The 105,419-nt window shown below is 46.8% G+C and overlaps 2 protein-coding genes across 4 annotated transcripts; one reads left to right on the top strand and one right to left on the bottom strand.

Annotated features, from left to right (window-relative positions):
* The first annotated feature begins 13,021 nt into the window (after nucleotides 1-13,021).
* SEC14L5 (SEC14 like lipid binding 5) lies at nucleotides 13,022-63,864 on the top strand. Of its 2 annotated transcripts, XM_090277062.1 has the most exons (16): nucleotides 13,022-13,240; nucleotides 14,448-14,562; nucleotides 28,642-28,791; nucleotides 29,202-29,333; nucleotides 31,785-31,913; nucleotides 32,520-32,712; nucleotides 39,797-39,909; nucleotides 41,620-41,809; nucleotides 44,991-45,079; nucleotides 45,173-45,243; nucleotides 46,709-46,880; nucleotides 50,596-50,730; nucleotides 51,666-51,800; nucleotides 52,160-52,387; nucleotides 53,406-53,566; nucleotides 63,550-63,864. In XM_090277062.1, exons 2-16 carry the CDS (start codon nucleotides 14,500-14,502, stop codon nucleotides 63,662-63,664), a joined length of 2,076 nt encoding a protein of 691 aa, XP_090133188.1. In that variant the 5' UTR covers nucleotides 13,022-13,240; nucleotides 14,448-14,499; the 3' UTR covers nucleotides 63,665-63,864. The 2 variants fall into 2 exon arrangements, with proteins under 2 accessions (XP_090133188.1, XP_090133187.1); XM_090277061.1 differs by lacking the exons at nucleotides 13,022-13,240; nucleotides 14,448-14,562 and having other exon boundaries at nucleotides 28,555-28,791.
* Nucleotides 63,865-71,038: 7,174 nt separating this feature from the next.
* NAGPA (N-acetylglucosamine-1-phosphodiester alpha-N-acetylglucosaminidase) lies at nucleotides 71,039-80,793 on the bottom strand. 2 transcript variants are annotated; one of them, XM_090277058.1, is made up of 10 exons: nucleotides 80,683-80,793; nucleotides 80,126-80,581; nucleotides 79,066-79,205; nucleotides 78,090-78,198; nucleotides 76,918-77,046; nucleotides 76,227-76,432; nucleotides 76,076-76,123; nucleotides 74,587-74,718; nucleotides 74,438-74,501; nucleotides 71,039-73,015 (listed from the first exon to the last, which is right to left on the bottom strand). In XM_090277058.1, exons 1-10 carry the CDS (start codon nucleotides 80,754-80,756, stop codon nucleotides 72,805-72,807), a joined length of 1,569 nt encoding a protein of 522 aa, XP_090133184.1. In that variant the 5' UTR covers nucleotides 80,757-80,793; the 3' UTR covers nucleotides 71,039-72,804. The 2 variants fall into 2 exon arrangements, with proteins under 2 accessions (XP_090133184.1, XP_090133185.1); XM_090277059.1 differs by lacking the exon at nucleotides 76,076-76,123.
* Nucleotides 80,794-105,419: the final 24,626 nt, after the last annotated feature.

The raw sequence follows: 105,419 nt of genomic DNA, 5'->3' as shown, positions 1-105,419 counted from the left end.
GTCCACTTGGGGGAGGGAGCCAGACTACAGACCTCCAGATAAACAGGCTTGTAGCTCAGATGCTGAGTAACAGCCATGACATTGATGATATTAATGCCATTTCTCATTTATTGATGGTGATTCTGTGCCAAGCATCATGGCATGTGCCTGACATGCCTCAGCTGATTGATCGTCCCCAAGAACTCCCCCACCCTACTCCAGGGCAAAGCAGACCAGCCCTCCCCAACTGGGAGGAAGATCTTATCTCTTGTTCCAGGGAAGGGCACTGAGGTCCTGAGGGGTCTGGGCCCCATGAGCTGGTTCCCAGGTCAGACTGCTCAAGTGCTGAAGCCCTTGGACCCCCTCTCCCTCTACCCTCCCCAGCTCCTGCTGACTCAGCTGGGCTCCCGCCCAGGAGTTTCAGAGAGAATTAGCAGGTTTAGGGAGGAATTTGAGTTGTGCCTCATCATCCCTCCTCCCTCATTCTCCAAAAACAGGGCTCTGAGTTGGTGTGGCTGTGTGTGTACATGCACATATGTGTGCACACACCACTGGTCTCTGGGCAGGCCAGATGGGGTGGGAGCTTCGTTCTGGCCCGGAGCATCCTCCTCTGGGCAGATGGGATTTGTTTGGTTCTCCCCTTATGCCAAGTGACTCATCCCTCTGCCATGTGGGATGGGGGTTCTTTGGGGAGGATGTTTGCTTTCCTGCCATTTGCTTGATCGTTAACTCCACGGAGATGGCACCTGCAGGGCCATTGGGTTCCCTGGCAACCAGGCCATCCTCAGCCCCTGAACCCTGTCCCCTCTCTGTAGCTGCCCCCACCCCCCCACCCTGCTGCTGCTCCCAGGAGACCACCCCTTTCCTGAATGTACAGGAAACAGTGTCTTTGTTTGCTGTCATTGTTTCCCCAGCAGCTGGAGAGTTGCTCACTCACTCTCTAGCTTGGGGTGTTTCTGTGAACCAGTTTGAAACAAGAAGGGCAGCATTCCCCTAGCCCCAGGGAGAGGGGAGTGTGCAGGACAGAGCAGCCTGCTTCTTACTGAAGGGCCTTCTCCTCCCAGGGTGGAGGCCTGGCCCACCCTTTTGGGGACAGCCATTCTCCCATCTCCGACTGTCCAGCATCACCTCAACCTGAGGAGCATTTACAAAAGTAGATTCCAGGGTCCCCCCTCTGAGATTGTGGTGGGGAGGGTCTAGGCAGGGCCTACAAATCTGCATATTAACAAATATTTACGCCAACCTTGAGAAGCACATCTGTGAACAGGAAGAGACGCTGCGCAAGTTCAGGCCTGGTCTGCAACCCCCTGGAAAGAGCCCACATGCTGTAGCTTGAAGCCAACCTCAAGTTAAATCCTGGCTCTGCCACGTATGCAGCTGTGTGACCTGGGTAAGTGGCCTAACCTCTCTGAACCTTAATTTTCCTCTGTAAAATGGGAATGAGCCAGTGCATCTGGCATTGAGACCCCTCTCTTCCCCTCTCTTCCCCTCTCTTCCCTGCCTACCAAAGGGACAGGAGGGGGCTGGCCTAGTTTCATCCTGTGTTTTGTAACACATATTTACTTTTCTAGCAGAACAATGCAAGGCATGGAAAATCATACTGGCCCTCCAGCCAAGATGGGCTGACTCACACTCAGTCCTGGGGGCCTGGTGAGCTACCCACAGTCCCAAATGGGGCCAGAGGGAAGGCTGGGCCCTGGCAACAGTGACAGAAGAGGGTCCATGATGAGTCACCATTCTGCCTGCGCATGAGTCATTCCCAAAGAATGTGCCTTGGGCCCACCCTCTGGGAGCTTCCCTGCCAGACAACCATGCCCTGCTGCCTCCCTCTACCCCCCCCCCCCCCCCAGGGAGCCACTTGGATGACTTCCTGCCAGCTCTGCCTGGATACAGCTGTGCACCTGACGGCTATGTCTGTTATCAAAATATTGAAACAACTCCCCACCAGTGGTTAAATAGTGCTACTTTGAGCCTCAAGTGCCTTTGACCATCCCGGTCCTTCCCCCAAGACCCAGCCCCTGGCGGGGTGGGCAGTTAACCCTCAACTCAGCAGGGGTCCTCTCCAACGCTGCCTCACCCACAGGCTGGCACCCACTCTGACCCAGTGACACTACTCCGTCAGTCCATCTTGTATATCCAGGCCTCATCGTGAACCCTGAATCGCTTTCCAACACAACCTGTCATACATCTCTGGACACCTCATTTCAAGCCCAGCCCTGGGCCTCTCAGACAAGGCTGGGAGGACCGCACAGCAAAGAGGTCACGCTGTCAGGGCAGAGAATGGATGGAGCTGGGTGGGGCCAGACTGGCTCTGCCAGGCCTGGGATCCCCGCAGGACCGGCTGCCCAACCCCAAAACTCCCGTAAGTCCTCACCTCAACACCTAAGCCTACTTCCTCCCACCCCGCCTGCCTCACAGGGCCCTGCTAGGGCTCACATCTGCCCAGACCAGTGGGGCTGCATTTCTGGGGCCACTGTCAGGGATGTGGCAGACCTTGGGGATGGCCGAGGTGAGGACGTTAGGACTCCATTCCTTCTTGAGCCTGGGGGCCTGATGGACGAACAGACCAGGCCACAAGGGACAAAACGCAAAGTCAAATCAGGTTTTAGCTTTAAGCCAACCTGGGTTTGAATCCTGGCTCTGCCATGCATCCAGCTGTGTGACCTTAGGCAGGTGGCTCGACCTCTCTAAAATTCAGTTTCTCCTGTGAAATGATGAGGAGCCATGGAGCTTAAACATCAACTCCCAGCTCCTCTATTTCCCAGCTGTGTCACCCTGGGGAAATGTCTTCACCTCTCTGAACCACAGTTTCTCCATCTGCAAAAGGGGGACACTGGCGCCTGTTCCATAGGATCTTGAAAGAATTCAGTGAAGGCAGGCATGAAATCACGACTCCAAACACTTTTGTTGAACATAGACAGTGTGCCAAGCCCCATGCTAAGTGCTGGTCTTGGGGAGTTGGTACTATGTTTTCCAGCTATATTGAGGTATGATGGGCATACAATAAAGTGCATGCATTTAAAGTGTGTCATCTGCCCTGGCCAGTGTGTCTCGGTTGGTTGTCCATAAACCAAAAGGCCATGGGTTCGATTCCTGGTAAGGGCACATGCCTGGGTTGCAGGTTAGGTCCAAGGTCGGGGTGTGTTTGAGAGGCAGCCAATCAGTATCTCTCTCACATTGATGTTTCTCTCCCTCTCTTTCTCTCCTTCCCTCCCTTCCTTTCTCTCTAAACTCAATAAGCATGTCCTTAGGTAAGGATAAAATAAAATAAAAACAAAGCACAACATCTGATATAAGCTCCCAAAGATGAAGCCATCACCACAGTGGCAATGCAGAAATGACCCTCTTCCTCCTCCTGTTTTTTAGACATGGAAACTGAAGCTCCAAGACATTACATGCCAGTGCAAGTCAGTCAGGAGAAGACTCAGGATTTAAATCCTACAGTCTGAGCCAGCAGCCTTGTTCCACCTTCACCACCATTCAGCAGGGTACATGGCACAGAGTAGGTACTCAATGTCATTGTTAAATGAATGAATGAGTAAATAAATGAAGGAGAGGGTCAATACATAGTGGTGGTTGCCGGGAAGGTCCCAGAGGAGAACCAACCAAGAATTTGTAGGTCCTGAGTCAGAATGATGGCAGAAGAGAAAGGGTCATTCATTCACTAAATATTTATTGAGCACCTACTATGTTACAGATCCTGTGCTAGGCACTCAGGATATAGGTCAAGCACAACAGACACAGGTTCCTGCTTTCAGAGAACTTTCTTCAGAGGACTAGGATCAGGGTAGGGATGGTGGGACAGTATATGTTTGAGGCCTCCTATGGGTAGAATATGGCACCTGTCCTGTGTCCTGATGACAGAGCAACCTAGGCAGACAAAGCTGTGAAGCAGGGACCTGGGGACACTGGGAGGAAAGCCTTCAGACCACAGGCAAGGGCAGCTGGATCCCTGGCCAGGAAAGAGGGATCCCTGGTTCCCTCATCATCTTCCCTCCTGCACATCACTGACATTCCCATAGGAATCAAGCTCCTCAACCATCCCGGAGAAGGACTCCACCTCATTTCCTCTCGGTGTCCCACACATTTACTTATCCACTTATGAAGCACCTACTGTATGCCTAGCCCTGGGGATACAACAGCTAACAAGATATAGCCCTCATATTCACAGTCTGGGAAGGGAAAGGGAAAGAAAAGCAAGCAGACAACCGCATTTTTTTAAAAAAGATTTTATTTATTTATTTTTAGAGAGGGGAAAGGGAGCGAGAAAGAAAGGAAAGAAACATCAATGTGTGGTTGCCTCTCGTGCTCCCCCAACTGGGGACCTGGGCCACAATGCAGGCATGTACCCTGACTGGGAATCGAACTGGTGACCCTCTGGTTTGCAGGCTGGCGCTCAATCCATTGAGCCACACCAGCCAGGGCAATTATCACATTTTTAAGAAATGAAATAATTTAAGTGCCCATCAATGGAGGAGTGGCTCATACCGATGAAGCTGTCATAGTCTGGAAGGGTGGACAGGGGTCAGGAATGTGGTGAGTGTATGGGCCTCACAAGGAAGGAAGCCTGGGTGTAGTAAATGAAAAAAAGGAAGTGGGCCACCAGTGGGTGTTGCATTTTTGCCATTTGTGATTTAAAATAGAGCTGCCCCATATCTCAGTGACTTTGCTCTCTCCCATCTGCCTGCCTCGGTCTGGGTCTGCCTGGGCCCTTTCTTTGTCCACTCTATCTGCTGAGATCAAACATTCCTGCCCAGGACCTGGGGGGCCAAGCCCCCATGGGCTGCCCTCCCAGGCCACTCTCTACTCAATGGCTCAGGCTTAATCCCTTGCCTGGGCCCAGGCCTGCAGGACTGATGAGTCTACACAAGCCAGCTATGAAAAATACCCTCTCCTCCTGGCCTGGGATCCCTCCTCCACCTCCACCCAGGCCAATCCATCCTGTTCCCGGGAAAGCACCCAGCCTTGCTGGTCTGTGTGACTCCAGAGCAGCCCTGTCCAGTGGAACTTCCCGCTGTGATGGAAACAGTCCACATATACCTGGGAGGCATGAGCCACATATGACTACTGAGTACTTGAAATATGACTAGTGCTACTGAATTTTTAATTTCATTGTTTACATATGCTATTACTTATATAAATATACATTCATTTTCATTTAATTAATTTAAATAGCCACATGTGGCTGGCTGCTATTGCTCTGGAGGATCCAGTGAGTCAGCCTGGGTCCAGGCATGATGGAGAAGTGGATATACTGAGATCCTGGCCTCTGTCCCAAATAGAGTCGTCTTGGGGGTCTGATTGAACAGCTGGGGCCTCAGGGACTGACTGCGGGGGGTCCCTTGGGGTCTGCTCTATTGACTGGGCTGAGCTTAGCTATGGGTGCCTGTGGCTATCCCTTTACCTGCCTCACCCCCTTGGTCTGACTCCAGCTGCCGACCTCTTACTGTTAGAGTGCCCAGCTCCAGCACCATGTCTAGCCTTCTTCCTTCTCCCAGACCTCTGACTGATTACATTACAGCCCTGCCTGTCCTTCTGCTGGTTCCTGTCTCTGTTCCCCACTCCAAGAAGCTTCCAGAGGACTTGACCTAGGAGGAGGGTTGGTGTTGCATCTAGTCTATTGAAAGGCAATGGCGACACATCCCCCTTCCAACCAGGGGGACTCAGAGTCTACATCTGCCCTGGCCCGGTGTCCTCAAGTGAGCTTGGGTATAAAGACTACTTCTGAAGTAGCTGCAGGGCCCAGGATCAGGGCATGAGGAAGGGCTTGGGAGATGGGAAGGGTCATGGGGACAGTAGGGAAGGTAGAAGGCTAAGGAACCCAGGGGACAGTGGCAAGGCGGGCCCTGCTGTGGGCTGATGGGGTAAGTCCTAACCCCCAGCAACCTGGGAATGTGACCTTACATGGAAAAAAAGGTCTTTGCAGATGTGATTAAGTTAAGGATCTCAAGATGACATCATCCTGGATTTAGGGTGGGCTCTTCATCCAATGACAGATGTCCTTATAAAAGAAATGCAGAGGGAGGTTTGAGACACAGAGACACATGGAGAAGAGAATAAGGCCACGTGACCACTGACTGAGGTAGAGATTGGACTGACGTGAATTGAGGATGGAGGAAGAGGCCGCTGCCAAGGAATGACTGCAGCATTCGGTGATTATATTGAAAACCGTGGACTTGTGCCCTGTAAGTGAGTGGATTGCATGGTGTGAGAATTACATTCAATGAAGCAGAGTTACCACTTTCCCACACTGCACCATCTCACATGCCAGCCCCTCAACAAGGTCCCGTGGGAGACGGCCCCTCCCTCCAAGCTGGCACTACTTATCATTATTTAAAAATTTTTTCCAATGTGAATTTTTAATATTATTGTGGTAAGATATACATAACATAGAACTTCTATCACTTTAAGTGCAGAGTTCAGTGGCATTAAATACATTCACATGGTTGCGCAACTCACCACCAGAAGCTGGAAAGGCCAGAGATTCCAGAAGGAGCTGACACCTTGACTTCAGCCTACTGAGACTGATCTCAGGTTTCTGACTTCCAGCATTATTAGAGAATAAATTTTACTTGTTTTTCAAGTCACTAAGTACGTGGTAATTTGTTATGGCAGTCGTAGGACACTGATAAGTGGGGGTTCCTTCTTCCCTGCCTCACAGGGGTCCCTGTCTCTGCCACCATCAAGGGGCCTGAGGGAAGTCATGGGTGAAAAGTGAGAGTGCAGGGTGCTAGGGCCGGGTGTCCCCTTCCACTCTTTGCCCCCTCCCCTCCCAGTTCCCTGAGAGTCTGCCCAGGCCCGTCTACTCTGTACACCCCCTTTTAGTTACCCCAAGGCTGAGAAGCATGCTGGTGGTTCCCCAAAAGGCAGAGACCCTTACACGACTCTCCCTGAGTCTGTGGGGCCTAGCTTTAGGTAGATAGCATCAGAATTGAGTTGAATTGTAGGACACCCAGTTGGTGTCCAGAGTTAGAGAATTGGCTGTTGCTGTGGAAAAAACCCATGTATTTGGTGTCAGAAGTGTTGTGAGTAAAAACAGTTCAGCCATGAAAAGGTATGAAGTTCTGATACCTGCTATAACATGATTGAAACTTGAAAACATCATGCACAGTGAAAGAAACTAGACACAAAAAGACATAGTGTGTGATTCTATTCATGTGAAATGCCCACAGTAGGCAAATTCATAGAGACAGAGAGCAGATTTGTGGCTGCCAGCGGGTCAACAGGGAGTGACTGCTAAGGGTTGGAGGTTTCTGTTTGTGGATGAAAATGTTCTAAAATTGATGGTAGTGATGACTGCAGCATTCTGTGCATATACTGAGAACGATGGACTTGTGCCCTGTGAGTGAGTGTGAGAATTACATTCAATGAAGCAGAGTTACCACTTTCCCACACTGCACCATCTCACATGCCAGCCTCTCGGCAAGGTCCCGTGGGAGATGGTCCCTCCCTCCAAACCGACACTATTTACCCCTATTTTATATTATTGTGGTAAAATTATATATAACATAAGACTTGCCACTTTAAGTGCACAGTTCAATGGCGTTAAGTACATTCACATTGTTGTGCAACCATAACTATCATTCATCTCCACAACTTTCTCGCCTTGCAAAACTGAGACTCTGCACCCATTAAATATTAGCTGCCCATTTCCCCTCTTCCTGTTCCTGGCAACCACCATTCTACTTTCTGTATCTATGAATTTGACAGCCCCAGGGACCTCATATAAATGAAACCATATGAATAACTGTCCTTTTGTTTCTGGCTTCTTTCACTTAGCAAAACGTCCTCAAGGTTCATCCGTGTGTAGCATCTATCAGAATTTCCTTCCTTTTTGTCCTGGTTGGGTAGCTCAGTTGGTTAGAGTGTCGTCCTGATACACAAAGGTTGCGGGTTCAGTCTCTGGTCAGGGCACATACAAGGAGCAACCAATGATTGCATAGATAAGTGGAACAATTGATGTTTCTCTCTCTTCTTTCCTCCCCACCCCTCTCTCTCAAAATTAATAAATAAAATTTAAAAAGAATTTGCTTCCTTTTTAAGGCTGAATAATTTCCATGTCACCCCCAGTTTAAAGGAGGAGACATTGTAGGCCTGATTGGTGTGGCTCAGTTGGTGTGGAGTCATCCTGCAGAGCAAAGGGTAGCCAGTTCGAAGTTTGATTCCTGGTCAGGACACATGCCTGGGTTGCAGGTTTGTCCCTGGACAGGGTGCGTGTGACAGGCAGCTGATCAATGTTTCTCCCTCATATCAATGTTTCTCTCCCTCTTTTTCTCCCTTCTCCCTTTCTAAAAATAAATAAATAAAATATTTTAATTTTTAATTTTTTTTATAAAAAGGAGGAGACATTGTGTGCGGCCTCATATACTGCAGAAACACTGGAAAGTGGCTGGGCCAGAACTCAGCACCCACTGCTCCCCACCCTGCAACCCAGCCCTTTCCCAAGCACCACTGGACTTCCCTGAGCCACCCTATCCTTCTTCCTGTCTCTTTCCTTCCTCATTGAGAGCTCCAAAGGCTTAGAGGGCCTTTTGCTCACCTTTGGACCCTGACTGCACATGCAGCTCCAGGTGGAGTCCAGAAGCAGCGAATCATCATTTGCGGAAATGACTAAACTTGGAAGTGGGTTGGGGGTCAAAGTGGGTGGGGGCTGCCAGGCTCCCCTAGACTCTGCCTCTTGCTCAATCAAAGCTGCCCAATGACCAGGACCTTTGCATTGAGTTATGTAAACTACAACTTGTACACCCGTACACAGCTGCCCTGCCAATGACCTGTAAGACCCTCCAGGTTTCCAAATCCAAGAAGCCTCTTAACTCCGCTTTGAGAAGGAGGAAGAAGGAACCTAGAAGCAGCCCTGGGACAAATGAGATTGGTGCAGAAAGCAGATTGGGGGTTCCCAGGGGCTGCAGGAGGGTGTAAGGATTGACTGCCTGATAGGACTGAGTTTCCTTTTGGGATGATGAAAATGTTCTGGAGCTGGTGGTGCTGGTTGTATAACCTTGTGAATTGTATACTTAAAGTCAGTTAACCCTGACTGGTGTGGCTCCATGGACTGAGTGCTGGCCTGAGAATCAAAGGGTCGCTGGTTCGATTCCCAGTCAGCACACATGCCTCGGTTGTGGGCCAGGTCCCCCGTTGGGGACCCATGAGAGGCACCCACACATTGATGTTTCTCTCCCTTTTTTTCTCTCTCCCTCCCTCCCTCCTCTCTAAAAATAAATTAAATTAAATTAAATTAAATTAAAAATAAAAATTAGTTAAATAGCCCTGACTGGTGAGGCTCAGTTGGTTGGACGTCATCCTGCAAAGTGAAAGGTTGCCAGTTTGATTCCTGGTCAGAGCCCATGCCTTGGTTGCAGGGTGCATACAAGATGCAAGCGAGCGATGTTCTTCTTCCTCTCTTTCTCTCTCCCTTGCCCTCTCTCTAAAAATAGATAAATAAAATCTTTAAAAAAATGGTTAAGTGGTAACTTTGTTATGTGTATTTTACCACAATAAAGAAAAACGCCCCTCTCTCTTCAGCTTCAGCACTATCCCTGGCGCCTTATGTATTCTAGGGCCCAGCTCTAGAACTGCTTGTGTCCCACAAGGGTCTGGACCCTGGACCCTCTCACTCCATCCCCCTCTTCATCCTACCTATTCTTGGTGTCACCCTGAGCTCTCCAACTAAGAACATTTGCCTGCAGGACACCTTTTAGGGATCTCTGTGTTAGGATTGGGCCCAGTGTTTTATTCAAATAAATGCATGACTAATGGTTGAATTTCCTGCAGCAGTGGCTTATCTGCAGGGGAGGTATTCAAAGAAATGGGGTGGTTTCTGGAGTCTTCAAAACACTCCTCACCAAAAGGCAGCTTTGACTTGGTCATTCCCACAGGGTAAGTAGGAAGAGGTTGGAGGACCTGCCCCTGGGACTGACTACATGCCTCTGCCTTTCCCATCAAATCACCCCATTCTTCTGGCACCTTCTCAGTCCAGGGTCAGAATGCTTTGCTATCTTTGCAGCTCAGGCTGGGAAATCACATTCTGTACTTTAGTTCCAGCCCTGAGGAAAGAAGGCTGTGGAGAGCCAGGGTCCTGGGTTTGAGTTCCTTACTAGCTGTGTGACTTTGAGCAAGTTACTCAACCTCTCTGTGCCTTAGTTTCCTTGTTTTTATTTAAAAGTTTGAATTAAAAAAATATTTTTATTGAGAGAGAGAGAGAGAGAGAGAGAGAGAGAGAGAGAGATGGGGGAGAGAAACATTGATGGGCTGCCTCTTGCAGTGCCCAGACGGGACGAAACAGCAACCTAGGTCTGGGAATCAAACCCACAACCTTTCAATGCTGGAGACGACGTTCCACACCAGCCAGGGCAATTCCCTTGTATTTAAAATATAGATTAAAATAGTTGTGACCTGAAAACATTTTTTTTTTTTAATTTAAGTGATAGTCATATAACATAAATTTAACCATTTGGATTTGTACAGTTTGGTGGCATTTAGTGAATTCACAATGTTGTGCAACAGCATCTCTATGGAGTTCCAAAACAGTTTCATCACTACAGGGGCTGATTTTGAGGATTCAATACGTGAATGTTTGTAAATCCTAAAATAATGCCTGGTACAGCAAGTGCCAGATGGCAGAATAATTGGTAGAACAGTGGTCATAACAGATAACATGCGGTGGGTGGTGGGATTAAGTCACTTCCCTTGGGCTGCAGGAGGAGGAGTTTATTTCTCACTCCCCTCTGGGCCCCATTTTCCACTTAGAGCTCTCTGTACCCACCCACTGTTGTACCCACTCCCCCACAGAGTCATGCCCTCACCAACTGGGGGGCTGGTGCAGATGGAGCCAGGAAACCCTGCAGTCCCAGGGGTTCTCCTTGGCTCCTTTTGGCTCTTTTTGGCCATTCCCTGCACCTCCCACACCTGCTGCTGCTCCCCTAAGTGGTTACTTTCTGTGGCAAAGGAGATACATGTGGGGTGGGGTGGCTAGGGAGATTCAGCCTCGGTGGATAAGAATGAATGGGAGTGGAAGCACGCCCACATATGAGGGCACCACCTCCTTCTCCAGGGCCGGCTTTTACTCTGAGCATCTTGGGATCCCCTGCACCCAGCAGATTCCGGGAATCTGCATATTAACAGTCACCCTGCTGAAGGGAGTCTTAGCAGCTGGAAAGTTTGGGACATACTATTGCTGCCTCATCCTTCCTGGTGTAAACATCCCGCTCTGTGGTTAGTTACTTTGTGCCAATTTAATGCCTTTCGTGCTGTAACAATAGCTAAGTGTTAATGTTCGCTACGCATCTGCACTGACACCCAGGGTACAGTAAAACATCCCTGGACTCATCTCCCCAATTCCTCAACCCAGGATAGTAGACTGTCGCTTGCTGCCACCCTGTGGCAGGCATGGGAACTTTGCGCTCCGTTTCCATCCTTGATAACCCTAGTAGAGAAGACACACTGAACCCCTACTGTGTGCCAGGTCCCCAGTACGATCCTGTGGACCTAAGCCAGACAGAGAAAGATAAATGCCATATGATTTCACTTATATGTTGAATCTAAAGGACGAAATAAATGGACAAACAAAACAGAAACAGATTCATAGATACAGAGAACTAACAGGATTGCTAGATAGGAGAGGGGTTTGGCGGGTTGGGTGAAAAAAAAAGTGAAAGGATTAAGAAGTACAAATTGGTAGTTACAAAATAGTCACGGGCATGTAAAGTACAACATAGGGAATATAGCCAATAATATGGTGTTAGCTATGTGGGTACTAGAATTATCAGGGGAATCATTTCTAAATTATATAATTGTCTAGCCACAATGCTGTACGCCTGCAACTAATATTAAATAATATTGAACGTCAAGTGTAAATAAATAAATAAATAAATAAATAAATAAATAAATAAATAAATAAAGATCCTGCGGACCTGGGGGCAGACAGCAAGACAGAGATGGTCCCTGACTTTAAGAAGCTCATGAATAAAATGAATGAGTAACTAAGATGATGACAGAATGTGATGCAAGGGAGGAAGACGACAGGGGCTGGGTGTCACAGGGTGAAAAGATATACTTGATAAACCGAGTGTCTGTTTCCTTGAACAACCACCTCCTGCCTAGGGCTGTGGGTCATGCAGGGGCATGTGCGTCTGTCTGACTCTCCGTTGTGAATGAGTCAAGTCACCCAGTGCTGGCACATAGTAGGCGTTCAGTAAATGTCTAATGAATACATAATGACAACGCTGTCCAGAGTCAGCTCCTTGGTTCCTCCAGGCGGGGAACAGATGGGAAGAGGAAAGAGGGGCTTTAGGAAGGGAGGTTGGGCCCCCCGGGGGTCCTGGGAGGGTCTGTAAGGGTTTGGATGAGAATGATGGACAAATGTCATCCTCCCACGGAGTCCCCAGTCCAACCTGTTTTAAATTGTACCCTTTCTCCTCTTGCTTCTTGAGCCCCTTCCTTGCTTATGTTTTTTTCACTTTGGCATCATTTATTTAATGTAAACTCCACGATGGCAAGGATTTTTGTCTATTTTGTTCATTGATGACTCTCCAGCATCTGGAAGTGCCTGACACTTAGTAGGTGTTCTTTAAATGTTTGCAGAGTGAATGAATGATGCATGGGCTGGATTTGGGAACAGGGCCGTAAGGGCTCTGGGGTGAGGCCAGTGGGACCCGTGGGGCTCAGAGCCCAAGCAGCAGGTTGATGCGAATTACGCAAGAAGTCAAGAGTAAATTGTACTAGGAGGGGTGGGGTTGGGAGGGGCAAGGGCTCGCTAAGCGGAAGAGACAGCCTAGGGGTAAAGCCTTGGGGTCCGGTCCATTCCCGACGTTGCGTACTTTAACGACGAGACCAATACGGGTGCGGGGCCCAGCCAAGGAGTAGCCAATCTGGAGGAAGAGCTGGGCTGGGGGCGTGGTCAAACAAGATATAAAATGAGGGGCGGGGCTAAGACTGGGGGCTGGCCAGGGCAGGGAGCCGGGTGGATCTGGGCGGGGTCATGACAGGGGCGTGGGGCGGGGCCATCCCGGGGCGGGGCCAGTCCAGGGGCAGGACCGGGCTACGATCTCTGCTGTCCCGGGTCCTGGAGCGCTACAGCCAGGCAGATCTCACTCCCGACCCCCAGGTCCCTCCTTGGCCAGCCAGGCTGGCCTCCCTAGACTTGGCGACTGTGGTCGGGCCTTGCCCCAGGCGCTGCGCTCGGAGCCAGGCGGCTACGAGGTCCCTGTCAGTCTGAGCTCCTCACTACCCCGGGGCTGCTTCCCCGGAGACTCCAAGGGCGAGGGTGAGCCGGCCCGTGCGTGCATGCGTGTGTGCATGTGTGCATGTGTACATGTGTGCATTGGTGTGTGTGCGTATGTATTATGGACGTCTGTGTGCACCAGAGGAACTGTGTGAGTGCGCAGCGTTGGTTAAGTGCATACTCCAGGAGCTGAGTGTGCAAAGTTATGTGCCTGTGCAAGGGTGGGTCCATGTGGGAGGAGAGTCGTGCATGTGTGTGTGAGACAGTGCGTGTAAAATTAGGTAAAGACTGTGTATGTATCAAGTTATCTTGGAGGAAATGGGAGAGAAGGTACAGTGATTTTTGGGAGATGTCTATGGTGAGCTGTGGAGTGTGTGGGTGGTGAATTGTGGGAATGTAAGAATTGCCAATGTGTGTGTTTCCATGTGAGTGGCAATGAAGGGTGTTTCTGGGAGCCTCTATGTGAAGGAGTGGAGACCAGGGAAAGCTTAGGGATACTGATTTCTGTTGGAGGGTGAGTGTGATCTGGAGCAGTGGGTAATGTATCTGGCAGGTGCTGGGGCCTGGCAGAGAATAACTTGGGGATTACATTGGCCCTGGCTGGTTTAGCTCAGTGGATTGAGCGTCGGCCTGCGAGCTAAGTGTCGCTGGTTCGATCTTCCAGTCAGGGTACATCAGAGAAGGAAAACTCTGACTCCAAAAAACCTCCGCTGCCTTGCGGCATACCTCTTCAGGGGAAAGGCTAAGGGAGTAAACCCCGACAGAAAATCCGGAGCCGGAGTCCCTAAGGCGGTTTGACGTTGTAGTCAACACCGGCAACTCCTGCGGCGCACCTGAACCCAAGCTGTATCGACTCCGTCTTTCCCTTGGACCCTTCAGCTGCGAAGAGAGGGGGGGTCTGCTGCATGGGCAACAGCAGACCCTCCATATTACCCTGCCCAGGCTCTGTAGCTTCAGCGTCATCGCATGATGTCGATTCAACACGGGAGGAGACAGATACCATGTCACTCCCGAGTCGGACTGCACAGCCATTCTCGGCGGTGCAGATAGACTCTTAAGAAGCTACACCATTGTCTCTCGAGACGGACAGCTGCCGACGACGACGACATCGGGTACCTTGCTTTGAGGGCTGGAGAGATTTGTGGATGGGGCCACAGGGGGTGGCCCTACCCCTTGCATGGGGAGTAGTGGGTAAGGTTCTTGCTTCACGTAGAGGGAGCTGCTACCTCACCCGTCACCTGTCACCCAGGCTCTGTGCTTACTCCTACCTGAGTGGCTTCTGTCGGCGCTCCCGTGGGAACATGGTGCAGAAGTACCAGTCTCCTGTTCGCATCTACAAGTACCCATTCGAGCTGGTCATGGCGGTGAGTGACCCCTGATTCTTTGGACCCTGTGTGATGGTTGGAGGGATACAGGATGTCAGCTGTGATGGGAAGGAATGAGAACCCCTCAATCCCTAGATCAGAAGGAATTATTGACCTACTTGGTTGACCTGGTGGGCTCAGCTTCTAACCAGTGACCCCTCAGCCTGACCATCCTACCTTTTAATACAACTTCTGGAATCCTTTCCCACTCACCAAAACACAGTCTTTCTTTCTTTTCCTTCTTGAAACTTAGCTGGTCTCTTGTTGCAGGATCCTCTGACAGAAAACAAGGACACCAGGGGCTAAGCCACTGCTGTCATTTCATGTAATGATAGTAGCAGTAATAATAGTAAACACACTAATACGATGATAATGGCAGTTATTCCCTGAGGGTGTACAATAAATACAAATAATATATGTAAGTCTTTACATATATTCTTCCATTTAAACTCTTGGCTCTGGCCAGGTAGCTCAGTTGGTTAGAGCATCGTCTTGATACACTGAGGTTGTGGGTTTGATCCCTGGTCAGGGCACATATAAGAATCAACCAATAAATGCATAAGTATGTGGAACAGCAAAAATCAATGTTTATCCCTTTCTCTCTCTCTCAAATCAACAAATAAAAATAAAAAATTTCCCAATAGCTCACATTATTCTCATTTTATCTCCACTAAACTGGAGGTGGATAAGTGACAAGATGGCCTCAAGTTCTGTGACTAGAAAGAGAGAGAGCAGGGGCTCAGATATACACAGTGGATACTCCAGAGCTATGAGTTTAACCACAACACCTCCTCCCAGGGTCCTCCTTGCAGTCACACACCCTCTGTGTGTGTCCTGCCTGATCTTATTCTATGATTCTATCTACATATGTGTTTATAGTCATATAAAGGATTAAAAATTATCGCCTGAATCTTCTGTGCATGTTGTACTATTCTGTGTAGATGGTTCCAGGTCAGGAAAGAAGCAGGGCATATACTGACTAACTGGGTGACCTTGGGCAAGTTATGTAGCCTCTCTGAGCCTTCACTCCTCATCTCTAAAATGAGGATTACATAGTTTCTAAATCCAAGCATCCTGCTGAGGATTAAATGAGTCAATATATGTAAAGCTTTTTATGCAGGGTCTGGCACACATCAGATGCTATCACTGTTTTTGTTACTGTTATTGTTGTTGCCTGTGGCTGTGTGACTTCTCTTCATTTGTAATGGAGATGGGACACCAGTTGGTGATGAAGAAGCCTAAGGACATGCGATCAGAAACCCTGGGTCTCGCTTTGTCAAGCTCATTTCCTGGTATGACAATGAATTTGGCTACAGCAACAGGGTGGTGGACCTTATGGTCCACATGGCCACCAAGGAGTAAGAGCCCCCAGGACCACCAGCCCCAGCGACAGGAAGAGAGGCCCTCAGCTGCTGGGGAATCCTTGCCCCAAACTGATCCCCCAACATACTGAGAATCTCCTGACCTCTAGTTGCTATCCTAGACCCCCTAAAGAGGGGAGGGGCTTAGGGAGCCCTACCTTGTCATGCACCATCAATAAAGTTCACTGTACCCAGCAAAAAAAAAAAAGAAAAAGAAAAGAAACCCTGGGTCTCTGTTGTTGCTCTGCAGTTCTCTGGCTGTGTGTCTTTGGGAAGTCCCTGAATTTCTCTGAACCTTGGTTTCTTAATTTGTACAATGTGGATGGTTATATGCACCGCATAAGGTTGTCATGAGGATTAAAGGTGCGTGTGTGTGTGTGTGTGTGTGTGTGTGTATGACCCAATGCATGGCCTGGTCAATACTGAGCATACAGTAAATGGCAGCTAAATATAAACAATTGTCCTCTAAGGCTCCAGGCAGCTCATGTATTCTAAGACCCTAGGACTCATTTGTTCATTCATTCATTTACTTCGTAGAAAAGAGACACTGTCCCCACACTTCTGGGACAATGTAGGGACCTGAGGTTCTCTGCCATAATGTGGAGACAAATAACAATAGGATGGAAAACAAATAATTTTTTATTATTGCATGTGCTTAGTAAATGTAAATTTAATTTAGCATGTTTAGGATTCTCAAAAATATTTATAATCATTGCATTTTAAAATAAAACATGTCAGTAGCACTCAATAGGACTAGTAACGTACTCATGTCACCTTTCTTGGACTATGTTAGGAATGTTTTGTAGGCTTTGCAGTCCATTAATGAAGGCAGGTCTCAGTTTGTTCCCTTAGCTGTTAATAGTCCTAGATGTTGGTGTATAGATGCTGTATGTAGGAAACAAAGGTCTTCAGCTATTTGTTATCTATATCTGCTCTAATTTAAGTTATTCATATTTTTCAGATACCATGTCACCTTATCTTCCATACAGTTTCTGTCAGTGAAAGGGCTCCAGACCGCTGTAACATCCCTGACAAAGCCACTTGGCCGACTGTTTACAAAATATCATTGTCCCCAGAATAGCTGCATAACTCAACATAACTTGTGCGCAGTGTGGGTACAAAAGGGGTTTTCTGCACTAAATGTCTGTCTTTGTTTCTCAGCTGAACACTTGCCCTCAGTTTGGGTCAGATGCCAGGGAAGTTCAGGGTGAACTCAGCTGTTTTTACCACTTCCGAGTGACCAGACCAACTGGCCTTTTGGTTTTTTGTTTGTTTGTTTGTTTGTTTGTTTAACAAAATTGACTTGAAAATCAAAGCCTCCCTCACTTCTTCAAAAGTCCTCCAGTGATGATATAAAATACTAAAACTGGGCTTGTGAAATTGGTTATAAAATAGCACTGAGGCAACTTGTTAAGACCCAGCTTAAAACATTTTTTAAAAAGTCTTTTTTTCTCTTTGATTTCAAAAATTTAAACTAATCCAGTGAATAGGTGTCTCTTTCCTTGGGCCAAATCCCTTGACATGAATTCTGTTTCTGAGGGGTGGGATCCCAGGGGAATTTTGCTTTCTTCTTTCCCTATAGCACTCTGTATTGTTTGGTTCAAAACAATGAGCTTGGATTATATTGGTAAGCAGAGGACAGTAATTAAGACAATGAAGGCAGTGCCTTATCCAAGGCTGGAGAGGGTCCTTGCTCCCTTTGAATGTGGGTGCCAGGAAGTATGTGTGTGTGGGTCTTTGTGGAGATCCCTGTGTGTAGAACACAAAGGACTGGACTGTGATCACTTATGTTGTGAAGGCTGCTCTGGTTAGCCTACAGCCCGTGGATTCAAGGTTATCTTCAGTTTCTCACTCAGAAAATGGAGATAATAAAGGTCTGGCTCCTCAGAGAGTTGAAGTGACAATTCAGTGAAGAGATATGGGTGCCCAGACAGGGCCTGGCACACTGTTAATGCTCGTGAAGTATTACTTAAATTTAATATTATTATTTGTTGTTTCAACACCTTTATTGAGCTATAACTCACATACCATACCATTCACCCATTTAAAGGGTAAAAGTTAGTGGTTTTTAGTATATTTATAGAGTTTGCAGCCATCATCACGGTCAGTTTGAGAATAGTTTCATCACCTCAGAAAGAAGCCCTGTATTCTTTAGTCATCATCCCTCAATTTCCCCCATTCTGCCCAGTCCTAGGTAACCATGAACCTACTTTCTGTCCCTGTAAATTAGACCATTTTGGATATTTCATACAAGTGGAATGATAAAATATGTGACCTTTTGTGACTAGCATAATATTTTCAAGATTCATCCACACTGTAGCGTGATTCAGAACTTTATCCCTTCTTATGGCTGAATAATATTCCATTGTATGGATGGACAAATTTGTTTATTCATTCATCAGTTGATAGACATTTAGATTGTTTCCAATTTTAGGCTACTGTGAATAACTTTGCTATGAACATTCATGTACAAGTTTTTGTGTGGACATACTTTTTCCAAATAAATCCTTGGTGTGAATAGTGGTGGTTATTTGGTGGGTTTAGGAAGATTCTATTTTAAATTTTATTTAACAGACATGTACACAGTACTTCCTAGGTCCCAGGCACTATTCTGAGTTCATTCAAATATTAATGCGCATACTTCTCATAATCACCCCATGAGATAGGTTCAGTGGATAGCCCCATGCTACAGATGAGAAAACCAAGGCACAGAAAGAATGAATAAATTACCCAAAGCTACAAAGGGAACACGTAGCAGATGGGGATTTAACTGCAGGCAGTTGCCCCAGAATTTATATTCCCAACCATGAGCTCTGTCATTTCTCAGAGCTGAGGATCTGAAGTTATAGGGGTGCCATCTGGGCTGAGTGAGTGGTTCTGCTGGGACAGTTACCATTGGGACTGGTCCAGAATGCCTGCACCCCATCAGCAACCTGCAGAAGGGAGCACAGCCAAACCCCGCAGTCCTTGGCCTCTCAGTGGGCAGCTGATGCCTACAGAGCCTGGGAGCAGTTCCTGAGCCCTCTGTGGCCCCAGCCCTTCATGCCAGCTCAGAGGCAGGCACTATTATGGCAGCCTTAGCTGCAGCAGCAGAAGAAGCTGAGGCTTAGAGAGGTTAAGGAGACTATCCCTTAGTCAGTGTCCTCATTTACTTGGGCTGTGTAACAGAGGACTCCACCGGATAACTTAGAACAGCAGAAAATTAGTGTCTCACAGTCCTGGAGGACAGAAGTCCAAGGTCAAGGTGCCAGCAGTGCTGTGCTTCCCCTGAATGCACTAGGAAGGCTTCTCTCCTAGCTTCCAGTAGTTTCTTGGCTGTGGCAGCATAACTCCCCTTTTCAAGTGCATAGTCCCTGTGTGTGAGCACCTCTGTGTCCAAATTTCCCCTTTTAAAAGTATACCAGTTATATTAGATTTATAAGGACAACCTAATGACCTCATTTTAACTTGATTGCCTCTGTTAAACACTCCATTTCCAAATAAAGTTACATTCTGAGGTACTTGGGGGAACCTTTATTTTTTGGTGGCAGGTGGACACAATGCAGACCGTAACATTTAGTAAATGGCATTATCAGTAAATGGCAGAGGTTTGGATTCAGGGAATCTGACCCCCACAGCCTGAGCTCACACTCAGACATTCTGGGTTCTGTCTTGATGTTCAGTAAACATCTGTGTACCAGTCACCTCTGCAGCTTCAGGAATGACCTGGCTGCCTTTTTTCCTTCCCAGGTGTCCCTTTGGGGCTCAAAAACCTATGGCTTTAAGTCATCTCAGATTCTGCAGACTTAAAGAAGGAAGATGGCACAGAGTAGAGTTTCCAAAGCAATAAGCTTTTCACGGTGAGGGTTGTAGTCAGCAATTAAGTGTTAAAATATTTAAAGGCCTGGCTTTTTGTGTTGATAAACAGCTCGTAACTTAGCAAATGGGTTATTAATAAGGAGAAGCCTCTGAAGGTAAATCCTTGCAGTCCAGGCCATGGGCAGTTACAGTTGGAATTGTTGTTATGAATGTAGTTTTAATAAAGCAGCTAGGGCCTTATTTAAATGAGTTTAAATTAGTTCCCTGGAGCCTGTTGTCATCTGATCCGTTGCTAACAGATAAAGAGAAGCAATATTTTCCACCCTGGATTGCTTACAGGGCTCTGTGGTGCTTTGATTTGGGCTGGAAGAACAGAGGTGATCTACTGCCCAGAAAGGTGATCTTCTGATTTCAGGGGGCCCTGGAATAAGCTAGGTCCTCATTCATTCATTTACACATTCATTAATTCGTGCACACATACATGTATGCATTCCACAAATACTCAAGTTTACATTGTGTGCCAAGTACTGGGTTAGGTGCAGGGGCTATGAAAAAGTTGATTCCTAGTACTTTTTGAATGCACCACTATTCTGATAATTTTATATAAAATTTGTTTGTTTACTCATTTATATGGATCTTTTTCATTAAAGTAAACTTCAGGAAGGTTGGAACCATGTCTGTCTTCTAGTTTTGTCTTGACCTGGTTTTCTTGACATGATCCCTTTTTGCCCACATAGAGCTTGCACTGTGGTGTGTGTGTGTGTGTGTGTGTGTGTGTGTGAGAGAGAGAGAGAGAGAGAGAGAGAGGGAGAGAGTGGGAGAGAGAGAGAGAGACAGAGAGACAGAGAGACAGAGATAGAGACAGAGACAGAGAGAAGGAGACACAGAGAGACAGACCAGGCAAATGCTATGAAGGATGACCTGTAATGGGGGAAGAACAAGTTGCCAGCCAAGGGTCTTTAAGGCAGCCAGGTAGAGCCTAGCTGAGGGGAGAAGGGCCAGCTGTGTGCAGACTCAGGGGGCAGAATTTGTCCCTTTGAAGAAATGGATGTGGCAAGGTTGGGCCCCAGTGAGAGTCAGAAAGTGACTGGTGCATCAGTTTATCTCTCCAGGGACTTTAGGAGTTTGGAAGATTTTAAGCAGATCAGATCTGGGGTTTGGGAGGATCTCCTGGCTGCCACAAAGTGGGTTGATGGGGGTTTCTATCCCAGCGCATGGGGAAACATAGGTGACGAAAGTCAGGCGCATTCCTGAGACACTTGAGAAATCTAAAATAACATTTCCCTCCCATCAAGATCCTGACATACCATTAAATGTCAAGACTTGCTGGGCTGGTCTCACTTCCACCTCATTTCTCTAGGAATCATCAGGGGTACCAGGTGATCTTAGAAGTTCATGGGCAGGGAGAGTGTTCAGAGGAGGAGGGTTTCCCTGCCCTGCTCTCCACCCCCCGCTGAGAGCCACAGCAAGATTTCTTGCAGCTGCTTTGCTGGGCAGCCAGACTGTGTACTCCCTCAGTGCCGGAGAGGCCAGGCGTTCTAATGGCGTGACCTCATGAGGACACAAGGTGCCAGCCAGGCAAAGGGAGGACCCATCTTGTGAGGAGTGGATAGAAGCAGAAATGAATAATCACTAGGCTGTGCTAACTGTGCCCCTTGCTGCAGCCCTGGGATCAGGAACCTGTGAAAAACAGGCAAAACTGTTCATCTGCGTCTTATTCAGGATAATTCATTGGCCAATAGCTGCAGATGCACCGCTATCAGGGCCAGAGGGGAGCTACTCAGGCATTTATTCACCTGTGCATGAAGCAGCTTCCAGAACTTAAGTTCTCTGCGGTAGACAAGGAACAGCAAACACAGGTACAGGTTACTCTCTGGACGGTGTGCCTGCTGCAGTGCACCGGGGCAGGTGTAGACAGAGGCCCACTTGTGCTGAGAGGCGGCACCTGTACTGCTCCGTCTGCTCTTCTAGGTGTATATGTGATGAGAATTCCAACTTCCTGCCTTTCCTGCAGGACCTGCTCCCTCCTTCTTCCTTCCTTTCTTTCCCTTCCTTCCTTTCTTCCATGCACCCATCCACAAACATTGGCCGGATGTCTCCAGTGTCCTAGTTTGCATGAGGGCACCAGGGAATCCACTGGTGAATAAAACAGACATAGAGACAGAGGTGTTGACTATAAAAAAATAAACACAGACAGAATATCCTATCCCAAATCATGATCAATGCTTATGGTTGAGCTATAAGCCACTTAGGAGATGGTGTACTCCCTTTAAAAAAAATTGTGGCAAAATATACATAACACAAAATTTGCCAGTTTAATCATTTTAAGTGTACAGTTCAGTGGCATTCAGTACATTCACGGTGTTGTGTAACCATCATCACTATCCATCTCCACAAAATTTTCATCTTCCTCAAATGAAATTCTGCACCCATTAAACACTAACTCCCTGTTCCTCCCTCCCCCCACCTAACCCCTGGTAACCACCATTCTACTTTCTGTCTTTATAAATCTGATTACTCTAGGTACCCCATAGAAGTGGAATCATATAATATTTGTCCGTTCATGTCTGGCTTATTTCATTTAGCATCATTTCTTTTAATGGCTGAATATCCCATTGTATGGAAAGACTACATTTTGTTTACCCATTCATCCATCAATGAACATTTGGTTTGTTTCTACTTTTTGGCTGTTGTGAATAATGCTGCTATGAACACGAGTGTACAAATTCCCGTGTACCAAAAAAAAGGTCCCTGTTGATTTATAGCTCTAAAAAAATCTGTGTCCATTTAAAAATCTACTATGTGGTGTTTGACACTGTATCAAATACCTTGCACATATTATCTCCTTTTAATCTTTAGAGCAACCCTTATTAAGTAGGTATCATCATCCTTATACTTTTTTTCAGAGAGGTTAAGTTGAGGTCACCCAGCTGGCAAGAAACAAAGGCAGTGTCTGAGCCCTGTGCTTTGTTTCTGCCACTCCATCACACCCCAGACTTTCCCCTCACTGTGTCTGGGTGCCCTGGCTACAGGGTCCTCTGACCCTCTGTGTTTATCCTTTGTGTCTCCTGAGCTGGCTTTGACTAGAAGAGCAGTAGGTTTTTCAGCCACAGGGCTATCTGGGTATAGCCGTGTATATAGACTGTATGTGGCAGTGATTGCAGAAGCCTTCTAGAATGATGTTGCCATGGTTCTGCCTTACCCACTTCCCTTCATCAGCTGGGATGGCACTGCTGCCATCGGGTGTCTGATGGCTCATTCACCAAGCTCTGATTAAGCACCTTGGTCAAGAGTTGGGATCCAGACATTACTCAGCCATGAAAAAGAATGAAGCACGCATACCTGCTACAACATGGACGAACCTCGAAAACAATGCTCAGTGAAGGAAGCCTGTCACAAAAGACCACTTATTGTAGGATTCCAGTGATATGAAATGTCCAGAGAAAGCAAATCCAAAGGGATCAAAAGCAGATTAGTGGTTGCCTAGGGCTGGGGTGGGGAGTTTGGGGAGTCACCGCCAATGGGTATGGAGTTTCTTTTTGGAGTGATGAAATGTTCTGGAATTAGATAGTAGTGATTGTTGCATAACCTAGTGAATGTACTAAAACCCACTGTACTGTACACGTTAAAAGGGTGCATTTGATGGTATGAGAATTACATCTCAATTAAAAAAGAAGAGTTTGGAAAGCTAGAGGATTGATACTTGTCTGTCCTGGAGTCTCCGAGGCTTGCAGGGGAAACCTGGTGGACGGACAGAGAAGCCTCTTGAGGTGGCCATATGGTGGTCAGTGCCCCGGATCCAGCCTGCAGCATGGAGAGGAAAGGTGGCGTATTGGGCTAGAATATCTTAGTGTGGTTTGGCTATTCTCCCCACATTTGCTGTGGAAGGTTTAAGCTACTGGTTCCAGCTTCCTTTGAATTTGCATGAGGAAGAGCAGGAAGGAAGGAGGGAGAGGGGGAGGGAGCAGCTGTCAAGTGATTAGCAGAAATAGCTTTCCTGTACTTTATAGAATCTCACCCTTTTTAAACATTTAAATTTATTTAACAAATGCTTATGTAGAACAAACCATGTGCCAGGCTCTGTTCTCAGCACTTTACTAAAACAGACTCCTTTATTTGCCTGGACAACTCAGCAAGGTAGATACTTTTCTTATTTTCCTTTTAACAAATGAATGAATTAAGGAACTGAGAGCTTGGTGATTTGTTCCTGTGGCCACAGAGCTGCTCAGAGGCTGAGCAGAGATTTGAACCCAAGCCCCAGAGTTCATGCCCTTAACAATTCTGCTATGCTGTCATTCACTCATTTATCAGGTAAATGTCTTTAGTGTATCAACTATGAGCTAGGCACCGGGGATTTGGAGGTGAGCAAACCCACTGCCAGGGTTTGATGACTTCATACGTCAGCAGTTGTGACTCACAAAGGAAAGAAACAGGTACAAGTGAGTGCTCATTGAGAGGGTCTATAATTACTCCACTTCACAGATGGGCCTGCTGTGCTCAGTTTCCTAGCTTAGCTAGGAGTACAGGGCTAACTCCAGCCCTCCATCTCCACATGCTAAGTGTGTCGTGGTAGATGTCTTGCAGCATGGGGGGCACATGGGAGGCATTCAATGGAAGTTTTCATTGGCCTCTGCCTGCCCCAGCTGAGGCCCTGCAGGGGCAGGTTCTGGGCCTTGGACCAGCTTCCTTTCTGAGCCTGCAGGCTTGGGTGTCCCTTCCCAACTGCCTGGCAGAAGGGCTGTAACTCAATCCTTCTACTGCCTTGTGTCCCTTAGGGGGCAAACCATGTGTTTGTCCATCAGGGAGAAACTCAGGCCTGATTTGTGGGGACAGCAGTCAGCACCTGAGGCTCTCAGGCAGGAATAAAACTAGCTGTGTGAGCTGTTTTCCAACACAGGTTTTGTCCCATGAACTCTTTAATTCTGAAAGACGCTGTGATGCGCAGAAGGCAGAGGGCCCTTGATTTGTGGGTTTAGGCCAGGGGACTCAGCATCTCCAAACCACTGACACTTCCTTTTTTTAAATCGTCACCCGAGGATATTTTTTTTTTAAATTGGTGAGAGAAAGAGAGAGAGAGAGAGAGAAACACTGATGTGAGAGAGAAACATCTACCTGTTGCCTCCTGTATGTTCCCTGAATGGGAATTGATCCCGCAAATTTTTGGTGGCAACCTTTTGACATGCATATGGACAGTGCTCCAACCAACTGAGTCACATGGCCAGGGCAAAGCACCAACACTTGTGATGTAGCCAATGTCCCCCAAGTGACAGGACAGGGTGGTTCAGGGCTGGGTCCGGGTCAGCTGGGCCTGGCTCCAATTCTGCCACTTATAAGCAGTCCTGTAATGTCTTCCCAAGCCTCGAGTTGCTCATCTGTAAGATGGGGAAATGCTAGTTCCCATCCCATCAGAGCATTGTGAGGATGAAATGATGCAGTTAGCGTTTTATAAATGTCAGTAACAACAGTGTCAGACACTAGAACTCACAACCCCAGCGGACAGTCCTCTGACACTGGAGAGCTGGCACAGGGATGGGCTCCTTATTTCGGTGCCCCTGCCTTCCATGTGGAGCCTGAGCTCTGGGGTCCACCAACACCTGGGGTGGCTCTGTCATTGGAGTAGCCACTGTTCACTTGTAGAAGGCAGCGTGCCTTCCCTTGCACAGGTAGGGTAAGTTGTGCCCAAGCATGTGTCTGCTGCTGATCAGCCCCCATGCCTTCCACTTGTTATCTGGGGGCTCCAGATGGGGCTCTTCTAACAAGGTTTGTTACGACAGGAAGTTCGCCACTGAAGCTCAGTGCCCTCAGCTGGCTGTGTGTGCTGAGCCATGGCCTGTCATTCCCCTCCAACAATTTTATTTTATTTTTTTCTGTGCTCGTTGGCATTTCTTTACAAGCCCCTAGTGTGTGCCAAGAACTGAGACGGATGCAGATGTGAGGTTAGTGCTGCTGAAAAGCACGCAGCCCAGGCCTTCAGTGTGCCACGTGCGAGCAAGTAAGTATATGTGGTTAAAAGGTGCCACAGTGTTATCAAGTAAATGAACAGGCTGCAGGACAGAGAACAAGGGAGGAGGCAGCCTTGCAGGGGAAGTGGGGGAGGGTGTCCCAGGAAGAGGGACCAGCAGAGATAGGCAAGTCCCTGAAGCCTAATCTTCTTAGCCCCCATCCTTGTCTTCTACCTCCTGGGAGCGTTGGTGACTCCTACTCCCTCCCCCTTCACTGTCAAATTAATTGATCAGTTTTCCAAGCACAGGAAACAGCCAGCACAAAAAGGCTCTGGGCAGGAGCAACTTTGTGGGTGGATTTCCTGTTTCCTGTGGCTGACATAACGAAGTGCCACAAACTGGGGGGGCTTACACAGCAGAATATTTTAATCTCACAATCTGGAGGCCAGAAGTCTGAGATCAAGGTGTTGGCAGAATCGGTTCCTTCAGAGGGACAAGCTGTTCCAGGCCTCTCTCCTAGCTTCTGGTGTTGCCAGTAATCCCTGGTGTGTCCTGGCTTGTAGAGGAGTCACCCCAATCAGTGCCTTCATCTTCACGTAGTGTTCCTGTGTGCGTGTCTGTGTCCACGTTTTCCCTTTTATAAGGACACCTGTCACATTGGATTAGGGCCCACCCTACTCCAGTATGACCTCATCTTAATTAATTACATCTACAACAATCCTGCTTTCTACTAAGGTCACATTCAGAAGTTCTGGGGGTTAGGACTTCAACACTTGAGTTTTATGGAAGGTGGTGAGCACAATTCAACTCCTAACAGCGTGTTCTAGAAACAGCGAGGCTGGCGTGGCTAGGGCAGAGTGAAGGAGGCTGGGGTGGGAGGTGGGCTGGTGGGACAGATCTCCCAGAGCCTGGCAGGCCACAGTATGGAGTGTGGGATTTGTTCTGGGTATCCGGGTCTGTTCTAAGTATGTCCTTTCATTTGGGGAGCAGGAGAGAGACTTAAGAACAGTCAGTGAAAGTGGAGAGATTCAGGAGTAGTGTGGCCACTACCTGGCAAGAGTTGAAGGACCAAGGGTAGAGAAAGGAGAAATTGTGTCCACATAGCCCCAGGGGACAAAGACTGGCTCTGTTTCCAAGCTGCCTCGCAGAACAAGACCTGCTGTTGAGCAAGGGGTTCATGAGGGAATGGGGGGCTGAGCCAGCCTGGGATTCAAATTCAGGTTCACCATTTTGCACTGTGTGACCTTGGGTAAATTACTTAGCCTCTCTGGCCCTGGTTTCAAATGAGGATGGCATGCAGAGGGTTAAATGGAAGAACACACACACCTGGAAGAGCAGAGTTAAGGCTTCATGAGTACCAACTACTCTGAGACACAATCTGGTGATGTCCTCACATTACAGATGAGAAAACAGAGTCTCAGAGAGGGCAAGTCACTTGCCCCAGGTCATCCGTGAGAAAGTAGCAGAGTCTTGAACTGAGTGTGACCAGTTCTGAGACATGAACACTTTCCCCCACTTATACTTTCAAAACATGTCAGCATCCATGTGTGCATCACAGAGGTGGGGCCCAAGCTGGCTCCTCTGGCCCCCTCTTGCGTTTGAGGCCAGCAGAGTGCTCTGAAAGGGCTGGCAAAGTGCTGTGTTCTGTTGTTGCAAAACTATACTGTGCTGCAATTTGAGTCCCATTGCCTGGAGAAGGAAAATGCTGGGTGCCTGCGATGTGCCACACACTGCATGAGATATTCAACCTGGTTTTATCTTCTGGGAGACAAGTTCGGTATACACCCATTTTTCCAGGTGATATAACAGACTGAGAGAAAGGAAGGGACTTGTCTCTACACTGGGAGGAGGTGGCACTCTATCCAGCTCTCATCCACTTTGCTGTGAGGCTCCCTCCTCAGTGGGGAAATGCCTTCATTTGAAAGAGGGTTCAGGGGCCTCCCTTGACAGTCCTCAGAGCCCAGGCCCCTGTCTGGGAGCCCCATGGTGCACTTTCCCTCTGGGACCAGCGTGTGTATGCACAAAGCAACCAATCCTGACAAATGGCAAGGAGGCAGTCCCCTCCTCCTTACCCTGGCGCAGGACGCGCTGGGCTGGCCTTGTGGGGCTGGGATAACACCAAGGGCACCGGGCACGGTTTCATTTCTTCCTTTTCCCTCCCTTGCCTCTGTCAGTCGGAGCTGGGCGGGTGCTGCGTCTCCGTCGGGAGGGTTGGGGGTGGGAGTATGTGTCCTCAGATGCCGGCACTATATTTGGAGCTCGATTGGATCCTGATTCTCGGGCATGTGGGCTGTTACCGGCGCTTGGAGCCGACCCTGCTTGAATGCCGCCAACCACGGATGCTCGCACGCCCCCCAGTGGCTCTGACCCTGGTACTTCTGGAAATGGGTACAGACTCGCCTTTCGATCTGGATACCTTTTCTTTCTCTTAGTTGCTACCTGCTCTAGCTAGAACCTCCAGGACGTTGAACAGCAGCGACCAGAGTAGATAGCATTGCCTTGCTCCTGCTCTGGGGGAAGAAGTGTTCAGTCTGTCACCACTGAATGTGAAGTTAGCTGTGGTTTTCTGTGGATGCCCTTTATCAGGTTGAGAAAGTTCCCGTCTCTCTTTGCTTGTTGAGTTTTTATCATGAAGTGGTGTTGAATTTTGTTCCAAAAAATTTTCCCTGAAAGATGCTTTCTTTTAAAATATTCCAGGCAAGCCCACTCTCCTTCTTCTGAGGGCGAAAGCTCAAATGTAAAGCCCCCCCCCCCCCCCCCGCAAAAGGCCGATCTGCCGAATTACTGCGCAGGCAAATGATAGTCTTGTTGGTAAAGCAGCGGTGGTCATTGCGCTCCCCAGGGGCCACGAACGCTCTCCTCGCTCTCCATACCCCTCTGGTAAATGAAAAATGAGAGAACATTCCAGCGAGGGCAGGAGCAGGGCTGTGCCGGGGGACCTTGGCCACGCCCTCGCACTCACTCCCCTCTACCCCCAGGCCTACGAGAAGCGCTTCCCCACCTGCCCGCAGATCCCTGTCTTTCTGGGCAGCGAGATCCTGTGCGAGTCTCGTAGCGAGGATGGCGCGGTGCACGTGGTGGAGCGGAGCTGCAGGCTGCGCGTGGAAGCCCCGCGGCTGCTGCGGAAGGTGGGAGCCCTGGGTGCAAGGGAGCAGAGGAGGAGATCAGACAGGGTTGGGGGGTGTCAGCACGGATGGGTACGGTGGGCTAGGGGCGGGGCCAGGCGGGATGGCGAGTGTGTGAACATTGGTGCCAGAAGGGGGTTGTGCTGTGGGGTCTGTGTCGGAGGGGTGGCTGGGTCGGTAGGGACAAGGGCAGGAAGGCTGGGCTGGGACTGGGCGGGGTGTTGCGGTACTAGGGCCGAACAGGGATCCCGGAATGGGGTGCTGGGGAGATGGAGTCGGAGATCCCAGCCCTGGTGTGTGGGCAGGCGTGGGGTGGGGGCCCCGGGGCCCGGGGGGTGTCTGGGGCTAGCCCTTGAGATTCGTGACCCCAACTCTTCATCTCCTGCACTCCCTCGCTGCCCCTTTCCTTGCAGATCGCTGGTGTGGAGCACGTGGTTTTCGTGCAGAAAAACGTCTTGAACTGGAAGGAGAGGACCCTCCACATTGAAGCGCACAATGAGACCTTCTCTAGCCGCGTTGTGGTCCACGAGAACTGCAGCTACACCGTGAGCGCGGGCCCTGAGAACCTGGGTCCGGGCCCCTTCGGATAAGATGCAGATAAGATGCAGGACGCTCCTTGCACGTGCAGTTCAGATACACAGCTGATCTTTTTTTTTTTTTTTGCAAGTTTAAGCAGTCTCAAATATTGCTTGAAACATACTAAAATATCATTCGTTGTTTATCTTAAATTCAAATGTGACTGGGCATCCTGCATTTTATTGGCTAAACTTGGCACCTTGCCTTCTTCCTTCATTCTTCTCTGTCCTTTCCTGATGTCAAGAAACTATGCCTCATTTACTTACTGTAAGACAGGGTTAATGATGGTACCTACCACACGGGTTGTGGTGAGGATGAGAGGAAGTAAAATATCCAAACCCCTTAGACTAGTGCCTGTCATGTACTAAGTCCTGCATATGTGCTACTTTTTAATATAATGAAGGATAATTATTATTAGTCTCCAGTACATACTGATTGAGCACCTACTATGTGTCAGGCACCCTGACAAGTGCTGGGCACCCAGGGGTGGAGCAGTTGGCCTGGCCACTGTCCTCATGGAACTTCCATTTCAGTGGGAGAAACAGGCTGAGCAGATTGGGGGACAAATCAGTGTCGACTTATAACTTTGTCCAGAAAAAACAACAGCAAAAAAACACCCAAATCAGTATAGACTTATGAATGTCCAGAAAAATTCTATTGAGCAGATAGACTTACAGAAAATAAGAGGATGGGCCCTGCCTTAGGCAACAGTGTTCCCTGAGGAGGTGCCATGGAAGCTGGGGGCTGAGGGATTTGAGGGCTGGGAAGTGAGTTTTGGGGTGGAGGGTAGGGGGTGGACAGCAGGTGTGAAGACCCTTTGGTGGGTGAGGGAGGTCAGAATGAGGGCTGTAGGGGTCCTGCTATTCTCAGGGATGGAGTGAGGCTTCTGGAGGCATTTGGAACCCAGCTCTGCCACTTTCTTTAAAAAATTTTTTTATCCTCACTTGAGGACATTTTTTCATTGCTTTTAGAGAGAGGGGAAAGGAGAGAGGAACATCAGTATAAGAGAGAAACATTGATCAGTTGCCTTCTCATACACACGCCAGCCAGGGATCGAACCCAAAACCTGGGCCTGTGCCCTAACTGGAATCAAGCCCTTGACCTTTCTGTCCATGGGATGATGCTCCACACACCTGAGCCACACTGGCCAGGACTCTGCCACTTCCTTGCTGAGTGACGTTGGACGTGTTGCTTCCCCTTTCCTGAGCCACTTTTTCCTATCTGTAAAGGGGACCTTGTAGAACCTGCCTCATCAGGTGTTAGAGAAGCAAATGAGATAATGTAGCCATGCTAGATCCCAAACAGTATTTGTGTTGCAACTATGGCACATTACAGGTGTTTCCTGATGTGTGTTTGCCTAGCCTCCCCCAGGGAGACCTTGCTTCCTTCATCTGTCCTGTGGAGCCTCATATACAGCAGGTGGCCAGTACAGTACATGCTTTTTTCTTTGCATACCTCCAGCTTTTCTTGGGGCCTCCTGGAAACTGGGCCTAAGATGTTCAAATGTTTACATCTGGGGAGGTGTGGGTGGGAGTTTTTATAAATTCCATCTAGTGGAGTGGTTCTCAGAGTGAGTTCCGCTAACAGCTGAAACTGCATCACCGAGGCTGCTTGTGACATTCAGATTCCTGGGCCCCACCCTGGATCTGTTCCACCCAAACTCCTGAATATTTAACAGACTCCCTGGTGATGCTTCTGCCCATGGAAGTTGGAGAGGCACCAAGCCTGGGTCTGCATGGTAGCTCTGTCAACAAAGTTTGTCTTTGCTTACATATACAAATAATTATTTATATATATTATATACAAACACATAACATACATTTAAAATATATATATCTAAAATGTATATTTGGCCCTGCCTGGTGTGGCTCAGTGGGTTGGGCATCATCCCACAAACGGAAAGATTGCTAGTTCAATTCCAGGTCAGGCCACATGCCTGGGTTGTGGGCCAGGTCCCCGGCTGGAGCTGTGCAAGAGGCAGCCAATAGATGTTTCTCTTTGCGCACCCATGTTTCTCTCCCTCTCTTTCTCCCTCTCTTTCCTTCTCTCTAAAACTAAATAAGTAAAGTCTTAAAAAAAACCCCATATCTGTGTATAATTTATTTATATATAATGATGTATTATATTAAATATGTTACCTATAATTTATATACATACAATTTTTAAGGGACAGGAACACAGATATAGATCCACTTTCTTCCGGCCCCTCCTGGGAAGGTTCTTTGTTCTCTAACACTTCAGACCTTGTGTTGCACTCTGGGTGGGGGCTCTTGACACTGCTGGCCCCCTTGGGTGTCTCCAGCTGTGACAATGCTGTCCACTGCATGCCCTAACTGGACTCAGGTCACCAAGAGAGCCCCAGCAGAGGGCATAGTGTCTTCCACTCCGAGACTGTGTCATCACCCCTGCCTTGCTTTCAGGTCCACCCTGAGAATGAAGAGTGGACCTGCTTTGAGCAATCTGCCTCGCTCGACATCCGGTCCTTCTTTGGCTTTGAAAGTGCCTTGGAGAAGATTGCAATGAAGCAGTACACAGCCAACGTCAAGAGGGTAAGAGAGGGGTTCCACCAGTCACAGGGAGGAAAGTGTACAGACCTCAGGGAATGCTAGTCCTGGTTCAAACCCCACTCTGCCACCTGACAACCCATGTGACATCAGGCAAAATCCTTAACCTTTCCATCTGTAGAATGGGTATTCTAACAATGGCCATACTACAGGAGATGATGGATGGACAGCAAGCTCGTAATGGGGGCACCATGATTGCTGTCCTGATTGTTCCCAGGTTGTTGTGTAAACTCTGTGGACACAGAAGGGACATTGCGTGGTGCTTTTTCCTAGTTAAAATTGTCCCTGCTTGGTTTAAAGATATCAGACCCATCACTGAGTAGATGAAATAATATATTTTGTCAAACATGTTATCGATATAAAACTTATTTGGGAGCTATTTTTATATTCTATGTTTGGTACCAAGTCTTGCAAATTTGGTGTATATTTAACATTCACAACACACTTCCATTTGGCCTGGGCACATTTCAACTGCTCAATAGCCATGTATCAGGACTGAGACCAGAGCCAGGTGGGGGTGACTCCCAGGCTGGTGTGTTACCCCACTGTCCTGCCCAGAGCTGATGTGTCTTGGTTCTCTCTGGCTTCCAGGGGAAGGAGGTGATTGAGCATTACTTGAACGAGCTCATCTCTCAGGGCACCTCTCACATTCCCCGGTGGATGCCTGCCCCGGTCCGAGAGGAGGACACCTGCTCCCAGGCTGGGTTGGGAGATCCCAGCTCTCCGGAGGTTGATGGGCCCAGAAGCACACAGGGCCCCAATTCAGAGATGGTTGGTGCTGACGGTAGGTGACTGTGGCTGAAGGCTAAAGTCCTAGGAAGTCTGCATGGGGTTTGCTCAGTGTGTGTGGGGAGACTGCCAGGGGTCCCCTTGGGGATGGGTCTGGGTTCTGGGATGACTCAGCCTCCTCCCTCCCACGGCTGCTTTGCACTCTCTCTCTTCCAGCCCAAGAGCCAGACTGGTTTATTTCTAGATCAGGAATTGATCTGGTCTGGTGCCTGAGGGCTTCCCTTTTCTCTGGTTTTATTACTATTCTAAATTATATGAGTAATGCATGATGATGGTGGAAAAAAGTTCAAATTGCACAGAAGATGTCAAGTAGGAAGTAAGACTCCTTTGCTCTCCTAGGAAGCAACGTTAGTTTTGTGTTTATGAAACAATCTAGGCATATACATACATACATACATGCATACATGTATAACCTAGGTTGAAAAAATGAGAGCATATGATACATTCTATATGCTACTTTGTTTTTTTCACTTACTAATATTTCTTGAATAGCTTTCTGTATCAGTGCATGTCTTAGCACTTTGAAGTATTTCATGGTGTGGTTATATCACAACTTATTTACTAATAAACATTTATTGATTATTTTTAATTAGTTTAGTTAATTAGTCTAGTTAACTGATGGATATTTAGATTGTTTTTATTTATTTTAGAAAAATTTTTAAAATTTTATTTGAGTTTAAAGAGAGAGAGGAAGGGAGGTGGAGAGAGAGAGATCAATTTATTGTTTCACTTATTTATGCATTAATTGGTTGATTCTTTTTTTAAAAAAGATTTTATTTATTTACTTTTAGAGAGAGGGAAAGGGAGGGAAAAAGGGAAGGAGAGAAATATCGATGTGTGAGAGAAACATAGATTGGTTGCCTCTCACACACTGCCAACTGGGGACCTAGCCCCACAACCCAGGCATGTGCCCTGACCAGGAATTGAACCGGTGACCTTTCATTTTGAAGACTAGTGCTCAATCCATTGAGCCACACCAGCCAGGGCCATTGGTTGATTCTTGTATGTGCCCTGACCAGGGGTTGAACCTACATCCTTGGCGTATCAGAATGATGCCCTAACCAACTGAGCTACCTGACCAAAGGCGTGTTTTCATTCTTTAAAAAAATATAAATAATGTGGTATATTTTTGTTTTTAAAAATATTTGCATGAGTATATACATAGCATATAATTTAAAAAGTTGAATTGATGAGTCACGATCATGTGCAACTAAAATTTTGGTAGATTTATCCATTGGGCCTGCAAAGAAGTTGTACTTAGACAATGTCCCCACCAAAAAAAGTATGTAGCTGTGTCTATTCCTGACCACACCCCAGCTCCCCACGAGACTGTCATTAAACATTTTAAGCTTCTGGAGGGTAAAAAGTGAACATGAGTAAATTAGTGATTACTTCTTTCCTATGAGTGAAGTATAATTTTTTCACGTTTAGTCACTCTAACTGATTTGTGAATCCCGCTTCTTGTTCTTTGTCCATTTTCCTATTTGCCCATTAATGTCTTACTACTTTGTGAGAACTCTTTGCATATTAGGGCAATTAGCTCTCTGTCATATTTCAGACTTATTGACATGGAAAATGTTCACAATATGACGTTAAAAGAAAAAAAACCTAGGATACAAAACTGCACATACCCCATGCACCCAGCTTTATCCATGTGTACTTTTGCTCACAACACTTTAGCTTCTCTTTAGGGGGCATTGAAGTGTAGGGCTTGCCTGACTTAGATATAAACCAGGTAACCAAACCACACCTGGGAATGTGTTTAGGAAGAACAAAATTCATTTGTTTAATGATTATTTATTCTGCACCAACTGTGGGCACTAACTGCCTGCTATTGTACATACGTTTTTAAAATACTGAAAATTTTTTTACAGCCCTGGCTGGTGTGGCTCAGTGGGTTGAGTGCTGATCTGTGAACCAAAAGGTTGCTGGTTTGATTCCTGTTCAGGGGACATACCTGGGTTGCAGGCCAGGTCCCCAGTTGGGAGTGTGCAAGAGGCAACTGATTTTCTCTCGCACATCAATGTTTCTCTCCCTCTTCCTCCTTCCCTTCTGCCCTGTCTAAAAAAATTAATAAAATCTTTAAAAAAGATTTTAAAAACAGTGCTGCACTTCTACCCCTTCTTATGCATATATTCTGGGGGACATGTCCTGTGCCTTTCCCGTTTTACACAGGCCTTTCCTTCCTTCTCTGAATGTGCTGTCCAGTGCAGGGCTGATACCCAGGATGGCTGGTGGGAGGCACAGTCACGTCCCTTCCATCCTGCTCAGAATCACTGAGCCTTTGTGTTCAGGAGAAAAGGGCCTTCACAGCTGCCTGGAGGCTGGAAGAATGCTGGTATCTCCTGCCTCCCTTGTGTTTTCTACTTCAGCCCTTCCATGCCCCCTGTCCCCAAAGCCTCCCTCGCCCTCCAGCATCTCTGCTTCTGATGTCTCTGTGGATGTTTCAGGATCAGGACAGTTACCCCCGCCCAGCACCCCTCCTGCCTCTGGTTGCCCAGATGCCTCCTAGAGCAGATGGCATGACCCCCAGCCCTGGGCTTTGTTTTAGAAGGACCATTGGGTCCTGCTGCTGGATATGCAGACATTCCATTTGTTTTCTAATTGTGCTATCTGCACACAAAAAACTAGCTGTGCCCAGGGGGGCTGCTCTTTGTAGAGTGTCTCCACCCAATGCTGAGAGGCTAACAGCCCGAGATGCCTTACCACGCCAGCATCTGCCACCCCAACAGTTAAGAGCGGGCAACAGGACCTCAGGTTGGAGCCCAGCCCCTAAATGTCAGCACATGTGGACCCCAAACAGCCCAATTGTGTGAGATGGGATTGAACAGTGGAAATGATCTGTGCAGCGACGGGCTGTATTTTTGGGTCAGGGCTCTGTTTACCAAAAGCCTTGCACCCCACATGGGGCCTGGGATGGTGGGAAGGCAAAAGAAACTGGTATTTATCAACTGCCTGCTATGCTGGGCACACTACATGCATTCACTCATTTGAGTTTACTTAACCTCTCTCAGTCTCAGTTTTGTCTTCTCTAAATTGGGAACACCTCATTGGAGTGTTGGGAGAACTCACTGAGACGATGCATGATGTAAGTCATATTGTTAATAATCTTTACACTAAGAACCAATGATCAGGAGGAGAAATTAAGAAAACAAATAAATTTAACCAAAGAGGGGAAAGACCTCTACTCTATAAGAAAACTATAAGACATTGAAGAAAGAATTGAAGGTCTGGATAAATGGAAGGATATACCTTGGTCATGGATTGGAAAAATTAATATTGTTAAAATATCCTTACTATCCAGTCCAGTCTACAGATTCAATGCATTCCCTATTAAAAAATCAATGGCATTCTTCTCTGAATTAGAACAACTAATCCTAAAATTTATACAGAACCACAAAAGATCACAAAATAGCCACATACATTTTGAAAAAGAACAAAGTGGGAGATATCATGCTTCCTGATATCAAACTATACTATAAAGTTACAATAACCAAAACAGTATGACGCTTTCATAAAAACATGTATAGGTTAAAGGAATAGAATAGAGAGTCCATAAGTAAATCCTTGCTTGTATGGTCAATTAATCTACAACAAAGGAGAAAAAGATATACAATGCAGTAAAGACATTCTCTTCAGTAAGTGGTGTTGGAAAAACTGTATAGAAGAAAAAAATGAAATTCAACCACTTTCTTACACCATATACAGAATAAACTAAAAATGGATTAATAACTTAAATGTAAGGCTTGAAACTATAGAACTTGCAGAAGAAAACAGGCAGTAAACTTTCTTTTTAAGTACATTTTATTATGTTGTTACAGTGGTCCCAATTTTTTTTCCCTTTGCTCCCCTCCACCCAGTAACCCCCTTCTCTCTAGCAATCCCACCCTCCTTAGTTCATGTCCATGGATCATGCATATAAGTTCTTTAGCTTCACCCTTTCCTATATTATTCTTAACTTCCCCCTGTCTCTTTTGTACCTATCAATTATGCTTCTTAATCCCTGTACCATATCCCCACTTCTCCCCCCCCCCCCAAGCTGGTAACCCTCCAGATGATCCCCATACCTATGATTCTGCTCCTATTCTGGTTGTTTGCTTAGTTCGTTTTTGTTTTTATTCTTTAGATTCTGTTGTTGATAGTCGTGAGTTTGTTGTCATTTTAATGTTCATAGCTTTGATCCTCTTTTCCTTAAATAAGTCCCTTTAACATTTCATATAATAAGGGCTTGATGATGATGAACTCCTTTAGCTTTATCTTGTCAGGGAAACACTTTATATGCCCTTCCATTCTAAATGATAGCTTTGCCGGATAGAGTAATCTTGGTTGTAGGTCCTTGCTTTTGATCACATTGAGTACTTCTTGCCAGTCCCTTCTTGCCTGCAAAGTTTCTTTTGAGAAATTAGCTGACAGTCTTATAGGAACCCCTTTGTAGGTAAGTGTCTGCTTTTCTCTTGCTGCTTTTAAGATTCTCTCTTTATCTTGAACCTTTGGCATTTTAATCATGATGTGTCTTGGTATGGTCCTGTTTGGGTCTAGCTTGTTTGGGACTCTCTGTGCTTTCTGGACTTGTATGTCTATTTCCATCGCCAAATTTGGGAAGTTTTCCTACATTATTTTTTCACATAAGCTTTTGATTTCTTGCTCTTCCTCTTCTCCTTCTGGCACCCCTTTGGTTTGTATGTTGGCACGTTTAAAGTTGTCCCAGAGGTTCCTAAGCCTCTCCTCATGTTTTTCAATTCGTGTTTTCTCATTCTGTACTGGTTGACTGTTTTTTTCTTCCTTATGTTCCAAATCATTGATTCGAACCCCAGTTTCCTTCCCTTCACCACTGGTTTTGTGTGGATTTTTCTTTGTTTCATTTAGCATAGCCTTCACTTCTTCCCTTATGTGTTTTCCATACTTAACCATATCTGTCAACCCTGTGAGCATCTTTATCACCAGTGTTTTAAACTCTATGTTTGTTAGGTTGGCTATCTCCTTGTCCGTTAGGTTGGATATGTCCTTATCGCTTAGTCCTGCCCCTGGGACCTTGATCCGTTCCCCATTTTGGGCTATACTTCTCTGTCTCCTCATCTTGACAGGCTCCTGTGTTTGTTTGCCTCGGTGTCTTCGGTAGAGCTGTCACTCCTATTGCATTGTAAGGGGCAAAGCCTTAGGTATTCGTCAGTACAGGCGACCTGTTTCACCATGTTGTGGCACTGTATGTGGGGGAGGGGTCAGAGAGGGAACAATGCCACTTGCTCAGCACTTGCCCCTTTTCCAGGCACTTCTCCCATTTCCATATGGGCCTGGCACCTCTCTAGCTGTTGCTCTCGCCATCATTCCCAGAGTGGGTGGGTCTGCAGATGTTCTAGGACCATGGGGGCCCTTTAAACAAGTGGACTCTACTAAGAGACAGGCAGTTTCTTCCTCTGCCCAAATCCCCACTGGTTTGCAGAGTCAGAAGCAATTAGGCTTTATTTTCCCTAGTGCTGGAACTGTAAGATGCGTGATCTGGTCTGGTCTGGTGCTGGGAGCATTCCCCAGGTGTCCCTCTGTACTTTTTAAAATGTGTGACTAGGCTTTCTGCTGGCCTGCCACTGCTGCCACCACCACATTGCATCCTCTCTGCCCCAGCTCTGCCCCTCCTACCTGTCTGGATGAGTATTTCTTCTTTATATCTTTGTTTGTTGGACTTCCATGCAGCTCCATTTTCTGGAACTTCTGGTTGTCTCTAGTTTTGAGGTAGTTGTATTACTTCTTAGTTGTGGAGGGAGATGCAGCGTGTCTGTCTAGGCCTTCATCTTGGCCGGAAGTCAGGTGTTTGGCAGTAAACTTTTTCACATCACTTTTGATAATACGTTTTTGAATATACACTTGTATCTCCTTGGGCTATGGAAACAGAAGAAAAAACAAGCACATGGGGCTCATATCAAAAAAGAAGTTTTTGCACAGCAAAGGAAACCATCAACAAAACAAAAAGACAACCTAATGAATGGGAGGAAATATTTATAAATGATACATCCAGTAAGGATTTAATATCCAAAATATATAGGAAACTCATAATCTAATTAAAAAATTGGCAGAGGATTTGAATAAGCAGTTCTTCAAAGAGGACATATAGATAGCCAACAGATATATGAAATGATCACTAATCATCAGGGAAATGCAAATTAAAACCACAATGAGATATCACCTCACACCGGTCAGAATGGCTACCATCAATAAATTAATAAACAACAAGTGCTGGTGAGGATGTGGAGGAAAGGGAATCCTTGTACACTGTTGGTGGGAATGCAGACTGGTGCAGCTGCCAAGGAAAACAATGTGGAGTTACCTCAAAAAATTAAAAATAGAGCAGCCGTATGATCCAGCAATTCCAATTCTGGGTATTTATCTGAAGGGAAAAAACAACAACACTGTTTTGAAAGGATATATGCATGCCCCCCCCCTCCATGTTCATTGCAGCATTACTGGTAATAGCCAAGATAAAGAAGCAATCTAAGTGTCTATTGATAGACAAATAGATAAAGAATATGTGGTACATATATACAATGGAATATTATTCAGCAATAAAAAAGAAAGAAATCTTGCCATTTGAGAAAACATGGATGGACCTGGAGGGTATTATGCTAAGTGAAATAAGTCAGAGAAAGGCAAATATGATTTCACTTATATGTGGAATCAAAAAAAAAATGAGTAAACAAAATAAAATAGAAATAGACCCATAGATATAGAGAAAAGCTGATGCTTGCCAAAAGGGGTTGGGCGATGGAAAAATATTCAGAGGGTGGGACAGCTCTAGAAGGTGGGGATTATTTGCATTTCTGAAGGTCAAAGGAGACATATCACTTGCCATTGTGAGATCCAGGCTTGTTCCAGCATGAGTTTTCAGAAACATCCTAGATATGGATTGGAAAGACTAGAGGATCTGGAGCCCACGGGGCTGTCATCTGGTGAAAGGGCTACTGTGTGACTTGGAACTACATCTCAGATACAAGGTGGCCAGCAAGTCATGGGTTCCAGAAAGGCTAGACATGGTGGTGAAGAGACACAGCATCTCCCTTTGTCCTAAAGCTCCCCTGCTTCTCTCGCAGGGCACAAGCTGGATGGAGACTACATTGAAAGGTGCCTGGGTCATCTCACACCCATGCAGGAGAGCTGCCTGATTCAGCTTCGGCACTGGCTGCAGGAGACACACAAAGGGAAGGTAGGTGCAGGGCTGGGGCCTGCCGGAGCAGCAGACGCACATTCAGTTATAGCTGCCCAGCCTCAGCCACTGGGGAGGAAGGGTCAGGGAAATAAGTCTGTGTAATTAGCATGCTGGATACTTAGATTTTGCCTTCTTTTCATTATATATTGTCTCACTTATCTATAATGCATGCTGTGCGTTACCACTGATTTGGTACTGTTGACATCTGAAGGCAGACCATTTTTTTTTATCCTCACTGGAGGACACGCTTATTGATTTTAGAGAGAAGGGAAGGGAGGGGAAGAGAGATAGAAACATTGATGTTAGAGAAACATCAATTGGCTACCTCTGTATGTGCTCAACCAACTGAGCCACCTGGCCAGGGCAAGGCCAGAGAGTTCTTTATGGTGGGGGCCATCTTGTGCACTGTAGGGTTTTAAGCAGCATCCCTGGCCTCCAGCTACTTGATGCCATAAGCTCTTCTTTCCCAGCTGTGGCAACCAAAAATGGCTGCAGACATCACCAAATGTCCCTGTGGGGCACAGTCACCTCCAATTGACAACCACTGCTATTTACAAAACCATGCACACTATTGTTTTAAAAAGAGATTTAATGGCCCTGACCAGTGTGTGGCTCAGTTGGTTGGAGCATTGTCCCACAAGCCAAAGGGTTGCCAGTTTGATTCCCAGTCAGGGCACATGCCTGGGTTGTCGGTTTGGTCCCCAGTACGGCATGTACGAGAGGCAACCGATCGATGTTTCTCTCCGTTTCATCTCCCTCCCTTCTCCTTTCTCTAAAAATAAATAAATAAAATCTTTAAAAATAAATAAATAAAATCTAGTGACTTGCGAGGGTTGACTTTTGACTGCATGTGAATTTTGCCTTTAGACTCTAAGCCCCATCACACAAAGGTCCACAATGCATTTGGGTCCCAAGCATGGACTTGACTTTCAACTCTGTTGAGTAAGAACTTTCTGCTTAGTTGTGAGTTGCTGGCCCTTCCTCCCAGCACCCCCTCCCAACTTTGGGGAGCAGACAAGGGAGTAAGTGTTAGGCTGTGATGTAACCTGTCTGCCCCTGTTTCCTCATCTGTAAAATGGGGATAATAACATTAGCATTCACCTCCCAGAGTGAATTAATGGGGATCCACATAAAGGGCTTAGAGCTATGTCTGGTTGGAATGAGCACCCAGTGAAGGGTGCTTTTGATTGGGGCTGGCTTTCCCTTGATTGTTGATATTTGTCCTAGGGAAGGAAGAAGGGCTGGTGGCATCTTAGCTTGTCACCTCTGCTATTAGGCTCTTTGGGTTGTATGTGGCAGGAATGCAACTTGAACAACAATGCACAAAAGAAGGAGGGGCATTATTTCTCGGCTCATATAACAAACAGTTAAGAGGGGTGTATTAATTTCCTGGGACTGCTGAAAAAAATGCCACAAATTGGGTGGCTTAAAACAATAGAAATTGATCCTTTCCCAGTTCTGGAGGCCAGGCATCTGAGTTCAAGGTGAGAGGAGGATTGGTTCCTTCTGGAAGTTCTGGGAGAAGATCATCTGTTCCACGTCTTTCCCCTGGCTTCTGGTAGCTGCTAATAATCCTTGGCTTGTGGCTGCATATGGTCCTTTCCCTGGCTAAGTATCTTTAGATGAAACAGGACATTCATTTTCCATAATTTTATGTACCGGGTTAGGAAATAGCATTCTTCAGGTTGCTCCTCCTCCTTCTCTCAGATTCCCAAAGATCAGCACATCCTTCGCTTCCTGCGGGCTCGTGACTTCCACCTAGACAAGGCCCGCGAGATGTTGTGCCAGTCATTAAGCTGGCGAAAGCAGCACCAGGTGGATCTCCTTCTTCAGACCTGGCACCCCCCTGCCCTCCTGGAGGAGTTCTATGCAGGGGGCTGGCACTACCAGGACATAGGTACGTTCCTTAACCTACATAATGGATTAGGGCAACACTTTGGTCACTGCCAAATGCACTTTAAATACCACTTTTCATGCTTCTTATTTTATCCTTTGACTTTTCTGGAATCTGGAGATGACAACCCAGCTGTGACGATAACAGAACTGGGCTTGAGGCAAATAGCACCCTGGGGCTGCCATAGCACATGGCCTCAAATTGGGTGGCTTAAAACAACAGAAGTTTGTTCGCTCCCAGTTCTGGAGGCCGGAAGTTTGAAACCAAGGAGTTGGCAAGGCCGTGATCCCTCTGCAGGCACTAGGGGGAAAATCCTTCCTTATCCCTGGGAATTTCTGGTGACCCCAGGTGTTCCTTAGCTTGGAAGCATCATTCCAGTCTCTGCGTCTGTCTTCACATGGCCTTCCTCTTTGTGTATTTCTCTGCATCCTTTCTTCTTCTTTGTTTTTTTCATCTTTTAAATTTATTTTTAAGTATATTTTATCGATTATGCTGTTATAATGGTCCCAATTTATTTTCCCTTTGCTCCCCTCTGCCCAGTAGCCCCCTTCCCTCCAGCAATCCCACCCCCTTTAGTTCATGTCTGTGGGTCGTGCATATAAGTTCTTTGGCTTCACCCTTTCCTATATTATTCTTAACTTCCCCCTGTCTATTTTGTACCAACTGATTATGCTTCTTGATCCCTGTACCATTCCCCATTTCTCCTCCTTCCCAGCTGATAACCCTCCAAATGATCCCCATACCTATGATTTTTGTTCCTATTCTGGTTGTTTGCTTTTGTTTTTATTTTTTTAGGTTCTGTTGTTGATAGCTTTGAGTTCCTTTCCTCTTCTAATAAAGATCCCCAGCCATTGGATGTAGGGCCCACACTTATGTGGTATGATTTCATCTTGAGACCCTTAATTAATTACATCTGCAAAGACCCTATTTCCAAATAAGGCCACATTCTGAAGTTATGGGTGGACATGAATTTTAGGGGAACATTATTCAACCCACTATAAATATCTTTGATTTTTTGTCACAATAAAGTTTATTATGAAAACAAGTTGGTGTGGGGACAAGGGGACGGACAAGTACATATAGGTTGGGGGGCTCAGGTGAAGTAGTGTGGCTTCTTCACACTGATGTCATACTTGCTGAGGGCAGGGGTCAAGTCTTCCATGGTTAGAGCATACTTGTGGTTCTTGCTCTTTTGCCATAGAAGCCAGTGTCTATTATGATTTTCAATGTTCTGTATGTAAAAATTCATACACAGTTGATCCTTGAACAAAGCAGGGTTAGAGATGCTGACCCTCTCACACAGTTGAAAATCCACGTATATGTGCTTTAAGATATTTATTTTTAGAAAGAGAGAAAGGGAGAAAGAGAGGGAGAGAAATGCTGATGTGAGAGAGAAACATAGATTGGTTGCCTCCCGTATGTGCCCAACAGGGAACCAAACATGTGACCCAGGCATATGACCTGACTGGTGACCCTTTGCTTTGTGGGATGATGCCCAACCAACTGAGCCATACCAGTCAGGGCTCCGCATATAACTTTCTACTTCCCCTACACTAAACTACAGTCATCCTTTGGTATCCACAGGGGATTGGTTCCAGGACCCCCTGAAGATACCAAAATCTGCAGATGCTCAAGTCCCTTGCACACAGTCGACCCTCTGCATCCATGGATCCCCAACAGTGGACCCGTTGATCTGCTGTTGGTTGAATCCATGGATGTAAAACCAGGGATATGGAAGGCTAACTGTATGTTGATTGAAAAAATTCCACATATTAAAGGACCCATGCAGTTCAAACCCATCTTGTTTAAAGGTCAACTGTATGTTGACTAGAGCAAAATGCTTGAGTCTCCTAAAGAACTGGCTGGGACATCTTTTAATATACAGTCGATCCTTATTATTCATATATTTCATAGTTGTGAATTTTCCTACCCACTAAAATTTATTTATAGCCTCCAAATCAATACTCAGGAAGCTTTTGTGGTCATTCATGGACATATGCAGAGCGGCAGAAAAATCTGAGTTGCCCAACCTTCATGTCCCCAGCTGAGGTTGCACTAGATGTCTTTCTGCCTTCCTGTTTCAGTTCTCATACTGTAAACAAGCCTCCTTATTGTTGTCTACTTAGTGCCACCTTTTTGCATTTTTGTGCTTTTGGTTAGTGATTTTGCTGTTTACAATGGCCCGAAGCATAGTGCAGAAGTGCTTTCTCATGTTTCTAAGAGCAAGGCTGTGATGTGTCTTACAGAGAAAATGTGTGTGTTAGATCAGATTCATTCAGACATGCCTTATAGTGCTGTGGGCCATGAGTTTAATGTTACTGATTCAACAATATATACTAAATAAGGTGTCCTTAAATAGAAACACAGAAAACAAGGCTATGAATTGATTAGTTGACAAAGACATTATGACTAGAGGTTCCCAGGAACCTAACCCTGTGTTTTTCCTAGAAGCAGTAATTCTGTATTTGCTAATTCAGTGTTCAAGGTGACTTTCTAGAACAATTAACATAAAAAACAAGAATTGACTGTAGAGTATATAATTCCTTATTTTTCCTTTTTTCTTTAGCTGACAGATAGCTAATAGCCAACTTTTATCTATTTCCTCCATGCTCCTTCATTACATGGTTCATATTATCTTTTTAAAAAATTTTTATTTTCTTTTAGAGAGAGGGGAAGAAAGGGAGAAAGAGAGGGAGAGAAACATCAATGTGTGGCTGCCTCTCATGCACACCCAACGGGGGGACCTGGCCCACAACCCAGGCATGTGCCCTGACTGGAATTGAACTGGCGATCCTTTGGTTCGCAGGCCGGTGCTCAATCCACTGAGCCACACCAACCAGGGCCATATCCTCCTTTTCAAAAAAGTTTTTAAACTAAATGTTTAATGTTAGAATAGTTGTAGGTTTTCAAAATAGTTGAAAGATCATAGAGAGTTCCCATATGCCCGTCACCCAGTTTCCTTTGTGGTGTAAACCTGTGTGTTTTAACATTTGTGCCGTTTCTTTCACCATAAGTGGTATTAGCCCTGCTAAGAAACAGGCAGGGTATTAGTAAATAATGGATGGACTGGGCTGTGGTGAGCCACAGCCTGGCACCTTCTTCTCTAAGGAGGGTAAGTGCTCATCGTGGCTTTGGCCTGCTCTCTCACTGCATTGCCTAAACAACCTCTCCTCTCTCTGCAAAGATGGCCGCCCCCTGTACATCCTGCGCCTGGGCCACATGGACACCAAAGGCTTGATGAAGGCCGTGGGGGAGGATGCGCTGCTGCAGCATGTGAGTCAGGGTCCCCCCTTCCTGGAGTCCCTGGGGGCTGCCTGCGGTGGAGCAGCCATGTGAATGTTGGCCAGAACATTCTCTGCCTTCCAGGTTCTTTCCGTCAATGAAGAAGGACAGAAGAGGTGTGAAGGGAACACCAAACAGTTTGGCTGTCCCATCAGGCAAGAACCCCACCAGTGACAAATTCCCCTGAGTAGTAAAAACAGTCAAGGTTCATGCATGGCACTTCACAGAAATATCCTCACTTACTTCTCACAATGATCCTGTGAGGCAGGGACTGTGTCATCTCTGTTCCTTATGGGGGGTGGAAACTGGGGCTCAGAGTAGTGATACTATTCCAAGGTTGCTAACCTGGTAAGTGGCAGAGCTGAGATTTGAACCTGTTCCTGTCTAGCTCAGGCTCAAGGACTTTTATCTGCCATGCCATACACCTCCTGGCCTTTGCTTTTTGCCGCCCCCCCTGCACCCCCCTTAAGTGCCACCTTCACGCTGCCTCCCAGGCACGAGACTCGCAGCTGTCCTGGCCCATCCAGTAACCTGCCATTCCTCTCTGACTTCCCCAACTTCTATGCCTGAATGAAGTTTCCCACACCAGGGCTCACGGGGACATCACCCCCAAAGGCACTGAACATTCCCCCTTCTGTAAAGTGGGAATACTATCACTAGTTCTAGGGTTTCTTCATAGGTGATCAAGATTGGTAACTGCTAAGAGATAATACAAATGTATATAGAAGTCACTATGTAGCAGGTACTCTCCTGAGCTCCTTGACACATGTCATCCTTATCACAGCCCTAGGAAGGAAGAACAGGCAGGACCTGCTACTGAAGCTTTCATTCCAAATTATTCTGATCTTTGCGAAAGTTACATTCCTTTGCTCTTTGGTGCTTTCCTAAGAGGACATATACTGGGGTGGGGAATCAATCAAGCAGGGTCCTGGACAGAAGCAGAATTTGTCCCAAATGGCTCAGATGACAGGGTGGTCACAAAGGGGCCCCTTACAGTGGTGTGGCAGGGTAAAAGGAACAAAGCTGGCATGGAGAGGCTCCCAGGGACTAGCACAGCAGTAAAATGGTCATTTTCCTAATAAATTAGTACTCATGAAATGAAGGCACAGAGAAGTTAAGTAACTTGGTCTAGGCCACACAGCAGGTGGCAAAGCTGGGGTTTGAACCCAGCTCTTAGCACTTATGCTCTATTTCATCATCAGCATATTTTCAACAATCAGGAGTAATAACTAGCTTTTACTGAGTGAGCACTATGTGCCTGTCCTTGCAGAGACCTTTATATATACCATCTCATTTAACCCTAACAACAGTTGCTTGAGCTGGGGACTGTTACTGTCATTGCCACTGTCCTGATGAGGAGGAAGTTGCTCAGGGTGAAGGTTACACCTGAATTTGAGTGCTCAGCCTCAGAGTCCACGCTCTTGAGCCTCTTTGCCATGTGGCCTCACCACGGTATCAGGATCCAGGAATGTCCTGTGGCCCCTGCCCCTTCTGCTCCCAGCCCTGTCTCACTGAGCCTGTCTCTCCCTGTCTGCCAGCCCCTGGGTCCCTGTGGAGGGTGTTGGGGGTCCTGAAAAGTGGCAGATCAAGGTGGAATAAGGGGACTCATGTCTGCTGCAGCTCCTGGACCTGCTTGGTGGACCTGGAAGGGCTCAACATGCGGCACCTGTGGCGGCCAGGGGTGAAAGCCCTTCTACGGATAATTGAGGTGGTCGAGGACAACTACCCAGAGACCCTGGGCCGGTTGCTCATCGTGCGCGCCCCCCGCGTCTTCCCTGTGCTCTGGACGCTGGTAAGAGCAGGAGCCTGCATGGGAGGGGGTCCCTCTGAGCTGCCCTGCCTGCTTGTCCTGTGTCATTTCTTCTAACTCATACACAATAAAGTTCACCCCTTTAAAGTGCACGATTCAGTGATTTTTAGTATATTCACAGAGTTGTGTAACTCTACCCACTACCTAATTCTACAATAGTTTCGTCACCCCAAAAGAAAACCCATTAGCAGTAACTCCTCTCCCACCTCCCCCAGCTCTTGGCAACCATGAACCTACTTTGTGTTTCTCTGGGTTTATGTCGTCGTCGGCAGCCGTCCGTCTCGAGAGACGATGGTGTAGCTTCTTAAGAGTCTATCTGCACCGCCGAGAATGGCTGTGCAGTCCGACTCGGGAGTGACAGTGTCTCCTCCCGTGTTGAATCGACATCTTGCGATGACGCTGGAGTGTCCTCTCCAGTGAAGCTGAAGCTACAGAGCCTGGGCAGGGTGATATGGAGGGTCTGCTCTTGCCCATGCAGCAGACCCCCCCTCTCTTCGCAGCTGAAGGGTCCAAGGGAAAGACGGAGTCAATACAGCTTGGCTTCAGGTGCGCCGCAGGAGTTGCCGGTGCTGACTACAATGTCAAACCGCCTTAGGGACTCTGGCTCCGGATTTTCTGTCGGGGTTTACTCCCTTAGCCTTTCCCCTGAAGAGGTATGCCGCAAGGCAGCGGAGGTTTTTTGGAATCAGAGTTTTCCTTCTCTGATGTGCCCTGACTGGAAGATCGAACCAGTGACACTTAGCTCGCAGGCCGACGCTCAATCCACTGAGCCAAACCAGCCAGGGGTGGGTTTATGTATTCTAGATATTTCATATAAATGGACTCAAACACATTGAGGTTTTTTGCATCTGATTTCTCTCACTTAGCATAATGATTTCCACATGGTGCACATCTCAGCACTTCATTTTTTTTGTTGGAATGATATTCCACTGAGAGAGACACTGGGTCCCTCGGAGTGGATGAAGAAACTACTCAGACACTCTCCATCTGAGGAAGGAAGGGAGGGGGTTTTCTCTAGTGGAAAATCGCCCCCGTTTCTTTATTAGCCAGGGTTTTTATCCACTTTCCACATGTGGAAGTACTTAAGGAAAATATGCAGCACTTCCCCAAATGGTAGGGAGTGAAAGGGAAATGCAGATCAATACAGGGTTGAAGCATCCAGGTATTTTACACAAGGTCAAAAGCACTTCCTCTTACTTAATCCTTCTGTTCTTCACATTTTACTGACAAGGATTTGAGGCTTTACAGAGAAAAACAGAGCAGGTTCCCTTTTCCTTAAAGCCACTTTGTATTTCTATTCTATCTTTAAAATCCCCCAGAGGGTGGGATTCAGAGCAGGCCTGGAAGACAACCTGCCTGCTAAGGGCCCAGCGGGGGGCGGCTCTGCACAGCGGTTACAGAGTCTTTTAAACCAAGCCTGTTTCCTTCCACATTTCCCCATGCCTGCCTGTCCCCCACATTCCACTGTATGGATAGAGCATATTTTAGGTATCCTTTGTCTTGCTTCTGGACACTAGAGTCACACCCAGAATTATACAGGCTTCCTGGGACGCCTGTGAGCTGGTTCCAAGGAGTGCTGGGATTCTGTGTATAGGGATATTGAAACATTTTGCTCATGACTCACAGTAAGAAATATACTTTATGTTGCAACCCCGCACATGTATGCCTGTGTATATATACACATACAATTAAGCTAGTCACAATGTACCATGTTGACTTCACAACTACTAACAGGTTTTCTCTTGCAGTTGAAAACCACTGCCCTGAGGCCTTGGTACTGGTCTGCCGGCCAGTGCAGTGTCTGGTCCCTCCCAGTCGTACAAACTCAGAGTTAGCATTTTACCTAGTGCCTGGACGTGTGTGTGTGTGTGTGTGTGTGTGTGTGTGTGTGTGTGTGGCTGTAAGTAGAGGTTTGATCAAGACAGAGATTCATGAGTTGAAAGTTAAATGGACTCAATGTTTTACTAAGCACCTACTATGTGTCAGGCATGTTTCCAGGCCCTGGGGATTCAGAGTGCATAAGCCAGCCTCTGTTTTCACTCCCCGACCCCACTGTCACAGGGTAAACCAGATAACCTCACACAAGTAAATGCTTCATGGTTTCCTGTGACAAGAGCATGAGGACATTCAGGGTTCTTGGAGAGGCTAAGCTAGGTAGGGGTTGATGCAGGGAACTGAGGAAGGTCCTGCTGAGAAGTCAACTTGTGGCTGAGACCTGAGGAAGGAGCAGGATTCATGCAGGGAAGGGCAGAGGGAAGGCTATGGCAGGCAACCTGCACAGCATGGGCGAAGGCCTGGAGGCAGGACTGTGCTTCAGAGGAACTGCAAAACCAGTCCAAGGGACTGGAGGAAAAAGGAGCAAAAAGGCCGGCTGCCCTGAGGAAGCTGGGAAGATAGATGCTCAGGGACCAGCGCCTGCCAAGCCCAGGCTGTGGTGATGATGGGGCCTTGTACTGCAGCAGTAGGTTGTCCTAGAGGGTTGTCAGCAGGAGACTGTGAACAGATTTCTGGGGCAGAAAGCTATCTGGCTTCTGTGACTAAGTCAAAGTGGGAGCTGTGGAAGGGATGGGCAAGACCTGCTACTAAAGCTTTTCATCCTGAAACACCCTGATCTTTGTAAAAATTACGTTCCTTCTGCTGTTCGGAGATTTCCTAAGAGGATGTACATTGGGTAGGGTGGAAGGCAGTCAGCTGAGGTCCCGGCTGGAAGGACCCAGATGGCACCAGTGGAGGGATGGGATGACATGAAGTGTGGGTGGGACAGAGAGGCCCCCAGGGATGAGCCACTGAAGTAAGCCCTGGCCACCTCGGGGCTGGAGGGGACAGCCTTGTCACCAGAGCCCATGCAAGCTCTAACAGGGTAAGGGTGGGGGCTGCCAGTGGGAGCTGTGGCTTCCAGCGGCACTGAGGTGGGGGTGGGTGGGAGAAGTACCCTTTTCCCATCTCCTGCTGCTGTCCCCCTCCACTGGCCACACGAGAAGGAGCAAGGGACTGTCTCCTGAGGTGGGGGCTGAAGGAGAGTGACCACACGGTGGGATCCCAGTTCCGGTCAGTCTTTTACCTGTAACATTATCCCTCGCTGAATGGGCTCCTGTCTTGTCATGCTAAGTGCCTCAGTCCTTTCTTGTTTCTTTCCTTCCTTCCTTTCTTCCCTTCCTCCCTCCCTCCCTCCCTTTCTCCTCACCTATTTATTGAATCAGACTCCACACTGGCATTGAGGAAAAACAGGATTGACATGCAGCTTAGAGCTCAGTGTTGAAATTCCATCTGGGATAAACAAAACATGGTCATCCACCCAGTGGAATAGTATTCAGCCATAAAAAAGAAGCACTTAAATGCTACACGTGGATGCACCATGAAAACATGCTAAATGACAGAAACCAGACATAAGAGGCCTCATATCATATCCATTTATACAAAATGTCCAGACTAGGCAAAACTATAGAGACAGAAAGCAGATTGGTGGTTTCTGTGGGATGAGGGGAGAGGGGAGGAGGAGTGACTGCTAATGGGTGTGGTGTTTCCTTTTTGGGGGATAAAAATGTCTTAGAATTAGATAAAGGTGACGGTTTCAGAACATAGCAAATGAACTAAAATCTACTGACTCGTTCCCTTTAATATGGTTAATTCTATGGTATGCGAATTACACCTCAATAAAAAAACAATTTTCCATTTGGCCTCATCTCCCTCATTTCAGATCAGCCCCTTCATCAATGAAAACACCAGGCAGAAGTTCCTCATCTACAGTGGCAGCAATTACCAGGGCTCTGGAGGCCTTGTCGACTACCTGGATAAAGAAGTGATCCCTGACTTCCTTGGGGGAGAGTGCGTGGTGAGGCTGCTGGGGCCCTGGGCTCAAGGAGGGGGGCAGTCTGTGGCCTCGGAGGATCCAGGGACTACTGGGGCAGGGACTTCTTTAGAAGCTGCCCCAAAGAGCGGTGACTCCTCTGAAGAATGGTGGCCTGACTTTAGTTCTTTCAAACATAGTGAGCAAGACAGAGTTTCCAAAAGTCCAGAGACCAGACCAGTCAAAGGCTTATCCATCCGATATTCCCCATCCAAGTCTAGGCTGCGAGGATAGTCAGAATTTACATTTTGCACCCTTTGCTGCAACGTAGCTCAAATGTCCCAGAGGCCTGGACCCCACAGCCAGTGTACCCAAAAGGATTTATCCCTAACTCATAACCACAGGGCGTGGGGTGATTGGGCAACTGCTTTCAGGGGAGGTGACTCTAACTCCCTTTTATTACCCCCCTGGGGGGTGAAATGATAGGCAGGAGTGTCTCTGGTCACAGCTGTCTTATCGCGTCTGGCTGTGGGAAGTCAGGTCCCCTCTCCCTTCTCTAATAAAAATACCAAAAAACATGCCTGCATGATTTTGGGGTGAAAAAAACAGATTTCCTAGTAATTTTTGCCAAGCTTGCTTGTTTTCTCTGCTCGTCACAATATGTATGCATGACATATTTAGCAAATGGGCCTGCAAGACCAGCATAATGGTAAGGAACATAAGCCTGGGAGCCTGATACCATGGGTTTGCCCTGGCTCAGCCACTTTCTGCTGTGTGATCTCTGCCGCCTTACTGGTTTACTGCTCTCTGAAATGGGAAGAATATAGTTCCCATTGCATTGTTGTGGTTTTGGGGTTAAATGGGGTCAGGGAAGCCCAGTGCCAAGTTCACTGAGAGATCACTAGTATACGTGTGGTTTCACTGTGGGTCAGCCAGGCCTGGCTGGACCCCGACCTGCCACCTTTGTCTTTGTTCTACAGTGTAATGTTCCAGAAGGAGGGCCGGTCCCCAAGTGCCTCTATCTGACAGAAGATGAACAGGAACATGCAGATCAGCTGCACCAGTGGAGAGAGACGTACCAGTCGGCCAGCGTGCTCCACGGAGCCCCCCATGAGGTGCTGGGAGGACCCAATGGGCTGGGGTGTCATTATAGGTGAGGATCCCCCAGAGCAGAGCCTGAAAATCCTGCTAGCGATTTGCTGAGACCAAGTTCATAGGAGAAACCTGTAAAGAAGGATGTGGGCAGGATGGATGTGGGCAAGAATCTAAGAGGCTGTTTCAGCCACAGTCTATCCCACCCTGACCTGTGGGGAGCGCTGGATGCACAGAGCCCAAGAGAGTGGCCCTGCCAGCCTCTTGTACCCTCTTGTCTGTCAGTCAGGGGCTGTGGGCCAGCCCCAAGGAAGGGTGGGACCTCCCTGGCATTTCAAATAGAGGGAGGGTCTATTCTCAGACCTCACCTATCCCCATGCAGGTTGCAGTGGAGATTCTGGAGGGGGAGTCAGTTATCACCTGGGATTTTGACATCCTACGAGGGGACGTGGTGTTCAGCCTGTACTACACCAAGCAGGCACCCAAGCCGGGCCCCCAGGAGCCACGGGCCAGGGCCAGCGGGCAGCTGATGGACAAAGGCCAGGCCCTGGGTGCAGATTACAGCCGTGTGGAGGCCCCCCTCATCTGCCGGGAAGGGGAGAGCATCCAGGTTCAAATTCCTTGGTTCACTTCATCATTCATCATGCAGGACTGAGTGTTCACTGTGTGCCAGGGTTCCGGGGGGCACAGCACTGGGCAAACAGGACCTGGTCCTCTGCCTCAGAGACGCTGGGGGATGGTAGGTGAGAGAGACCGATCCGATCCTGGCAGATCTAGGACTCAGACCTCAGGACCCAGCCTCAGAATCCCCTGGGACTCAAGTTAAAGATGCAGGTTTACAGGTGAGGGGACTCAGCACCTCTGAGTGTGGGTCCTGGGGTCTGCACCCCTCACCTGACAGAGTCAAGCTCCAGAATAAGCACAGCCCAGAAACTGTAGGTCTGGCAACAGTATGCAGACGGCACCAAACATGAGCCACCCCTGCTGACCTCACATGCTCCATGAGGCCTGTGCTTGCAGGTTGAACATCACAGGACCCCAAACACACACTCACACACACATACATATATGCAATACACACACACATATGCACTCACATATGTACTCACACGTATGTGCACACACATACACATACCAGCACTGGCAAACACTGCAGATATTACTGTGGGTTCCATGGGGAGTCTAGCGCACCAGCGGCCCCCCGAGGTCCCATTGAATATCCCAGCCCTTCTATGAAGTTGCTCTTCTTATAATAGTTAACACTCCCCTTTCTCATTCTCTCGTGGTTCTCAACAAACTAACCACCTGTGAGCTCCCCGCCCCACCCCAAATCCCTCTCCAGAACTCCTCAGTGTGCAAGGTTCACTCAACAGAACAAAAGTCAAACAAAATCCAGGTGGTTAACGAAACCATACCTCTGCTGTCCTGTAGCCACACACCCCTCAGGCCTTAACCCTCTCCCCGAAGTTCAAAGGGAGACTCAGCTGCCAGGGACATGGGAATAACAGTGGAGGGGGAGCAGCAAGGATGACTTAGGATGCTCTTAGAGGAAGGACTTGCTGGTGGACTGGTTTAGAAGGGGGCCCTGTGCCTGAGGACCAGAGCCTCAGGCATGGCTACTGTTTCAGGGCTCCCATGTGACCCGGTGGCCTGGCACCTACCTGCTCCAGTGGCAAATGCATGCCTCCCCTGGCAATGTGGTGGAGGATGTCCTGACAGCCCTGCACAGCCCTGGCCCCAGGTGCAAACTCCTGTACTACTATGAGGTGCTGGCATCTGAGGACTTCAGGTAGGAGGGCCTGGGAGAGGGGGCCTGGACAGAAAGGGCCCCCAAACTCCCCTCCAGGACATGCTGGGGGCATTGCATTCACTTCCCCTACTTGCCTCTGAGCTTCTCCAGGGGTGTGACACTGGAATTGTTAAAACTTTCCAGTGGTTCAGCACCTTAGTGTGGGAAATTGAACACTATATCCAACCTCTGCCTCAGCTGCAGAACCTTCCCCTAAAATGAAACCCTAGACAGAAGCCCAACATACTAGATTGATTGTTGTGGGGAGCCTGAGGTTCTGCTATTTGGACCTCCCCTCACATCTAGAATTCTATAAAACAGGGTTTGGACTGTTCTAGAACAGTCTGGAGTAGTGCCTCACAGACAACTCTTCCCAAGTGATGCTTTCAGAGAGACAGGGAAATATAATGGTTAAGACCTCCAGCACTTCCTGGTTGCTGTGTGAACTTAGGGGAGTCACTTTACCTTTCTGAGCCTTAGATGTTCTGTTAAATGGGGACTGCTTGGGGCCTAGTGTTGTGCATTGTCATGAGGATGAAATGGTTGGAGGAAGCCTGCCCTTCACCTGAATATTCACTAAACACTCAATAGCAGAAATAAAGTAGGCAGTGAGGCAATGGAGCAGGTGGTTTCTTTAGGGTCTTGCATTTTATCTTTTAAAAATGAATGTGATTTTGCATTTTGCTTCATAAAGTATCTGTTAGTATCTGTCTAAAAATAATGCTTTAGAGGTGGTCCAAGATGATTTGGTAGGAGGACGCTGAACTTGCCATCTCCCATGAACACCCTGGAAAATCACCTATATTTAAAGTAACGCCTCCTGAGAGACAGCTGAGTCCTGATTGAACAGCTTCTGCACAACAAAAGACAGGAAGAGAGACCCTGTTGGGGATCATGAGAGCTCTCTGGGATCTGACGGATCTTTCAGACTGGAGTGCTGGTGCGCGCCGTTGTTTACACGTCCCGCACTCCACCCTAGATAGCACAGGGTAGCCCGGGTGAGAGCTCTATTCAGCTGTTCTAGCTGAGGGCACTGCAGCACATTTCCGGCCACCCTGCCCTGGCGCTCCCTCAAGTAGGAACAACAGGGTGCTGTGGCACATGTGCACAACTGGATCAACGTGGCGCTACCACACACACACTGGCCACACCACCTGGAGCCAGCGCATGCAGGACCAATGGGATACTGTGATGTGCATGCAGTGAGCTGCCCAACCCAGACCCCTCTCCAACCACAGACGACTGGATCAACAGGCTACCACCATGCACACATGTTCACACTGGGTGCCCATCTGGAGCTCACTTTGGTAGTTCCCATAGGGCACTTTGGTGCATGTGCACTAGGCTGCCCAGCCTGGGCTCTGCTCCTGCCATGGCAGCCAGAACAGCAGGGCATCACCCCATCCAGAGCTTGCCCCAGTGCGACCAACAGGGCACAGCAGCACATGCATGGGGCTGCCCCACTTGGACTCTAGTCCAGCTGCAGGCAGCCAGACCAACGGGGAGCCACCACACATGCATGCGCACTACAAGCCATCCTGCCTGGCCTGCTCCTCCCAGCCAGCACCATAGGCCCTGCATGTACTTGCCCTGCCTCCAGCTGGCCTGCCAAACCCACACAGCACACAGTCCACATAGAGGTCACTTATACACAAGTCCACTTTTTTAAGATTAGGAGAGACAGCTATCTCATCTAATTCATAGGAACAAACACAAAGACTCAAACAAAATGAGAAGCCAGAGGAATATGTTACAAAAGAAGGAACAAGAAAAAAAAAAAAAACAGAAAGAAAAGAAAAACACCAAATGAGATAAGTAACTTGCCTGATAATTCAAAGAAATGGTCATAAGGATGCTCACCAAACTTGACAGAACAGAGGAACTCAGAGAGAAGTTTAACAAAGAGATAGAAATATAATAAAGACCTAATCAGAGCTGAAAAATACAATAACTAAAATTTAAATCAACAACAGAATAGATAATGCGGAAAAACAATTTAGTGAAGATAGAATACTGGAGATAACCCACTTTGGCAAAGAGAAAATAAGAGAAACAAAGATAATTTAAAGTACCTCTGGGACAACATCAAACACATTACAATTCACAATATAGGAAATCCAGAAAGAGAAGAGATAGGGAGGGATGGGTGGAGGGAGGGAGAGAGGGAGAGAGAGAGAGAGAGAGAGAGAGAGAGAGAGAGAGAGAGAGAGAGAGAGAGAGAGAGAAATTTTATTAGAAGAAATAATGACTGAAAACTTTCCTAATCTGGAGAAGGAAACAGATATCTAGGTCCTGGAAGCACAGAGAGTTCCAAACAAGATGAACCCAAGGAGGCCCACACCAAAGACATATTGTAATTAAAATGGCAAAAGGTAGAGATAAGATATCATCTTAAAGGCAGCAAGAGGTAAACAACTATTCATATACAAGGGAAAACCCATAAGGCTATCCACTGATTTCTCAGCAGAAACTTTACAGGCCAAAAGGAAGGGGCAGGATATATTTAAAGTGCTGAAATAAAGGAACCTACTACCTGGAATACTCTACCTGGCAAGGTGATCATTCAGGATTGAAGAAGAGATAAAGAGTTTCCTAGACAAAAACTAAAGGAATTCACCACCACTAACCAGCTTTACAAGAAATGTTAAAGTGTCTTCTTTAAGCAGAAAAGTAAAGTCCACAACCATAAATGTTAAAAATACATTAAAGAAAAAATCTCACAGGTAATGGCAGATATATAATAAACAAAGCAAATCAGCCACTTAAAAAGTTTGTATGAAGGTTAAAAGACAAAAGTAGCAAAATCTCCTGGCTGAGTAGCTTGGGTGGTTAGAGCATAGACCTGATGCACCAAGGTTGTGGGTTCTATCCCTGGTCAGAGCACATTCAAGAAAAATAAATAAATGGAACAACAAATTGACGTTTCTCTCTCTCTTCCTCTCTCTCTAAAGTCAATCAATAAAAAAAAAATTAAATTAGAAAAAAGTAGCAAAACTGACTATAACTACAATAGTTGGGCCCTGGCTGGTGTGGCTCAGTGGATTGAGCACTGGCCTGTGAATTGAAAGGTTGCTGGTTCGATTCCCAGTCAGGGCACATGCCTGGGTTGCGGGGCCAGGTCCCCAGTTGCGGGCGTGTGAGAGGCAACCAATTGATATATTTCTTGCATGTTTCTCTCCCTCTCTTTCTCACTCCTTTCCCTTCCCTAAAAGTAAATAAATAAATCAATAATAGTTGGGAATACACGTCATTTACAAAACAAAAAGATCTCAAATATCATGTCGAAAACAAAGTGTGGAATGGGGAGTAAAAATATAGTATTTTTAGAGTGATATAGATGTGTGTGTGTGTGTATGTATATATATATATATATACATACACACATATGAACCTCATGGTAACCACAAACCAAAAACCTATTAAAAAGACGAAATAAATAAATAAATAAATAAATAAATAAATAAATAAAATAAAGAGAAAGGAACTCAAGTAAAACACTATAAATAAAAAGCAAAACTAAAAAACTCAGCCAACCAAAATGAAAGAGATCAAGAGAAGAAGAAAAGAACAGAGAAGAACTACAAAAACAACCAAAAAAATGAACAAAATGGCAAAAAAACATATCTATCAACAATTACTTTAAATGTAAACAGACTAAATGCTCTAATCAAAAGGCGCAGGTGGCAGAACAGTTAAAGAAAACAAGACCCACTGTATGTTGCTTACAAGAGACTCATTTCGGATCAAAAGACATACGTCGACTAAAAGTGAAGGGACAGAAAAAGATATGCCATGCAAATAAAAATTAAAAGAAAGCTGGTGTAGCAATACTCATATCAGACAAAATACACTAAAAACAAAGACTAAAAATAGACAAAGAAGGGCATTACATAATGATAAAGGGGTCAATCAAAGAAGAGGCTATATTTAAAAAAAAAGAAAGAAAGAAAGAAAAAAAAAGAAGAGGATATAACAATCATAAGTATTTATTCACCCAAAATAGGAGCACCTAAATATATAAGGCAAATATTAACAGACATAAAGGGAGAAAGTGACAGTAATACAATAATAGCAGGGAACTTTAATACCCCATCTACATCAATAGATCATTCGGACAGAAAATCAATAAGGAAACAATAGCCTTAAACATCACATTACACCAGATTGATTAATCAATAATTATAGAGTATTTCATTCAAACATTTCAGAATACATATGCTTTTCAAGTGCAAATGGAATAGTTACCAAGACTGATAACATATTAGGCCACAAAATAAGTCTTAATAAATTCAAGAAGATTAAAGTCACATCAAGCATCTTTTCTGACCCTGATGGTATGAAACTAGAAATTAACTACAAGAAGAAAACTGGAAAAAAACACAAAAATGTAGAGACTAAACAACCAATGGATCAAAGAGGAAATAAAACAGGAAGTAAAAAAAAAAAATCTGGACACAAATGAGAAATGAAAATGCAACTTTCCAAAACCTATGGGATGCATCACAAGTAGTTCTAAGAGGGAAGTTCATAGCTATACAGGCCTCCCTGAAGAAACAAGAAAAATCCCAAGTAAACAGCCTAACTTTACACCTAAGGGAACTAGAAAAAGAACAAACAAAATCAAAGTAGAAGGAAGGACATAATAGAGATCAGAATAGAAATAAACAAAATAGAGACAAAAATAAAAATAATGGAAAAGATCAATGAAAGTAAGAGTTGGTTCTTTGAAAAGATATACAAAATTAAAAAAAAAAAAAAAAAAAAACTGACAGAGGCAAACACACACAGGAGACTTCCAGCCAAGATGGAGGCCTAGACTGACATGCTCCGTTTCCCTCCACAACCAAGAAGGAATACAACTACTGCAAAACCAGAAATAATCATAAGTTCCAGAAAATAAATGGAAGTCCAATGTATGAAGTTAGAAAGAAGTGGTGCTTGTCTGGACGAGTAGGAGGGCCGAAGCCGGGGAGGAGAGGTCAAGCTGTACTGGTGATGGCAGCAGCGGCGATGGCGGCGGGACGGTGGTAAGCACAGACACCCATATTTAAGGGGAGGCGAGAAGCGCCTGGGGAGCACCCCAGGCAGCAGACTAGACCCATCAGCTTGCGATTCCAATGCTGGGGAAGGCAGACACCATTGCCTTGGACTCTGAAGCCAGCCCGGAGTGGGTGGGGATGGAGGAGGAGGCTCCCAGTCTCTCAGTGGAGAATGAATGGCAGGAATCCATCTTGGACCCCCACAGAAAACACCACAGCGTGGTGAGAAGGGTCGCCCGGTTGTGACGAGTGCATGGGGCTCTGCCCCCTTTAGTGTAGGAGGTGTGACAGCCCCACCTAGGAACCAAAGATAAACACAAAACTGTCAGGATGGCATAGATCATGATAGAGATCCCAATCACACAGCTGACCAGACAGCAAATATCTAATCTAATGGCTCAGCAGATAGGAAATCTTTCTGAGGCACAGTTCAGAGCTTTGGCTATACAAATGCTTACAGACCTGACAGAAGATCTTAAATAAGACGGGGAAGGAATGAAGGCTAGTCCTAATGAAATGAATGAAAACACATATGAAACTAGTGGTGAGGGAAAGAAAACCAGGGGTCAAATCAACAAATCAGAACACAGGGAAGGAAGAAACAGTCAACCAGTGCAGAAAGAGGAAACGAAAAGTGAGGAAAATGAGGAGAGGCTCAGAAATCTATGGGACAGCTATAAGCGGGCCAACATCTGAATCACAGGGTTGCCAGAAGGTGAAGAAGAAGAACTAGAACTTGAAAAATTATGTGAAAAAATAATGAAGCAGAACTTCCCTAACTTAGGGAAGGAAATAGACTTACAGGTCCAGGAAGCACAGAGTTCCAAAAAAAAACTGGACCCAGGGAGGACTACACCAAGACACATTATAATCAAAATGTCAAAAATTAAGGATAAAGAGAGAATCTTAAAAGCAGCAAGAGAGAAGAAGAGAATTACGTACAAAGGGATCCCAATAAGACTATCATCTGATTTCTCAAAAGAAACTCTGCAGGCAAGAAGGGACTGGTAAGAAATATTCAAAGTAATGAAAATCAAAAACCTACAACCACGATTACTCTATCTAGTGAAGCTGTCATTTAGAATAGAAGGACAGAGAAAGTGCTTCCAGGACAAAGTAAAACTGAAGGGGTTCATCAGATCCAAACCACTGTTATATGAAATGTTAAAGGGACTTGTTTCAGAGAAAGAGGATCAAAACTATGAACATTAAAATGAAAACTGTATCACAACAACCAACAACAGAAGCTAGGGAATCGAAACAAAGGCAAACAAAGGCAACGAGAGTGAGGAAAGAATTATAGATATGGGAAACATTTTGGGGGGAGGTCAGCGGGGAGGGGGAAGGGGGGAAAGGGAGGGAGATGGTACAGGAATTAAGAAGCATAGTAGGAGGGAGTGGAGTAGACAAGAAGATGTTGAGAACTATATGCACAACCAATGGGCATGGACTAAGGGGGGGCAACTGGAGGGAGGGATGTCACTGAGTGGAGGGGAACAAAGGGAAAAGAAATTGGGACAACTGTAACAGCATAATCAATAAAGCATATTAAAAAATATATAATTTCCTATTTTAAAAATAAGATAAAATAAATTGCAAAAAATAAAATAATAAATAAATAAATAGTCATACATTGAAAAAAAGACACAAAACCTTATATAGATTCATCAAGAAAAAAAGAAAGAGAGCCCAAATAAATAAAATCATAAAAGTTACAACCAACCCCAGAGAAATACAAAGGATCATTCAAGAATATTATGAACAATTATATGCCAACAAATTGGACAACTTAGAAGAAATAGATAAATTTCTAGAAACACAGAACCTTCCAAGACTAAACCAGGAAGAAACAGAAAATCTGAATAGACCAATTACTAGCAACAAAATTTAAGCAGTAATCAAAAAAACTCCTAACAAACAGAGGTCCAGGACCAGACAGCTTCACAGGTGAATTCGATCAAACATTTAAAGAAGTACAATAATACTTATCCTTTTCAAACTGTTTCAAAAAATTGAGGAGGAAGGCCAGTGTTACCTTGATACCAAAACTAGACAAAGATACTGCAAAAAAAAAAAAAAAAAAAAAAAGAAAGAAAATTACAAGATGATATTTCTGATGAACACAGATGCAGAAATTCTTAACAAAATATTAGCAAACCAAATTCAACAATATATTAAAGGAATCATATGCCATGATCAAGTGGGATTTACCCCAAGGATGCAGATATGTTTCGATATCGACAAACCAATCAACCTGATACAACACATCAATAAAACCAAGGATAAAAACCATCTGATCACCTTGATGGATGCAGAGAAAGCATTTGTGAAAATTCAACATCTATTTATGATAAAACCCCCCAACAAAGTGAGTACAGAGGGAATATTCCCCAACATAATAAAGGCCATATATGACAAACCCACAGCTAACATCATACTAAATGGGGAAAAGCAGAAAGCCTTTCCTCTAAGATCAGAGATGAGACTAGGATGCCCCACTCTTACCACTTTTATTTAATATAGTATTGTAAGTCCTAGCAATAGCAAGACAAGATAGGAAATAAAAGGCATCTGAATTAAAAAGTAAAACTGTCACTGTTTGCAGATGACATGAAAATACCCTAAAGATTTCACCAAAAAACCATTAGAACTAACACATGAATTCATTAAAGTTGCAAGATACAAAATTAACATTCGAAAATCTATTGTGTTTCTATACATAATAATAAATGATCAGAAGGAGAAATTAAGAAAACCACCCCATTTACAATTGCATCAAAGACCATAAAATACCTAGGACTAAATTTAACTAAGGAGGTGAAAGACCTGTACTCTGAAAACTATAAGACATTGAAGAAAAAAACTGAAGAGTACACAAATGAAAGGATATATCATGCACATGGACTGGGGGTTAATATTGTTAAAATATCCATACTAACTAAAACAATCTACATAGTCAAGGCAAACCCCATCAAAATACCAATGGCATTCTTCTCATAACTAGAACAAATAATCCTGAAATTCATATGGAGCCACAAAAGACCCCAAATAGCCAAAGCAATCTTGAGAAAGAACAAAGTTTGAGGTATCATGCTCCCTAATTTCAAACTATACTAAAGGCTATAATAATGATCAAAACAGTATGGTACTGGCACAAAAATAGACACAGAACAATGGAACGGAATATAGACCCTTACTTATATGGTCAATTAATCTATGACAAAGAACATAAGAATATACATGAAGAAATGACAGTCCCTTCAATAAGCGATATTGGGGAAACTGGACAGATACATGCAAAAAAGTGAAACTGGACTGCTCTCTTACTATATATATAAAAAACACTCAAAATGGATTAAAGACTTAAGTGTAAGACCTGAGATCATAAAACTAGAAGAAAACATAGGTAGTAAACTCTTTGACATTGGTCTGAGCAATATGTTTTTGGATATGTCACCTCCATCAAGGGAAACAAAATAATAAAGAAACAAATAGGACTACATCAAACTAAAAACAATGCTTTAAATTCCTTAGCGTGGAGTTAAATTGAGGCTCCAGGCGGGTGCTGCATCTGGAGCCATGTCTCAGGCATAGCTTCAAGGACCCTAGGGGCATGAGCAGCCTGGTGTGAGAAGTGCTGGGCCAGCGTCTTTTCTCTAAATAGTCTCTGTGGTGTGGCAGATGGCTGGTGATTTGCCCTTTGGGAGGTTGCCCGTTTTGACCAGAGCAACTCTGACATGTAGACACAGGTATCTGGGGGCTGCTGCTTCTAGAAGGGTAGGTCGGTGTAGAGGAGTGGGCTGGACACTGTTCACCAGCCTGTCTGGTCAGTGTGGGGGAACCTACATGCCCTGCCCTTTATTATCCTCATGAGAGAACTAGTTCAAGGGCTGTTTCCTGGGCACCCTCAGCTGAGCCCTGAGGGGTGGGGGACCAGGCAGACAGGGTCTGCTGTCATGGAGCAGGAGACCACACAGTCACACCTGTGCGTAATTATGAGGAGCGATGGATGCCATGAAGGTATTCCGGCCTGGGTCCTTATCCAAGGTCACATAGCCAAGAGGTGCTAGGAGTCCTAACACCGGGCACTGTCAGAGCACAGAGCAAGGGGCCTGGCACAGAGTGGGCAGAGATTGTGGGGTACCTGGGAAATGACATTGGGATTGAGATCTAGGTGGTGTGCCCACAAATCACCTGTGGGACTTGCAAAATGCAGCCCAAGAATGTGCGCTCTGATGAGCTCCAGAAGACAGCAGTGCTGTGCTGGTCCCTGGACCACACTTCAGCCAGGCTCTGAAGCTGGACTGTCCAACCCAATAGCCACCAGCCACAGGTAGCACTTTAAACTTAGCTATTTGAATTTCATAAAAATAAAAATACAGTTCCTCAGTCTCAGTAGCCACATTTGGAGTGCCCAGTAGCTCCATGTGGCCAATGGCTGCTGTGATGGACAGAGCAGATATGTGTCCGTCATCACAGAAAGTTCTGGACAGTTCTACTCTGAAGTTTGTAGTGAGCGTTAACTAGACAAAGTGGGCAGGAGAGAAAGGCTTCTGGCAGGAGGCAGAGAGATGGGCATGCTCAAAATGGGGAAGGTATGTGTCGAAGGAGCTGAAAGGAGGTGAAGGGTGAGGCTGGAGATAGGACTGGGGGGTTCCGTAGGCTGTGGGACACCCTCTGGGCCAAGCTCCTGAATGGTTTGTGGCAGGTTGGGCTCTGCTTGGGGGTATAGGGTACAGGGAAATGGGTGGAGCGTCATTTCTCATCTTGGCACCACTTGTTTTTCCCTCTGTACTTGCCCTTTGTGCCTGGGGTGTTTACCAGCGTTGCATAAAGAGCCTTGAGGCCTCATTTGCAGTAGTATCAGCTTTTCCACCATGCGTGTGACCCCAGGGCTGTGTCTCCACCAGAAGGTAATATTTATGCTACGCCTTTCTTCCGCAGGGGCTCCATGTCCAGCCTGGAATCCTGCACCAGCCGTTTCTCCCAGCTCAGTGCTGCTACCTCCTCCTCCTTTTCCTCTGGCCAGTCCCACAGCAGCTCCCTGGTCTCAAGATAGCCAGACCGAGCCCTGTGGGAAGCCTACTCGCCTACCGTGTCCTTAAGTGTCTGCAACCGGAAGCCAGCTTGCCGCGTGACCTGGGACCACGGGGGCTGCGGCCCTGGTCTGGATGCTGCCAAAGTTGCGATATCTGGAGCTGACAGCAATGATTCAGCTCGTGGCCTGTGTGTGGTGGGAGCCTCTAAGCCAGAACCAACTCCTCTGGACTTTGTGTAACAAAAAGCCAAGGAGTGGGTGGGCCACCTTCAGGTCTGCCTGGCCTAAGGGTTCAGGGAATCACGAAGCTCAGCCCCCTCCTTTACTTCTGCCTCTGCTTTCCCTGGGATGGCCTGCTTCTCAGGTGCCTTTTCCATTGCCGTGAGGTTCCTTCCCTCTTTCCTCCCAGCTCAGCTCCAGAAGAGAACTTCCTTCTCCCAAAGTTCTTCCAACCTCCCAGAATTGAGTCTAATTAGCCTTCCTGGGACCCATGCTGGTTCCTGAACCATCACAGGTGCCAGGGAAATTAATACTGATTGGCCAGCAGGGTCCTGTGTCCAATCTGGAATAATCACTGTGCAGGAGGGGGCCAGCATGAACCACGAGCTTGTTCCTGGAGCCAACCACCTGGCCTAAAAAGCACAAGGGGCCTCTAGGGATATTGGGGTCCTCGAAGAAGAAGGGAGAAAGAATACTGGGCAGGCTGCAGTGACAAATGTTCATCATAGCATCTGATTCCATGGTAATACTTTATGTCCCAAGAAGGGTATGGTGAGCAGTTATATGAGTTACAGACTTTGCTTTCTGTGGGGAGCAGCGCACCCTGGACTTGAAATCCATTTTCCTAGAGCTTGACTGGGAAAGCCTAACCCTGACCATCTCTAACTTGAACAGGGTGGGAAGGCACAGGGTTCTGCTAAGTTTCAGGCTGTGATGAAGTGGCTCTAGCTGTTTTCATACTCCTCTGGAGCTCCCTTTCTGTCCTGGGTGCTCTTTAATTATGAGCTTTTTAGTTGTAAGTTGTAGAGACCCACATAAAAAGGGCCCAGAAGGGCTTGCTTTCAGTATGGCTGGATTCAGGACCTCAACCTGTCATCAGGACTCCCCTGTCGGATGGAGGCTGTAACTTTGTTTTGTCTGCCCTGGGTCAAATATGACCCCTGGAAGCAGCTCCAATATTGAGAAACTTTCCCTGAGTTCCTGCATGGGAGAGTGTTGTGTATCCTTGGGGCCTGAGGACATTTCTCTTTTCCTTTCCTGGGCCTCCAAGAAGACAACAGGTCAGAGGTCACCAAGGGACAGTCTGCAGCCTGATCTGGCCTGCCTTTAGTGCTTATTTATTTATTTATTTATTTTTATTTGCCTATGGAGCAATTTAAAAACTAGGCCATTTCACCCAGAAATCAGGGTTGCTGGCTTCCCTTAGGCATTTGGGAATGTTGGCAAAACAGGGCCACTATCATCACATAAAAGCAACAAATACAGCTGTTACCCTGGATGGGGCCTTGCTAGTCCCCATCCCTCTCTATAGACCCACCCCTCACCCACATCACTCACTCACATTGTCTGCCTAGAAGAGACCTCACTGACATGGCTTGGCAGACAGCCTGGGCTCCAGTCTGAGGCCTAGAGGCTCAGCGATACTTTTATCTCGTAACCTTGCTTGCAGTCGGAGGTAGTCTCTGGTTCAATATCCAGAGTTGCTGGGCCTTGCCCAACAGGTGGGTGGGGAATGTCGCTTCCCTGTTGGCTTGGCATGATGGGGCAAGAAGAGCAAGCTTACTTCCATACTAACCTCAATCCCAAACCTGGAGCCGAGGGAAGGAGACTTCCTTCTTCCTGCACAGATGGAGCCTCATCCACCTCTGTAGTTTTCCATTTGCTTCTCAGGTACAGGAACAAAATCCAAAACTGCATTCTGCATCAATGTGTGTGTGCACATGTGAGGGAGAGAGAGGGAAGGAGACTGGAGACATTCTCAAAGGGATTTGCTCCCATGTGATCAGCCATTGATCACTGAGAGCAATTTGTGATACTGTTAACTATCTTTAGACGAATTTCTAGCTTGCCTCTAAAAACTGTGTTATCCTAAAAGTATTTTGGGGTAAGCTGCTTTAGCACTCCCTACACACTATTGTCTAAGACTAGCACCCAGTGAAGGAGTCCAGCTTTTACAGGAGGAACAAGAGTCCTCAGGCCCAGTCAGTTCTCCCCTTCAGAGCCCCCACCCCCAGCTTCACCCAGGCCCCTTGGCTCTGCATCTCTTTGCATACTGGCCTCATCCTCTCCTCTATCTGATGGGAAGTGGCTGCCAGCATCCCCCTGCCTGCAACCTCAGGGCTCACCACTGCTAAGGCTGAGAGACACTCTTTCCATTTCAAATCCCACAGAGAGCCCAGACTGGCCCTGCATGAGCGCATGCTCACTCCTGTGGATGTACTGGCTGAGGGGGTGGGGGCTCTGTGATTGACATTCCCTCCAGAAATGGCAGTGGGGACAAGGGGAGCTGAGCCAGAGAAGCAACAGATGGTCATGGTGGTGTCTACTACGGTTCTCCTGTGCTGGAGGTCTCTAGGGCTCACTCTGGAACATCATCAATCAATATGCCATCTTCTTACCTTTGATAGGCCTGGAATTAAAAATCTAAGGAAGAGCTGCTAAGCTCTTGGCTTCAAATTTCCCTGGACCCCAGGGCTGTAAGTTCCTTGACTTAGCTTTTTTCTCAAGCTTGTTCATTAACCTCTTGTGACCAGGACAGAAACCCACCACTCACAACAAGACCTGCTCAGGCTCTGAGTTTAGGAGCCTGGGTCTTAAAATTTAGATAGGGTGGGGTTCAAATCTAGCTGTGTAACCTCTTTGTGCCTCAGTTCCCTCATCTGTGAAATGGGGACAGCAGTGCCTACCTCATCAATTGCATCGTAGTGGGAGGAAATGAAAAAAGTGGCTGTGAAGTCCACAGCCCAGCACTCAGCTCAAAGAAAGTCAGCAGTTATTCTGGTCATTTAATGCTTCCCATCCAAAGACTGCAGACTCCTTCCTGAGGATGCCTGTCATTGTTTTTCACGGATGGAAGGCTCAGTGCTGGGTGCATCTGGAGAAAAGTGGGTGTCAAGACATTTCCCTCTGACTTTCTCGTTCAGAAACTGCTTGAATTTTCTAGGCAAATCCACTCATCTGGAATAGCACCGTCTGGAGTGATGTGTCTCCACAGTCTCTAGCTCCTACCTGGTGCTCCCTGGGATTTCTCTCCCTGTAACAGGAATTGTTCAACGAAAACAGTGTGATTCTTTTCCACACAGCCTGTTTCAATCAGTAAAGCATGAGGTTTCTTGTTGCCCTGATCATTTGCTCCAACCAGAAGCATTAAATGTTTTAGATTTGGACATACCTCTACTGTCTACTTCTTAAAACCGTGGAGGTTTCCCTTGGCTTGTTCAAGAATTACCCAGCTGCTGTTTCTAATATTCTAGAACCTTCCCAGCATGGGGTTATATCATCCTCAGGGGTTGCAAATTGGTTCTTGGGGGAAGGGGGCACATTTTTAATATATAAAGTACAGATGTATTAGCCTCCTGGGGATGCTGTAACAAACTACCACAAACTAGGCGGCTTAAAAACAACAGAAATTTATTTTCTTCCAGTTCTGGAGGCCAGAAATCTGAAATCAAAGTGTCAGCAGGCTCTAGGGGAGGATCCTGCCTGCCTCTTCCAGCTTCTGGTGGCTCCTGTTGTTCCTGGGCTGGTGGCCACAGCACTCCTGTCTCTGCCTCTGTCTTCCCATGGCCCTCTCCCCTGTGTCTCCTCTTCCTGTTAGGACACCAATCACTGAATGTAAGGCTCACCCTAATCCAGTATGATTTCATCTTGAGGTCCTTCACCAATTACATGTGCAGATCCTACTTCCAAATAAAGACACATTAGGAGGTTCTGGGTGGACATGGATTTGGGGAACACACTGTTCAACCCACTGTATATGCATATAGCACACAAACAGATATACCTGCAGCTTACTCATGATATTAAATGCAGATTCCTGGAGCCCACTCAGTGCTGCTGACTTGGAATCTTGGGATTAGGTTTCTGAATTCTACTTGTCAGGTATCCAGGTGAAGGTGAGGGCCCTGCTGCCCATCTTCCTGGGACACTCTGCCCTCTCCCTGGGGTTTTATCCAAGTCCCAGCATTGCATCTGAGGATGGCCACAGTCCTGATATCAGGAGGGATTCCATTGTTTTGAAGCAGGAGACCAAGAACTGTCACTTGGGGAGCAGAGAAGGTGGGGTCCCTTTGCATGACAGCATAGGGCCACCTGTCTACACCAGCTTCTGCTACTCAGTCCTGCCCAACACATCTGAGGGAGAGGACGTGGCCCTTGCAGCCTTGGTAGAGTGCATTCACTCATTCCCTGTGACCTTTCCATGGATTTCTCTGGAACTGTGTGTGAGGACTCTCAAAGGAACAGCTAGCTGACTCATGGGTGTACCAGGTGTTGAAAAAGAACTCCCTGATGCAGGTGATCCGGTCACTGTTGACGTCTGTATCCACAGAATCACCTCCCCAGAAGCCCCATGGGATTTGGGTCTGGAGAGGACAGAACATACCAGGGCTCCCTGCAGCCCAGAGGCTGCCTCTGGGACCAATTCCTCCTCTGAAACCAGGGCTTGCATACAAGGTGGACCTCTGGGGCCTGCAGAGGAAGGTCTCTGGGCACTGGTGTCGGAGTTTGGGCAGGGCCTTCAAGGAGCTGGAAGGAGCCAGAAGGAAAGGTGCTGGGTAGCCCTCAGGGATGTCAGAGGTGATTATGGCTTTCAAACTCCCCTGCCCACTTTCCCTCCACTCCCTTTAGTGCCTCCCCCAACACAAGGCACTTCTGAGGAATGTGGGTCTCCAGAAAACACAATTAAAAACCTCTGACTTAAGAGTTTTCTGGCCCTGGCTGGTGTGGCTCGGTGGAGTGAGCAACAGCCTATAAACTGAAAGGTCACAGATTTGATTCCCAGTTAGGACACATGCCTGGGTTGGGGGCCAGGTCCCCTGTTGGGGGCATGCGAGAGGCAACGTATCAATGTATCTATCACGTTGATCTTTCTCTCCCTCTCTTTCTCCCTCCCTTCTCTAAACATAAATAAACAAATCTTAAAAAAATATTTAAGAGTTTTCAGGAGCCAAGAATTTTCCTGAGATGGAGCCCTTTGAGAACCCATTGAAAGCTGTGGCATCACATTTGAATTGTTTCCACTGCCCATGCATTGGCTCTGGAATTAGAAATTTTTTCTGGAGTCTTTCCTGATGCTTAAGTTTTATAGAGAGAATGCCAACAGCTAAGACATATGTCACCATGATAACTGCCCAGCAGAGAACTCTCAGGGTTCTAAGTCAGGCCATCAGGACTTCTGGTCCACACTCCATCGTGGTCATGAGGTGGGGAAGGCAGTTCCATAACTAGATCACATTACTTCCCAGCCCACAGTGCTGAAGCTTCATGACTTTAGCTCTTGCAGGTTTGTCACACATGTCCCCCCACCAGCAAAGGTAGGAATTGGAATCTTGGCTATTTTTCTACCTTCTGGTCGATGTTCCATCTAAGCCCTGTAAATGCCCAAGTCCAAAACGCGCCTCTTCAGGTATGGCACATTATGAGTGTCAGACTCTTTGGCTTGCCAGAGATCCAAAAATCTAACTCAATCTGCCGCAAGCAAAAATGGGTATTTATTGGTTCGCATAACTGAGAACTCCAAGAATGACACTGGCTTCAGGTAGAGCTGAATCTAGAGGCTCAAATGATATTCCCTCTCTTGGTTCAATTCTCCACGTTGGCTTCATTTTCCTCCTCCATGTGGCCCATACCCTGGAAGCTGGGTAATTCCGGTGAAGAGTTTTTCTCCCTTGGTTCCAGAAGTTCTAGGGCGGGGCTGTGCTGGCCAACTGGGACATATTCCTATCTCTGAACCATTTGCTGATGCCATCTGGACTTGGGGGGAGGGATGGTGCCAGCCAAAACACAAGGATGGTGAATGGGGAAGGAGTGTTGCCCCACAGCAACTTGATGGAGGCTTGTGGTTATGGCTCCTGATGCCCTGCTCACCTTGTCTGGGCGCTCTCATTACCACAGAGGGCGTCTGGATGCAGGAAACTTCAATTTTCTCTCCACTGGCTACCTCAGGTATACTTGGCTCCTGTATAGAGCAGGCTGGAAGTGCCAGGGAGTTAACCCCCAGGGGCAGCCCTCCACCCATGATGAGTGTTGGCTGATGAACATGCCAGCTTCCCCCATCCCCCCACATCTGGGTGGCCCAGGTGTTCTCTACTCTCCCAGGGCCGAGTGTGGTGAGCCTGGCTGCCCACAGTCGGAAGCTGCTCACTAATGTACCACATACAGGCTGTCTTACCTTCTCCCTCACTTCCCAGTCTCTCATCCAGGGATTTTTGTGGTTCCCTCCCAGATACATTACTTGTCCTCACATCCTTGTCTGAAGTTCTGCTGCTGGGAGGACCCGGCCTCAGCTGGGGCAGTTATTAAAGGAGGCACTGGATGACAGGCAAAGATAATAGATACCCCTATGACATGAGGAAGGTGAATGTGTCCTAGTTGCTGAACCAGAGACCCCTCTGGCATGCCTTGAGTTCTCCTCGGGTACGCCCCCAAGCCTGAAATCCAGCGAGCCCATGCACGGAACTGCAATTTTCCAACCCCGCAGCCAGCACAGCCAAGGACGGGTGAAGAGGCTCTCTGCAGAGACTGGAGCTTTCAGGACAACTTTCCACAGCCTGTTGCCTCAGAGACTCTGGGGTGCTCCCTGTAAATTCCTGGACCCCTCTGCTCCTGACATTCTGATTTGGTGGGCCTGCGATAGGGTCCAGAAGCCAGCAATCCTAGAACATTCCTGGGAGTACATTCTGACCTGCAGCCAGGCTCGGAAGCTGTGCCTCAGGAATATGCCAAAATGATCCTAAGGTGCCTGGGAACTTGCTTGAGCTCTTGCCACTGTGTCCTACCCTTGAACATCAAGTCAGCCTGAGGCAGCTTAGTGTGTTAAGAGAAAGCAAAATACAAAATGAAACTTCCAGGTGAGCTAAACACAAGCTGCTAAGCAGTGTGATACATACGCATGGAGTGGAGTGGGGGGCTGCCAGGCACTTCCTGAAGACCCTTCATAGCCACAAGTTATAAACTCTGATACTTACAAGGCTGTGAGGTAATAGGTGAGGGGAGCGAGCTGTTGGGGCTGCAATGAACTGGAGAGGGCTAGATCTGGGGCTGTAGATTCTCAGCTCTGGCAACCCGTTGCCTTGTGAGGGCACCAGGTGGGGCCGCTACCACCCTCTTTTAAAGAAAAACAGAAACCTGAAGTTGTTAATCTCTCTTATTTTATTTAAAGATTTTATTCATTTATTTTTAGAGAGGGGAAGGGAGAAAGAGAGGAAGAGAAACATGAATGTGTGGTTGCCTCTTGTGTGTCCCCAACTGGGGACCTGGCCCACAACCCAGGCACGTGCCCTGACTGGGAATCAAACCAGCAACCCTTTGGTTCGCAGGCTGGTGATCGATCCACTGAGCCACACCAGACAGGGCGAATCTCTTTTAAACACTGGTAACTAATTTAAATTATATTAAAATACAGTGTGTACTAAACCTTTTCCATTCAAAGTGAGGTCAGGGGAAGCCTCAGTACAACCTGGGAGCTTGTTAGACTTAAACTCTCAGCCCCAGGCCATAACCTGCATTTTAATAAGATCTTCAGGTGACTCATGTACACATTACAGTAAGAAACCCTGAATTACACAAATATATCAGGGAGCTGGAGGTGCTCTGGGCTGCCTGTTCTTGACTCCTGATTCAGGTAAAGCAACCCCACCTGCCAAGACCCAGGAGTGCCCTAAAGACCAGAATTCAGAATTCAGCCACTGCCTAGGGGCTTTTTAGTTATGTCAATTTATTCAAGTGGTATAAAAACCTTCTCAGTGGTAGGACAACAAAATAGAAAGCCTGTAAACATGATTTCATTTCCCATCCCTTCTAAGGAGCTTCCTGTGATAAGAGTAGAATTCCAGTTGGCAAAGGCGGTGATATGGCCATTGTCCCTTTAATACACCCCAGTCCAATGGGGCTGGTTGGGCCCTGCCACTTGATCCCTATGCAGTAAAGGCAATCCCCGTGTAACACAGCTGTTCGGTTCCTAACAAGTGCCGTGTTATGCGAGTCCGTTTTATACAAAACAAAGAACTAGTACAAAAAGGGGTTAGGTTCCAAATTTTTTTAAAAACCCATACTATTATATTTTTATAATTAAAAGAAATATCTTTATTAAAGATATTTTCATCAAAAGTATTACATATTAATATGAATTAAGTAATGTTTTCTTCATCACTACTAAGCTCCATTAACCGAATGTATTTTCTTTTTGACAAGATATCCTCATCCTCTGAACTTTCTTCAGCATTATCTTGATTTCTATGCTCTACTTTCTGCAAAAAATCTGTTATTTTAGATTGCTTGCTTTTAGCTGAGAGATCTTTACACATTTCATTATATGGTGCTAAGCACTTTTGAAGTTCTCTTTTAAACTTTGTGCTCCTTTCAGTACAAGGATCTTCATTTAAGAAATATGATTCTGTTTGGCTAAGTCTAGGCCTTTCTTTACGCTTTTTAGAGTAAACTGTTTAACTTCTTTATTTTCAACAGTGCTATCATCCCCTGAGTTATCTTGGCACATTCCAGAAGTCAATTCCACCAAAATTGCTTGATCAGTTTCTTCTTCTACCAGCAATTCCTGGATATCTTCTAGTCATATCGTGTTAGAGCAAAACCATGTTATAGAAGTACCGTGTTATATGGGGGATACCTTTAAGTTCCATTCACTAGTGACTGGAGGCTCTCTGGCGGAGGGCCTTGGGGGACAGGCCTCATGGCAGCAGACACAGGCAGGCGGGGAAGGAGGCATCTCTCTCTGACTCTCGAAGGAACACTATTGCTCAGATTGCTTGTAGACATCCAGGTGAGGGCTGAGGGCCACAGGAGGGGCTGAGGCACAGGTGCTATCAGAAGCTTGGCTTGGCACTGGGCTGACCACCCAGTCAGTGGCCTTGGTCTTTCCCCTGCAGAAGCCAGACTGCCTGAAACGAGCCTCCAGAACAGGCCATGATGGACAACTGGAGGTTTCAGTCCTTGAAAGGGTTGCAGGCATCACCCGATTGCTCTTTCTCAGTGGCTGAGAGCTCCCCATTCATCTCCTGCAGTGGGTGGTAGACGTAGGACCCATCCAGGTGCCGGCTCTTCTCTGCTCGGGAGCCAAGGAGCAAGGACGTGTTCACCACCATGCTGATCAGCAGAAGGAAAACTAGGACCAGAGTGAGGACCAGCCAGGTGGTCCTGGGGGCAGGAGAGAAATCCTACAGATTCAGGGCTGTGGCAGTATTGGAGGATCAGCCCTCCCTCTCACTTTGCTCTTCCACCCAGAACAGGGGCATAGGGTTGGGCCCTCCAAACACCACACAGTGACTCTCAAGGAGCAAAATGAGCCTTGTGGGGCTGAGGCACAACTCCAGACACATTTGGGGAGCAGTGGGAACAGCTGCTATGTGGGACGCAGCCAGTGCTGCCGTATCTCCTGATATTTCAAGAGAAATCATTAAAATAAAAGGGTTTTATTTAAATGTTACTGATTTCAGATGTTAATAAATCTTTTAAAAATGTTAAATTGTGAAAACCAACTCAAATGACCTAATCCAGCCCCGGGAAGCGTCCGTTTGCATCCCGTGCTCCACAGGGTGTTGCCGACAGACAGAGGCTGGACTCTGGAACAGAGTCCTCCAAGCAGACGGGAGCAGGAAGAACCGACACCACTTCCTCCAAGGCAGGAAGTGGTGAGCACAGGGCGGTACCTTTCAATGATCTTTTTTCCTTCCTACACTCTTCAGCTGAAGCCCTCAAGGCAAAAGCGAACAATGGCAGATTGTTGGGTGCGGACCTGCAGCCACACCCACCAGCCCCCATGGCTTCCCTTCCCCTGCTAGTGGCTGCTAATGGATTCCAGGTTTATAGCTCCTCTCCCTGCTCTGTGCATCAGAAAGCACATTTTCAGTTTTCTCCAGGCCTCACCCCACCAGACTCACTGGGTCAGGATCCCCAGGAGAGACCAGGCACCTGCATTACTGATGAGCTCCCGGGAGCTGCCTCTGGAACAATGCTGGGGAGCTCTTCATTCATACCTACACCTGGTCCACCTCCAGAGGGAGCTGGGCAAAGTGGGTCAGGCCAGGCACCCAGGCCTGGGCTATGGGAGGTGAGAACCAGGAGAATAGAGGTTCTCAAAGCAGGTCCTGGGACCATCAGTGTCAGCACCACCTGGAATGCGATGCTCAGGCTCCTCCCCAGACCTACTGAGGCAGAAACTCTGGGGATGGGGCCCAGCACTCTTTTAATACACCCTCCTCCCTGAGGTCAGGTTTGAAAATGAAGCCTCAACAAAAGGCCTGAGCGCACACAGGTGCCTGAGATATAATGCTAGTTCCTTGGGGCTCGGTGCTTCTGCGCTGGGAGGTGAGAACAAGGTGTGAGTGTCATGAGTAAGGACAGTGAGCCCACACCCAGGCCCCTCAACTCCCATGAGGGTGGTGACCAGAGTCCTCTTCACCATATCCCGTTGAACATCAGCTGTGACTCTCCCTGTGCTCACGTAGGAGGAATGTTACCTGGGTGCCCAGCTGCTGCCTGTTAGCCTTGCCCAGTCCCTTGAAGTAGAGGGAGGGGGTCTTCTCCCACTCCTGCCCCAGGTCCCACCAAAGCACCTACCCAGTGAGAAGGGAGAATTCTCTTGTCTGTAGGGTGACCTCAGGTGGCTGGAGACACTGCTTCACTGTAAGACACCAGTGTGAGGCTGAGGACCTGGGAGGGTCCGGGTCAGCCTTCTCCTGCCCCAGGGGCCTTGGGAGAGGCCATACCTTGGGAGAGAATGCTGTTCAGGGTGGGTGTTTGGGTGAGGTTGCAGCTGCCGGTCTGGGGGTCGCAGGGACACTGGTGCTCACACTCACAAGGCTTCTGGCAGCCTGGCCCATGCCAGCCAAGGGGACACTCTGCAGTGAGGAGACAGGGATACAGAAGTGGAGGCATCAGTGGCAGGGGCTCTCTCGGAACTGACAGGACAGGCCCAAGGTGTGTACAGAGCTGGGCTAAAGGAGAGGTGCACTGCCTACCACATACTCCCTCAGGCCAGACCCTGGAGGCACGCTGAGTGGTGCTCCCTCCTGGCTGACTCAGGGGCCCGTCTATCTTATCCTGAACACAGCTGTCACCGGTAAAGCCAGGGGAACAGATGCGGGTCCCCCAAGCTGGGTCACAGGCAGCTCCATTCTGGCACTGGCACTTCTTGGCACATGTCTTCCCCGAAGTAGCCACTGCTGCAAGCTGGGACGGGGGAAGGAAGATCTTTGCAAATTCTGGCCCTGTCCCTCCCACGCTGGGGCTGACAGGGTTGCAAATGGACCTCAGTCACCCTGAGTGGCCTTTAGGCTCACATATTCTCCTAACAGTTACTGGGAACATGCCAGGCCCTGAGACTGTGCAGTCATGAAGTTTCCAGTCTAGGAGGGAAGGTGGCCAGCAAACTAGAAAGCAAACAAAGTACAAGCGAGAAGTACTGTGGGGATGTAACCTCTTGGCAGCAGGAAACCACTGAGGGGTGGGCTGGTGGGAAGGCCTCTGAGGGCCTGACATTATGCTGAGACTTAGAGAGGAGGAGCAGAGAGGGCACAGTGAGCAGGGAGGGGCTGGAGCACCCAGGGCCTGACAGGTCATACTGAACAGTCAGTTTTTCACCAAGTGTGAAAGAAAGCCACTGAAGGGTTTAAGTTGCATATGGCTGTAGTGGGTTGAATTGTGCCCTGCCCCCCACAGCCAAAAATATGTCCTAATTCCTAGAATCTGTAAAGGGAAACTTATCTGGAAATAGGGTCTTTACAGATACACTTAAGTTAAATATCTTGAGATGAGATCATTTTAGATTTAGGGTGAGCCTGAAATCCAGTGACCAGTGGTCCTTGGTAAGATAACAGAGGAGACTGAACACACAGGAAGGCCATGTGAAGACGGAGGCAGAGATTGGAGTGATGTGGCCACAAGCCAAGGAACACTGGAAGCCACTAAGAGCTGGAAGAGGTAGGAAGGATCCTCCCCTAGATCTTTCAGAGAGAGTATGACTCTAATGATGCCCTGAGTGGCAGAGAACACATTTCTGTTGCTTTAAGCTGCCTAATTTGTAGAATCTGTTGCAGCAGCCCAGGACACTAATGCAGTGATTTACATGTGAGGCGAGAGCGAGAGCCAAGAGCCAAGCAATGTACAGACCAAGAGGCAAGGAGCAAGGCAGTTGCCACAATTACCCTCTCCCCATGTGCCTGTGGGCCAGGGAGGGGCTGGCCTGGTGGCTTTTACCTTCACTGCAGTTGGACCCTGTCCATCCAGCTTCGCAGCGGCAGCCGGCTGCCAAGACAAGACCAAGAAGGTCAGGTGAGGGCCCAGGCAGAACTGGGCAGGGAGAGCTGGGAGCCTGGGTCAGAGCTGCCTCCCCAAAGCCCCCACTCACTCTCTGTGCAGAGCCCATGCTGGCTGCAGTTGGAGGAGCCGCAGTCCAGCTTGTCGCAGGCAGCGCCCCGCCAGAAGTGCCCTGTGCACTGGCAGTGACCCTCCACACAGGTCCCATGGCTGTTGCAGTCAGGTGGCTGGCAGCGGGGCTTGTGAACACACACCACAGTGGACACACTTCGAGGACAGCGCCACATGTTTTCCTGGCTGCAAGGGGACACGGTGTTTGAAGAGAGGCTGTGGGGCTGGCTATCCCCAGCCAGCCCCTCTGACCCCCTACTGCAGCCCCCGAGAGCTGCCTTTCTCCACTGCTTCATCTCCAAACTTCTATTGGTTCTTTATAACCCCCATAGTCCCTCTCACCCCAGGGCCTCTGCAAATGCTGTTTTCTCTGCCCAGAAGGCTCTCCCATCCCTCTGCCTACCCACTTCCTCTTCCTTCAGATCTCAGCTAATGCGTCATTATCCTCAGAAAGCTTTTTTTCCTGACTAATCAAGCCCCCTTCACCAGCTTAGGTAGTACTGGTACATTATATATACTTCCTGTAAGTAGCGAGAGGCAGGGATCCTGGTTCTTCTTGCTCACTGCTGAATCCCCAGGGCCTGGCACATAGGTGCTCAATATTTATTGAATAAGACAGTCAAGAGCAGGCCTGGACATAGACCTCAAGAAGGGGATTCTGGAGTGTTTACCAGTGATCTGACGGGTAACTGGCCAAGGTCCCATTGAGCACAAAGGTAGCGGAGCCCCCTCCATCCAGGTTGATGGCGTTGACCACATCCTGTTTCAGCAGGAACTCTGCCATCTCCCACAAGTTAATGCTGCAGAACAAGAGCAGCACTGTTGACAGTGCCCACTACCATTTCTGGTTTAATTCTTCTTACCTTCCATGGTAGATGATATTGTGCCCATGGTGGCAGGCAAATTTCTAAATGGCCCCCCAAAGATGCTCCATCCTAATCCCTAGAAGCTGTGAATATAATGAGAGATCACTCCCATGATTATATTATGCTACATGGCACAGATGTCCACAAATGGGGACCCAGTCCTGGATTATCTAGGTGGGCCCAATGGAATCATAGAGCCCTTTCAGAGAACTTTCTCTGGCTAGTGGTAGAAAAGGGAGTGAGAGAGACCAGAAATCTGAGGGGATCAGAGGGATTTGACACATTTCTGCTGGCTTGAAGATGGGGAAGGTACTCACATGAGGAGGAATGTGGGTGGCCATAGAAGCTGAGGCCCCCGCTGGCAGCCAACAAGGACACAAAGACCTCACTCCTACAGCTGCAAGGAGGGGCATTCTGCCAACACCCTAAATGAGCTGGAAAGAGGGTTTTTTCCCCCCGAAAGCTCCAGATAGTGCCCTGCCTGGCCAAAAGCTTGACTCTGTCGTGGGATGCCCTGAACAGGGCCCAGTGAGCCCTCTGGATTCATGACCTACAGATCTACGATGCAACAAACGGGTGCTCATTTCTTACACAGCAATAACACGGTAATAATACACTCTTTTTACAGAGCAGGAAACTGGCTCAGAGGGGTTCAGTGACCTGTCTATGGCCACGGAGCTAACAGATAGCCAAGCTGGGACTGAAATCAAGGTCTTCTCTCTGCTAACTTTGTGATCATTTCCTTTCACTCCAACTGAGGCTCAGGAGGAAGGAGGCCTAAACTGTGGGGAGTGAAAAGAAGGGTGTGGAGGAGGATAAGTTCTTGGAAGTGGTACAACCTATGGGAAGGCAGGGGACAGATGGGTATGAACATCCCCAGGGAACAGTTAAGAGGTCTGAGGGGAGCCATCGGTGGGTTTAAGTTCCTCAAAGCAGGACTCAGCTTAGACCTAGAGGCTCTGGTTCCTGGCACTCACCCCCGCTGCTCTGTTTGCCCATCTGCATGGAAAAGCACGAGGTGCCCCTTCCGGTCATGGCCCACAGCCGTCCTGGCTGATATCACATTCATAAATTTGCTGAAGGAACCTGAAAGAGAAGCAGCAGGGCTGATCACCGGTCCTTCAGGAGGCCTTCTGGGCTTCCTGTCAGTCCAACACTACCTCCCAGTCCATGCCATCCAGTGTTTCACTGCCTCTCTACTGCCCCATTCCAGTCTCACATAGGAACCAAAGGGCTCTTGGCTCTTCTTAAACTGTAAATCAAATAATGTCAGCCTCCAGGTGAAAACCTTCTTATAGCTTCCATTGTTCTTAGAGCAATGTCCAAACACTTTACCAAGGCTCACCAGGACCATCCTGGCCTGCTCTCTTATGTCATCACCCTGCTGCCACTTTCTGTTCCCTCTAGCTGGACTGAGCGTCTCCTCAGCTCTTCCCATGGCTTGCTCCTTTTAATCTAAGTCACCCCCTCATAAGGTCATCCCTGACTGCTCATTCTAAAATAGCCTAATTCCACATTAGGGCCATGGTGTACCTTCTCTGCCCCAGCATTCATTTCAGTGGTTTTCAAACTTGAGTGTCCATCAAAATCACCCAGGGGGGCTTGCTAAAACACACAAGTTTGAGCCTCACCCTCAGGGATTCTGATCCTGTAGGTCTGAGGTAGGTCTGAAGTTCTGCATTTATAACAAGCTCCTGGGTGACACAAATGCTGCTGGTCCACTAATATTTTAGCAGCACTTCTCTATTCCCTTGTCAGTAGCCTCTTACCCTCAGCTTTATTTTTCTTTCTTAGCACTTACCACTTCTTTTTAGCAAATTATATTTTTCTCTCTTATATATTGAGCGCCAGGCACCTTATCTGTCTTAATCCCTGATCCCCAGTACCTAGAACAGTACTTATTGAAAGACTTCCCCCATGGCCCCACTGGTCCTGGTTCTCACCCCACCCTACCTGTCTCCTGTGTCTCATCGCACTCAGCTGCCTGGCTCTCATTGATGTAGATGCATCCATTCCGAATCAGCCACACAACCCCGCTCAGCAGCTGCACAAATGGATTTTCAGTGTCCAGCACCTCCTCTTCAGATAGGTACCTGGACACAGGGAAGGTGTGAGGTTCAGTTACCAGCAGGGGCAGCTGTGGGTGGTAGGGCTCCTCCCGCACCCCACCCCCAACAGCCTGGCTGCTTCAATTTTCCTACTGCCCCCCAGGAGCCTGCCTGGTCCTGATCCTAAAAGCAGCCTTATAAACAGTCTACACAGTCCGGGATACATGTCATTTAATAGAAACAACCTTTAATTTCCCAGGCCATCATCCTGGCCAAACTACCACCTGATGTCTGTGGAGCTCTTAACTGGCCTCCTTGCTTCTACAATGGCCCTCCAGCCTAGTCTTCAGCCAGGGTTAGAGAAAACTTTTAAATAATCAAAGTCAGTCCTATCATCCACCCTCTGATACTCAGTCCTTCCTTCAGTACTTCATGTACAGCATGCTCCTATGCACCTCTGAGCCTCAGCCCTTGCTGTTCCTTCTGACCACAATGCTCTTCCTCCAGTTCTGACCCTGGCAGACTTGTGATTAATCTTCAGGCCTCAACTCAGACGTCACCTTATCAAACAAGCCTTTCCTGATCACCCTCCCTAAAATCAACACTCTATTTACAATCGGTTCACTGTGTTCATTGTTTCATGACACCATACACGATATTAATATGTTTAAATTATCTCCTTGGCCTCTGTTTATTTTTCCTAGTAATGGGAGAGGTCCGTGAAGGCAAAGGCTGTGTCTGCTTGTTCACTGCTATACATTATCTCCGGTATACAGCACATTACTTGACACAAAGCAAACGCTCAATGATAGTGGATGACAATAAAAACCCTGTAAAATGGGTATTACTATCCTCATTACGCAGATGAGGAAACGGAGGCTCAGCTTGGTTAGGTGAGCTGCATACGTCAGTATGCGGATACAACCCTCTGCCCACAACAGTCACTGGGCTCCCTGCTTCCTCACCCGGTGACCAGGGTCCCGTCGCGGCGGATTCCAAACTGCGCGTTCTGTAGCCCCCCGGCGCTGCTCACCCGCCGCCCGTCGCTCACCACGTTCCCCAGGCACTCGCCGGTGGCCATGCGGAAGAAGCCGCCGTTCTGGGCGACGAGGCAGCCGGCCTCCCGCGTAGTCTCTTCCACAGTGGCGCGGCGCCTCGACGCGCAGCCGCCAGGCCCACCGGGCTCCAGCACCGAGAAGGTGCGCAGGGGCTCCGCGACCCGCGTCAGGTGGCCATTCACGGCGCGATCCGCGAAATGCGAAACGAACGTGCGCACCGACGGGCCAGGGGCGCCCGCGGACGCGGGGGCAGACTGCCAGCTGTCGTGCTCGCGGCTGCCCACGCGCACCCTTGTGCAGTCCCGGGCTGAGCGCGCGCGCGCTCGGGGGTAGGGCAGCAGCAAGTCGTCGTCCAGCGAGGCCCTGTGGGACAGTGGCGGCCGCGAGCTTAAAGGGCTGTGGCCAGGCGGGGGTAATCCCCAGAACCTGGCACACCCCCGACCACTCCCGGGAGCGGTACTCACCCCCAACCGAAGCCGCCAGACACCTTCCAGAACAGTATAAGGAAGAGAAGCTGGCGACCCATGGAGGCCGCCATGTTGAATTCGGGCCTTGGGTCACGTGGGCTGGACCCACGTTACTCTAGACCTCTGGTGGCAGCTTTCAGCTCTTACAGATTTAGTAACCTTCGGTTGTGGGTATGGCGGGAATTTTCTGTAATTTACTGTGCTTTCTTGGGACGGTGCGTGGCGGTAGGGTGGTGGCGGGAACTTTAAAAAAAAAAATTTTATTTATTCATTTTTAGAGAGTAGGTAAGGAAGAGAGAAACATCAATGTGTGGTTGCCTCTCAAGCCCCCGGAACAGGGGACCTGGCCCGCAGCCCAGCCCGTGCCCTTACTGGGAATCAAACCTGCGATGCTTTGATTCACGGGCAGGTGCCCAATCCACTGGGCCACACCAGCCAGGCTGGCAGGAACTTTTAATGTTGATGTAGTTTCAACCCTACAGAAGTTGCAAGAGCAGCATAAAAACTCCAGCGTAAGGGAAAAATTGGGACAACTGTAATAGAATAACCATTAAAAAGTAAAAAAGAAGACTCCCGTATACCTTTTACTTATCTTTACTGATTTTTAACATTTGCCCCATTTGCTTCAGTATTTGTACTTGATTCATATGAATTTTTTTTCTGAACCATTTGTAGCCAAGTTGCAGACATCATGATCCTTCACCTCAGTAATAAACTAGGTATCTTATACCTACAGATACACTTTCTTGCATAACCGTCGGCAGCCGTCCGTCTCGAGAGACGATGATGTAGCTTCTTAAGAGTCTATCTGCACCGCCGAGAATGGTTGTGCAGTCCGACTCGGGAGTGACACGGTATCTGTCTCCTCCCGTGTTGAATCGACATCTTGCGATGACGCTGGAGTGTCCTCTCCAGTGAAGCTGAAGCTACAGAGCCTGGGCAGGGTGATATGGAGGGTCTGCTGTTGCCCATGCAGCAGACCCCCCCCTCTCTTCGCAGCTGAAGGGTCCAAGGGAAAGACGGAGTCAATACAGCTTGGCTTCAGGTGCGCCGCAGGAGTTTCCGGTGTTGACTACAACGTCAAACCGCCTTAGGGACTCCGGCTCCGGATTTTCTGTCGGGGTTTACTCCCTTAGCCTTTCCCCTGAAGAGGTATGCCGCAAGGCAGCGGAGGTTTTTTGGAGTCAGAGTTTTCCTTCTCTGATGTGCCCTGACTGGAAGATCGAACCAGCGACACTTAGCTCGCAGGCCGACGCTCAATCCACTGAGCCAAACCAGCCAGGTTTGCATAACCACATGTCAAGTAAAATCAGGACATTTCATATTGGTAGAGTTTTTTTTTTAACTGTTCATGGTTTATATTAGAATTTTGAATTGTCCCTATAATGTCCCTTTAAAAAGAGGAGGCCCCAAATGGAGTCACTGGTGCTAAGCTCCACATCACTAAATAGAGACTTAATACTTAACGTAATTGCAACTTCAGCCCCTCTCAGGAAAGTAATCTTAACCCATCAGTCTGAATTTTCCTTATCAGCGACTATAGAGGTAATGTATGTAGACAAAAAAAGTTGTTTTATGGAAAGTAACCTCACAAGGTGATCTGATCACAAGGCATATAACTTCTGTCGTGAAAGGCTTATCTTTGCTTTAAGCAAGCCAGGTTCATTGTTTTGTTTCTATGCATCTAGGTTAACACACCTTTGAAATCCCCCGTTTTAGGCCCCTCCTTCTAAAGCAAGAGAGCACAAGTCTTAACTATCTATAATCATAATCCAATTCCTGCCTTGCTTTCTCCCATCTTCCAGTAATTTCCCTTATACCTCCTTCTTAATCTCAAATGCATAAAAGAAACCGTTGTTCTCTGAAGGATTTTTCTCAATCTGTTGAGATCTTGCTTTCAGGCATATCCTGTGTTTAGCTCAAATAAATTATTATAAAAATTCTGTTCAGGTTTGGACATTCTTGTTACAGAGCAGGGCCCCAAAATTCCCTAGAGCCTGCAGTTGGGAATGGGGGAAGGGGACAGCTTTCAAGATGCCTTTGCATATCTATGGCTGGTAGCTAGTGTCTTAGTTATGCAAACTGTTTTGTTCTTCTAAGACCCCAAGGCGATGGGAGGAGTTTTGACTATGGAATGATGAGAAAAGAGCATACAGGGCCTGCGCAAGGTTCTGTGAATAGACAGAACCGATTAGATTACCCTGCCCACTTGGTCACAGGCTGCGGTCAGGGATTTGAAAATAAGGGGGCAGTCATTTTGCAGGGAAGAGAACCATGCAGTTTGTAATGAAGCAGGAGGGCACCATTCGGTTTTAGAAGGAAAGAGATCTACACGGTTTGCTAGGAGGTAGAAGAGGAGATCCATGCGGCTTTGAAAGGGAAAGGAGAACTCCATGCGGTTTACAAGGAGGTAGAAATAGAGCACCATGTGATTTTAGAAGGAAAGAAAGATCCATGTGGCTTTAAAAGGGCAAAGGACCATGAGTGATCCAGTGCAACATGGCACATGTTTTCCTGGACTGTTACACAGAGGCTGATGACATTGTGTTACAGAGTGAGGGTCTCCAAAAATCCCCAGAGCCTGAAGATTGGGGGATGGGGAAAAGGGAACAGCTTTTAAGATGCCTTTGCATGACTATGGCTAGTAGCTTAGTTTCTCAGTTATACAAATGGCTTTGGTTCTTCCAAGGCCCCAAGAAGATGGGAGGGGTTTGAACCATGGACTGGTGCAGAAAGAGCATACAGAGCCTGCACAAGGATCTGTGAATGGTCAGAATTGGTTACCACGCCCACTTGGTCACAGGACTCAGACAGTGATTTAAAATAAGGTGGCAACCATTTTGGAGAGGAAGAGGAGGAGAGGAGATCTACACGGTTTGCAGGAAGGAGATCTCCATGCGGCTTTGAGAGAAGGAGAGGAGATCCACACGGTTTGCAAGGAGGGCAGGGGCGAACTCCATGCGGCTTTGAAAGGGCAAAGAGAAACCATTCGTGATCCAGTGCAACATGGCACATGTGTGAGAAAGTCTCACAATAAAAACCGGGACACAGGACTTGAGCAGCAAAGCGAGGCGTTTATTCACGAGTCTGCAGAGTCTGGGGCACCCTCAGCCAGGAGAATGTGCACGCAAAGTAGACAAAGAAAACTGGTTTTATGGTAAAGTGCCCCACCCTAAAGTTAAATTGATTAGCTTCCCCACCCCTCTCCTCCTTCCGAGTTTCTCCATTACTGGTTACTCCGGAGTTACAATCTAACCCGATCATCTAAATGCCCCTATTGTGATTTGTAAATATGCTAATACTGTCACATCCCTTCTCAGAGACCTTTTAATTACATTTGCCCTTTGTTATTACTGATTTTCTACTGGTTCGGGAGTCACTATTTCCTTGTTTCCTACACATGTTTTCCTGGATTGTTATATGGAAGCTGATGGCATCGTGCCCCTGATCCAGAAGGAGATAGTTGACAGATAAGAGATGGAGAACTTCTGGGCATGTTTTTGGCTTCTAGCTCTTAGGTTCAGTAAGAGCCTCAAAACTCCCACCCAATAAGTTGATTAGCAGGAAGTAAAAAATCACAAACAATGACTATTGAGCAGTCCAGTGAAAAGTTCCTCAAATCTTGCAAAGCACCAGTAGGAGGTAGAAAATTTTTTACTCCCTTATTCTATTCTTCTCCCCAGCAACATGCCCAATAAATCACCAAGTACCTTCTCCCGAACAACATACCCAACAGAACACCAAGTGCCTCGTTGTTCCCACTATTGTTCGCGCCGTTACCCCCAGACTCAACCCATTGTTCCTGCCGTTACCCCCAGGCCAAACCAATCACTAGGCGCCCAGATACCCTGTTCCAGTCATCCTCTATCCCTCCCTTTAAAACCTTGTCATCCTGTACACCAGCTGCTGTTCTCTCCTTTGAGACAGCCCGGCAGGTTCCTCTTAATAAATCTTGCATCTCAGCTTCCTTGGTTTCGGTTTTTACTATTTCTAACACTAGCCTTTTGGGGAGCAAGGGAAGTGCTGGGTCCCGTAGGAGAACAGGGCTCTGAGCTGAAGTGCTCACTGTCCTCCCCAGGTTGGAATATTGTAAATAAAGACCTGTTTTCCTCGACATTTATTGTTAGGTTTTACACAAAGGTGCCAAGTGAAGGAACGCCTTTTCACTCTGTAACACTCTTACATCAACATGTGCCTGATAGACCCCTTTTGTCTTTTGAAGGAAGCAATCTTGCCTGAAACAGTCCACTCTTTTTCTCTTGTTTATAAAAGCCTTCCACTTTATACATCTCCTTGAAGCTCCTTTCTAATTGCCAGATGGGATGCTGCCTGATTCGTGAATCATTTAACAAAACCAATTAGATCCTCAAATTTATGAAGTTAATTTTTTAACAGTCCTTTGTAGCTAATTTCCTCACATCCAGAATCCAATGCAGGAGTTAGTTACACTTAATTGCTGTGGGCCTTTGGTCTCCCTGAATCTGGAACAGTGCTTCAGTCTTTCTTTGTCTGTAATGATCTTGACATTTTGGAAGAGGATAGGCAGGTTAGTTACATAACTTGCAGGGATCCTTGTTAAAATATTAAGAACTTCAGGATGTTGAGAGCAGAGTGAAAGCAAGTGTGGGACTCCTCTGTGCGCAGGCCCTGACACCTGCGCAGGCCCTGACACTTTCACAGGCTGGATGCCCATGAGCTGGCCTGTTATTTTGTAGCATGCACTTCAGTGTCCCTTTGAGAGGATACTTCTTTTCAGGCCTCTGTTCGAGGCAGTCTCTAGGGTTAGGTGGCGCCTATTGGTGCCAGTGCAGTGCATGGGCCACCTAGGAGCCAGCACAAGTCTGGTTGGCCTTTGGTGCCATGGGTACTCAGGGCCAGGCCAGAACCTTTCTTCCTATAGTCAGTATGATTAGTGCTTCAACTCAAGACTCCTCTTTGAGCCACTGCTCCTAAGGGCCTCTCAGGGTGAGAGTACTGGGTTGGATTATGTTCCCCTAGAAACATGGAATGTGACCTTCTTGGGAAGTAGAATCTTTGCAGATGTGATTAGGTAAGATGAGATGATACCGGAGTAGGGTGGGCCCTAAATCTAGTCTGACTGGTGTGCTTATAAGAAAAGAGACACAGAGACACACAAAAGAAAGAAGGCCATGTGAAGACAGACAGAGACTAGAGTAAGGCAGCTACAAGCCAAGGAGTGCTGAGGATTTCTGGCACCTGTTGGGAACTGGGGGAGTGGGATTGTGGGCAACCACTCCTCATGGTTTAAGGAACTGTAGCCCTGGCCTGAGCATGACAAGCCGCCAGCTTTCTGGCTACGCTTGCCTCTAAGTCTCAACATAAGGCTGCGTGCGGAACATGACTGACAACCACTCAGAGGGTTGCCATGGGAATTGGATCAAAGGATGCTCATTATGCTCATTATATTTTAGAACTTGCTCTGCTTTCCTTATCAGAATGTAGTGTAAGCTATCTCTAGGAAGGAGTATATGAAACCTTGCACCTGGTCCGGATGTTTTATGGACCTTGACACAGACTGGTTACTGTGACTCCTATACTGGTATGTGTAATCTGTTACTGTCAAACGCCTAATGACTATTGACGATTTATGAATTTTAGCCTTGTATCTTTCATATGTATCCTCTGTAATAAAAGGCATAAGGGATGAAGGTTTGGCTGCTGGTCTCCATTAGAGAGGCAGTCACCTTCCTTCCCCCAGACATAATAAAGTGTCCTGGGTAAAAGTTTGTTCTGCCGGGGTCATGAAGCCTCTGCTGGACAGAGCAACTTCCAACTGAGCCTAGGGTGTGTGTGGCACCTGCGCCATATTGGATGGAACAGATTCTTCCTTCAAGGCTTCAGAGGTCTGCTGACACCTTAATTTCTAAACTAACAGTGGCTTTGGCATACAGAAAACTTCCGGCCAAGATGGAGGCTTAGACGGACGCGCTAGGTCTCCCTCTACAACTAGAGAGGAATACAACTACTTCAAAACAAAGGATAACTAGAAATTCCAGAAAATAAAACTACACGGAAGCCCAACATATGAAGTTATAAACCAGCGGCATCTTTTGGGCAGGTAAGAGCAAAAGAGGGCGGCGCTGTTTGCGGTCGCACCTGGGACAGCGGCGGGGAGAACAATCCCGGCTGCAGTCGAACCCCCGGCAGCTTGCGACCCCAACGCTGGGGAAAGCAGCCACCACATCGCCTTGAACAGTGAGGCCCAGGGGGGCGGGAGGACGGATCCCGGTCTCCTAGCGGAATAACTGTGTGAATCCATCTTGGACCCCCGCCCCCAAAGAAAGCGCCGCAGGGCTGCGAAATAGGTCGCGGACAGGCACCGGTCGCTGGATTGTGATGACAAAGCACCACAGCACAGCAAGAAAGGCTGCCGAACGGCGGCCGGTGGCTGGGTCATTATGAGTACACAGGCACTGCCCCCTACAGCCGGCCCAAGAAAACAAAACGCATCTGTCAAAATGAGGCAGACAACCATAGAAGTACCGGTGGCTCAGCTCACCAGGCAACAGATGGAGAACCTGACAGATGAACAGATAAGAAACCTGTCAGATGCTCAGTTCTGGGCCATTGTTATCAGGTGGCTTACAGAATTCACAAAAGATCTGGAAAAAGATGAGAAAGAAGCGAAAAACACTCATAACGAAAGGAACAAAACCACATACGAGACAGATGGTGAGGAAAAAAAATCCAGAGTTCATTTCAACAAACTGGAATATGGAGAAGGAACAAGCAGTCAACCAATGCAGCGAGAGGAAATGGGAAGCAATGATGAGAGGATCAGAAACCTCTGGGACAGCTATAAAAGGCCCAACATAAGAATCATTGGTTTGCCAGAGAATGAGGAAGATGAACTAGAACTTGAAAAATTGAGTGAAAATATAATAAAGGAGAACTTCCCAGACTTGGGGAAGGAAATAGACTTACAGGTCCAGGAAGCACAGAGAGTTCCAAGAAAACTGGATCCAGGGAGAACCACTCCAAGACACATTATAATCAAAATGTCAAAAATTAAAGATAAAGAGAGAATCTTAAAAGCAGCAAGAGAGAATAAAAGAGTTATGTACAAAGGGGTCCCAATTAGACTATCAGCTGACTTCTCAAGGGAGACCCTGCAGGCAAGAAGGGACTGGCAAGAAATATTCAAAGTAATGAAAATCCAAAACCTACAACCACGAATACTCTATCCAGCGAAATTGTCATTCAGAATAGAAGGACAGAGAAAGTGTTTCCAGGACAAAATAAAACTGAAAGAGTTCATTAGATCCAAACCACTGTTATATGAGATGTTAAAGGGACTGGTTTAAAAAACAGAAGCTAAGGAGATGAAACAAAGGCAAACTAAATAGGCAACGAGAGTGGAAAAGGAACCGTGGGTACGGGAAGCATATTGGGGGGAGGTCAACAGGGAGGGGGAATGGGGAAAGGGAGATGATATAGGAATTGGGGATCAAGGTAGGAGGGAATGGAATAGACGGAGAGAGGTTGGGAGGAACTGTATGCACAACTAATGGACATAATCTAAAAGGGGGGGACAACTGGAGGGAGGGGGGCCACCGGGTGGAGGGGAGCAGAGGGAAGGGAAATTGGCACAAATGTAATATTTTAATCAATAAAACACATTAAATCTGAAAAACAAAATAAAATAAAATAAAATTAAAAAAAAAAAAGAACTATAGGTATGGGGAACATATTGGGGGGAGGTCAACAGGGAGGGGGAATGGGGAGAGGGAGGGAGATGATATAGGAATTGAGGATCATGGTAGGAGGGAATGGAACAGACAGAGAGAGGTTGAGAAGAGCTATGTGCACAACTAATGGACATGATCTAAAAGGGGGGGACGACTGGAGGGGGGGACCACCGGGTGGAGGGGAGCAGAGGGAAGGGAAATTGGCACAAATGTAATATTATAATCAATAAAACACATTAAAAAAAAAACAAAACTAACAGTGGCTTCAAATGGGCCCCCAAGAGCATCTCTGAGGCCTGTGAGGGAACCAAAGTTAGTTGACTTCAGTTAACCACATTCAGAATGACCGCTCCTCTTGGGGATTAAATGACCTGGCCTGATGCAGGTATATTGATGTGGAGAGATTAGTTCTTTCTGTTCCAGGGTGCCAAAACCATCAGCAAACAAGCAAAGGCCTGCCACCAACTTCCCTGCTTCTGGAGTCCTCTTTTCTCTATATCAACTAGGAGTTGGCAAGTGGCGGGCATTCTCTGGCCAGTTCTGACCTTTGGCCTTTTTCCCTACTTTGATGTTTGTCACTCCTTTGCCAAGTTGTTCTGAGCACATAAGTGCCACAGAAATTCTCCATTTGAACTGAGTAGCCTGTTACATTAATTAAACAAGGAGGCCTGGCCATTAGACTGATGTGGCTGTAATGCCATGGCTGCCTACAAAGTAAGTAACCTAAAACTTAAACCTGTAAGTGCCTCAAGATTATGAAATCAAAATGCTAACAGTTAACTAGGCTTTAAGCTATAGCCTATCAGTTTCCTTCTATTGCTTCCCCACTTCCTCCATAGGAATGTTCTGGTTCCTGTGGCCAAGTGCTCCTAACCACTTCCAGTTTGGTGCTCCCTGATTTGAATTAACTTTTGCTCAGATAAACTTAAAATTTTAAATATGCCTCAGTTTATCTTTGAACAAGCCCCAAACCACAGTTCTAGCCAAATCAGCTAACTGACTCACGGCCTTTTCCTTTGCACTCACCTATTCATTTGGAATACCTAGGTGCCCTCTTAGCATCCTCATCTGGGTTCCACTGAGGCAGGAAAATAAGAAGCTAGGGAAATTCCTTGACAAGTGGAATAAGGGACACTGAGACAAAATAAGTAAACAAGGCCAAACAATTTGAGTAAGTTACAGTCAGCTAATGAATCACAAGGTTTTATCTTCCCTAACCAAGGACACTTAGGAGCAAATGGTTTATACACTCCAGACCATCCAGGGGCAGACTGGCTTTGGTCCCAGTCCCTTTTTAGTAATGTACTTTAAAAATAAAACTAACCAGAAAAATAAGCTTGATCCCTCTATACTTATATTTTGATGAATCAACATACTGAAAGAGACACCTGAAAAGCTAATGAATATTCCGTTAAGACCCTCCCCTGAGACCTCCCCTAGGATTCTGCTCAGCAGGCAAAGAAAGAAAAAAGCCTCAAGACAAAGAATGTAGGGCACCCTCTCCCTTGCAGGAACACACCCACCCCTTTCCCTTCCTACACTTCTTCCCCCACAGGCACTGTTCTTAGCTTTAACAAACATACTCAGTCCACTGCATGCTTTCAGTAGAGCACACCCACGCCTTCTATCTGCTGTTTTTCTCCTGAACTCTAAGGGACTCCACAAGACTTGCAACCAGGGAGCAGTGGACAGCAGCAGCTGGTCCCAGGCTAACCCCCTGAACCTACCTCCAAGGCCCCCTTTTTCTCTTTCTCCTGCCTTAAACCCTTTCTTTGTTTCACTCAGCTTTAATAAACATACTCTCAAAATTGCCTGGACTCGTGAAATTTTTCCTACGCAAACTCAATACTCATGTTACAGAACCCCTGGGCTGCTCCAGTTGAAAACAAACCCATGGGCTCTTTAGTTAGGGGCCCGATTGCCCACCGCCAAAATTATAACTCTCAATACCAGAGTTTGGTGAAAAGAAAAAGAATTGTTTATTTAACAGTTATATAGATTTAGTTATTTGCGGATTTCTGTTGTTAAGTCTTATGCTCTTTAAAATACCCACAAACACATATCCTTGCCTCCCCCCCTTCCAAACCAGGCTAGTTTTAGGAAAGTCAGAGAAACCGTTTCCCTACTTTCCAAACACAGTTCAGCTTTACCAGCAGCTGCCAATCATTCAATCTGATTGGGGAGGTCCTTTCTGTGCTGTGGTGCCCTCCAGCTCTCAATGCAGAACCACCTGGATTCTCAGCCTCCTTGCAAACTGTCTTCTTCCTGCAAACTGCGCGGATCTCCTTTCCTTCTCAAAACCGCATGGCGAGAGCCTCTTAACGCAGCCTGGAGACCCCTTCTCCAAGCCACATGGAGAAGGCCCCTTCACCAAGCCACGTGGAGGGAGCACACGAGAGAGCGAGAGCGAGAGAGCAAGCGCACGAGCGCGCCAGAGAGTCAGAGCACCAGAGCCAGAGCGCGAGTGAGAACCCGAGTCAGAGAGCGAGAGTGTCTCAGAGTGAGAGCACGAGCGAGAGCCAGAGAGAGTCCGAGTCAGAGCGCCAGAGCGAGAGCCAGAGTGCCAGTGAGAGCCAGAGCCGGAACGAGAGCTTGAGAGACTCTGAGCTAAAATGTCTGCAGCTGCTTATATATCCCTGACTGCGTCATCTGACGCAGTGGGCGTTGCAAACAGTTCTGACCATTCACAGGTCCTTACGTAGGCTCTGTGTGCTTTCTCCATACTGTCCCCTGGTTCAAGACTCCTCCCATCTGCCTGAGGCTTTGGATGCATTAAATCCATTTGCATAAGAAAGACAGTAGCCACCAGCCTCAGGCATGTGGAAGCATTTGAAAAGCTGCTTACTTCTCCCCATCCCCCAGCAGCAAACTCTGGGGATTTTTGGACTCCCCTGTTTCTGTAACACTCACACATTACTGGCTGACCAGAGGCAGACCTGCTCCGGGCCCAGACTCCGTCTGGTAACACTATATCATTTGTGATTCAACAGATTGAGCTCCCCTAAGTGCTAAATGCTGATGAAGCAGACAACTGGCCCTGCCTTCCTGGATCTTAGATTTGAATGGGGGTGGGGAAGAGGCAGGATACAGAGAGAACAGTGTCTCCGGGGTGAGGGGGTCTCTGTGAGTCCATTTAGACAGACACATAAAGTCTAGGAAAGAAGGAACAGTTGTGGGGAGTTGGGGGCCACAGCCTTGCAGGCAGAGGGCACTGCAGAGCCTAGAAGAAGGGCAGAGCTTGGTGAAAGGAGGAGGAAGGTCAGCCAGCAAGGAGAGCAAAGCAACTGTGGGTGAGGGGAGGAATGAAGTGGGAGGGCCAGGTCAACCCAGATCCCACAGGGCTTGAGGCAAATGAGTTTGGATTTTAGCCCAAGTAAAATAGGAAGACACTAGAAGTTTTTATTTTTTAATTAAACTTTTATTGAAGTATAATTTATCTTTTTTAAATTTTATTTTTATTCTTTTTCTATTACAATTGTCCCACTTTTCCACCTTATTGCTACCCCCCACCCAGCCCACCCCTTCTCCCACAGTCAATCCCCATCCCGTTGTCCGTGTCCATGGGTTATTAATACTAGTTCCTTTACTAAAGCCTTCCCTTACTTACCCGCTTCTCTCCCTCCCCCCTCCCCGCTGATAACTGTTACTCTGTTCCTTGTTCAATTTTGTTCATTTGTTTGTGTTGTTCATTAGTCTCCTGTAATAGGTGATATCATACGGTATATTTCTTTCATTGCCTGGCTTATTTCGCTAACCATAATTCTCTGTCGTTCCATCCATGTTGTTGCAAATAGCAGTTCCTTCTTTCTTTCTGCTGCATAGTACTCCATTGTGTAAATGTACCACAGTTTTTTGATCCACTCATCTACAGATGGGCACTTAGGCTGTTTCCAGCACTTGGCTATTGTAAACAGTGCTGCTATGAACATAGGGGTGCATAGGTTCTTTTGAATTGGTGTTTCAGGATTCTTTGGGTAAAATCCTAGCAGTGGAATTGCTGGTTCAAAAGGCAGTTCCATTTTTAGTTTTTTGAGGAAAGTCCATACTATTTTCCATAGTGGCTGCATCAGTCTGCATTCCCACCAACAGTGCACTGGGTTCCCTTTTCTCCACATCCTCGCCAGCACTTGTTGTTTGTTGATTTGTTGATGATGGCCATTCTGACTGGTGTTAAGTGGTATCTCATTGTGGTTTTTATTTGTATCTCTCTGATGGCTGGTGCTGTTGAGCGTTCTTTCATATGACTATGGACCCTCTGTATATCCTCCTTGGAGAAGTGTTTGTTCAGGTCCTTTGTCCATTTTTTAATTGGGCTGTCAGTCTTCTTTGTGTTGAGATGTGTAAGTTCTTTATATATTTTGGAGATCAATCTCTTGTCTAAGGTATCATTGGCAAATATGTTTTCCCATATGGTTGGTTCCCTTTTCATCTTGCTGATGTTTTCTTTTGCTGAGCAGAAACTCTTGAGTTTGATATGGTCCCGTTTGTTTATTTTTTCCTTTATTTCCCTTGCCTTAGGAGATGTATCAGTGAAAATATTGTTATGTAGGATATCTGATATTTTCCTGCTTATGTTTCCTCTAGGACTTTTATGGTGTCACGTCTTACATTTAAGTCTTTTATCCATCTTGAGTTTATTCTGGTGTGTGGTGTAAGTTGGTGGTCTAGTTTCATTTTTTTTTGCACATCCCTGTCCAGTTCTCCCAGCACCATTTGTTGCAGAGGCTCTTCCCATTCCATTTTATGTTCCTGTTCCATATAAATTTTTGAAGTATTTGTTCTACATCTGTGAAATATATCGCTGGTATTTAATAGGGATTGCATCGAATCTATAAATTGCTTTGGGTAGTATGGACATTTTAATGATGTTGATTCTTCCTGTCCATGAACATGGTATATGGTTCCATTTATTGGTATCTTCCTTAATTTCTTTCTTCAGTGTTATGTAGTTTTCCGAGTACAGGTCTTTTATCTCTTTGGTTACATTTATTCCTAGGTACTTTATTTTTCTTGTTGCTATAGTAAATGGGATTTTTTTCTAGTTTCTATCTCTGATATTTTATTGTTGCTGTACAGAAATGCCTTTGATTTCTGAATATTGACTCTGTACCCTGCTATTTTGCCAAGTGCACTTATTATGTTGAGTAGTTTTTTCGTGGAGTCTATAAGGTTTTCTGTGTACACTATCATGTCATCTGCAAATAGTGACCGTTTTACTTCTTTTCCAGTTTGGATGCCTTTTATTTCTTTTTCTTGTCTGATTGCTGTGGCTAGAACTTTCAAGACTATGTTGAATAGGTGTGGAGAGAGTGGACATCCTTGTCTTGTTCCTGATCTCAGGGGGAATACTTTTAGTTTTTGTCCATTGAGTATGATGTTGGCTTTGGGTTTCTCATATATGGCCTTTATTATGTTGAGGTATGTGCCCTGTATTCCCAGTTTGCTGAGTATTTTAATCATAAATGGGCGTTGTACTTTATCAAGTGCCTTTTCAGCATCTATTGATATGATCATGTGGTTTTTGTCTTACATTTTGTTTCTGTGGTGTATTACATTTATTGATTTGCGAATATTAAACCATCCTTGCATCCCTGGGATGAATCCCACTTGATCATGATGTATGATCTTTTGAATATGTTGCTGGATCCAGTTTGCCAATATTTTGTTGAGGATTTTAGCATCTATGTTCATCAGTGATATTGGCCTGTAGTTTTCTTTCTTTGTTGTGTCTTGACCTGGTTTTGGAATTAGGGTAATACTGGCTTCATAGAAAGAGTTTGAGAGTCTTCCCTCTTCTTGGATTTTTTGGAATAGTTTGAGAAAGGGTAGGCATTAGTTCTTTCCTAAATGTTTTGTAAAATTCGCCTGTGAAGCCTTCCAGTCCAGGGCTTTTGTGTGCCAGGAGTTTTTTTTATTATTGTTTCAGTTTCACTCTTTGTTGTTGGTCTGTTCAGGCTTTCTGCTTCTTCTTGATTCAGTGTTGGGAGACTATGTTTCTAGAAATTTGTCCATTTCATCTAGGTTGTCAAGTTTCTTGCCATATAGTTGTTTGTAGTAATTTCTTCCAATCCTTTGTATTTCTGTGATATTGGTTGTGATTTCTCCTTTTTCATTTTTGACTTTGTTTATTTGGGTCCTCTCTCTTTTTTTCTTGATGAGCCTGGCTAAAGGCTTGTCGATTTTATTTATCTTTTCAAAGAACCAGCTCCTACTTTTGTTGATCTTTTGAATTGTTTGTTTAGTCTCTATGTCATTTAATTCTGCTCTGATCTTAATGATTTCCTTCCTTCTATTCACTCTGGGCTTTGTTTGTTGTTGTTCTTCTAGTTCTTGTAGCTGTAGGGTTAGATTTTTTAATTTGATATTCTTCTATCCTTTTTAGGTAGGCCTATTTATCTGTTTTAAGTGTACCATTAAGTGTGTAGTGATTTCTCAGCATCACCTTAATGTATTTTAGGACATTTTAATTAACCCCCCCCCCAAAGTTTATTGAGTGGTCTTATTTGTATTAAATGTCTGAAGAAGGCAAATCTGCAGACAGAAAGCAGATTAGTGGTTGCCTGGGCTGGGAGTGGGAACAGGGAATGATTGCAAACTGCGGGGTGGGGAGTTTTAAGCCTGGAGCTGATAGGATGGAGCTGAGGGTTGTGGACTCCTCCTTGAGCCCTCTCAGTGCACATACTCTCCTGCCTCTCTGAGTTGTACACCCTATTCAGCGTGGAGCATACATTTCCTGAAAGGACCTCTTCTGTTGCTGTCTAGCTTTCTCATGCATTCAGCAGGCTTTCTGAATGAACATTAGTAAGTATTTTTGTGTTTCCGAGAGAACTGATCAGATCGCTGTGGAGGAGTTTGTGGAAGAATGGAAAGCAGTCTAGGATGGGATTAGCTGAGAAGCTGAATGCCTCCAGAATGCATGGAAATAAAAAGAGAGATGGTTTGACAGAGGCAAACACACACAGGAAGCCAAGATGGAGGCCTAGACCTACACGCTCCATCTCCCTCCACAACTAAGAAGGAATACAACTACCACAAAACCAGAAATAACCAGAAGTTCCAGAAAATAAATGGAAGTCCAACATATGATGTTATAAAGAAGTGGTGCTCGTCCAGATGGGTAGGAGGGGTGAAGCGGGGGCAGAACTGCTGGCGGTGGCAGCAGTGGCAACAGCGGCGGGATGGCAGTAAGCACAGACACCCATATTTAAGGGGAGGTGAGAAGCACCTGGAGAGCACCCCCAGCTGCAGACATGACCCAGGGAGAACCACACCAAGACATATTGTAATCAAAGTGTCAAAAATTAAGGATAAAAAGAGAATCTTAAAAGTAGCAAGAGAGAAAAAGAGAATTACATACAAAGGGGTCCCAATAAGACTAACAGCTGATTTCTGAAAAGAAACTGCAGGTAAGCAGGGACTGGCAAGAAATATTCAAAGTAATGAAAAGCAAAAACCTACAACCACGATTACTCTATCCAGAGAAGCTGTCATTCAGAATAGAAGGGCAGAGAAAGTGCTTCCAGGACAAAGTAAAACTGAAGAAGTTCATCAGATCCAAACCACTGTTATATGAAATGTTAAAGGGACTTGTTTAGGAGAAAGAAGATCAAAACTATGAACATTAAAATGAAAACTCTTATCAACAGAAGCTAGGGAATTGAAACAAAGGCAGACTAAGTAGGCAACGAGAGTGGGAAAAGAACTATAGGTATGGGGAACATTTTGGGGGGAGGCAGCAGGGAGGGGGAAGGGGGAAAGGAGGGAGATGGTACAGGAATTAAGAAGCATAGTAGGAGGGAGTGGAGTAGACAGGAATATGTTGAGAAGAACTATATGCAGAACCAATGGGCATGGACAAAGAGTGGGGGACAACTGGAGAGAGGGGGGTCACAAAGGGAAAAGAAATTGGGACAACTGTAACAGCATAATCAATAAAGCATATTAAAAAAAAAAGAGGGATGGCTTTTGGGCTTCCTTGGGCTCTCTGGCTTCTGGACGGGCTGGCTGTGGCTCTTGGGTTCTCTCTTTTTCCTCGAGGATGCCTGGTGGATCATGCTGCAGCTGTCTGCATTTGCCAGCAGATGGTATTTTGGATGGGAAGAAACTCTGGGCACAGCCTAGGATCAGGCTGGCCTGGCAGAGGGTGGCAGGTTTCTTCTTTGGGTGTTCCAGAGGGAACAGGCTCTAAGGCAGAAACCAGCCATTCTTCCAAAATCGTTAACATCTGTATCTTATGTTGTTTTAGTTTGTAAACTAACCCTGCAGATAACTAAAAATGAACAGGGGGAATGCTAGAACCTAGGTGTTAGTGTTTAGCCTTAATTGATAGGTTTAAGTGATTAAAGCTGTAACTAAATACTTTAGCCTTAATTGAGGCCTGAGAGACTAATTCTTGTGGAAAGCTATTATTGCAAAATTGTGGAGCTTTTGAAAAGACTCCTTTCTTTTATCACCAAACTTTTGCCTCTGGATTTTTGCCTAAACGGTGGCAGTGGGCAGCAGGACTCCACTTGCTGTTCAGTAACATTTCCTCCACTAACCTAGAACATAAACAACATTTATGCATTGGTATATGAGTATGAATTGAGGGGAAGAATAAAATGTTTAAGTAGCACACCCAGTCTTTTCCTACCATAAGCTCAGCCTGCTTGATTAAAACTGATTCTTAATATCTACCTCCCGCCTTAACTGTCACCTCTGAGGACAGAGGCCACTGCTTTCCCCTAGCACTTTGTGCAGTACCTGGCACACACTAGGTTTTTCTTGGGTATTTCTTTTTCTTTTTCTTTTCTCCCACAATTATTTCTTGAATAAATGAATGGGAACAGGGTCATTGTGTTCTCAGCTGCATTTCCCATTGCCCAGACCATAGCGTGACACACAGCAAACTCTTAGTCAATATTTATTGAATGAATGGATGGGGATAATACCATTTGCTAGTAAATGATAGGTTACTGGTAACAGGTGTGGATTTTATAAGAAAACTCACAGTTGACAACCACTTGAGCTCACCTAAACTTCAGGCACTGTGCAAGGGGCTTACCCTGTATGATTTTATTGGATGCCCTTATGAATCCTAGAAGGTCGGTGTTATTAAGTTATCCTTTATACAGAAAAGGAAATGGAGGCACAGAAAGGGCAGGCTCTGGCCCATGGTCACACAGCTGTAAGAAGATGAGGCAGCTGGTTTTGAAGCATTGTTATTGGATGTAGTGGGTCTGGGCCTGGAGTGAGTATGCCTCATGCCCACTGGTAGTGTGTGGGTTCTTGACTTTGTTTAGGAAAGATTTCACAACATGAGCCCAGGTGATTTTGAGAGTACTGTGGAAGAAAAGGAGCCACATATTAACCTGACAAGCTCAGGGGAGGCCTGTGAGGCAGCCTTACAAACTCAGAGACCTAAAGTAACTACAAAGGATGGTCTAAAATTAAAACTTATTAATGAAAAGCAGTTCATGATGGGCAGCCATGTCCTAGGCCAGTATTTTTCCCTGACAAAGGTCTGTCTTTACCTTAACTAAGCCTGTCTTTTGTCTTTTTGCATCTGTGACAACATATCTTTGGAATGTCAAGGTAACTTCCCTTTTTCCCAAATCCCTTGGGCAGAAGCTGAGACCACAACTCCCCTTGTTATTGTTAATCAAGTTAATTGTTAACTTCCCTTTACCCACCTAAGTAAAAGAAATATGTGTTCTGGCCCTGTCTGTTAGTTAGAGCATCCACCGATACACCAAGGCTGCTGGTTTGATTCATGGTCAGGGCACATACAAGAATTACAACAAATATCTCTCTCTCTCTCTCTCTCCCCACACTTCCTCTCTCTCTCAAATCAATAAATAAAAATAAATTAAAAGAACTGTGTGTCTATCACTTTACCTTTTATCCAATCCCAGAGGTTTCCCTGCTTTGTTTTCTCCTGCCTCCCCTAATCTATTACCAATGGACTTCATGTAACTCCCTGATGCCTTCTTTGATGGTAATGTATAAAATAAGGTGCTAAACTATTCTCTGAAGCATTTCTCAATCTGTTGAGATATTGCTTCCTGGCAATTGTCAGTTTGGCTCAAATAAACTCACCAAAAATTCTCTACAGGTTTGAATGTTTCTTACTTTGACAGTATGTATATATATATATATATATATTTTTTTTTTTTATATTTTATTGATTATTCTATTAGAGCTGTCCTGATTTTTCCCCTTTTCTCCCTTCCAGCACCCCCCACACCCTCAGGCACTCCCCCACCATTGTGCATGTTCATGAGCCATGAGTATAAGTTCTTTGGCTACTCCATTTCCTATTTTGTACTTTATTTACATCCCCATGGCTATTCTGTAACTTCCTATATGTACTTCTTAATCTCCTCACTTCTTCACCCATTTCTCCACAACCCCCTCCCATCTGGCAACCATCAAAATGCTCTCTGTATCCATGATTCTGTCTGTTCTTGACAGTACATTTATTAAAGCTGGGGATAGTGAAAGAAAGGAAGGACTTAGGATAGACAAAGCAACAGGAGAGAACCTAGGCAGGGCTGCTTTGCCTCTCTAAGAAACAGAAGTCACAGTTAAAGAAGTGAGCCCACTGGGAAGTCAGAGAAAAGAAGTTACCGGAGAATCCCTGGTTCTTCTTACTGATGCAGTTAAAGAATTACAGATCAGTGAACTTATTAGCGTGCACGCAAAGTTTATTAGTGAATGGGAGAGCAAAAAAAAGGGTTGCCAAAGGCCAGGGTGGCAAGCTCGCCCTGGCCAGAGAGCCAAGAGTGCAAGTGCATTGTGCTGAGGACTTATATAGTGGGCAGGTTTGGGGGGGGGGAGGCGAAGAAATTATGTATTGATTGACAGATAAAGATGGTGCCAGCTTTTCTCGGGAACGGGACTACCCAAACTTAAGTATGTGTGGGGGTCTGTTAGTCCGAATTCTTATCTTGCTTTAGACTCCATTTGTTCATTTTGTCATAAAACAGATATGTGACAGGAGGCAGTTAAAGTTGGGGCAGTTACCCAGTTATTTATGGGCTCATTCTGTAAGAATTAGGGACCCCCTCCTAAAATAGTGACCAGAGGTAGGTGGTTAACCAAAGTTGTTTTATGGGCTTCTTCTTTGACCCCCTTCCAGGCCTTGGGATGAAAGCACAGTTTCAAAGGCTTTATTTCCCAGATAGCAGAGACTGATACATAGAATTTCAAAGACTTTCCTCCTCCCCGTGGTAACACAGTGTTTCTTGTGATGTTGTAACACCCAACAATATTATTAGACCAGGCCCAGGACTGCTGAGTTAGCCGGTGAGACATGCTTCCCTCTGCTACTAGCCTCCTCTATTAAGTTCTTTGTCATATTGCAATGGTGAGGATCCTGCCTTTATTTCCCCTCTGCTACTCATTCTACTGTAGCAAAAGGGGTCCTTGGAGGCAGGTTCAGGGGGTAAACCTAGGACGAGTTGCTGTTGCCCACTGCTCCCCTGGTTGCAAGTCTCATGGGGTCCCTTAGAGTTCAGGAATTGTGTGCCTGTGGGGGAAGGAGATGGGGAAGTGAAAGGTGTGGAGCATGCTCCTGGGAGGGAGAGCACACCCTGGATTCTTTGTCTTGAGGATTTTTGTCTTTTTTTTGGCCACTGGCTGGAATCCTAGGGGAGGTCTCAAGGGAAGGTCTTAACATAATATTCATTAGCTTTTCAGGTGTCTCCTTTAATATGTTGATTCATCAAAATGTGTGTATAAACGGATTAGGGTTATTTTGGGGGGTAGTTTTATTTTCTAAAAAGATTTTATTTATTTTTAGAGAGAGGGAGGGAGGGAGAGAGAAACATCAGTGTGTGAGAGAAACATCAATCAGTTGTGTCTCACACACCCCCAACTGGGCACCTGGCCGGAAACCCTGAAAGGTAATCAAACCAGCAACCTTCCGGTTTGCGGGGCGACGCCCAACCCACTGAGCCACACCCATCAGGGCCTCGTTAGTTTTATTTTTAAAGAATGTTATTGACGAGGGATTGGGACTGAAGCCGGTCTGCTCTGGGATTGTCTGGAATGTGTAAACCATTTGCTCCTGAGTGTCCTTGCTTATGGAAGATAAAACCTTGTCATTCATTAGCTGACTGTAAATTGCACAAATTGTTACAGAATGGGGGTGTTCAAAAACCCCCAGAGCTTGCAGCTGGGGGATGGGGAAAAGGAAGCAGCTTTTAGGATGCCTTTGCATGCTTGGGGGCTAGTGGCTGGTAACTTTGTCGCACAAATGGCTTTGATCCTCCCGGGGGCCCAGGAAGATGGGAGGAGTCTTGGGCCATGGGATGGTACTGAAAGAACTTATAGAGCCTGCGTAGGGTTCTGTGAATGGTCAGAACTGGTTACCACACCCACTGCATCAGAGGACGCAGTCCGGGGATTTAAAAAGCAGCTGCAGACATTTTAGCGGTGGCTCTTGCCCTGTGTTTTTGAGAAGAAGAGGAGATCCACGCGGTTTTCAGGAAGAAGGCACTCTCTCCCCATGCGAATTAAAGAAGCTGAGTTCTCCATGCGGTTTTGAGAAGGTTCTCCATGCGGTTTTGAGAGGGAAACACCATTCGGCTTTGAGAAGGCAGCTTACAAGGAGGCTGAGAATCCATGGGGTTCTGCATTGAAAGCTGGTGGGCATCACAACACAGAAATGTTACAGAAACAGGGGAGTCCAAAAATCCCCAGAGTTTGCTGCTGGGGGATGGGGAGAAGTAAGCAGCTTTTCAAATGCTTCCACATGCCTGAGGCTGGTGGCTACTGTCTTTCTTATGCAAAATGGCTTTAATGCATCCAAAGCCTCAGGCAGATGGGAGGAGTCTTGAACCAGGGGACGGTATAGAAAGCACACAGAGCCTACGTAAGGTCCTGTGAATGGTCAGAACTGTTTGCAACGCCCACTGCGTCAGATGACGCAGTCAGGGATATATAAGCAGCTGCAGACATTTTAGCGGACACACTCTCGGTCTCTCAAGCTCTCGTTCCGGCTCTGGCTCTCACTGGCACTCTGGCTCTGGCTCTGGCGCTCTGACTCTCGCTTGTGCTCTCACTCTGGGACTCTCTCAAGCTCTCGTTCGGGCTCTGGCTCTCACTGGCACTCTGGCTCTCACTCTGGCGCTCTGACTCGGGCTCTCACTCGCGCTCGCGCTCTCGGGCTCTCGCTCTCTCGCTCTCCCGTGTGCTCCCTCCACGTGGCTTGGTGAAGGGGCCTTCTCCATGTGGCTTGGAGAAGGGGTCTCCGGGCTGCTTTAAGAGGCTCTCGCCATGCGGTTTTGAGGAGGAGAGGAGATCTGCGCGGTTTGCAGGAAGAAGGCAGTTTGCAAGGAGGCTGAGAATCCAGGCGGTCCTGCATTGAGAGCTGGAGGGCACCACAGCACAGAAAGGACCTCCCCAATCAGGATTGAATGATTGGCAGCTGCTGGTAAAGCTGAACTGTGTTGGGAAAGTAGGGAAACGGTTTCTCTGACTTCCCTAAAACTAGCCTGGTTTGGAAGGGGGGGAGGCAAGGATATGCGTTTGTGGTTATTTTAAAGAGCATAAGACTTAATAACAGAAATCCACAAATAACTAAATCTATATAACTGTTAAATAAACAATTCTTTTTCTTTTCACCAAACTCTGGTATTGAGAGTTATAATTTTGGCGGCGGGCAATCGGGCCCCTAACTAAAGAGCCCATGGGTTTGTTTTCAACTGGAGCAGCCCAGGGGTTCTGTAACAGAAAGACCTCCCTAATCAGAATCGAATGATCAGGGGCTACTGGTAAAGCTGAACTTGTCTAGGAAGTAGGGAAACGGTATTTCTAACTTTTCTAAAACTAGCCTGGTTTGGTAGGGGTAGGCAGAGCTATGTGTTTGTGGGTGTTTTAAAGAACATAAGACTTAATGGCAGAAATCCGCAAATAATCTAAATCTATATAACTGTTAAATAAACAGTTCTTTTTCTTTTCACTAAACTCTGGTATTGGGAGTTATTCTGGTGATAGGCAATCGGGCTGCTAACTAAACAGCCCATGGGTTCTGTTTCAATCGGAGCAGCCCAAGGGTTCTGTTACAAAATTGTTTGGCCTTGCTTAATTATTTTGTCAAGAGTTTCCCTTTTTCCATTTGTCAAGGAATTTCCCTAGCTTCTCACTAGCTGCCTCAGTGAACTCATATCCTTCTGCTCTGCTGGCTAGAAGCAAGTTCTTTCTCAAGTAGGGATGCATATTTGTTTTGGAGTCTGGAAAACTAAAGCTTCTTTAAATATTATAAGCTATGTTTTTTTTTATGTTTGTGTTGTGTTCTGTATCTATTATATAAGTGCTATGAGGGCATTAACAATAACCTTGAACCAGCTTTCATGTTTTGAGAGACAGGAGGTTCTGTCATATGCTCCTTGTCTTGTGTGGAGAGGTGGGTGACGTTAGGGATCCCCTCATTCTGCGTGGACTTGTAGGCTCTGGTTTTTCCTAGTGTCATACCCCACCCTGGTTTGGTAAAATAATTGGTGTCTGTTAGAAATAGTAGAAACCGAAACCAAAGAAGCTGAGATGCAAGATTTATTAAGAGGAACCTGCCGGGCTGTCTCAAAGGAGAGAACAGCAGCTGGTGTACAGGCTGACAAGGTTTTAAAGGGAGGGATAGAGGATGTCTGAAACAGGGTATCGGGGCGCCTAGTGATTGATTTGGCCTGGGGGTAACGGCAGGAACAATGGGTTGAGTCTGGGGGTAATGGCGCGAACAATGGTGGGAACAACGAGGCACTTGGTGTTCTGTTGGGTATGTTGTTCGGGAGAAGGTACTTGGTGATTTATTGGGCATGTTGCTGGGGAGAAGAATAGAATAAGGGAGTAAAAAATTTTCTACCTCCTACTGGTGCTTTGCAAGATTTGAGGAACTTTTCACTGGACTGCTCAATAGTCATTGTTTGTGGTTTTTACTTCCTGCTAATCAACTTATTGGGGGGGGTTTTTGAGGCTCTTACTGAACCTAAGAGGGTAAGCCTCCAGTGACTAATGCATCTGAATTCAGGAAGGATGGGGAGGTCAGGTATCACTCTCCCGTAATCAGGTTGTGCATCTGCCTTGGTAAGCTTTTGTTTCCGAGTGTAAGAAACAAGGAAATAGTGACTCCCAAACCAGTAGAAAATCATTAGTAACAAAGGACAAATGTAATTAGAGGGTCTTAAGGGCAAATGTAATTAGAGGGTCTCAAGGGCAAATGTAATTAGAGGGTCTCAAGGGCAAGTGTAATTAGAGGATCTCTGAGAAGGAAGTTGACAGCATTAGCGGATCTACAAATCACAAAAGGGGCATTTAGATAATCATGTTAGATTGTAACTCCGGAGTAACCAGTAATGGAGAAAAGGGAAAGAAGGAGAGGGGAGGGGAAGCTAATCGTGTTAGGGAGGGGGAGCTAATAGCATTGCTATAAAACCAGTTTTCTTTGTCTGCTTTGCACACACATTCTCCTGGCTGAGGTTGCGCCTGACTCTGCAGACTCCTGAATAAACGCCTCGCTTTGCTGCTCAAGTCCTGTGTCCTGATTTTTATTGTGAACATTTCTCACATGAGGCCATGTGAAAGACCTCCTGACGCATACAGAGGGCCACGTGGGTATTAAATTCTGGCCCCTGGTTCCCCAGGAAAACTACAACCTCAAAAGCAAGTCAAAATTGTCAGCAGAATCCAGGAACGTTCATGTGGGCCTGATAACTTAAGAGCAATTTTGGGAAAGCTTCCAGGGGTGGTGACAAAGAGGAGTAGAAAGAGGACATTAACTCTCAAAGGAAGGAACGTTCCCCACCCCTGAGGTATTTTCATTTATATTCTCAAGTATGACTAAAATCGTCACATAAGGATGATCAGCTGTGATTTCCCACTTTGAGGCAAAGCAAGATGATAGACTCAAAGAGCCTTCTAGCCCAAGGACCAGGTTTTACTTAGTTTTTCTACCCTGGAATCTAATTTTGATGCCCGTCTGATGCCAGCCTGAAATCAGCACCACAAGCAGGGTCTGGAACCATAATAAAGTTCCAGAAGGTCTTTTGGCAAATACTAGATTATTGTCAGAGTCCCCCCTGATGTGTTTAGTCATTCTCACACTGAGGCAGAACACAAGGGAAGAACCACAAAATGGGATTAGAGAAATGTTGACAAGTCAGCTGCCCCTTCCCACGGTGTGGGTGTTACAGAGTTTGCTGCTGGGGGATGGGGAGAAGTAAGCAGCTTTTCAAATGCTTCCACATGCCTGAGGCTGGTGGCTAGTGTCTTTCTTATGCAAATGGATTTAATGCATCCAAAGCCTCAGGCAGATGGGAGGAGTCTTGAACCAGGGGATGGCATGGAAAGCACACAGAGCCTACGTAAGGGTCTGTGAATGGTCAGAACTGTTTGCAGCGTCCGCTGCGTCGGATGACGCAGTCAGGGATATATAAGCAGCTGCAGACATTTTAGCGCGGACTGTCTCTCAAGCTCTCGTTCCGGCTCTGGCTCTCACTGGCACTCTGGCTCTCGCTCTGGCGCTCTGACTCGGACTCTCTCTGGCTCTCGCTCGTGCTCTCACTCTGAGACTCTCACGCTCTGACTCGGGCTCTCACTCTAGCTCTCGGGCTCTCTCGCTCTCGCTCTCTCGTGTGTGCTCCCTCGACATGGCTTGGTGAAGGGGCCTTCTCCATGTGGCTTGGAGAAGGGGTCTCCAGGCTGCTTTAAGAGGCTCTCGCCATGCAGTTTTGAGAAGGAGAGAAGATCCACACGGTTTGCAAGAAGAAGGCAGTTTTGCAAGGAGGCTGAGAATCCAGGTGGTTCTGCATTGAGAGCTGGAGGGCACCACAGCACAGAAAGGACCTCCCCAATCAGATTGAATGATTGGCAGCTGCTGGTAAAGCTGAACTGTGTTTGGAAAGTAGGGAAACGGTTTCTCTGACTTTCCTAAAACTAGCCTGGTTTGGAAGGTGGGGAGGCAAGGATATGTGTTTGTGGGTATTTTAAAGAGCATAAGACTTAACAACAGAAATCCGCAAATAACTAAATCTATATAACTGTTAAATA

Source organism: Furipterus horrens, unplaced genomic scaffold (genome assembly GCF_987537825.1).
Source record: "Furipterus horrens unplaced genomic scaffold, mFurHor1.1.pri manual_scaffold_5, whole genome shotgun sequence".
NCBI classification, from domain to species: domain Eukaryota; kingdom Metazoa; phylum Chordata; class Mammalia; order Chiroptera; family Furipteridae; genus Furipterus; species Furipterus horrens.
The sequence above is the reverse complement of the archived record's forward strand: the minus strand, read 5'-3'. Positions and strand labels throughout refer to the sequence as shown.

Coding starts and splice junctions, on each gene's coding strand:
- SEC14L5 (XM_090277061.1), top strand. CDS start 28,555: ATGAGAGAACATTCCAGCGAGGGCAGGAGCAGGGCTGTGCCGGGGGAC. Junction 41,810..44,990: donor CTGGCACTACCAGGACATAG/GTACGTTCCTTA, acceptor CTCTCTGCAAAG/ATGGCCGCCCCCTGTACATC. Junction 53,567..63,549: donor CTGGCATCTGAGGACTTCAG/GTAGGAGGGCCT, acceptor TTTCTTCCGCAG/GGGCTCCATGTCCAGCCTGG.
- NAGPA (XM_090277058.1), bottom strand. CDS start 80,756: ATGGCGGCCTCCATGGGTCGCCAGCTTCTCTTCCTTATACTGTTCTGG. Junction 78,199..79,065: donor CGATGAGACACAGGAGACAG/GTAGGGTGGGGT, acceptor CTTCTCTTTCAG/GTTCCTTCAGCAAATTTATG. Junction 74,719..76,075: donor AGGGTCCAACTGCAGTGAAG/GTAAAAGCCACC, acceptor TCCTCACTGCAG/AGTGTCCCCTTGGCTGGCAT.